At 49.9% G+C, this 117,214-nt stretch overlaps 2 protein-coding genes across 2 annotated transcripts; one reads left to right on the top strand and one right to left on the bottom strand.

The window, feature by feature from the left end:
• The first annotated feature begins 264 nt into the window (after window positions 1-264).
• LOC133349847 (protein dimmed-like) lies at window positions 265-3,129 on the top strand. Its single transcript, XM_061563652.1, is given in 3 exon segments — window positions 265-328; window positions 331-577; window positions 2,097-3,129. Coding segments are annotated over 3 exon segments (1,344 nt in total).
• Window positions 3,130-24,954: 21,825 nt separating this feature from the next.
• Window positions 24,955-82,258, bottom strand: ITGA9 (integrin subunit alpha 9). Its single transcript, XM_061563184.1, has 28 exons — window positions 81,092-82,258; window positions 75,765-75,886; window positions 74,615-74,721; window positions 74,335-74,461; window positions 73,524-73,591; window positions 72,641-72,773; window positions 69,614-69,699; window positions 69,149-69,211; window positions 67,426-67,563; window positions 65,608-65,713; window positions 64,148-64,239; window positions 57,433-57,523; window positions 53,249-53,294; window positions 52,694-52,848; window positions 52,168-52,322; window positions 47,741-47,905; window positions 46,616-46,692; window positions 44,058-44,205; window positions 41,860-41,961; window positions 36,071-36,150; window positions 34,996-35,085; window positions 34,509-34,620; window positions 32,113-32,220; window positions 30,743-30,868; window positions 29,871-29,987; window positions 29,254-29,355; window positions 28,375-28,494; window positions 24,955-27,412 (listed from the first exon to the last, which is right to left on the bottom strand). The coding sequence occupies exons 1-28, from the start codon at window positions 81,265-81,267 to the stop codon at window positions 27,341-27,343; spliced, it is 3,084 nt and encodes a 1,027-aa protein (XP_061419168.1). The 5' UTR covers window positions 81,268-82,258; the 3' UTR covers window positions 24,955-27,340.
• Window positions 82,259-117,214: the final 34,956 nt, after the last annotated feature.

The raw sequence follows: 117,214 nt of genomic DNA, 5'->3' as shown, positions 1-117,214 counted from the left end.
CTAACCCAACAACTAATATTATCATTCCACCTGTTTACCCAGAAAAGCCTCGTTGGGTTTTTGCTGAAGGGTTTTCGCTGAAGGGGGCGAGGATTGTCCTGCGATTCCACGGTAAGTAATTAGTAAAGGTCAAAGTATTAACCATCTGACATTCACTGCCGAAACGTGAGTCGACTGTTCGGGGGGTTCTATGTGTCGTACACGTGACGGAGCGTTATTGTCTTCTGAAAAGAGAGTATTGCGACTCAGTTGAAGCGTTTCTGAATGAGTTCACGTGTATTGTGTATTGTCCATTCTGATGGTGATATGAACGAAGATGCTGAGTTGGGTTGTGGAGCGGCTGTGCAGCAATCGGGCGAGTCATTTGCACGCGCGGTGTGGCTGGGTCTGGTCTGAGACAGAAAGCGCTCTCCCCTTTCCTATTAACTCACTCGCTCTCTCGCTCACGCACTCTCATCCCAACTCATTCATTGAAACATAAGTCTCAGTTGAGGCAATCCTGCGGGGACGCATCGCTAACATCCCAACGTCGACTCATTCACGCCGGACGGAACACGCGGCACGGAGCGTCGAACAGGTGCGCACACTTTGCACATCACCCTCCACTCATGCACACAGATCCCCCATTTAGCCGTAACAGATCGGTGGGACAAGGGGTGCTAGCAAGCACCTATGAAGGCCGGCACGACACACGGGGGGGGTGGGTCGGTGGCCAGCACCACACCCGGGCCTCTTTGTCTGCGCGTCAATGACTCAAGGCATGCATCGTCTCACACACACACCAGCACGCACTTTATTCGTATTGTTTGGTGTTAGTGATGTAGTGCATATTGCATCGCTATCTACATTTAAAACTCCGTACCCCCAGCACGCATTGTAGGTGGGAATTTGAGTGCGGGTTTGGGTACAAGAATGTGGCGAATGTGGGGTGAGAGGGCGGATGACGGAAATTATTCCGCGGCGTAATCACGCGTGGCCGGTAGTTGATCGTGACATAGAGCGCATAAATTCGGCGTTAACTCGCTCAGCCTCCTATGGATGGGCAGTCAAATTTAACGATCGGAGTGGTTTAGCTATTGGCGCATTACAGAAATGACGCATTAAACCGAATTTAATGCTCGTAATTATATCATAAATAGTTTCGATCTTTTTCCGCTTTCTGAAGACACTGACTTGGTGCAGTAGCGTGTATGTATAGACGTTATGGCTCGCGTGTATGTACTTATTATTAAGTATGAATGCCAGGCACAGACGCTTAATGAATTTACATGGAAATTCGGGCAGTCACGTTAATCTGGCTGCAGCTGTGCACACAGAAAAGAGTGCGCATATTAACACAGCGCACGCATTGATGATTCGCTTATAATTATCCTTGGGGTTATTGGGAGCCTTGGGATTAACAACAGCTGTAAATACCGTGATTACCTTTTAGAATGGCGTTTGGGCACCCATAAAAAGGCCACCAATAGGAATTTCAAGCTTCGTAAAGTTCCCCACTGTCCTCATTGGTTTTGCCATCACCTGCACCAGCGATCGAACCGTGCGGCCGCTTTCGTGCAGGAGGCAAACTTCGATCGCCCAATTTCACAATGTTGAGTTGCAAAAGCGTTATGGCGAGGGCTGTACGTCACATGGGTGGCAACGCTACTCCAGGGGCGTTGCCTCGTTTGAGCGAGCGGCATAGTGATAATTGTCCTTCAGTAAAAGACACAGAGCTCGGTCAGTACCACAGTGTGTGCGGATCACTGCCAATGCAGGGTGATCTACAACTCTGTAACCAAACCCCTCTTAAAACCATCATACCCGTAGATTATTATTTGTGCACACCCTCAGCTATAGAAAATGAGAGAGAGACGCCGTGCTTTGGTCGCGTGACTGAGTTGGGTTGTTTGCCAAACGCTCGCTGTTTAACTTCTCAGAAGCAGGATAACTTATTTCTAAATACCACCGTGATATCTCTCCTAATCGGAGCGGCGCGGCTCTGCTTGAGCGCGTTAAAGCCAGAAGTGACGGCGCGTCTCTGGGGAGGGAGAAAGAGAGTGCGAAGGCACTGGCTTTCAACCCAGGTTTGCGCCTCAGTTTTCTTGTCGTCTCAGGGACCGGGAGATACAGATCGGCGTCTGGAGAGAGACAATCGCGATGGACGAGGAGGTGGAGGAGGAGGACCGGGTCTCCGTTCCCTGGGGGTCGCGTGCCACGGACGGCGCCACCTGTTCCGATGGCTGCTGGGGCGACCCTTCCACTCTCTTCGCCAGCGTCTCCCCTCCACGCCGCGGTGCCAAAGAGCGCACCGGTGCTGGTGCCAAACCTCCGGCAGCCACCTACGGCGACGAAGACCGCAACGAAGTGGACGACAACGACGATGATGCGCAACAGCAACCCCTGCTGATGCAGCAGCAGCAGCAGCCAGGAAGCGAGGCGAAGGCCGTCCCGACCTGCCACCGGCGAGGTCCCAAAGCGCGCAAGGCACGGCCGGAGCGCTTCAGGCTGCGGAGGCTGAAAGCCAACGCCAGGGAGAGGAACCGCATGCACGGGCTGAACGCGGCACTTGACGGCCTGCGCCGTGTGGTGCCGTGCCACTCGCGCACGCAGCAAAAGCTATCCAAGATCGAGACGCTCAGGCTGGCGCGCAACTACATTGGCGCGCTCTCCGAGATACTGCGTTCGGGACTCAACCCCGATCACGGCGGCTTCGCCAGGACCCTGTGCCGGGGTCTCTCACAGCCCACGACCAACCTCGTAGCGGGCTGCCTACGCCTGGGTATCGGGCCATGCCACAAGGTGGCTGGGGGCTCGTTTGAGTCGTCTCAACCGTCGTCGGAGCTCGTGGGCGCGCAGTGCGTTTCGTTCGCGAGGGTCAGCACCGCGGACAGCGCCCTCATCCCGCAGCAGCAGCAGCATCACATTCCCGTTGTCGGCGCCCGGCGCTCTCAGGCGTGCTCTGCAGCAGACAGGCTGGCTGACTCCGTGTACAGCCCACCGTACCCCTATGCCAAACACGACGTGCAGAGGCAGCAGCCGGGGTTCGTGGCGAGGGGGCTCATGGCGGCGTCAGGACCCGACACCCTACAGGTCCCGCTGACATCCCTCCTCCACGCAGCTACCGGCCTCCGGGATGAGTTTCCCTGATCAGCCGAGCCAAGACGGCCTCTTCGCCCACGCGAACTGACTTGCAATGTTTGTGGTGCCATGTAGGTGCACTGGGTGAGGGATGTTTCAAAGCACGTGTGTGTCACGATGCATCGGGTTTTTTTCATCGTCAAATAATATCAATTCTTCCGGCTCGCGATGCAAGCGTCGAATCAAGTGTAAGAACGTGTTTTTTGTCAATTCTTGTATTGTGTATGGTATCGTGAGCGGCTCACGCGGCACCCATAGTGGCCGCTATATTCACACATTTTTAAATAATCGATGCTGGAATCGAATAGCGACCATGGCCCGTGACAGTTGAAGGATCGTAATACCCATGATAAATACAGTACTGTGCAAACGGGCACACCCGGGCTAATGGCTGGCGACGTGACAGTAAGTGGTGCATGAATGATTCTTGTCTCCTGCTTGCGTGTCACTCTTGCAAATGTTTTCATCTGACATCTATAATGTGTGTTTCCTGTACTCCAATACAGTAACATCTGTACTTTACCAATATTTGATGCTATGTTTGTTTCATACTGCGTTGGCGGCAGTGGTGCAAAGTTACAAATAATAAAACAGTCAACACATTCCTCAATAACACTGCATTAAAGGGAAAACTATATAATATACGACGTTTCGGGCAATGGTCGTTCATATGTTACTGTTATCAACATAACTCGAAACATTCGCTATTATACACTTTTCTTGTGAAGGCAGTGTTATTGGTTAATGTTATTGGTACTGCAGGGATGAAGCAATGGGCAATGTCATATGAAATGCATAACTGGTATAATAAAATATGCTCGTGAAAAATAGGTTTGCCGTCCGATTACTTTATTTGCCATTCAGTGGACAAGTGTTATTTTTGTAATGTTATGAACATCGACAAACAACACGATTACTTCATGGCGTCAAATAATGGAGAATTGGCACGAGTGTGATTATGGCTAAACCGACACTCGAACTCGTTCACAGCTTTATTTGATCAACGCCCATTCATTGCTTTTAGCGCTTCTTTCCAAACATGGATTAATTGCGTTTATGCGTTAGCTCTGCATGTTCGTAACGGGTAGCACTAACTGTCGTAGATATGATCCAAAGTGAATTAAAACTAGTATAAAAAATGTATCCATCTTTGGCACTTACCCGATTTAAAACTAGCCAAATTCATCAAATGGTTATTACACCAAACGTGGTAACACAAGCAAGAGCAAAAATGATTATTGGCAAATATGCCTTCCCTAACAGGTACCCTTCGGCTTCTATACTGCTAGTTAAACACTTCTCAAATACCATATCGTATGAATAATTGATTAGAATTTATTTATCTAATGCTTTACAGGGAGAAGTGGCTATAAACATCTGAGCATAGGTGCGAGTCATAAAAATACTGAACTGATATGGTGACGAGCCGGGGCTGGGCTCGGAAAGAGCATCTCTCGAATCACCTGTTGAAGTTCACTCGTGTTAAGATACACCCCATTGCCATGAATACAATGCGACAAATATAACTTCCTGATACGGGAATCATTGATGGGAAGTTCACTTCTATCCTCTGCCAAACATTTCCTTTAATATAATTTTATATTTTTTAACCATATGGCCTGACATTTGTTACTAGAATTCTCTCCAAGCCACCCATCTTCTTAATTACCTGTCAAACTCGTGGCTAATTAGCTAAAACTGATGAACCTATAGCACAAGCCGGCTAATTAAATCAGCAAACGAGGCATAACATTCATTACGATGCCAGTTGGGTCTATCGCACCCAGTACCAGGGCGCTTTCAACGGTGCAAAGTGTTAAATAAAAAAGTGTGTTTTAAGTTATCCATTACCATGTACTGGGGAAATAAATTACCGCTCCGCATGAAATCCATTCTGGGCAAACACTTTAGAAATGAGACATATAAGTGTCTTAATAGTAAACGTTGTTATTATTATATTAAAAATAGCACACATTTTTTTATGAAATAGAATCCCTTAGTGAAACTACATAATTAAAGAGAACCTATTTATGTTTAGTAATTCTTAAATATTTCAGCTCGTTATATAACTGCCTAGACCCATATATGACACATGCTGTAAATGGAAGCTCTCAGAAGAAAATTAAGACCACTTTCAATTAATATTTTACACTGTGTGTGTTCCCTGGCGAACATCACCCAATGCATAATCTGGCTGGGTGGTGCTATTGCTGCTCGACTTGCAACCGTAAGGTTACAAGTTAAAATCCTGTCTGGGGTTGACTTAGACCATCATCTCGAAATAGTCGCATCACTTGGTGGAGGTCAACAGTGGTTGCCCTTTGGTAGGGATTTCCACGTTCCTGTTTTTACGACATATCACGGTTCACGTTCAACACTTACCGATCTTCACTGTTGAGGCATATGCCTGTTGATTTTTAGGTATATTCTACGCGACGTAAGAAAGTAAATTCGAATAGTTTATTTAGCCACACGCAACAAAAATCAAGTTGACGAAGTTCTGAAGTCATGTGCGTGTACGCGTTTGTCCCATGTGACGTCGTGTCGATGCAAATTTGTAGATGTTGTGGATGTGTGTCCCACCTGATAGCGTTGATTTAATAAAAATATATAAATAAACATAATGTGTGCGTATGTGTGTACCAAGTGACGCAGATAGCACTCTAAACTTGTGTCAATATTGTCTACGTGACGTGGGAAGTATTTACCCATCATAATGCGTGAGCAGAGTGTAATTCCTTAATTTGCATTTGAACAGAGAAGAATAGTAAACAGGGAGAGGAGTGCTGCTGTGAGCCACGGGGTTTTGGAAGCCCTGTCCCATGCACGCACTGGTGGAGTGTGCCGCATTCGCTCCAGGCTGCTCAGTGCAGCTCGCAGGTGCACATCGCAACAAGGTCACATGCATCAGATTAGTTTATGGGATAGTGCATTAGCCGGCGCGAAAATAATCCGTTCACATGTGGTGTTAATTTACATCCATTGGAGACATCAATTGTAATGTATAACATTTGACAATAACGGACGAGCAAATATTCAAACCCTCGCTCGGCTCATCGCTCTCTTCAGGCTCAACGATCCACCCCTCCCCTAGGCACTCAGCAGCAGCAGCAGCACGCACAGATCGACATCAAAGCAGTCTATAATTCTTCCCACAGAAACGCTTAAATACCGTGCGCATGTGCGGCGACCCTTTTCAATGCACTACTGGACGAGGGCTTCCCCATACAATGCGGGCTGTGGTGGTTATATGACCATACTTCACCACGCTAGTCCGTGTGGGCTAGTGAATGCGGGTTTCATAGACGCGTAAGCAGAGAAGTGCAGTACAGCAATGGGTGTTACTGCTCAGCCTACAATACCTGCTATGCACAGTGGTATCCCATCTCTCTAGGCTCCAGCCTGATTAGCTTCTAATATGTGACGAGAATGTGAGCATTCAGGGGTGATTCGGCCATTGATTACGGTACTATAATGCAACACTGCTCCTAATATGTTCACATTGCAGCTGGCGCAGAAGGAGCATGTAAACAAAAGCTAACGGTGATCTAATTTTTATTCAATAAACTAGGGCAAAGGCCCACTGCCATACCCGCACCTGTGTTATTCATGTGCAGGTGAGACGCTTGTTTTCGCAGCAGCGCTTCATGTGAGGCATTAGTCCGATGCGTCATCGCGTTTTGTTTCCGAGCGCCTTGACCAAATGTGCATTGGGGATGCTCCTTGGATGAAGGTTTAGACCAAAGATCACTGTTCCACCGTCGCTTGCGGTAAGTGGGGTAACAAAGTGTGCTCCTCCTTCTCTCAGGGCTTGCTCTCAGACAGACGCACACCCCGCCTTCACGACGCGCAGGTTGTACCCTGATAACAACCTTCGCGATTAGCTCTGAGATGTGTGGAAAGAAATGCAGTGAAGAAGACAGTTGTCTGTGACGCACAGGCCAGAAACGTGAACATTTGTCAAAGAATATGACAAGAAAGCTGAAAAATACACAGAGGAGCGTGGAGAGAGACAGTCTTGGAATTACATTGAGACACACACAGAGGAACACATGGACCAGGGAACAAACACAAAGTAGAAACATTATATTGAATGTTAAGAAATATTATTAGACATGGGCAGAACACATTGAGAGAAGGGTTATAGCTGACGGACGAGACTGTTGACAGAACGGCAGGCAAAGTAACAAGACATTTCAGGGCAGCACCTACACATTGCTGTTCGCGAGGCCAGGATCCCCACAAAAGTCTCGAGTCGAGCCCTTGAGAGACCCCTTAACGAGGCCGCACGCCATTGAGCGATCAAAGCGGGAAAGTTTGTCAGATGCCTTGCACGATGCAGTTGATTACTTTTTTAATCATTGAAAGCAGGAGCAGAAGAAGGTGGCGGTCTCTCGTGGCTGCGACTGAAGGTGGTCGGCAGAGACGACGCGGTGTGGAGAGGCTTGTTTTGCGCCTCCTTGGCAGTCTACTGGTGAACAGACGACTTAGGCGAGCGTTACTAATGGTGGTGGCAAATTGGTCCCGTTAAGACCAAGAGGCTATTTGTAAATGTACGCCCGCGTTGAAAAATGCTCCAGCACCAGCTGTTAACAATTAAGCGTGTTGGGAGAGAAACACAAATTATATCGAAATGATGATATATGTTTTCGTCTTTAAGGCATCGTAAAAAAAGTGCCGTCAACTTCCACGAGCTATTCAAAGAGGTTGTCTTCGTGGCAAGCGAGGCTTGGTGATTCGTCGCAGCAATGGCACGGGCTAACGGAGAGATCGTGAACCCAACTCCCACAAGCGCCGCTCTTATTTGTTTAGCAATGCCTACCGTCACGATAGTGACACTTGTGCTCTGCTGCTGCCATCATCATGAACCCCTCTTCTTGTTGCGATTACTCCGTTTCTGAGGGAAGAAATATTTGGGGGAACCAAATTCGTGTTCATGTTTCCATGACAACAGACTCGCTGCCCTCTTCGCTTTTCCATGACGAACCGGGGCGTGCGCTGCCCCACGTGGCACGGACGTCTGGGACGAGCTCGGCCAGCAGCATCAGGCAGGCCTCGGTGCCTTGTGTGGCTGCCGTTGGACAGGCGCTTGCCCTTCGACTTCGCGGCCACAACACAGAGTTGTGGCCTCCGTTGCCGGCACGCGGCAGAGGCCCTCTCGAGCGTGACATTTACCCGCGCCGGCATATTTCTTTGTTCACGCGTCCCGGCGCAAGTGGCACGCCGCCTCCCCGAGCTGCCCGGCGCACGGCGCTGATATTTGCCGAGTGACAACGTCAAATGACTTCCGCCGTCCGCTGTTTGCTTTGCACTGCCGCGCGTGCCCAGGGCGACGCGCGCCGCTGTCTGTCCACGGGCTGCGCGGCTGTTTGGAACTTGCGTAATGCCAAGGGCGTCTGGAGCCCTCGTGCCCTGCACTCAGCCCAAGGGGCTCTCAGAGCACAGCACTATTGAATGTCAGCTCTGCGGAGCCAGTGGGAGGAGGCAGCGGAAAAGGGCAAGGGGACGTGATATGTTGTTGTTTATTTGCTGTTGAGTACACAACACGACTTTCACAAGTGTAAAAGTGGAAAACGATTGGTAGTGGTAGTGCTAGCATTGGTATAAAGTAGAACGATTAAAAACTCACCGCCATGGTCATTACCACCGAGTTATTACATTTGCAGCCCTTGTTGTCAATTCACTGCTGGATGAAGGCCTTCCGATGCCATGTCGGTCATGTGGAATATTTGACCAGATTTAAATAACAGAACTGTATTGGACCAATGCCATCGTGTCCCCTCGCCATTACGAGCAATTGGTGGTGCTCATCTCGGCTGGAGGTTCATTTGAGTTATAACGATGCTGCCTCCAAGGTATTAAGACACCGTGGGCCAGTTTAAAATCGTATCTTAACAATGCAGTCAGAACAGATCACATTGGTGAGAAACACCATTACTGCTGATGCAACCGTGGGATGGCTTTTGCCCGAATGAAATTGTTCTTTATCCCAAACGTGAATGAGGTCCTGTGCATATTGCAGAGCGACGGAAATGTGTCAATGTAAGGGGATCCACAATAATGGTTCAACCTTTGCTTCTACAGCTGGGAGAATAGATGAAGGTAAAATATGGCAACTGAAATGCAATACACAATCACCATAACCGTACAAATACTAGGAAGACATGTTGAATACTATAATAACGTACACACGTTAGTAACTAATCAATTCACTTTCAACTACAACTGACCTTCAGCCAATAACGCAATTAGTCACGAGTTGCAGCTGTATCCCACTGCATATAGAAATACAAACACATACACACATATCTACAGATATAAAAGTATTCCCCAATGGGGCGTTGGGGATAGAAAAATCTTGACAAAATGAGAAGCGAAGGAGTGAGGGCGCAGTGCCTCTGAGAATCTCCATGGGACTGGCGACCTTTCACAGTCTCCGCCAGCCAGATGTGCGGCCGAGACGAGGGCACGGCACGCACTCAGGGGCACTCAGGGGCACTCAGGGGCACGGAGGGGCACGGCTGACACTCCGCTTGTGGCACGGGGGGGGGGGGGGGGGGTGAGCGGTTAGCGCGCTGCACTACGAACTGGGCGATACAAGTTTGATTCCCGCTGACGGCTAACACCAGTGGCGATCATCTGAAACGGTCCTGGGCCTTTCCTAGGACGACTCAGCCTCAAATGACTACTTGGTATGTAAACATCGTTACTGGGGAAACAAAGGCGGCCGGGCGTAGTGTTGGCCACCCCCCCCCCCCCCCCTCGTGTGCCGTGCCGGCTTTCATAGGTGCTCGCTAACAACACTTTCTTCAGCAGTCTGTTAAGGCTATACGGGGGATCTTTGTCTTTGGGATGAGGGGTTGGGCACGGGGCGTTCTCCACTGGGTGTGGAGTCTGAACGCGGCTTAGAGCAAATCTGCCTGACGCACAGCTCACGAGGGTCATGTGCTTTTCTCCATCTCTGAGCTTATTCAATTAAAATGTGTCGTCCTTCCACCTCGCACTTCCGATTAGCACGGTTGGCTACGTACGGTGCGAAATAAGTCAAACGTACATACAATACTAAGATGGCAGGGATTCAATTATAATACTAGGATGGCAGGGATTTAATTACAAAACGAATGTTAGGGATCCTGCCGTCGTGAAACGGCGAGTGCAGGTTCGATCTCTCGATGTGGCAGTTGAAAACAAGTTTCTTAAATCCTCCCACCCCTTCCCCACCCCCTCGCCTCTGTCCAGCCAGCGGCATACATGTGTAATGTAGCTCTCAGAGACACCGTCTTATTCTGTTATTTTCGTATATTTATTGTGAATAAAGTCCGCCGACACACTGATAACTTAACGAGTAACCGCGAGTGACTTTTTTCACTTGGGTAACTTCTGTGACTCTACGCGACGCTCCCTGTGTAGTTGGCTGGCTACACAGGAGCGGACACATAGTAGTCACGGAGACAATACAACCCGAGCCTTCCAAGACTACAAGATTTCCCGATCCAAGACGATGAAGACGACCTCTCCAAGACGACGACGGCGGCGACAGCTCCTTGGTTCCCCCACAACAGCAGCCCAGAGCCCCGTTCCACGCCGGCTTTTATCCCCCTCACGACCCGGCCACGCCCCATTACTCGAACACTCTCTCGCCGCACCTGGCCCTGTCTGTCTCTGTCTGTCTCTGTCCCAATTACTATTTACGACCATTTAGGTCCCGTGCTTATCCTCACGCGACCCTGTCAGTGCCCGTCGCATCCAACATTATTAACGACCACTTAGGTCCCACATTATCCTCACGCGACCCTGTCAGTGCACATCACGTTAATTAGTAACCACGGCCACGGCGAGCCGTACTGTCCTCACATCCCCCTGTACTGTCCTTACACATATGTAGTGACTAACTCGGAGACGATAAGACTTGGAGGCACTTCTTTATTAACGAAAACCATCGGGATTAACACGCTTAACGTTTAGTCCGTCTGTTATCGGTGACGCTACTCAGCCAGGACAGTTGGTAGGCTGTCTGACTGGCGGCGCCCCGAGGTTCTAAAGACGGAGACGACAACGAGAAGAACGGTGAAGACGACGAGAAGAATGGCGACGATGGACTTGAGCAGCACGAGGGGGATCCCACTCCAACAACAGCCCCGAGGTGCCCACAGGGGCCCCTCTTATACTGTCACGTGGCCTCGCTCCGCCCCCGGCCATGCTCCCTTTCTGGAATCTACCAGCGGGTTCCTGGGTTGCCCCTTCTGTGACCTTTCCCCCAGATCCCCCTCCCGTGTCTGTCCTGGTCTGCTGACGTCAGGACTGCCGTACGCCGCAGATCCCCTTTTCTGCCAGCAGCCAGCGTTATGCCACTACACATGTATACAACTCAGTCAAACGTCAGATCGCGTGCGGTGGAGTAAAGTGTGGGTACTCCTACCCCTTCCCGCGCAGTCTGCAGCTGCAGCAGCAGCAGCAGCCCCAGAGCGGACTCCACTGTTAGAGGATGGCGGCTCGATCTACGATGCTGCACCAGGTGTGGAGCGGCTGACTCACCTGCACGCTCCTGAAAGCGCGCTCGTTAACAATCATACCCGTCGTTAATAATAATCATCATCAATAATCACTCTCCGCTGCAGATATGCGTGACAGGCTTAGAGCGTTGTTGTTCGGCGGCGCCGATGCGAGCCCTGCCAGGGACAAAGAGTTCATCTATAAACATTTCCCCGCTCGGAATATGCATGAAGCAGCGCTTTACAGGTGCAGGGCAGGCTTCCAAGCAAGAAAGCGACGTGTGAGCTTCTATGCTGCGTATAAATTGATCATGAATTAGAAAATCCTGGCAGCCGTGGGACTAAACCATCACAAACAATGCATCACCCGATCCAGTTGCTGGAGAGGGAGGAGGGAGTGAGCACAAGTTACTGAAGGCGTTGGAGTGGCACAGCAGCCAGTGGCTGGGGTACAAGGAGGCTCAGAGGGGTAATGCCTTGTCAGGGCACTAAGCTGGCATTGTTGAGATCCTGGATCACAGTGATCCGCACCCTCGATTAGCACTGTTAGCTACCTACGGTGCGAAAGAAGTTCAATGTACATACATCGAACCATGGTCTCAGCCCAGGCACCAAACACTGCATAAATGAACATCATAGCAATTCCAGAGCTAGCAAATCAAACAGATGTGGGTTATCACTTAACTCGACATAACCCATTTATGAGGACAAATACATGTTGCGGTTTGATTGTGATGTCGTAAACAAGAGTGAGGCGTCATCGATGATGGGTATACTTTGCTCATGAATTCACAAACTCTGGCAGTTTCTTGGCTGAACCATCACAAACAACTCCTCACCGTGTCGAGTTGCAGAGCTTCGGGTTTGTTGGTAGCATTTTGAAGAATATGTTTTCGGAGGTGGATTTTGCCACTGATTTTGCTCTCAGGGACCCAGGGGTGATTGCTCTTAGATACCCCTGTTCCCAAAGTGTGGCCTAATATTGCAATGCGTGGGTGTATGTGTAGCGACATCGTGGATGTCACTGGGTAATGCCGGCTCGAGTGAGGCACGGCGTGCGATGTATTGCCATCGTGGACACCCCCTCCCCCGGTATATGTGGGTGTAGTACAAGCCCCAGAGGGGGCTCGGTGAGCGCTGGGTCATCGCGCTCAGTGGCACCACGCGTAGCGTGCAGTGCTGACTCCTACAGGAGGGAGTATGAGAGTGTCAGCCACGGAATGAGGTTACCCCAGGCCATGGCACTCTGGTTGACCCTGGAAGGCAGGTGACGGGTAAGATCTACACAGGGGCCCCAAGTGGGGGCTGGGAGTGGCCACGTGCCGGGGCGAGATCCTGCTAGAGGGTTCGAGAAGGTGGCCGAGGCCAAAGGCGGAGCCAGCCACGGCCAGCGAGCAGAACAACCGGGTCCCCGAGAGGGACCAGGGTTTTGCATTGCTGTTGTCATCTGAAGATCCACGTTCTACGTCCAAGAAGAAGTGGGCCTGGACCCAAGCTGGGGTCCGGTCCATTGTAGCTACTCCCAGTGTAACTGGTGTAGTTAGCCTGGTGGTCCACCACCATCGGGTGTTCTGGTAAAGGGGCAGTTACCTCTTTGTGTTTAGTGTGTTGGTATTAATAAATGTGTTGCCTCCAAAGAGTACGTCTGCGACTCAGTTGAATCCACTACATATGTATAAAAGTGGTGGCCAATACACCAATAACGGTAATACATTTTGGTGGATATCAACGGGCTCCGTGATCCACCAAAATGATATGACCAACCACTGTAGAGTATAGACGTAAAGTACTAGCGATTTCTATTGGTAGAAGTTATTCTTTTTGTTCATGTATTGTAATGAGCGACTTCTACGACACGTCGTATAGAGGGTACTTCTTATTTATTACTCACACTGGGCACAACACAGCCCAACACTGGTTCTTCCTCCCACTGAATATACTCGAGGCAGTAACACCGCTACTGGCTACATGCACAGCTGATCACTGGGCGGGGTCCTTTCGCCCTCTCTCGTCTCCGCCGCTGGCTGGCGGCGTGACGACGGAGAGAGATGTCGGTGAACAGCGACACACCAGGACCCAGGACCCCACACACGAGCCCCGAGCTCCGGGTCCGCTCCCCCCTTACATCCCCCCAGGCGTGGCTAGGCCCCGGCCACGCCCTCTCGTGGAACCTTCGAGCAGGAGTATCTCGGTGAGCCCCACGTGTTACCTTTGTCCCAGTTACACCTCCTTCCCCGATTGGCTGTTACCTCTCTGCCCGTACCCGTGAATCCCTTCCCAGGACAGCAGGTGTCACCATGTCATTACATATTCATTCAGAATCGGGAATTTGTATTAACCATCATCCGTAACGAAAATTACGTTGTTGCTATGTTAGTGTTTGTTCTGGCTCCGAGATGCACAACAAATCTGCGATCCACCTGTGGATCGCGATCTGCGTATTGGCCACTACAGTACTGGTGCACACTGTATCACAATAGCATCAGACTCGGTGGGGTGCAGTGGCGCGGGATTGCACGACTCACAGGGCGATGTGCTGACATTGTAGTGGAACAGAGGGAGCGGCGCTGTTGTGACCACGCGTGGCTTCTGTCACCAGAGCCGCAGTGTTCATGGAGCTCAAAGCTCGCCGCTCGCCTTCACGCCGCTCATGGACGCGACTTTGCCAGCCACGCGTTTGAGGGGACCGGCGCACCCGCCCGCTGCCGCGGACTCATCACCTTCATCGCCCACCTAGTCTCACGGCAGTGGCGGAGGATCAAGGGGTGAGTGCATGGGGCGGCGATGGTGGGCGATGTGGACAATCGTCTCCCACAACATGACCCACCCCCACCATGAGATCCAAACAAATAGTATTTTATTGACATCAACCATAGGTAGTGTTTTTATATCAATGTCGTGCCCGATTTAAATAACAATTTGAAGAGCTGGGGGAGTGTATCGATCCGCCAGGCTCACAGAATAGGGGCGAGCCGCCGCCACATCGAACACGAGGGAGGCATAATAATAATATATGTATTATGAATTGATATCACGTTATTGACCGGCGTGTTGAGTTTGTGGTTACGCACCACTGCCAACGCAGTGTTATGAGCATGCATGTAGCCGTGTTAATTAAGCCAATTGTTCCAACGTCGCTGGAGGAACTTTTGCAAATCTGCAACGAGGCCACTCGCCGTCAGTGGCGCACCAGAGCCGCGGCGCCACGCGGTCTCGTGCCTCGAGCAGCCTCTCTCGAAAGCGAGCGACACATCGTTCCTCCATTAATTACTCGCCCTTTGAGACTGTGGTGTTGCTAATGTATAATCATGAGATGGCATGTAAATGAGCCTCTGTTGTAACGTGTCTGGGTTATGGCAGCTGCCTTGAATAAGCAGGAATGGTTCCTGAATTCCCTGGACCACACTCGCAATTGTCTGTTTCCCCATGCGACGGTGTGCGTTATCAAGACAAATGATTTTTTTAAGAACAAAAAAAAAACCCTCGACAAGAATGTAAACGTAAAGACGCAGAGCTGTAATGTATCGCTGATGCCACTGCTGACTGAAGGGCCGACACTCGAGTGTATGTTTAAGAAACTCGCGCTGTTGTTTCAGCTGCCACGCCGGGAGAAGGAACTGAGCTGGATTGCAAGTCACGTGACGTGTCCATCACACCACGGCAGCAGCATCCCTACAAGACGTACAGATACACGTATCAAGAGTTAAACATTTCCTAATAATAGACGGCTATATTGTTTTTCAATTAATTAATTGATAATTTATCATGCATGAATTGATAAATTCATACATTGTAAATGCAAGTCTGCTCGGATGAGAGGTTTGTATGTTGACATCAGAATCAGAATATGTATTCATATTGGAGAAATCCAATGAGATGTGAAGCTATTTTCACAGATGTCCAGTAGGACATCTCAAGGGCCTACACCACAGTGAAGATGTTTGTTGATAATGCATTTTTCTTCTGCATCAGCAGCAGCAATGATCTCTGCTTAATGAAGGTCTTTCCAAGACCTCACCATGCCCCACGGTCTGGCACTGTGGCGATCCAACAGGTTTTTGTACACAAGATGATCTCATGGCTCCATCTCCACGATGGATGCCCTCCCAGGCGTATTCTACACCATGGCTGCCACTGCATTGAGTGTTGACCAGCGGCCATCGTTCCATCTCGACCAGGGTCGGCAACCTGTGGCTCGAGCCCCATGCGGCTCTTCAAGGACTGCTCCGTGACGTTTTCCTGAAGGACCGTTTCTGGTTCACATGCATTGCGTTTTTTAAATTGAGTTTTTTTACTGAATTCAATCAAAATGGCTCTTCTTGTTATTTTGGTTGCTGAATTCAATCAAAATGGCTCTTCTTGTTATTTTGGTTGCCGACCCCTCATCTAGATCCGTATCTTGCCCAACCTCGCTTACGTTTCTTAACAGTCAATATACAATGTGTTTTCTGATCCTCTTTCTTTCATTGCAGTGATGGTGTACCACTCACTTCCTTTTGAATCAAATTTTAACAGTCGGGCAATATTTAACAAGCAGCCCCTGGGTTCGATTTCCGACCCCGGCGCCTTTCTGTAAGCGGTTCTGTTCTGCATGGGCTTCCTCCTGGTTTGCTGTCGAACTTGTCTTGGAGAAATATTCCTATGCTGAACATTTCTGCAAATTACTAAATGTGGTTTATACACATGGCAGCAACATCGCCCTTGCTTTCCTGGATAAACAAGCCGAGTGATAAGAATCATGTCACAGCACGAGGTAAGAGGCTGCTGGGGTCACCGTGGAATACGTCAGTGGGCTTCCACCCAGCCAGGATCCAAGCTCAGAGCCCAGAGAGGAATCACAGTGCTCACGTTCCATCCGGAGTCAATCGTGAACACAAGCCACGAAATCAACCAAGGTGGGAACAATCGCATATATCCGTGTGCATCCCTTTTCTCAATCCATGGCCGGATAAGGACCTTGACCCACAGTGCGAGTCGTGGTTTTATTTGACCATCACGCTGGTTAAAGGTGAGATTAGTTATTGTATTTGAGCAAAGAAATACAGTCCAATAGTTACCTGAGCTGCCCCCTGCTGACGACAACGCACTTGTACGTGGGGGGTATTCAACCAGGTGCTATGCACACACAAACCCCGCTTGGCTTCTGAGCTCTGATGGGACCGGGCGTATTCCGCGAGATTTTTGTCACAGGCAGTGAAAATAAGAAATCTGCTACATCCGCCGCTAAACGAACAACTGCAGTGGAAGGTACATAACATGTTAATTCAAATATAAACTAGAAACAGGCAACAAATTCTCGTGAAATAGACCGAGGATTGGAAGGCAGCACAGAGACATCGAGTGGTGGTCAGAGCCACGAAGTGCCTGGCCAAATTGCATTGAGCAGGTCACGAACCACTCACCCAGCCCATTCAATCATGAACCACTCACCCAGCCCATTCAGTAACGAACCACTCACCCAGCCCATTCGAGCATCTTGCCTCCACATGAATCTCATCGTCTCATGTCAATTTGATTCACCCCCAACGTCCACCACCCGGGTGTACACGACGCGCAGAGTCATGGCGATCTTGTTCTGAATCGGCAGGGGACGCCACAGCACCGCGTGCCGACTGAGAGGCGCGCTCCGTCTGTGCTGCAGCTGCCATCGATCAGCGGGCGGGGGGGGCAGCGGGCTGGAGGGGGCAGCGGGGAGGGGGGCAGCGGGGAGGGGGGCAGCGGGCGGGGGGGGGGGCAGCGGGGGGGGGGGGGGGGGGCAGCGGGCGGGGGGGGGGGGGCAGCGGGCGGGGGGGGGGCTGTGGAGGCTGCGGGGTGCCGCGCCCCAGGGGTCGGCACCCCACGCGGCTCCGAATCCGCCACGTGGGGGCGGCTCTTTGGCTGCTCCCTTGCAGGCAGCTATTTAACAAAAAGAAAAACTTTAATCTTAAACATAATTTAACTTAAAGATGAATGAAATATGGCAGGAAATAGGTCACTATGGAATGCATTGGTGATTACAACATGTATAACAGTCAAACTGAGTTAAATCTTGACTTAAAGCTTTCGTGACTGCAGGAATTCATATTCTTCGGGTCACCGAAATACCCAAAGAATATCAAACTGAGTTGTTAAATAATTACTAAGGGGCGGACCAAATAGACACAGTTTATTCCATCACCTATTCTAAGTGAGAATGTGTTTGCCGTCTGCTGCTGCGGCGTCCCTGCTGTGTGTGTGGCCAAGTCGCTGTGCGCGTGAGGCGCCTGTCGGCTGCTGCTGCCGCTGCTGCTGCTGCGTTCTTCTTCTTCTGCTGCTGTGAAAGTTGCCGACCCTGGGCTGGTTGCTCGCAACTGGTTCCCGGCAGCAGGTTCGACTACAGCAGCAGGGTCGACTACAGGCAGCGGGGTCGACTACAGGCAGCGGGGTCGACTACAGCAGCAGGGTCGACTACAGGCAGCGGGGTCGACTACAGGCAGCAGGGTCGACTACGGGCAGCGGGGTCGACTACAGGCAGCGGGGTCGACTACAGGCAGCGGGGTCGACTACAGGCAGCGGGGTCGATTCTAGGCGGCATCTGCGAGAATGCCACCCCCAATTAAGCTGAGAGGAGTTCTGCCCCTAGTGGACATGTGATAAAAAGAGCTTCATAGCTCATCGGATTTCTCCACAAAAAATAAAGATTCTGATTCTAACAATGCAGTGCAAGCACACCAAGTCTATGCAATTAATCGCTACAACAAATCGTATTTTGCATTACCGGTAACTGCAAACAAAAACAGGGGGAAACCGGTTACCTGGTCACCGCACATTGAAATATCTGGAAACAAGGAGATGATGTTTATTGCCGAGATGACCGAGCAGCGACAGCAGCTTCCGTTGCGTAATGGTTAGCAGCACCCTGGGCTTGCAATCTGGCGGTCGCCGGTTCGATTCGATCTCCTGGCGCGGCAGTTTAAATAACGAGGACAGTTTATGAACTCTCCTGCCTCTGACCACCCGGCAGTGTCAATATGTACACCAGCTAGTTGATCTATGTGGTGGGGTAAAGTGTGGGTACTCTTACCTCTTCCAAGTCGTTTCGCCTGCGATGAAGAGGAGGCCAAATACCCACTAGAGATCCCTACAGTGGAGGCCCTTCCGATAGGAGTGGTGTGAGCGAGCAACCTATACGTGCTGAGAAACTCGGGCAATCTGTGCATTCGTAACTGAAATTCGAGGGAAAAACGGTATCTGAGTTTCGAAACCGGTTTTTCGCAATTCCTCTGCCTGTGCTGGTTATACTATTCTATTGGTACTATACATAGGGATGTGTATGTGTGTATCTAATCACTCCAGGATATTCTCAGTGGGGCACCACGGCGGTGAAATGTTAACTATCTCACCTGGTATGCAGGAGATCGTGGGTTAGATCCCGACCCTGACACCTGCATATTTGGAGAGTGCATGTTGTTCTCCCCGTGATCGTGTGGATGTTTCTCCTTGTCCTCCGAGTTTTCCCCTCCATATTTAGAAAAACGCGTTTCGAGGATTTTGGCTGCTGTAAATGTCCACGTGACGAGCCACTTCGTTGAGCTTTCATTTGTGGGCAGGTCGCTTCTGAAAAAGAGCTACACAGCTCAGGGGGCCTTACCTCGTAAAATATATTTTTTACGTTTATAATTTTAGTCGAGTTTATTGTTGTATTTTTGCAGGTTCCGTCATCAGCATAATCGTCGCGCATGATACCACCTTGTTGAAGGTAGGAGAGAAGTGGAGTCGAATACACCACGATGGTTGCGTGCGTTGACGTCCCTCTGGACCCCACGTCAGCCGCAGGGGCCGTGCCCGTGTTAGAGAATGAGGCGTCCAGGAGTTGTTACAATCCCGCTGATAACCATAAAGGCGCCTTCGTGGCAAAGCGGGGCTTTGTAAGCTGCACCCTAACCCACGTAGACACACGCGATCTCGCAGTTAAAACGTGTGTGAATTATATGTTGCACGTGTGTTGTATCTCAGAAGATGACCAACTTCATCCGGAATGCCCCAAGATCCCTCCCATCATTCCTCAGAATCCAAGCGGGGTTGAGCTTGGATAATAGTCGTGCTTTTATGGGCGATCGCCTTGCATGAAGCCAGGTGCACTTGGCCTTGTCGGCAGTAGACGACGGCGCAGCAAAATCCAAAGTTGTTTCGAACTTACACCTCTTTCATCATCCGGTATGGAGCAGCGTGGTGAAGTAGGGTCAAAGAACCCTCACTTGGCACGGCGTTTGGAGGGGCTCTCATCCAGCAGTGGATTGGCACACTGGCCGCACATGCCACGCATGCGGTGCATCTCAGGGCACTGCCAAAACAGCTCAGATGTTGACATCACGCGCAGAGATGTCCATCAATAGATGCGGCCTGGCGCACAGGTGTGGATGTGCCTGCGTTTGGCAGCGAAACCCCATAAAAATGTCCAAGTGTAAATCACCCCATGCCGGCATCGCATCCATCACTGGGGCCAGCGCAGACGGATTGCCGGGATGGGTTTCACAGCAGCCGCAGCAGCGTGAACCAGCTGTACTTACGCCGCAGCATTGAGGCAGCCTCTCCATCCTGTTGATGCTCTCCACAGTCTGTGGGGCCACACCAAATACTCTATTTACTGGTATCACCTGAGATGTTGTAATCATAACGTCAGCTTACAACGCGCACACGATGCACTCGAAAACAGAGAGAACGACTCGGAGGCGCCAGCAACCGCAGGCAGGCAGCAAGGCAGCCACGCGGCGCGCCGTGCCAACAATCGCCCAAGCCCCATCGTCCTCGGCATATGAAGCTGTCCGTGGCCAATGAATGAGTGCGTACAGGGGGAGGGAAACCGGAGCACCCGGAGAAACCCACTCGCGCGAAGGGGAAACTCTCGAATCCCGTACACACGAACCCGGCAGTCTCCATTTCTACCGAACCGTCGTCTTCTGGCGAGCCAGAGAATGGCAACCCCTCGATGCCTGCAGGGAGGGAGTCTCCTCGCGACGTTTGTGAGACCCACCAGCCCCGTCGTGGACTGATAGCGGAGAGACAGGAAACAGGGACCGACCATCACCGGCGCGGTGAGGAAGAGGAGACGTCACCAATGGGAATACCCAACAATATTGTGAATGCAGAGAACTCGGAGAACGCAACACACAAGAGTGGATCAGCTTGGCCTGGACAGCCGTGACACAGAGCTTAACGGCTCATCGGGTTCTGACAGCTTAAATTAAATGTACATGTCAGAATATGTATTTATACTGTATATACATGTACATATCCACGTAACCCACACTTGCATCCGTTATTGTTACTTTAAGTTCCATTGTCGAGCGTGGTGGACGCGGCGCGCGGGCCCGGCCCGCACCTCCACGGGAACCAAACAAACCAATCCCACCGGGCCTTTGAATGAAACACTGCGAGTTCAATGGCTGTTAAATTCAAGCCGAGTCTCAGTAGTTGTTTTAAAATGTGTGAATTACACTGTGGGAACGTCATCCATGAGGGACAAGTCTTGAGTCAGTTTCCCCCCCATTAATTTCAACAAGCTGCGATCTGGCCTATGACTCGCTCGGGCGTGCAGAGCCCTTCCCCGCACGGATGTTGCTTGAATTCTTCAGAGCAGCTTCGCTCACCAGTGAAACAACAACACTTTTAAAACAAGCCGTCTCTGTCCGCAAATTTTTGCGAATTTATTACAAATATCTCACGATAACAACCGTAAGTACGCGCAGGCCAAGAACATGATTTTGATAAGCCGTGCGTGCGTACGCAGGAAAACGAGAATGCCGATAAACATCGCTGCACTCTAGACATTTTTTACGGCGAGAGAAAAACAAGAGGCCGTTTACGTTGGCCGTCGAGATTTTTTTTAAAGCTCTTTCAGGAGGAATAAAATCTTCGTACGATTTCCTCGAGACGACGGAGCGTACACAACAACCACTGCCTATGCCTACATTTTTACGTTAAGCCACATTTGTACATTGTATAAGGCCGCGTTATTAAAGATGGGGAGCAGTTTCATTTGCCCACGAATTCTCACAACCAGAATATTATTATTATAGCGCGCGTTTATCGTTTTTTGTTTCTTTTTGGCGTCGCTTTAGTTTCCCTTCATGGCAAAGCTGCAGTTTTTTGTATTAAACTTCATAAACATGTACGGTACATAGGGCGTGCCCCAGTGGGAAACAAAGTGGACTGGAACATTCGATCGTTACGCAACAGTCGAGGCTGAACTTCTTTGGGCTATAACGTGCGATGTTGTTTATACAAGCTTAGATCACTCGAAATGTCTGCACACATGAACCATGAATAAGTCCATGAGTCCAGAGCAGAGGTTTCACTTGCCGGTGTCAGATGCGTCTGCATAGCTTCAGCAGTTCCAATATCTTGATGTAGCAATTACATTGAATTATGTGGTAACCATTTGAATTGAGTGGGGTTATCAAATTGTATAAATAAAGACGTAAAAATTTGCTCTACTCTATGGACTAAATGCCATTATTACCATCATTATCGCCACCCGTGTTGGTATGGAACTGAGGTTCTTAGAGCCGTAGTGGGGAAGAAGCTGGTGTAGGATTTGCGTATTAGGCAAGAGTAGACTAAAGTTTTGAGCAAATGCACCATGATGTTCAAACAAAACCAGAGGCACTCGCAAATTCTGCCCTTGCACATTTGAAACACAAATACAATTATTACCATTCGGGCTCATGACAATAATTTTGGCATAACACTACTTACGTGATCCAACCCAAAAATAGTTATGGATGAACATCATTATCATTGCCAATGCGAGTATAGATGTCATATTGTTAGAGCCACTCAGCCAAGTATCCACATTAGACTTATTGGATTTCTGAAATGTTCAACAGAGCTTGCCAAGCAGTGCTGGCTACACGGAGATCCTATCAATCGGTGGGCTGCATTTGAAGCCACGCTCTTGCCGCTGTCCTGCACCACTCAAAGCCAAGGCTCAACAGGCGGAGGCAGATTAAACGACGCGTTGTGAGCTCGGTCTCACTCAGCCGGCATCTGGTGCCAGGGATCTCGCGGTGCTGGAAAATAAATCGAGTTAACAAACTATGGCTTGTGGAGGTTTCTAAAGGAAATATGTGAACAGTAATGCAGGTGAGGAAAACATCTCATGGATATTCGTGTACAGTGAAGTTATGTTTCAAGTTGAAGTATGGCCAATTGTGGCATTAAGTAGTATATTTTTGAAGTCAGAACTTTTTGGCATTGTTTTGCGCCTATCATTATATCAAATGTTCTGCTTCCAGAAATGACCTTCTATATAATCAGATACACTCCCCCTTATTTACCAAGATCAAATTATCTTTCAACTTATTTAACTCTTTGACGTCTACCACTGCATTGCTTTTCACGGTTGTCCTGTGCAGCTCTCCGATGTGTTTGGGTGTTACCACCTGTTGTTCGGCATGTTGTCTGACGTTTCGCTCCACTGCAAACACTAATTATTTGGCCAATACTACCTTAATACATAGCGAACCGCAGAATTTGGGTAATCGTTGGCACCTTCTCACCGCCTGGCTGCCTTCATGCTCATCTGTGGTTCCGACTCGCGTCCTCTCTACGCGAGTGAGCGAATGCTGTGGCGTGCTACAAGTTCCTCTTCCAGTATTCTGGCGCCGCGGTGGCGAGATGTTAACTCCCTCGCCTGGTATACAGGAGGTCGCAGGTTCGATCGCAAACCTGACGTCTGTTTATTTTGAGTTTGCATGTTATCCCCGTGGTCGTGTGGATTTTTCTCCGGGGCTTCCCTCCACATCTGTACACACGCGTTGAGAGTGTTTGGCTGCTGCTACACATTTACACATGATAAGTCACTTCGTTGAACTCTCATTTGTCGCCAGGTCACTTTTGAAAAAGAACTACACAGCTCAGTCGGCATTCCCTGGCAAAAATAAGTTTAGTTTCAAAATTAATTTACCGTTTCCTGTAACAATATTGCGTATGGTCTGCTTAAGCCTTCCAGCTGAGACTTACGTTGAGGGCTACTCCACGTAAAACAGACCTGGTCCAATGAACGTCCCATCGAAAAGATGACGAGGCAAATGCTGCACCCCGTGTTGACGAAGACACCGAGCGTGGGCAGCGGCTGCCCCACTCCTCCTCCTCCTCCTCGCCGCGATGGAGGCCCGCAGGAAAGGCGGCGCGTGTGGGAGATGAGCGGCGCGGCGCGGACGTCTCTCCCCGTCTCCCGCGTGGGCGCCGGGCGGGAAGCGGGGGTCAAGAGGCGCACGGGCAGCAGCGGCATTGGCAGCGGCGGCGGCGGCAGGAAGCGGTCGAGCAAAACCTCCCAGGAAACACCTGAGGGGCTCTCTGAGGCATCTCCACGGGATGCGTGGCATGGCTGGCCTGGTGGGGCTGGTGGGGGTGGCGGAGTTGGTAATATTGGTGAGGCTGATGAGACTGAAGGGGTTGGTGGAGTCGGCTGGGCTGGGGAGGTTGGTAAGGCTGGCGAGGTTTGTGAAGCTGCCTCGACTGGCTGCACGAGCTTGGCTTGTGGGTGTGGTGGATCTGGCTTATAGGATGCAGCTGCATTCGAGTGAGCGATAGCAATCGCTGGAATAGCAATCGGTTGAAGCCAGCTGCATTCGTCGTCCATTCGGCCACACGTTTCAGGACTCAGAGCCACAAGTTGGCGATCACGTGCGAAATTAGCGCCACTGCCATTATCGTTCTTTACAGAAGAAACATCCTGCAGCATATCTGCGAAATGCCCTACACGGGTTCATAAAGGAATTCCCAACTCGTGGGGATTCTCTGGGGCTCTTTTAAGGATGACCGGATCCCATGTCGCGTTGTCAGAATGATCGCTGTCGTGGTTTCCGCCACAGCTCTATTTCGGTACCGCTCGCGAGGAAACTCTTTGGCGAGCGGCTGCGCCACTAATTGGCGCTCTGGAGTGCGGCGGCAACAGCTGCTGCCGTGGCGTCGATGCACGCAACGGAGACCGCTCAGCAGGACTCCGTGCCCCTACCGAGCGCGCGTGCCCCCACCGAGCGCGCGTGCCCCCACCGAGCGCGCGTGCCCCCACCGAGCGCGCGTGCCCCCACCGAGCGCGCGTGCCCCCACCGAGCGCGCGTGCCCCCACCGAGCGCGCGTGCCCCCACCGAGCGCGCGTGCCCCCACCGAGCGCGTGCCCCTACCGCCGGTGGGCCGGATCAAGGCACGCGACGAATCGCGTGCCTTGATCCGGGGTTCTCGAGACCGCCACTCCACATCACTGACTAAGAGGTCGCAGCTTTCATTTCGACTTTTCTTATTATATTTTACAAACGAGACTCATCTTGGTCTCGTGAGTTTTCACCTGGTTTAAGAACATATTACTTGAAAAACAAACACGAGAAAAAGAGGTATTTTTAATGAAACGGTTGTACAATACTGAGTGTCTGTGTAGATTTCCAACGAGAATCATATCCTGGAGGATTCATCGGGAAGTTGTGCAGCAAAAAACGGTGCAGGCGCGCAGACGCAACGACAAATGAAGTCGTCTGGAGGTTTTAATTTATTCAAACGCTGCTGTGAGACGATCATTCTGTGTTTGGCTACATTCAACGAGACGTTCGGAATCTCAAACGCAGGAAGATTTCTTCCACTTGAGCCAAAAATAAAACGCATTTCATCACTTGGCCACAGTGAGTCCGGCAATGCGGTGAGCGCTATGGTGCAGTTGCGTGTGTGAATATAAAACTACACTCGTGTGACACACTATACAAACACCGCCTAAATGTCTTCAATAAACGGGTTTTTACATATTTGTACTATTTTTTTAAAGACCGTATAATTGTTTAAAGTGATTTGCCATTGTTGTGGAGAAAACAGGTAATGTGCTGCAATCACGTTGGAAGAAATGATTTGGTGAAGGGCGATTTGGGTGTCTCGCCCCGGGCCTCTCCGCAACAACTCCGCCAAGGGCGACTCTCCCCTTGACGGGCGGGCAGTCAGCTGGGGCAGATCAATGTCGGCGCACCCCCCCTCCTCCTCCTCACACCAACAGCCCCTCACAAATATTTTACAATGAGTCCACAACATGTGCTCGGGGACCCCAGAAAGAATTCTAAATTCCAGTGGGAATCGCAAGAACTTCCGTTACTCTGCGTTTCTGCTGAACGTTTAAATTCATCGTAGCCCCCCCCCCCCCCCCCAGCGGGACCTTCCGAGCGGTCGTCCTCGCTCGAGTTGCGACTTGTCATAGAACCCGCACCCCCACCACACAGTGGTCAACTTGTAACGCGAACAAAAGACAACAGAGAATGTTGATGCAAAATCGTCGCACCGTACAGCAGTTACACTATTTGGCATTCTTTGATTGAGTTCTTTATATAAAAAAAAAAAAATTCACGTGGATGTTCATTTACCGCGCCGTGTTCAGGTCTCAAGACCTCGAGAAGGGAAATGCTCGCTATCGCAACGACGGCAGTGGATGACGACGGCAACTGGAGGCAAAGCTGGTGAGGTGCCAGCTTCGGCCAGATTAGCCGGCACGGCTCCGTGGTGCATGGCGTCGTGCGACGCGTTGGTGGCACCACGTGGAATGCCGAGGCACGGCGGCTCTCCCAGTGCGGCAGCGGCAGACTACCTCACGAAGCCCTCCGTGCACCCCCAACGTCCGTCGGAGGAGGGGACTCGCGGCATACGGAAATGCCATGGGTGGAGGATGGAAAAGGCCTCGCTGATAAATTGTTCCACGTGCGGAGCGAATGTGCTCGTGGATCATATCGGCTGGGCTCGTTGCTTTTATTGCCCGCGTAGTTTTATTCACCGTGTAAATAAAACATGCTTAGTTTCATTGCTAACTGGACAAAGGCTCGGTTTGATAGGCAGCACCAAAAATGAAAATGCAGAGCTTCAAAATACCTCGTCACACGCGGGTTTTGAATACACACGCGATGGTCTCTGCTCGGTGTCCGGAAAGGCATTGTGCTCCGCCAAGAGTCGCATCTGGCACGGAAAACATATTCTTCTGATTTCCGTGAGAAAAGGGGAGATTAGCGCTCAGCTCTCGAGGGTGAGCACATCAGGTCCACGTGTGGCGTCACCATCTTATTTCATCGTTCAACGCCTCCCTCTAACTTACTAACAGAGGGAATTCATTTCACGCAAAAAGGCAGCACTTTTCCAAATGTCCTCTTGATAAAATATACACTGTGTCTTTAAAACCCGAACGCTCATCATCGTCTAGGATGCCAGAAGTTTACGAGGTCGTTCAGCCGAGATGAACTCTCAGAGGAGGCTCTCCTGTGGGATCCACTCGCCCCGCCGGGAATTCACAAAATGCAGCCGCACGCACTCCCCTCGCCGCGGAGGAGGATCTCCAAGTTGACGAGCGCTCCGGTCATCACAAGCAGAGATGCAGCGTCATCGCACGCCGCATCTTATTTGGCAGGAGGATGACCCGACGGCAAGGGGCCACGACGGCTTTTGCAGCTTGAGCAGGGCGGAGGATTGATTGACTCGCCAGGGGTTTCGCAAAGACAGAAGTCTGCGGAATGTCGGCACCTGTGCGACGCACTCGGAATGCGCCGTGGACTTGTTCTCTCGCGAGGGACTGCGATCGCCCGTCCTCCTCTGGGCCCACGCTCACTCTCGCAGTCGGTTATGATTTGTGCTGGTGGCCAAACGAGCGGGCGGGCGAGTTGCCCGCAGCGGTTGTTTGCGCGGGCGACGCAGGACGACACTTCGACGGCCACGGCGGCGCTGCCACGCCCTCTCCCCCACGGCGCCGCTCAGTCCAGGCTCTCCTTCTCCTGCTTGCTCGCCTGCATCCTCTCCTTGTACGAGCGCTTGAAGAAGCCGAGCTGCGGGCATGGGAAAGAAAACGAGACGATGTAAAGAAGCTGGCATCTGCAGATTTCTCTCCGACATTCGGGGGGCCTCCACGCAGGGAGCCTCGGTTGCTGCTGTGCCGCACGTGGCTTGGGTGAGGCCCACGACCCGCGGCACGACAAATGGATTCGTCATCCGTGGGAAATCAAGAGCACGGCCGCCGCTGTCGAGGATACTCTTACAAGGCGAGGCGCTGCTGCGGCATTTCCCAGGTTGACTCGTGTCGCGCTTCAGCGGTCGGGATCATGCGTGAATACCCTGGGATTCCTTTCATAGTTCTCTCGGATTTCTTTCAGTTTCTTGCATCGCCCATGAGAAACTTTTCTGAACAGACCCGGTATTGGATCTGCTGTGCGCACATTAATGCCACTGTTGCCATCTTTAGAGCGTTTAGGAGCTCAACGTTTAAAGTTAGATGCAAAAAAATATATAATCCTCATAACAATGAAGGGTCTGCCCTTAGCAGTTGTGCATAAACAAAAACTCACCCCATTTGTCATTAACCACTGCCACGATGGCACTGGAGTGATGATGCCACTGACGTCACCCCCATATACAACACCGATGCAATCGCATCGCTGCAGCGCCATGACCGAGCACCTGACTGATATTCTTTGGGTCTTTCGGTAAAGTGACGTAGAGAGGTTCAAAGAAAATAACAAAAAAAACTACGACGTTTTTGTTTCTTTTCCTAATGCCGACCGCTTGTGTTGCGATCGAAACGTCGTAGTTTTTTGTTATTTTCTTTGAACCTATCTACGTGACTTTAACGAAAGACCCAAAGAATATGAATTCCTGCAATCACGAAAGCTTCAAGTCAGCACCTAACTGATACTAAAGTATTATTTTCCTCCTCATTAAGGAGGTGTTGACCTCGTGCGGGACAGCCCGGGACACGCAACATCGAGCGGACGAGAGCCCGATCGAGGCACACCTTCCAGAGCACGACGGCAAGCAGGATGAAGATGAGGATGCCGATGAGCAGGCTCAGCGCAATGATCCACACGGCCACGTAGCCACGCGGACGCAGGTCGTGCAGGGCCTCAAACACCACCTGAAGCGTACACACACATTGCTATATTAGTACTACTACTTAAAACTATATTTAACCCAATACTCTTGTTCAAGAGGGCCCGGTCAAGTTTTCGCAGAAGAGGGCGACCGTGTTGTTGCTGTGAGTAATTTGCAGGTATTATGGATGATATTGGTCGCGAAAGCCTCTGTGTTCAACTGAATTTGCAGGTTATTTATCAGCATTGGGATGTTTTGGCCAATACCATTTACATTGCTTTGTTTTTAGCTTTGGAAGGAAACCAGAGAACCCAGAGGTGACCCATTCAGGACAGATGAAGAGCATACAAAGTCCACACAAAAAACGGCCCGAGACGAACTTATTGCTGTGAGTCACGAGTGTTACCGCCTCGCCATAGCAGCATTGCTCCCTGTTGTGAAAACTTGGCAGGCCCCTCCTGACAAAGGGTCATGAGACTCAGGGAGGGCTTTCTTGAGTAAACAAGACTGTCCTGGACAAAGCAGCGGCTTTTGGCTAACCATCGAACAAAGACGATCACCGCATTGCGCACTTTCAGATGTACTTCTGCGGCCGCCTGGAACACTCTTCCTGCTGGTATTAGGAAGCCACTGGAGCTATTCACTTTTATATCATCGAGATTAAAAACTAATTTCATGAGAACAGCTTCTGGCGTTTAGTTTGTTGTCCTTCCGCCGCACCTCCGATTAGCGCGGTTGGCTACGTACGGTGTCAAAGAAGTTCCAGGCACATACACACGTACATGCACGTGCCGCCGCTCACCGTGGTGCCGTCCGGGTTGCCCCCCGGTGCCTCGTAGATGTGCAGGCTGTGGTTCACGTGCACTTTCGCGTCCACCAGGAACTGGATCACCGACGAGCTGTCCTGCAGTGGCATAGCCCCGGCACAGGGGTGACTCCCCCGCTCCACATTGTGTTTTGTATTCACTCACGCGCCCGCCACGTTGAACAATTCACATGCCCTGCAGCTCCACGTTCCGGAGCGCAGATTGCAGACACTTTGAACATGTGGGTAATCATTAGTGGTGGTGATCGTGAAGTGGTTTTATTTGGGCTTGGTTTGTCCGTACCTTCCGAGGTGTCTGGCCAGTGTGCAAGTGGAGGCCAAATATCCTTGAGAGGAGCTCACTCGAGATGTGAGGGCCTCCACTAGAGGAGCTCTCTGGAGCAGTGCCAGAAGCAAAGACATTGCAGGGCTGCGCCTTCGCATGCCGAGCAATTAGGACTGCAACTCAGAGAGATGCAATTTGCGTTTCTTGGTCAGGGAGCAATTGCACGCGAATGCCACGGTGAGACGCAGTCAGTCCGACCGACCAACTTTTTTTACCCACGCCGGGGTGGCGATGGTGCAGCCAAACGCTACGCTGGGTCGTTCCTTACCTTCTCCAGGATTTTGGTGTTGAGCAGGGTGCTGACGTTGATGGAGATCGAGTTCCCACTGTCGATGTTCCCCAGCTGACAGCCGACGACCAGGCAGCCGCCCCGCCATGCGCAGTCCTGCGGTGCACGGGGAGGGAATGACCCCGCTGAGATGCGGCGGACCGGCGATGCTGTATCGGCTCATGAAGACGATGAGCCTCGTGACCATTATTTCATTTTTACTCTCCTGCCGCATGGCGTTTGAGAAAAGCAACAGGGCTTCAATTGTATTTTTAAGGCAAGCTACAGCAGCATCCGGGGCGGTAGCTGAGTGGTGGAGTCCACTTGTTTCACCAGAGGATGCGTGCTGTGGTGGGCAGTCATCAGTGATGTATCTCGTACATAGGCAATCGTGCTAATAACCACATTCGAGTCCTTTATCTTCCATTTCTGGAGAAAATATCCGAGTGTTGTTGGGACACGGTTGGGAGCGGTCCACTGTCGTCATTTAATAATTTATTAACAAATGGCAGAGAAACCCGGACATGGCAGGGTGGGGGTCGGGGGGCAAAGTGGTATATCACAGAACTACATGCGAGATCCTCGACTTCCACTCATTCGCAGTCGGGGCGACACTCCACGCAGCTCTGGAGCTGTTCTTCTCATGACTGTCACAATTAAATAGTTATTTTAAAAGTCCTCAGATGGATGATTTGTGCAACAAAAATTGTTTACTAGGCTGACACCATCGACTGAGGTGGTTGGATCTGAACCCAGCATCCCAGTCGGGCCGCCTAGGTGCGAAAGAAATTCAACATACAACATGCATACAACATACATACAGCATACACACGAGTCTCCACGGGCCACCAGGAAGGTATAAGGGGACTTACGAGCACTTTGCGGCCGGACTTGTTGAAGATGGTGAACAGCGTGCGCAAGAAGCTGCCCGAGTCGTGCGGCACGAGGCAAATTTGCGAGGGCACCTTGCTGAAGCACTTCCCGTTGGCGCTGTCGATCTGCCGGCAGGGGCGGCACGGGGACAGCGGCGTTGGCGTGAGGGACGATGCGATCCTCAGATGCGACACAGCCTCACGGCCGTGAAATAAGCGACACTCGCCGGTTGTGAAGGCCGACGAAGCTAGCGTGGACCCTCTGTGCCAAGTAGCCGTAGCGCTGGTTTCGCTATATAGTGACACTGCTGGTAACTACGATAGCAGTGTGGAATTACAACCATCAAGATCACCAACGGAGTGGAGCTCTTCACATTTCTCATCTGAGTGCAAGGGTTACTCAGTTTTTTTCTCGTATTTGTTTAGAATTGTTACAGGGCCCTGTGGGATACATGCTTTTGGCAAAGCTTTCTCACAGAGGCTATCCAGATGAGTTGTAAAAATCGGCCTTCTGCGTTTAAAATGCACATCTGCTCATTGTGTTTAACGAATACAGACTGCATGTACCGCAGCACTGAACTTGTTTTTTCTGAGTTTGTATTCTGATCTGTCACCTGACACCGCAACTGTGCGCATGCCGCGCGCTCCGAAGTCTAAAAACGCAGCCTCGCCACGGCCCCTCGGAGCACCTGGAGCAGCACTGACGCAGGGGGCCATCACTCCGCCAGCGACCTGCCTCCTTCATCATCCACGCCGCCGCCCCGCCTCCTTAGCCCACGGAGCCAAAACGCGACGCGCGGCATCGCTCGCCGGTCTCTCTCGCGCCGGAAGATCGCCGCGAATCCAAACGGCGCGCTGGCACGCCGCTCCCACGCCGCTCCCACGCCGGTGACGGCCCGACGCCTCCTCGTGTGGCGAGAGGGAGCGAGCGAGCGCACGCGGTGCTGCTGCGTAGGGTGTCGCAGGGAATCGGCTACGCTGCGCTAGGAACCTCTTCGGGAACCGGTTGTTCGAGGAAGCTCTCAGCATGTGGTGCGAAACGTCAGACATCGTGCCAAACGACACTAAAACTAAAAAGGATGAAACTATTAAACACGTGGTATGACCCGAAGACGCGTCGCAGAGCGTGCGTGGGCAGCTGGGAGCCGGAAGTCGCGTGTGCAGGGACACCGCTGCGTGTGTGTGTGTGCGTACGTGGCCTCGAAGTGCACTTCGCCAGGCACGAGCGCCGTGGCGACGCCGCCGTTTCTTGGCGAGCGATGGCTGTTGTTGTGCACGCGCGCGTACGCACACGGGCGCGTGTGCGTACGCACACGGGCGCGTGTGCGTAGGCGCGCGTGCGACGGGTTGATGAGTGTTGAGGCGAGCACCTTGATGTGCCGCACGTGGAAGAGCTCCGGCCCATCCTCCGTCAGGACGTTGGGGATGAGGATCTCGACGCTGGAGCTGGGCAGGGGGCTCGGCCCGAAGTTGATCACCTGCGTGTGCCGGAGAATCGACGATCAGATACACACGTAACCACTTACATACAGGCACGTCGCTGTATACAAACGCACGCACAAAGAAACACAAACCCACCCAGACATACACGTACGTACATAGGAACACAAATACAAAGATCTCCATTTAGCCCGAATGAAGCAGGTGAAAACCTTAACTGGCTCGGATTCCATTCACGGCTGATTTTAGCCGTGGTTGGGAATCAAACTCAGGCATCTGAGTTTGTAGCATACACCGCAGTTACCCGTGACTTACAACAACAAGAACAGCGACGCAGTGAAGTCTCACCGAGACTAAACACTTTTCACTGGGATCTGTAATGGGATACTTAATTGTATGAAGTATTATTTTATGTTTTTATCATCATTAAGCCGGGCCTTCAACCATTCATCAGATTATTCTTAATACCACACAGTGAGTATTTAAAGACGTACATGGCAGAAAGAGTGCAGTATTAGTCTGTTAAATGTAGCATGAAGAGTATCCCAGTACATCCCCTGCTCAGCATAATGATATTTATAAACATCAATAAACACGCACAACAAAAACGCCAAATCAAAGGAGCAGAGAAAAAAAAGAATCGGCTTGGTGCAGGAAACGCGGAACAGAGTCAGCGGATTTCATGGCGGAGTGCCACGACCCCCTCCCCCACAGCCTCCCACCAGACTGACACACACCCTGCGCCACGAGACAAAGCTCCCCCGTATAGCCTACATAAGCTATTGGGACAAGTACTGGTAAAGAGCAGCTGTGAAGGCCGTCACGGTGGTTTGAGGGTGTGCTTTGGCCGGCCTGACCACCTTTGTCTCTACAATGCTGAATGCCAGGTACTCATTTAAGGTTGAGTCGACCTTTTGGTGTGGGCTCTTGTTACTTTCTTCGCTGTATTGTGTTCTTATTGCCCCTCACGTACCTCTATAATGCCAGTGGTGTCATAGCATGGGACAAAGTAATTGGATTCTAATACCTCACGTCAAATGAGCAAGGTTGGCTACGTGCCGTGCGAAAGAAGTTCAACATACGTACAGGATCAGAACTGGTTCAGATATTCGTCTCTGTGGCCGGGAATCGAATTCGGTTCACCAGGTTCATAGCACAGTACGGTGACCACTCGGCGCTGGCTCTCCACTCCGCACGTGCATGCACCAGAACAAAGACTATCAGACAAGCGGTGGTGGGCGAACGACAGCGGCAGCAGCAGCGACAGCACGGACATCGTTCCGCGCTAGACAGGTGGAGACTCGGTGAAACACTTAGCGACCACCTCCCGCAGGAAACACCGGTGGGAGATGTGTCGCGTTCCTGCGAGCTGGCGCATGTCCACAGCGAGCAGCCCACGCCAAAGACAGCGGCGGTGCCGGCCCCCGCGTCTGGGCCGCTGCGGCCACTTCCCGGCTGCCAGGGCCCGGCCCTCGGCTCCGAGGGGCCCAGAGCGTGCGAGCGACCCGCGTTGATTTTGGTGAGCGCCTGGTGGCGTGGTGGCGTGGTGGTGGTGGCGTGGTGGTGGCGTGGTGGCGTGGTGGTGGTGGCGTGGTGGTGGCGTGGTGGTGGTGGCGTGGTGGCGTGGTGGTGGTGGCGTGGTGGTGGCGTGGTGGCGTGGTGGTGGTGGCGTGGTGGTGGTGGCGTAGTGGTGGTGGCGTGGTGGCGTGGTGGTGGTGGCGTGGTGGTGGCGTGGTGGTGGTGGCGTGGTGGTGGTGGCGTGGTGGTGGTGGCGTGGTGGTGGTGGCGTGGTGGTGGTGGCGTGGTGGCGTGGTGGCGTTTGTGCAAGCCGAACTGAGCCACAAACCAAAGCGCAGGAGGCCATTTCAAACCGGTTATCTAAATATTTGAAATCTGGCGAATATTAATGTTTGTGTAATACACAACATTGCCAGTCTTTGCACGAACTGAAGTTGAGCAGTGTGAAAATATATTAAATGTTTATGAACGATGCAGGCGTGGGCTTCGTGTTAATGTCTTAGCTCTATTGTGTTCTTATTTCCCCTATCTCCATAATGCCAGCGGCGTCATATCGTGGAACAAAGTCATTCCTGCCCTGAACTCTATCAGGAAGTGATACACCACCTTGTTGAGGGATAGCAGTCTCAGAAGACGTCTCACTGAGGTCCCTTCAACAGTCGGCGTCTATGTCCACGTGAGGGGCACAACCCGCCCTGTGCCCAGCAATGAGTGTCGCAGACTAAACCACCCCGTGGCCACCCGGGCACCTCCACCATTCATCAAACGAAAACAATATGCAGGGGAGGGGGGGGGTATGGGGCAGAACCTGGAGGGAGAAGTTGATCCACTGGTAGAGGCAGTCGGCGTTGTCGAGTCGTACGAACTGGCTGCTGTTGGTGGCCTCTCCTCCGTACACGAATGAGGGTGGATTCACCGTCCTGGTAGAGCGGAGAGGCAGAGCTCACCGCCTCGCTCACCGCATTCGCCGCCTCGCTCACCGCACTTGCCGCCTCGCTCACCGCACTCGCCGCCTCGCTCACCGCACTCGCCGCCTCGCTCACCGCACTCGCACACTCACCAGACGCACTCGCCGTGCTCACTCGCCACGTGCACTCGCACCACGTGCATTCACGCTCTCCCGCCGTGCTCACGCACACACCGTGTACCACACTCCCAAGAGAGGGCATCCCCTTCTCAAGGCCTGCACGGCATCCCCTTCTCAAGGCCTGCACGGCATCCCCAGGCCTAACACGGCATCCCCAACACGCGGCCCTCAGACGTGGGCACCGTGGGGGAAGCGCGACGCTCCCTACCCCTTCATGGTCGTGTCCACCTGGAGCCGCAGCGGCACGCGCAGCACCAGGTCGTTGTCCCCCAGCATGGAGGCGTGCTCGGGGCTGGCGCTGCGTCCACACACGCGCGCCGCGCAAACACCGCGTCTCAGTAGCGGCACAAGTCGCTGTTCGCGGTAGAATCGTCACCGAACGGCCGGCGGCAGAAACAGAAACGTTGATGGGGTCGAGGGGGGGCAAGTGGTTGTCGAGCAGCGGTAATAACGTGAGGCGGGGGGGGGGGGGCTTGGTGCACTGGTGAGAACACAGACAAATGGAAAAAGTCTTTATCTAAACCACGTGAGAGCCCGAGTCTCTCGTTTCAAGGGAGAATCCGGCTACCAAAGGTGGATATTGAAAAAGCACAATAGCAAAACAACAAGAAACAATACAATAGATGTAAGACATTGAGAGACAAAAATGCGTTCTGGTGCCGCACACATCGTTGATTTAGTGCTACAGTCATTTTTGTATTTCTCATGATTTTATTAGAATTGTGCCATCAGCATAATTGCATGAGATCGAGCTTCAAGTTTATTTTGTTTAAACAGGTGACAACTCAGGAGACCGGCATGGTCTCATTTGCAATTGACCTGTGGTACTAATCTTCTAGGAGGGGGGAACGATTGCTATGTGTATAATCCCAATTGAGTGATTGGCCGGCCACGCGGGTGACATCATCCAACCAGTGCAACGTCGCCTGCCAGAGGCACAGTTGAGAGAGGACTGTGTCCAGAACTTCCAAGGATGTGTGAACTCATCACATTCCTCACACTTGCTCAAGGACAAGAACAGACCGTTGGGGCAAGTGCTGTTAGCGAGCACCTATGAAGACCGCCACGGCACACGAGGAGGTGGGTGGCCAGCACCACACCTGTCCGTCTTCGTCTCCCCACTGATGATGCTTACACATTGCATCAGGTACTTATTATTTAAGGATGAGCACGACCTAGGGGTGGTCTCGGACCGGTTCAATTGTTTACCACTCTTTTTGAGCACCCAGACACACACAGGCACACAAGCTGGCATCTAAACCCGCACTGCTGTGGGGACGCACCTTCTCGCTTGCAGGGTGAACTCTAAGGGGCCCTCGCTCCCCGTGAGTTGTGTCGTGTCGAACACCACGCTGAATTCTCGCTGTGGCGGCGGAGCACAGGGCGAGGGAGTGGGGAGGCGTGTAAGAGGGGCAGAGGAGTAAAGTGCGTTACACGGTGAAGACAACAAGACCCGGGGCGCTGCGCCCCTCCACCTCCGCTCGTGCACTCGTCCCGGCCCTTCTGGCCATCCGCTGCTGGATGAGGGCCCCTGCACCATGCGGCTTCGTGGCCGTTACATGACCACACTTCACCACGCTGGTCATTGCGGGTTGGTGATGGTGGGGAACATAGATGTTGGAGCATAGTACAATACAACAACGGTTTTTGTTCACTTTCCTCCGCTGTTAAAATAGCCTCTCTCACCAGCTGCTAAATGCCACTAAATCCACAAAATATCCACGGCCATCAGTGTTTATATCTTTAATAATTTCACTGTACAATGGCCCCAAATCACCGTGGTAACGTGTTGCGCAATTTGCTTGAGGAAAAGCACGGCAACTGTGCCAAGTGCCCCCGCGCACGGAGAATGTTTTTAATTATTTGATGAATCTGGAAGTCGAGAATGAAAACCTTGCCACCCAGACTCGACTCCCTTCTGTGTGGGGAGGAGAGGGGGGAGTGAGGTTGGCTTTGGCGCGAGGCCTGTTGTAGTCAGTTCTCTTTGTTGTAGTCAGCTCTCTCTCCCCGCACATTTTGTTTTGTTTCTATGAAAAACTAAAAACGTGTAATCGTGCCAGCACTGTACTTGGGAGTCACACTGTCGAATACTTTATTGCACAAACGTATAAAATATTGTTTTGCCGCTTTTAATAAAAAAACACCGCTACCTTTGGCTCAAGAGCACGTGCGCGCAGGTTTCATAAAAACACTTTTGCTGAAAGCAGACACTTGTTTCAATGAAATGTAAAAAGAAAACTCCAACGATTGATGGTAACGATTGAAGACAAAAATCCCGGCGCTTATTTGAGTTTGTTTGCTTTTAAAGCGAGTCGTTTTGCGAGAATGTGCGTCGGCGGAGCGGCATCATCTCATCACGCCACGTCACTTCCCGGCTTCCAGAAGTGTGTGATGGGCACGCCGCTTCGGCGTGGCGCATCCCACCACCCACTCTTCAGAGCCACATGCCTGCCGCTCGAGCTAAAGCAACAACACAAACCAGGAGGCCCATCGTGGCGAGAGGAATATGTCACAATGCTGGACAGGTGGAGAACTGCGCTCGTAAATGCATTGTCTCGAGTGGTGTCGTATTAATAGTATGATGACGCAACTGGCTATCAAAGTCCCGTGAAGATTGACAGATTTCCCTCAACAAGAGAACGATCCTGGGACAACCAAACCAGGTGGCAACCCGAGTGGTGCGCGACAGGTACGACAGTGGCGCAGAAGTGACACCACTGCCGTGCCACGGTTGTACGGTGGAAAATCTTTTTCTCAACACCAAAATTTCAAAATTGTGGCATGCAGAATGCAATCGACTGCCAAGGTGTGTATCTACAATAGCCGTTTGTTTTGAACCGTGCCATTTCTACAATGTGGCCTTAAACTAGACATCATAAAAACTATGCGGCCCTATTGTTGTCATATCATGTAAAAAAAAGTTAACTTGGAACTTAACCATTAAGTCCTGATGAGAAATTTCACTTTCATGTGATTTAAATTCCATAAATGTTTTGATTAAAATCAGGCCAAAAATGTGTACTGGCCCCTATGGGACGATGATCCATCCACGCACACAACAGTAATTTATAATTTGTGCTAAATTTAGAAAGTTTTTAAAATAGTAAAATGTGGGTTGCGGAGCCCGAAAGCCATACACCACTTCCTGGAATATACACACCGTCTCTTCGCTTTAAATCACCACTGTTTTCCTAAGCGGAGCTGCAATTACATATTTTTCTCAAACGTGAGAGAGCGAGGTTTATTTTTAATGCTTTTCTGACTCGTTGAGAAAACACACCGGCACAAGAGAGGCAGGGTTTCAGAAAAGGGAACTGAAAAACAGCACATTACATAAATGACTACACAAGAAAAATAAAGTTAAATTCAAAACAGCTTGAGCTGCCTGAGCCGAAGATAAAATATCACCTTAAATACACAAATGGCCGGCTTGTTTGTATAAGAACCACATATTTTTACTTTTAACGGCAGAGGGCATGAAAACTGGACAGCGGCTACAATGGGATTGGATTTTTTGTTTTATAATCTACACATTTCAGGGAGGGCTGCAAGCTGTATTTAATATAATTCGCTGGTCTAGGGTTGACGGTTTTATTCAATATTAAATTATTTACTTGAGCAGAAACCTTATAGAAAACTCTATAAGATTAACAACTTGACTTAGGGTAAATTGTTACAATTAATGGCAGATGTTAGAAAGGTATTTCCAAGGCTTGTGTGGTAAAGGGGGCTGACGTTCAACAGGAAGAGTGATGCAGCACTATTATTATTACTGAAAACACGTGGCTTGGAACACGGCCAGCATTAAGGGAGGGTTGGTGTATCACATGGAGATCACATGCGGGAAACCCAAACTTGCTGCGCTATGAGGTGGAGGCGTTGAGATGGTAGTAGAGCAGTCAGGTTTCTGATCTCTAATTTTGATTTGTCAATGCCATCACGCCATCTCTCCTCATACACGTGGGTTTTCTCTGGTAACTTCCACGAGCACAAAAACACACGCACACACAGAAATACCCAAACATCGCAGGCAGGCAGGCAAGCGACAGAACTCTCTTATAAATGAGTCCTGAGACTCATTTAGGCTTTCGAGAATACACAAAGGAGCGTAGAAATCACCATCAACCGCAACTCAGTGGGAATTTGCGCCGTCAAAAATTAAACCATTGGGGCTGGAACACGGCAGCCTCCGAGTGAAGCGCCACATTCCCAGCGCTCGTGCCGTGAGACGCTATCGCCGCTTGCGGTTCTCTTCATGAGCGTGGAGTTGGGGGGGGGGGCGCCGTCTCACCGGCAGTGGTCACGGCGCCACGCAGGGGACGTCTATTAGGGCAGCGCCAGGCCGACGGGTGCCCCCCCCCTCCCGTGCCCCCCTCGCCCCCTCCCCCCCCACGTCTTCGCTATAACCGTTCAGGGTGATGGCTCAGTCAATACACCACCATAAACTAGAAACTATTTTATTTTAAACTATATTTATTTCACTAGGTAAGGCCTACTGAGCTACGTAGCTCTTTTTCAGAAGCGACCTGGCCACAACGAAGTGGCTGATCACGTGGAAACTTAAAGCAACCAATACTCTAAACGTGCGTTTCTAAATGTGGAGCGAAAAACCGGAGGACCCGCAGAAAAATACACACGACCACGGGGAGCGAGACACGCAAACTCCAAATATACAGGCGTCAGGGTCAGGATCATGTCTGCATTAACCACAATACTTGTGGTTAGAATTCAAACAAAAAAAGTACTCTGCTACTCTTTGGTTCTTTCGGTAAAGTCACGTAGGTGAAAAATAATAATACAAAATTCAAATAACGAAATTTATTTATTTTCATTTTTTTAATTCTTTTTTTTTTTCACCTACGTGACTTTACCGAAAGAACCAAAGAGTATGGATCCTTGCAGTCACGAAGACTTCAAATCTAGAATTTTAACACCTGTTTGTTGCCAGAAAAATAGGGAAGACCTATTCTCAAAAATCAGTAACTTATTCACTGATGTTTTCATCAGCTGCCATATATAACAGGATAAAGTTTTCAAAGATTGGAAAATAAATTACACTGAGAATTCTCGACTGTCTCATGGCAAGTTACAATTCAACGATTCACGGATTAACCTCCTGAGGTGCATGGTGGATTTATCACATTGCGGGAATCAATATTTTTCAATTGATTCATTCGCAACTCTTCCGCCACTATAGATGATTCCACACGCAACACGAGGTAAATAGAAATCAATTATTGGATCTAATGGCAACCTCGGCTCGTGACAATTCATTGAATCATGTAGGGAAGGGGCTGGGGGAAGAGGGGGGGGGGGTGACTCACTACAAACCCGCAGAGCTGCACCACCAAGTCAGAGAGTGGCAGTGGCTCAGGGTCAGGCTGGAGCTCGTGGGGAACACAATACGTGCTCATGAAACAAGTCAGAGAGTGGCAGTGGCTCAGGGTCAGGCGGGAGCTCGTGGGGAACACAACACGTGCTCATGAAACAAGTCAGAGAGTGGCAGTGGCTCAGGGTCAGGCGGGAGCTCGTGGGGAACACAACACGTGCTCATGAAACAAGTCAGAGAGTGGCAGTGGCTCAGGGTCAGGCGGGAGCTCGTGGGGAACACAACGTGTTCATGAAACACGAGTCCCCTCGGGAACCATGTGAGTGTGTGGGGAGCGGTGGTGCAACGGTGAGCGCACAATGCTACGAACCTGGCGACCCGAGTTAAATTTTCGCTCACGGCCAATATCATTGACAATTATCTAAACCGGTTCTGGACCTCCCCTAGGTCGACTCAGCCTCAAAATTAGTACCTGATGTGGTGTATAAACGTCGCCACTAGGGAGACAAAGGCTGGCCGGGTATGGTGCTGGCCACTCACCCCCTTATAGGTGCTTGCTAACAGAACTTGCCCCAACAATCTGTTAAGGCTATATGGGGGAGTTTTCTAGCTTTGTTTGAGTGTGCGTGTGTGTTGAGTGTGATTGAGTGGGTGTTTGTGTTGAGTGTGAGTGGGGAGGGAATATGACGTAATGAGGTGATTGAACGGCCGGTGACCTCCTGCCTTGACTAAAGGTAGGTAAAGGTGCAGCCCTGCAATATCTTGCTTGAGCCGATGCTGATGGAACGATCTCCCAAGAGAGGATATTCAAGGATATTTTGGCCTCTTCTTCCACATTAACCAGACTTCTTTGAAGAGGGGGGGAGGACCCACACTTTATAATTCACCCCACCACACGCGACTGTGGCTGTACCCACTCACACCGCTGGATGGACAAAGCCCAGAGACTTAAGAAACTTGCACCATCGTTTCCACCGCGGGGCTGGGCAATCGAACTGAACCGGGGCCACCTCTGGACTGCGAGCCCTGCACGCCAACCGGGACACCGTGACGGCAGCGTCCCCCTCGCCGTGGGGAGGACGGTGACACCACCAGGAGCCGGCCCACGGGGATCACCGTGGCGGCGACGCGTGGGGACAAGCGCACGGGACGGCCGTCTCGGTTTACACTTTTTTAATTGTATTTTCGCGACCTAAATCTAACGGCTTTTGAGATATTAGATGCAAATCTCGCGGAGCCCCCGCTCTGAGGAGGCAGTCGATCGCATTTCATTTCCTTGTCGGGGTCCTCAGCCATACGATCCCTCGCTGGACGCCTTCAAGGGATCGACACAAACGCCGGGGCGTGACGGTGGCGCGATGTTAACTATCTCGCCTGGTATGCTGGAGGTCGTGAGTTTCAGCCTGACCCTGACACCTGTATATTTGGAGTTTGCGTGTCTCTCTCCCCGTGGTCGTGTACATTTTTCTCCGGGTCCTCCGGTTTTTCCCACCACATTCAGAATCAACATCATGTGTTGATTTGGCTGCTATACATTTCCACACGATAAGCAACTTCGTTGAGCTATCATTTGTGACCAGGCCGCTTTTGAAAAAGAGCTACATAGCTCAGTGGACTTTACATGGTAAAATAAAATAAAATTCCCCCACAGCACTCGCTCGCGCGTCTGGTGCCCGTCGGGAGTTCGGAAAACTCCCCGACCCGGGAGTGACCCCCACGTGCGTGCGAGGGGTGGGCAGTCACCTTGGTGCGCGCCTTCATGCAGGGGAACCTGATGCTGCACTTGAGAGAGTTTATCGGCTGATCCTCCTCCTGCTTCAGCTCACAGTTGACAGATTTCTCCTCCTGCGAGACACAAGGCAGACGATGCGGATTCACTGCATGACCACCACAGTCGTCCTTAAGACGCGCGGCCGTGAGCGTCCTAGATCAAACCTAGCGGCGGTGGCAATGGCGGCACCAAACACCGACCGTTGAGGCTTTGTTAGGTGGGCAGCACAGCAGAAGCGTAGCAAAATCAATCATTGAACTGTACTTCTATGCTCCCGCACCAACGCTCTTTCTGCCTTCGCCGAACCCGCACTGACCAGCGCTGTGAAGTATGGTCAAATACCCCCCCCCCCCCGTGTGCACCGCGGCGTGGAGAAGCCCTCACTCCTCATCCAGCAGTGGATTGACAAAATGGCTGCACTTGTGCACAGCTGTGACACAGCCACTCCCCAACAACGATCACTTGCTGCCGCCTCTCCTCTCTGTGCATTTCCTCCCGCAGCGAGTCCCTGCTTCTTGTCTCTCTTGCTGCTGCAGCTGCTGCTGCTATTATCGTCACAACTGGACGACGATAACCTGGCCCACTCGAGTATCAAAACAAACACCAGCAGCAAGACACTGGCCAAAGAAACCATGTCCCCTTTAAGTGCCGAACGTTGGATATTTTGAGAAGGATAATTCACCGACTAGGTCTGTTCACATCAAAGTTGCCGAGAAAGCTGCCAGCGGCTTCACGGGTGCGGCGAGCAGCAGCGGGACCATGTGGTTTGCGTGCTCGGCAAGGACGCGCGGTTAGCGGACAACTGAGAAGACGTTTGGATAAACAGGGAAATGTGAATGTGAGTGTATGCACACCAGTCAGTCAGTCGGAGAGTGAGTGCAGCACAACCTCAACCGCCGCAGCAGCCACTGATGGACTTCCTGTGAAGGACGCATCATTATCAACGGACAGATAAGACGGACAGACGAATGGATGAACAGATGGACGGACGGAGGGACAGAGCGCAAGGGCCCATTGCACAACAATGACCAGCGAACCTCTCAACAGAAGCGATCATTTCCGACAGTAAAATGTTTACATTTGTAGCAACATATCGCTGACCTCTCAAATCTAACTAAGTTTGACTTTAAATTGTTATTTTGTTGCATCATTTGCACGCGATCGCTGACTCGCTCCCCGCCGCCGCGTCACGCTCACACCGCCGCACGAGGCCCCGACGTACATATGTACGTATGAGCGGTGGCACAGCAGAGAGAGAGAAAACACACCTTAATGAACAAATTTAGTAATTAAGTGTGTTTTTTCTCTCTCTCTCTGTGTCCTTGTGTTGTCGCTCTAGTATTCCTTGCAGTCACGAAAGCTCCAAATCAAGTGAAACACTAACAAGTAAACTAACAAGTAAAACACAGGGAAATAGAGAGGGGCACGAACTCGTGTCTGTGAGGGTCTAGCGGCATGAGGTGAAGATGATGTGGCGTGTGCCAAGCCACTGGAGGTGGGGTCTGATACTGAACAATGTGCGCAGATCGTAGCGAATTTTATGAACAGCAACACCGCTTCATCAAAGTAATATTTCAACAGTTTAACTATTATTAAATATTTCATTAAGAACAACAATTAAAATGTTTAAGACTAACTTCCCCAGACTGTTTATACTACTCGTCTGGGTTTCTAGTTGTCCTTTACCCCGAGTGTTTGCAGCCCAGTCCCTGTTGGTGCCATGAACCAGGAGCGGTCACAGGCGGCCGCAGGCTGACACAGGCTGACACAGGCTGACACAGGCTGACACAGACTGACACAGGCGGTCACAGACTGACACAGGCTGACACAGACTGACACAGGCGGTCTCCATCACAGTGGTTGATGACGACTGAATTATTAATTGATTAATTGATTGAATTATGTGTAAACTAAAAGCTTGACGAGTTGGTCAGTTGCTTGAAATAGCAATTGATTAGTTGAAGGCTTGGTTCATTGACTGTTTGAATGATAGGATGAATAGTTTATTGCCTAATTGCTGAGTGATTGGTTTGAATGATCGATTGGTGTAATGAATGATTGACTCGACCAATGGATCAATGTTTCATTGTTCATTCGGCGAATAATTGGTGAACCGTATCACTTACTGAACAGTTGGCGGGTTAACCGACTTTCCGACAGGTTGACTCACCGGCTCCCAAACCTTGACGAAGAAGAGGGAGCTGGGGAAGGAGAGCGTGGTGGTGGCGTCGTACGCGTCGTCGCCCTCGTTCCTCACGGTCACGTTCAGTGACACCGTACGCCCATCCCCGATCACCAGCTCTTCCGTCTGGATGGCACTGAAAGTCCCAGCGCAGCGTTATTGCCCTGCCACCAGCGCCCGCGTCTGTCTCCCGCTCCCGCTGACGAGGTAACCCACCCACGGCTCCGGGTGGGACCAGGCAGCAAGTTTAGAGGTAGTCACGCCATTACAAACATCATTTTACAACCTGTTGCCAGTCCATTGCTGGATGGGGACCTCCCCACGGTGTATTGGTCGTGGAAGTTGGCTGATCATTCTTCACCACAATGGTCAGTACGAGTTGGCGAAGGCGGGGAGCATAGAAGTACAGTACAACAATATGTTATGCTGCACCGCTCCTCTGCTGCCCACAACACAGCTTCACAAATCAGCTCAGCCCATCTCACATTGATGCGAGTAATGTCCACAGATGCCCCGTGCTCCTGAGCCAGCGGTCTCCCACCTCTCTGGATGCATGGAACACTGAGCCCTCCAGAAACATTTGCAGATCACCATGCGGTAAAAACGTGGTGTTTTGTATAAAACATTGCGAACTGCACCGTATCCGGCGGTTAACGTCCCATGGCCTGGAGGAGCACTGGCGGTGCACGGAGCACAGGCTGGGAACCACCGCAGCAGCGCATGGACAAGCGGGTGGCGTGTCGCACACGAAGTAGCGAAGCCCAATTCCCTTGCCTGCCTGGGTGGTGCACCAACACGCCCAAAACCCACCCACCCACGTGGGACCTCACCGAGAGCATGTGCATCGCACCTAACGATGTGGCCTGTACGCCCCGGCCGTGTACCCGGCTCTGTTTGTGGAGTGGACACATTTACAACTTAAAAAGTTCATTTCGCCGCAGCGGTTTTCTTAAAAATTTGCCAACTAAAGACTGGAAAAATAAATAGCGCAAACCCCGAAGTAACTACAATAAGCCAACACCAGGACTTCTAAAACAAATTGTCTTCGATGTGGGTTTGCAAACACGGAACACTGGCAAAGCCGCCGCAGGCGTGGCAATCAACGTGCCGCCGACATCTCCCACCCCATCAGAGGTCTGACCCAAACGGCACGCGCCCTCCGCTCTGTGCACTTCGCGGCTCACCCCACTTGGGGCGTTCACGTGCTCGCGCGCATCGCCCACGCGCGCATCACCCACGCGCGCATCACTCATGCATCACTCATGCATCACTCATGCATCACTCATGCATCACTCATGCATCACTCATGCATCACTCATGCATCACTCATGCATCACTCATGCGTGCATTCCCAATGACTTACTGACAAAACCCAAAGCTGCTGCAGTCGCGCAAAAAAAGTCTCGCATCGCCGCGTGCGCTCGCGGTGAACAGTGAGTGCGCGAATTACGCTCGCAGATCCCAAGAAAATGTCAGTTTCGTTCTAATCTGCCAGTATAGAGCCTCAAAACCCCCAAAAATGTGCTGCTACGGCAAAATAATCAGCCGCGGATTCACGCGGAGTGCTTAAAGGCGAGTTTGGAGCCAGCTGGCACAGAACTCGGTGAAAACCTGCGGTAAAGTCACCGGCCTCGTACAACCGAGAACACCGCTTTTTCTTAAACCAAACAAACGAATGGTAAAGATTTATGATGGAACGCGCCATTGGCTTCGTGCCGCGCATTCATTTATTAATTTACCACGCTAAGTCGAGAGAAATAAATGCGCTCAATGCAAAACACGTTTTGTTGAAGCGTAGCACGAGAAGGGTTCAAGAGAGTTCATCTGATTTTCCCGTAGGCATGGTGGAAATTACAACTCATTTACATAGGTTGGTTAAATTACTTTTTTTACCTGTAGGCACTTCATGCGGATGGCGCACTCACTGCCGCTCAGGAGCAGCAGCGCCGGGAGCCACGAGCTTTGACTCGTGATGCGAAAGGGGATCTGGACCAGTTAGGCGCCATAGTTGCGAGATGTTGACTACCTCGCCTGGTATACAGGAGGTCGTGGGTTCGATCCCGAACCTGACGCCTATATGTTTGGAGTTCGCATGTTTTCCTCGTGGGCGCTTAGATGTTTCTCCAGGTCCTCTGGTTTTTCCCTCCACGTTTAAAAAAATGTGTTTAGAGTATTTGGCTGCAATACATTTCCACATGATAAGCCACTTCGTTGAGCTATCATTTGTGGCCAGGTCGCTTCTGAAATAGAGCTATACAGCTCAGTGAGCCTTACCTGGTAAAATAAAATTTGAATGAACATTAAAAAAATGTTTTAACGTTCATCGATGTCGCTGTCTCGGGCAAGTTTTTATTTTTAACATGTTGCTTTAACCACACCCATCTTTCACTTCCTCCACGTATAAAGTTCACGGGAGAACCACTCCCATCAGATATAACGTTTTCCCAAGGCAGCAGGGAATAAGTAAACTGAACACTGTTCACAGAGGGGGAGAGTGGTTCATTATTCGCTGCTAAAGAGAAGTTAACGGTCGCAACAGCTCTCACCTTTTGCCGAACATCTTGGCCTCCAACTTCATGTCAGTGGCGCAATCCTCGTTGAAGCAATTCCTCTCGAACACGGTCTGCGAGTGTGCACACGGGAAATGTTTGAGAAATGGAAAATCGCACGCACGTTTGATTCGTCAATAGCACTGTGACTTAAAAAATAAATAGATGATAAGTGACGTTTCGGGCAATGGCCCTTCTTCAGTCATTACCTGAAACGTCACAGTTTTTATATAAATATTTCAGACCGTGGTGTTATTATTTAGGAATGTGTTGAGGTAAATTTTGATATAAAGCTTTCGTGACTGCAGGAATTCATATTCTTTGATTCTTTCGGTAAAGCCACGTAGATAGAACAAATAATAAAATAATAAAAATATCACGACGTTTCGATTGCAACACAAGCAATCGTCATCAGGTGAAAAATATAGCGGGAGAGCTGCTGAGAATATATGGTGGGAGCGCTGCTAAGTTATAAAGGTTTGAGATGGGTGCAGCCCAAGGGTCAGTGGGCGGGGCTAGAGATGGAATTTGCACAAACGAAGCTGTGGGGGTGGCCATTGTATTGTGAGAGATTAGGATGTCAATGTAAGAAACGTGCTTGTAAATGTAAACTCGGAGAGCTCGGAAAGAGCCATCACCACCTGGAGGTGGAAAAGGATGGCAAGCCGCCATTCACTAACACAGCTAGCGGTGGCTGTGTTAGTGAATGTAACTCAGAGAGTCGAAAACATCTGCTAACGTAGGTAGGTAGGAAGGGAACAACACAGTCAGTTATGACCAACACTGGTTAATAACGTCTTTCCCATGATTGCTCAGTTTGTACCCATCTTCTCGGTTGAAATTGTGTCAGTGTTCATATATCTAGATGGCTTCATGAACGAATCTTTGCTGATAGCCAGTGGGCTTGTAGAGTACCCTCGTCCTAGCAAAATAAATTTCGTGTGTGAGCCCACAGCGTTCGCTCCACCAGCTTCGTCACAAATCTGCTGCACAGGCCTGAAGCCTCGTGTTGAGCCTCAAGCACCACAGCCTCCGTGTATTGCAGTTGTCGCGAAATTGATCGCTCGGCGCGGCGAATAAAAATGTTTTGGGTCGCCGTTTGGTCCCTTCTGCCCGCGGCACCTTGTTGCGCACGACGCTGCCGCGCCCGTCGTTCCAGCGCAGGATGGGCTCCAGCGAGGGGAATCTGGGCCGCCCGTTGGTGCTGCCCGCGTCGTCAACGTGGTGCTTGCCCAGCCAGTAGGACACCTCGAACGCCAGCGGCGAGATCACGTCCCTCATGTCCCGCTGGCGGAATGAAAACCCACCGTGCCGCGAGCCACATTACCATGGTGCAAGCGGATTCAGCAGAAGCAGCAGCAGCAGCATCGTGATATCATAATCATCGTCGTTATGATAACTATTGTTATCATAATCTCTACTTTCATTATGCTTATCTTCATCAGAATAATCATCAGAATAATCACCATCAATATCAGTGCTATTACCATTGACATAATAATCACTGCTAGCATAATTACCATCATACATGTGTCATGCAGTGCTGAAAAATATAAATACTGTATTTAAAACTCTTTGTTTGGAGAAAAAAAGGGTAACAGTAATAGGCGCATGATAAAAATGCACAGAATTGACAAAAATGTGAAGAAAAAACCTACAGGCCCATAAAGCTTTCACTGGAGCATAAACAATTGTGAATTTCGACCGAGACAAAAAACAATTAACTTTGTTTTCCATAACTCCGTTCAGTAATAATAATGATAAAAAACCCAAGTTGAGTTATAGTTCTCTGGCCGACTCACTCGGACACCGGGACGTGGCCCGGGCAGCGCCCCCGCACGCAGCGCCGCGATCAATACCGCGTGCTCGTGACGCGAAACTAAACTATTACAGTTTATGAGGTAAGACCCACTGAGCTATATAGCTCTTTTTCAGAAGCAACCTGGCCACAAATTATAGTTTAACGAAGTTGCTTATCGTGTGTAAATTTATAGCAGCTGAATGCTATTAACGCAGGTTTCTAAATGTGGAGGGAAACACCGGAGGATCCAGAGAAAAATCCACACGAACAAAGGGAGAGCATGAAACTCGAAATATACAGCAGGCGTCGGGATCGGGAACGAACCCACGACCTTCTCTATACCAGGCAAGGCAGATAACATCTCGCTACCGCCGTGCCATCGGGGAAAAACGCGCTGCGCCCGACGCATCATATCGAGTCTCTGCATTTGTCCGTCAAGGCAGACGACGGTTAAAAAAGAAACGCGGTCGACACTTGCACTGGACGAGGAGAAGCTGTTTGTAATCTGGCGAGCGAGCGTCAGCTGTTTGCGGAGTCGCACTGCGCACCCGTGCATGTGGTTCTGCCGACAGACGAGGCGTTCGCTCGCTACCCCCACGCTGCCAGAATCAAGGTCGCACTTCACCATCGTCAACATCCAGAATGGACTCACCTCCGCCCGCATCTCCCCACTGATCTCACCCTACTCACCTCCACACGCCCTCCTACCTCTCCCTCTCATCTCACTCTATTTCCTTCCATGCACTCTCTGCTCCAGCAACCAAGACTTTTTGCTGAAGCCCCCAGTGAACCTTCGTTCATTGGCAGGTCACCCATTCTCCTGTGCTGCTTTCATTGTCTGGAACTCCCTTTCCCCAGCCGCCCGTGCTGCCCACTCCCTCTCCTATGTTCAATTCCAGGGTCTCGGCCTTCCTCTTCTCCTCTGCCTACGACTGACTCTTCTCTCTATGAAATACATTCACCCACAGTTTCAGATAACTCCTGTTTCTGACCACGTGTCACAAAACGGCTTAAAATGGAATTGGCCAAACATCCTGGTGTAGGATTCTCCTGAAAAATAGTCTTGAGGCTCAGAGAGAGGTTTTCCTGCAGAAGTAAATTACACGAGTATGTAGAATTGTGTTAAATGATATTACAATATCCAAAGAGCACTTATTGCACAGAACTAACGTGCAATCAAGAGTTCATGTGGATGAACGCTCCGAGCGAGTCAAACGTTTATGTTTAGGTCATTAAGTAATTACTCTAAATCGCATTTCCGTAACAAAGTGGTAATGGGGCATTTAATCAGCCAGGAGGATCTGTACCCCACACACTGCAGTTTTCAAACATTAGATCAGCCATGGACACAACTTAAAAAAAGTTTGAATACATCAAATGTCTTGTTGTTAAACATTGCGTAGACATCGGAAAAGTGATTCGGAGGCATGGACGTGGGGAGCTCAATAGAATTAATCAATGGGAAATGAGAGCGCCCTCCTGGGATATTTATTGTTAAATATTTAATAACTGCTATAAATATGTTTTGGAGTCCACTACTTTTTAGGATTCGTCGCCCTTGATGAATACCAAATATAAAAACTTTTCAAGCGACTTCAAACTATTTCCCTGTGGCGAGATGTTAACTACCTCGTATGGTATTCAGGAGGTAGTGGATTCGATCCCGATCCTGACGACTGTATATTTGGAGTTTGCGTGTCTCTCTCCTCGTGGTCGTGTGGATTTTTCTCCGGGTCCTCCGGTTTTTCCCGCCACATTGAGAAATGTGCGTTTAGAGTATTTGGATGCTAGAAATTTCCACATGATAAGCCACTTCGTTGAGCTATAATTTGTGGCCAGGTAGCTTCTGAAAAATAGCTATATAGCTCAGTGGGCCTTACCTGGTAAAATAAAAAAAAATAGTTTAGTTTATATCTTCTTTACCATCAACCAAAGCAGAATAATCATCGCGGTGACTTTGCGCGGCTCACAAACAAAGCCCTCGAGTGGTAGGGCGGCCGGGCGGCCCCGTGGCGGCCACCAAAATAACAAGATGAAAATTTACTAAAACAATAATCAGGCAGCACGTGTTTTACATCCCCGCACTTGCACGAGTTCAGCAGAGAGAGAGAGAACATAGCCCCGGGCTGTCTGAGTGACGCTGGAGCCCCCGCTGGAGCCCCCGTGCGAGGCCACGGTCGCTGGGGGTGGTCGCTGCGCAAGCGACGAACGGACAGACGCCGGCGTGCGCCGCAGACCGAGTCCTCGCAGGACAAAACTGCCGACACGAAAAAAAAATCCATCCAAGGCTACGACCCAATAAAGTTGTTGTAAACGTTTACAAAATAGGTTGTTGTTTCTTTTTAAACCGTTGCTGCGACAGTGTAAGATTTTTTTTCTTCCAAAAAATAAAGTTGGGAGAAATATAAAGTGAAAATATTAATAACCATTTCCGAATTACTGACGAGTGATTGAATGTGGGTGGATAAAATGTGGTTTTGTGAAAGGTCAACCATCATTGTTCAATAGATTGACTCACCCCTGCCATAGTAAAGTAGAATTTACACCACTATTATAATTTAAACAGAAGGTAAGAGCACCTTAGTGTACTTTTGTGTTTATTGCCGCTCACAGTGTGTTTTTTAACACCGGGCGGCAGGGTAGTCCAGTTATAGCACTTCTGCTTCATAGCAAGAAGGATCCGGTTCAATTTCCGACTTGGACATCTTTCTGCGTGAAGTGTGTATGTTTATCTCCCTGTTTTTCATGGATTTTCAACATAGAGATAAACAAATACAATGTAAGTAGTATTGCCAAATATCCCAATACTGAAATACTGTGAACAAATTACTCATTTGGGATTACACAGACAGTAACATTTCCCTCTACTGTGAAAACTTAGTAGGGGCCTCCTGAACAAGAGTCTTGAGACTGAGCGACGTTCTACTTGGGTTAAATATCGTAGTAGTAGTGACATTGTATTCTGTGTGTGTATGCTTCAGGTGGTGTCTTGAGACTTTCCTGTGAGGCTTTCCTGGATAGTACAGTCTGCGGACAGTACCACGCAGTATGCCAAAGAAGCCATATCAACATTTTACAAGCATTGCTTCAGTTTCAATGTACCAGTTCACCTAATTGTCAGCTTGTTTAGGGAAAGCGGAGTCAAGGTTGTCGTTGATGGTCGCGGCCATGGTGAGCAAGTGGAGACGCTCGCAGGCCCGTCCGGGCTACCGACATGGCCGCCTTGCTTCACGGACCAAATAAATAACCCGACGGATGGAATGTTTATCCCAATTTTTCACACAGAAGGGAAAAAAAAACACCTCCCCTGCCTTTAAATCAACCCCGCCACGAATTCACCCCGAGAGGTTTCACAGCGAGGCTGTGAGAGGACGTGACTGAGAGAATCTAAGTCTCCAGATGCTGGCGTCTGAGGTAGCTGGCGACGCGCTCGGTAATATAAACTAGGAAATTAAAAGCCCCAGTTGTGTGAGGTACATACTACTGCACGACTCAAGACAGGATATTTACACGTGTAGTTCTATATTACAGAATTGCGAGATATGTTTATTCCCATGAAATGTCCCTGTTCTGTTGTACTTCAGAGGTGGCTACCTGTGGCGAAAGAGGAACTCGAGGGTGGAAGTCAAACGATGCTTCACCTCCACCACTGCCCCCCCCCCCCCGGTCACTGGCACTCATCGTTTGAGACCTGGATTCGAACCCAGGCTCCCAGTGGTGGCAGGTCCAGTGCTGCCCCAGGCCTCACCTTGATGTAGGCGAGCTGCGTGCGGCAGAACTGCTTGTCGTATGCAAGGTCGGCCTTGCCCGACACCTGCGTGATGCCGTCGGCGTACGGACCCAAGATGATCCGTGAACCTCCGGCCTTCTTGGCCACGTCCGCCGTCAGGTTGTAGAAGAGCTCTGAAGTCAGAAAGGAAGATGTAAATGTGCACAGGCACGCACGCACCCCTGTGCCGACACACAGACTGTTGGGACAGTGCCGTGAGCAAGTACCTACGAAAGCCGGCACGGCGCATTCGGGGTTGGTGTGACAAACATCATGCCAATACAACTTTGTCTCCCGTGAGCTGATGTTTACACACCGTACCAGGTACTAATTTGAGGCTAAGTCGACCTAGGGGAGGCCCAGGACCGGTTCAGACAATCATCACTGGTGTTGGTCGTGAGCGGAACTGCTATACTACCACTCCCCAGAAACGCATGAACACACGCCCACACAGACACGCATGAACACACACCCACACAGACATGCGCAAGCACTGGGCCCTCACCGATCTTGCCCGGGACGGCGCGCCCGCGGAAGCGCAGGCACACGCTCACGTTGAGGCAGAGCGTCGGCTGTCCGCCGTCCACACAGAGCGGCGCCGTGATGTTCACGGAACGCGGCAGCACCACCGACGCCTCCACCGTGATCACCGGCCGCGTCCTGCGGGACACCACGTGCGTCGGCGCTCGATCGCTCGCCACTCAGTGCTCTCCGAGACGACGCCACGCGCTTCACATTTCAGAATCGGAATACCGATTTATGTCGGAGGAATCAGATTAGCTATAAAGCTCTTTCACAGATGTCCAGTAGGAGCGGCTCAGAACGTTACAACAACAAACAATACAAAAACACGATAACAGTGCAAATTATAGGAAAGGTAAGCAAATCACAAAATAAATACACATAAAACTAAAGTATTCTTTATTGTACCAGGCAAGGCCCACTGAGCTACGTAGCTCTTTTTAAGAAGAATCCTGGCTACAGATGACAGCTCAATGAGGTGGCTTGTCGTCACGTGGCAATGTCGAGCAGCCAGCGTTGGGTCGCGGCGCCATCTCACCTGAAGAGCACCGCCGCGTCCGACGTGAAGGCCCCAATAACGACGTCTGCAAGAAACCAGAGGCGACAGCATCTTTAGCAGCAGCTGCTGAGCAATGGGATGATGCCTAATTTATTGAAGACCATATTGTCACGCAAAATAAAGATGGATTGATTGAAATGTATATCCACCACGTAGCCCGTCAAGTTCGTCAGTGCGTTTGTGACTTCTCCAATTCGTGAAACGAGTACACAACACAATAATAGAGCAGTGCTCGTCTGTGTTCATACATCACTGACACTAAACGCATCACGGGAAACTCAGCATCGTTATACAAGACAACTAGAGATGTTTTTGTGATGGTAACAATGGACGGTATGTGAATAAAAAAACAGCCACAGTAAATAATTTCCCTCTACAAAAGCACCTGCAGAAATATCTCATTTTAAGATTTTCAGCCGCCCAAAAAACAAGCTCTCCCTTCTCACTGATACTGGTGGCCGACCCGCTGTGTGCTTGTGTCTGCGTCAGTGCACACGCGGTAAAGAGTTCAACTGTCGCTTGATCAGGAATCCTCCCATTTTTCTTACACACTGTACCAATTATTCCGTCATCTACAACGGGACAAATTCCTACAACCAAATCGCCACAAATGGGCCAGATTTTGCCATGTCTCAGACACTAAGCAGATTGGAGCCTGGCAATTCTGGTATTGACGACCGCCAGTGTCACACTGACGCTGCAGGCTCGGGGCTGGCTGCGAGGTGCCCGGGGATAACGGTGTCTCAATGGATTCGTAAATCGACCTGTGGGGAGCTATCATTGTTACCTCCTCGTGTGCATGCGTTTTCTGCAGGGTCTCCGCTTTCTTCCCACATGCTAATGGAATTGACCAATCGCAGGATCCTCCTGAAAACGAGGCTTTCCTGGGTAAAAAACATTACCGTGTTGCCAATGCAATTGTCAGGCTATAACCAAATCACCCGAAATGTGACCAGTATCATCAAATCCCGGAAGCCAAGTGGGTCTTTAGCCTGGACTGTGCAAGGATGGGTGAACACCATGCGCATGCAATCAAGTGTCATTGGCATTACGCCAACAGAGGGTGGCGCAGCAAAAATCCATCTTTTTTTGTACTCCCTCTAACTTCACCAACCTGCACTGACAAGAGTGAAAAAGTACTGTATGGTCAAACATCTCTTACTACCCACAGGCGTGGCGAGGCCCTCGTCCAGCAGTGGATTGACGAGCGGGCCGTACATGTACGTGACTTTGTCAAGATAGGAATCTGGCCCTAAGTGTTGAAGTTTGGCGGCACATTTTCCTAAAAGGTATTCTCCTGCCGGTTAACCCTCTTGACCGTCTTTTTGCTTTGGTGCCGCATCGTTGTGATCCGCAAGCGTCTAAGTGGGCCAAGTGATGCACAGAGCCAGTTTACGAGGCTGCGTTCATCCTCGATACGACGTGCGCAGCAATAAAAGTATAACGGCGCTAGCTCGTCTAATAAAACCCAGGCATCGCCAGACGCTCGGCGCTAACGCCTCACTCAATGTTCTTTCCGACCCCTGAACTGTGGCCCCTGCCCTCTGGGGTTTGGGCACATATGGACACCGCACTGCAGGGATGCACGCGGAGCTCTCGGTTTGGGCACTGCATTAAGAGCCCAGCGGCCGGTCAGGAATGATAAACATCCCACCGCCGCAGGATACTACTGCTGCTCAAATTCAACTGTGAGTCACTTCGATTAATTCCCACACCTCCGATTAGCATGGTTGACTATGTGCGGTGGGAGAGGAGTTCAACATACTCTCAAGTGGGACCTGTTTTCATTTTGCCGTTCATGACTATTGTGGAATATCAATTTTTTTATTGATAAAAAAATCCCTGGAATATGCCTGATTTCTTGTTTTCAGAAGGCAAGCAGTCTGAACAGTGCTTGAATGTATGACCGCCATGCATAAAGGGTGTTATAGGCTGAGGAGCTACACGTGGTGTAGCAGAGGGCAGTGTAGAAAAACCATTGTACTGTACTTCCATGCTCCAATGTATAATCTCGCCACCTTCACCAATCCACACTGACCAGCGTGGTGAAGTATGGTCCAGCAATGCCAGAGCACGAGGAGCCCTCATCCAGCAGTGGATTTACAAAAGGGTTTACATGTACTCCCAAACAAGACTCCACTGGTATCTTGGGTTCTCACCTGGTCACACAAATCAAACTTTGACTTATGCAGTCGAATTTTTGAGAAACAGGGCCGGCGCTTTGCTGCTGTCATGGTCCCCGCACCGCCAAATGTCCCCGTAGCACCACCCAAGTTCACTGTTATGCGCTGTCATCGCTGTTATTGTGGTGGCCCCCCACACACCAGATCGACTGCTCACCCCCGCCCCCCTCCAAGAGGAGCTGGGTCCGATGAGAAAACATTTAACGTGATTTGTTTATCACGCAAATTCAAACTGGAGTGTATTTTTTTCAGCCCAATCTCATCTTGTGAGTAGTCCGGTTATTTATGCCAGCCGATAGAAGTCAAGTTAATAGGTTCACGAATGCAGCTGAATACAGTGTCATGCGTGGGAATCATTATGCATCATTAAGGCTGTTTAAGCAGTCTCGCTGCCATCGTTAAGCGCTTGAGTGTGAATTACCGTGGACAGTTTTGCATTACTGCATGTGAACAAGAAACATGAATAGGTAATTCCGTGAACTGTTAATATTTTACAAAATTGCTCAACTTAATATGTTTATGAGGCAATTAACCAATGGCTAATGTTTATCATAATTTACAGTGGCACGCGGGGTGACATTGTCTGTGTGAATCCTGCAGCCATGACCACAGTGAATAACGTCCTGCTTACGGACGAGACTGGTGATCCTAACCTCGTTTAAAGGGGCTGGATAGAAGAGCTCAGGGGCGCATGACAAAAGTCAACGTTAAACCAACTCAGACGAAAGTTAAACGCTAACAGAATGAGTAATGATGTGCTCTGCCTGTCGCCCCCTGTGTCTTTCAGGGACGGGCTGTGACGCCGATCACGTAGCTTTTGTGCAACTGGAGTTCGTCCAGTCCCCTGCTTCTTGCTGAAAAAAAACTTCCACTGCTGCGAAAGGTTGTACAACGTTTTCGACTTAACTATAAGAATGAGCAATCTAAAAGAAAGAAAATGTTTGCAAATCGAAGAAGACCCGATGATACAGGCACACTTGAGGAGGAAACTGGCACTACTTGGACACACATGTCGGATGGAATACAGGAAATTTGAAAGTGTGTTGTTCGGAAAAATGGAAGGAACCCGAAAGAGAAGAAGACTTGCGAGAGAACGGCTTGACGGCGACGTCACGAGAGATGGGTGCCAGACAGATGTGCACTACTTGAGCATATTGGCACAAGATAGAGGAAAGTGAAACAGATGATGAAATGTGAGGCGAGGGGTGGGAGACACCTACAGCCCCCCGCCCCCAAGCTATGCGGCAGCATTAAAGCCACGGCGGCGTAATGAGGCCGAGACACAACTGCCCTAAGCCATTGGTTTTGTTTTGGGGTACAACCGACTTACTGGCGCTGTCAATACACACGTCACCGTCCCGACGCCTTTGCTCGCCCGCCTTGGAGTGCCGTCTACTAATGCTCAGGTCAAGCGACCCCTGCTCGGGCCACAGGCTCCCACGATTTACTCCCGACAGCTCCCACGACTCGATCCCCAATATTGACCGTTGCGTGGCCTTGAAAAGATTCCCCCAGGAGACTTTGCGGAACATGTCAAGAGGGCAGAGGGCCGAATCAGCGGTTCTGAAACAAACACGCCGGAGATTCACAGGACCGTGCGCAGGGCTAACTAGCGCGTAAAGATCACCGACTATTGTTCCAGGTGGAGCGGAGGGAGTCTGGATTTTGTGTAAGCCACCTGCTCAGCCCAGGGGCTGGTTCGTCGCGTTTTTTGCACCACCGCATGCCCCTCAACGTTGCCCAGCTAAACCCTGCCGCTGTGATGTCATATCGTGTTTTATTGTTCCACCGCGCCGCGTGCGCATACACTCTCTCTCGTTCTATTTATTTGTATTTTCTGTAGTTATTTAATGTGGCCCAAGGCTGAGTCTTAGGAATGTCTGTCTCAAGTACGCGAGGCTCGCTCAGTTTCTTGGTCTGCACGCGACTCCGCATCTGTGGGTTCGAGGATGAGAGAGAGACAGAGAAAGAGCTGCTTACCTGGGTAACCATTTCCATCCAAGTCCACCTGACCCGAGATGGACTGGCCAAACATGCTGATTCCAGACTCGATACTCTTCCCAAACAGCCTCTATAGAGAAACAGACAGACACACACACACAGTTATGCGCACACACAGAATGACACACTCACATATGCAGACCCAAAATTACACAAAGACACATATGCCCCATATAGCCTGAACAGATTGTTGGGGCAAGTGGTGTTAGCTCGCACTTATGAAGGCCGGCTTGGCAAACGAGGAGGCGGGTGGCCAGAACCACGCTTGGCCGCCATTGTCTCCCTCGTGGCGATGTTTACACACTGCAGCAGCAGGTACTCATTTTAGTCTGAGTTGACCTCGGGGTAGCCGTCGACTGGTTCTGTAATCGCCACTAGTGTTGGCCCTGAGCAGGAATCGAACTCGGGTCGCCGGGTTTCTTAGCGTAGCACGTTGACTGCTACACTACCACTCCCCACGGAGTTCGACACACATGCGCACACACGAAACTACGCTTAGCACAGGCACATCTGGCCCCAGTGTTTACTCTAAAGTGCTTCCTCATAAAACAAACGCAGTGCGAGCCTCGAAGAGAAAACAGACACAGATAACATAATGATGTGAAAAAAAAACAACATCGCAGTTTGTTACATTCAAGGAGCGCATTTCAGGAACCACTTTTTTATCATCGTTGTGAGCCGTGATCGATCCACTGCTGGATGACAGCCTCCCCGTGCCAAAAGGAATCCCTCACAGTCGTGCACAGTCACAATCCATCTGATTCGTGCATGTGAGCGTACCCCTCCATCTCCATGACGGTCATTCTCTAGAGTGCATTCACACATTTGGCTGTAGTCCCATCACCAGTCTCGCCCATCTGTCATCATCACTCCTAACAAACCAACTTACTCGTCTCGTGTAAATTATGTTTCTAATTTGCATTGTCCCTGATCCACGTGCTCCTCTTTCCACAACTCCAAACATGAACCTCTCCACGCTTCTACGCTTCCTGTTCCATCTGTTGCTTCATTTTTACTGTTCCACGTCTCTGATGCGATCGTTGTTCTACCTTGTCCCCCACTTTCACTGCTCTTTTCACAATGATAGTTATTTCATTATTTACATTGGCAACATCCATATCATCATTCTTTTCTCAAATTTTCCACCTTCTGAACTAAATTCTTTACGTCTTTGTTTTTTCACAACTTGTTTGCGGAATATGGGGAAATGCATTTTGGTTTAAAACAAAACTCATCTGAGAACAAATACGGAGGTTAAAATCGTCACTGAAAAAAGACAGCTGCAATGCAAACAAAGTTCCCCTTAAAGCTGGTGGCAGCTAATCTGTGGCAACGGCTTCCAAGTGAAGTCAAGTCAGCTTTGTTGGCCACACACCCATTCATACATGAGGTACATGGCAGTGACATTCTTTGTTCCCGTGTCCCTCTCAACTTGTGCAAATTAACAACAACAATGTAAACAGCAGCAACAATATTTTAAAGCATGTAAAAATGTATTAAATATTACGTAAAATCGCTGTGCAGATGATATGGCAACTAAGACCATTATCTAGTTTCACGAGAACATTACAGCTATAATGGTCGATTTCTCTCATAGATTTGGAACATGATTGCCAATTCAAATGATGAAATTTCAATTATTACGTCTATGTGTCCATTAACTAATACAATAAAGGCGGGGAAAGCAATTAGCTTCGTCATCTGGCTGTGGACGAGGTCTCTATTTGAATTGTAATGCGATAGGGCCGGCTGACTCCGTTGCCAAAAAAGCGTGGATTCACCGTGGGACTGAGTTCCCCCGTGTCTGTAACCAAATAGCAACTGTAACAGCGAGAACGACATCAGCTACACTGCCTACCGAAAGCCAACACCTCGATTGACACGTGCGGCCCCCGTCACGTCCAAGTCCCGCATATGTATCACCGGCGCCACCGCGAGCGGGCATCGATCGTGATGATCGGTGCCATGTCGCATTCACACAGCGGCAGCGCTGGGGAGCGCGCAGCTCACTCCCACTCCCCGTCCACCCGAGAGAGCGAGCACCCCTTCAAGTGTCGAGTTTGCACAAGAGACACATTGGCCGAGATGTCCCTAATCCGTCTCTGTGTTTCAGTTAGGCCACGTGGTGGTATTATGCCAACATTATTGACGTTAACCCGACAATATTGTCACGTTCACAATATTATTTATACGTGCCGATCTGTTGATCAGATTCTGACCGATTAAAGCTCCAGCTCACCATGGACAAGAGCATAAAGCCACGGGGCAGATGAAGGAGGACACCACTGCACGGCCATGTGCACGAAGACAGCTGAGGCTGCACCAGCAAGGCTCTCTTCTTCACACAAAACAGACTTCAACTCGAAGCATCAACGTCACGACCGATGATGAGTAATGGAGGCCATGACGCAGCAGGACCCTTGCCGGCCTCCAGCACGCTGCCTCACACAAACCCACCGGCAGTGACAAACTAGCGGACTGTGGTCGACCCATCACCCTGACACCATTGAGCAATGTATACATGTAACATATTCTCTTCATCAGCTGCCATAACTGAGCATGACATTCGACTGATCTCACTCTGACACACTCATTTAAATCCACCGAACTTTTATTTGCAGCCGTTATATTCTTTAAGGAGTAATACGGGCTGTTGTTTTGTTATGCCAGAGTGGGATAATCTTCCGTCCCCCCGGCCCCCGTTCTCCCGATGCTGGCTCGTGGTGTTTCGGTCTCGTGGCACAGGAGCATCTGGGACCCACGTGCGGACAGACGGCAAATATCCGCCGGCTGTGAGAATTCCAATCGTGGATTCCGCCTCCCTCCAAAAACCGTGGCACATTCCGTGATGCCGGACACGCGATCCAGAACGTTTTACCCCGGACCTCAGGCCGTTCTACTCAGCGGGGCGGGGGTGGGGGACTGTGTTGGATCCCCCGTGGCCTCCATCCATTCTCAAGTGGACGTCATGCGGAGGAGGCAAGCGGAATGCTGCCGTGTAAAAAAAGAAAACGCAAACCAATTGAGCCATCAAGAAAATGACGGTGCTGAAATGAGCGTGGGCATCTTTTACATTCCAAGCAGTGGACACTGCCAGTGCGGGAGACTCGTGGAGCATCTGTGGATATTTTTCTCGAACAATTTTTTTTTCAGTAATGCACGTTGGCGTCACAGTGTGTTTAACAGGACACTGTGTGCTGAAGTGGAATTTGCTGAGCAGACTTATATAATCGTAAAATGAGAAATTTACGAATTTTAAAAAGGGCCTTTAAACCATATGAATCATGACGTTCCACAGGCAGCTTTGACATCGCCTGGCCTGTGCGTTTCCTCTACAACAAACCTCATCCAACTACCCAAATATTCACGATTTAATAATTAATTAACTTGAGACCGGACTTATTAAGGGTATTATTTTTGTACGTCTAAATTGAGTAGAATTTCAGTAGAATTTAGAAATACAAAAATATAAATAGATGCATTCAGACTTGGTCACTCGAGAGACGCTGATAAAATGAAGAGGGATGAGAAGATATTGTTTAGGTAAAACAAAATACAACTTATTTTAATACACGAGGTAGTTGAGAAATTGACGTGGATATAGTTGCTCTTTCCACAGATGTGTATGTCAAACAACAGGTTAATTACAAATCATCAAGATGCCATCGTGACCAAATATAATGTTGTCACCACACTGTGCTGGCGTTTTCCGCTCTCTGCCAGGCACCGTGGAAATCCCTCAAAATAAGAATCTTTATTTCTCCTGGAGGAATTCGATGAGCTATGAAGTTCTCTTTCACAGATGTCCAGAGCTGGAGCCCCTGGTTCCACAAACACTGTGCTGCTTGACGACACTGTCGTCTTTTTCAAGCGGCAGCGGAAGGTGACATCATCAGCGCACACGCAACGCCATTGTGTGCCACGAGAGGAAGTGTGTCGCTTCCCCAAGGGGGGTTCCGTGCCAGGCAGTGAGCGCAAGCGAGCGGCCGTCGTGGGGAGTTCGGCTCGGCGACCCCCACAACCCGCTTCTCTCCCCTACTATGACCACTACGAGCGACAGTTCACACGCATGTGTCAATGCTGACACGTGTTTACGCAAATGTGCGTAGATCTTATGTATGTATGTAGAACTCCTTTCGTACCGTACGTAGTCAACTGTGCTACGTGTTAAACCGTGCGACGTACGGTTGGCACCACATGCAGCGAGCCGCTAAGTTATTCTGCAGTGACAGGTTTCCCTATATTGCATTTAACAGACTGTTTGGGTGAGTGCTGTTAGCGAGCACCTTTGAAGGCGCCTGATATATATGCGCGACGTGCATTTGCACGGCGATTCTAAGCACTGCACGACCATCCTGGAAAATGTGCATTCAATTGCTGGCCATCAATTATATCGGTGATGTCTTAATCTGTCCTGGTCCTCACTATGGTCAAATCCACCCTAAATGAGTAAGTGACTGGTGCAGTAGCAGGGGAGACAATGTCAGGTAGGCATGGCCCTGACTGCACCACCACCCTTGTGTGAAGTGCCAGGCTGAATGGGCGCTTGCTAACAGCACTTGTTTCAGGAAACCTATGAATCTACACCAGGGGGATCCCTTTCTTCTTACGAGTGTGAGTGAGTGCTACGAGCAGTCGTGTACTGCCCTACGAACTTGTCAACCTGAGTTCGATTCCCGCTGACGGCCAACACGTGTGACAATTATCTTAACTGGTCCTGGGCCTCCCCTAGGTCGACTCAGCCTCAAATTATTATCAAATCCGATGCGTAAAAACATCACCACAGGGCAGACAAAGACGTTCTGGCATGGTGCTGGCCGCCCACCTCCTTGGTGTACCGTGTTGGCCTTCATAGTTGCTGCTCGCTAACAGCACTCACCCTTGCAGTCTGTTCAAGGCAATACGGGGAATGTTTGTTGTGTGTGGAGCGAGGCGAACCTGTCACTGCAAACTAACTTAGCGGCGCACTGCATGTGGTCCGAGAGGGCAGGAGACAATTCTGTGATTGAAAGTTGGATGGATTCAGCACAGGAACAGCTTCCCAAGCAATGCCTGTTGTATGTATTCAGCTAATATGCTTTTGTCTCGAGATGCGAGAAAACATAGGCGAGTGGGGATGAGAAACGACCCCCTGCTTGACGCGAGGCCACCGTCTGGAATCAATCAGGTGTCACATGTGGAGAGACTGCGGCGAATGGGAGGCTGGGCCATCGGGCAACAATGACCACAGAACTTGTGGGCAACGACGTGGATAGTTTTTGTTTACCAACGTCTTGCAGGCGCAACGGTGATAATCATTATTGTTAAACTATTATTGTTATTTGTATTATTTACCGAAAATAACCTCACGGTCTCAAGACTTTTTCAGAAGGGCCCTGCCATTGGTATGTTTGGAAAATCCCATGAATGAGCGTCTGGCTTTATTTTTAATAAATCTTTGAGCACCCCAAGAAAATCGATACCTATAGTCAGACACTCAAAGCTCCGTAACAATACATTTTGAATTAACTTCTGTACCGCCACCTCGTGGCGAGCTCACAGCCCCAGGCTATAAAACTCGCCATTCGCAGACCGACTCCCTCCCCCGCTATCAACCATGCTCCAGCCTGCTGAGCTCTTGCGATCCGATGAGTTTGGGCGCAGTCAGGGTGACGTGGGTGCGGGTTAGAGCGGAGTGAAAATGAACGCTAATAGCGGACTTGGCACCAATTGCTCCAGGTTCATCCTAGGTAACGAGCAGACAGTAGCAGCAGACGCTCACTGCAAAACCTGGTGAAAAGACAGTTTACTTTGGCACAGGAGCTCACACATCTTGGGGGATTGCCTGCTTCGATGCTTTAGTCATCGCCTATGAAAGGGAAAACAGACTTCCGGGGAACGGTCGAATTCACGCATCCCACACCGGGCCGACTTGAAATACAGTTGCGCAGTCGGCAAACAAAACTGAAGATTTTAACAGAGGCCACGATCTCTGCCCAGACCAGAGCTCGCGGTGACGCTTTGCACGCCCTTCATCATGCGCAATGTGCGAGTGGAAAGGGCCCCACAGAGGGGAATATGGCAGCCGCTGGCATCATCATCTTTCACGTGGTCTGCACTACGCATTTCGCTCGCCGCTTTGACTCCTTGACATGCGCCCCTCGCTCGTACTGAGGTTTTCACGCGGTCGACAAAGAGCAGCACCGTCTACCCCCTGTTCACAATAAGCCGAACAGAGGCATACGACTGCAGGGCACAGCGATGGCGCCGTGGTTTGCAAGCTGCACTACGAATCCGGCGACCTGTGTTCGGTTCACCAGTCTCACCTAGCATCAGGGATATCTAACCGGTCCTTGGAGCCCACCCTTCACCGATCCACACCGACCATCGTGGCGAAGTATGTTCAAACAACCACCAGTGTGAGTGGTGTGGGAGTACACACACCTGTGAGAGTGAGTGGTGTGTGAGTGGTGTGGGAGTACACACACCTGTGTGTGAGTGTGAGTGGTGTGGGTGTACACACACCTGTGTGTGAGTGGTGTGAGTGAGTGGTGTGGGAGTACACACACCTGTGTGTGTGTGTGAGTGGTGTGGGAGTACACACACCTGTGAGTGTGTGAGTGGTGTGGGTGTACACACACCTGTGTGTGTGTGTGAGTGGTGTGGTAGTACACACACCTGTGTGTGAGTGTGAGTGGTGTGGGTGTACACACACCTGCGAGTGTTTGTGAGTGATGCCGTTCTGGCTGCCATGGTAGATGTACACCGCCCCGAACTCCTCCTCCTGCGGTGCCCCCACCGCAACGTCTGCCGAGAGACGGAAAGAAAGCGCAGCAGCGGCAGCAGCAGGCAGCAGCAGCAGGCAGCAGTAGCGGCAGCAGTAGCAGGCAGCAGCAGCGGCAGCAGTAGCAGGCAGCAGCAGCAGTAGCAGGCAGCAGCAGCAGCGGCAGCAGTAGCAGGCAGCAGCAGCAGTAGCAGGCAGCAGCAGCAGCGGCAGCGGTAGCGGCAGCGGCAGCAGCAGCAGAGGGACGGTCACGGCCGCTCAGACAGCTGCTCATAAATCGCTCAATAAAATCAAGAGCTGTGTGGTTAAACATGCTTTTATAGTTTTATTTATTTCAGATTCCTCAGTTTGTAATTGCATTACGGGAGATTCTGAAGCGTTTATCCCCCAATTCGGCGAAGCACGAATTTTCTACGAAACAAATACGCTCTCTTTTTTAACAACGAATGTAACGTTCAAAGACCAGTGTGTTTCTATGCGTGAGCATTTCTTTTGACTGAAAACGGAAGAACACATTTATGTTTTACAGAAGGAGCCCATTTTCCAAAACTCATTACCTTGTGTATAAATAACTACTTTTATCAGTTTGTAAAATCAAGACTCCAGCAGTAAAGGGCGTGCCCTATTGCGGCAAAGGGCGTGTGAAACCAAGACGGCGACGACACTGGGGGTTGCCACTGCTGAGGCACAAATAATCGGCACATTACGGGAAGAATAATTCTCACTATCGTGCAAGACGCAAGAACAACATCCACGTGCATCGTCGTGAGTGGTGCATTATCACACAACTGACAAACAAAGGGGACTTCTTGTGTCCTAGGAGGACTTACAGATTTCCCAGCACAGTAACAATCTCACTCAACCCTCATTGAACAAGGAGACGATCCTAAGACAAGCGGTAACCCCAGATGGAAACTCGAAAAGTCGCCACCCAGCAGGGACGTGCGGTCAGGGGAGGCAGAGCCCTACCTGTCATACTCAGATGAAAGTAGCTGCTACGAAAAGTAAAAAACAAAAGATTTTTGCACTGATCTGTGTTATAAATGCCATTTCTGTATGATTCCAACCATTACAGAGAGATAGTAACAGGCGCGCTTATTGCCCGCGCTCCATCCAGTTTCTGAGCGGTTGCGCAATCAGCGGGGAGGCTGAGCTCTTCGCTGCCTCACCTCTCGTCTCTCCCTTTATTTGCATCGGAGCTCCGCAAATTTGGCGATTTTGACTTTGAAAATGATTGGAATCATACAGAAAGGACATAGCACAGATCAGTGGAAAAATCTTAATTTTCATTTTTACTTTCCAGCTATTTCCATTGGAGTATGGCAGGCGAGGCTGTGCCTCCCCTGCCTCCCCTGAGCGCACGTCCTGTCGCTCAGGCGAGTGGAACGTGCCTGGGAATCCGTCGTCGTCGATGTCGCCCAGCGCGGCGATGACGGCTCCGAAGTGCGCGTTGTAAGCGTTCAATCCGACCAGCGGCTCCTGCTCCACCAGGTCACCCTGGGGTCAAAGGGCACGTGTTAAGCCACGCCGGGAGAAGGGGGGGGGGCACAAAGGTCGCACCGGGCAGTGCGACAGGCAGACACTGCGCCGGTTATTTGTGATGGTCTGCCCCGCTCTTCGCGGAGCTAATTTGATTAACGAGTGAGCGAGCGAGTGGCCTGCCACGATTACACCCTCAAGAAGTTTTGGGACAAGGGGAGGGAGGTGCCTGGGTGGGCGGCGTGGGCAGCGGTGGAAGTCGGCCATCACTTGTGCCCGGGCACTGCCGGCACAGTGAGACACTATTTGTAAGTGTGACCTGAGGCTGTCTGTAAGTGTGACCTGAGGCTGTCTGTAAGTGTGACCTGAGGCTGTCTGTAAGTGTGACCTGAGGCTGTCTGTAAGTGTGACCTGAGGCTGTCTGTAAGTGTGACCTGAGGCTGTCTGTAAGTGTGACCTGAGGCTGTCTGTAAGTGTGACCTGAGGCTGTCTGTAAGTGTGACCTGAGGCTGTCTGTAAGTGTGACCTGAGGCTGTCTGTAAGTGTGACCTGAGGCTGTCTGTAAGTGTGACCTGAGGCTGTCTGTAAGTGTGACCTGAGGCTGTCTGTAAGTGTGACCTGAGGCTGTCTGTAAGTGTGACCTGAGGCTGTCTGTAAGTGTGACCTGAGACTGTCTGTAAGTGGTCTGCGCTCTGTGCGGCTCGGAGGTCGGCACGCAACCTCGAGCGGACGGACTCATGCTCCTCATAAAAAACTTTATTTTCACCGTCAGATTAGTGATTCTTTATTTTATTCGTTTCAAACGGAAATCCCGGAGCATGGCATCATTACACAAATGTGTAACGGTGGCAGTATTTAAATAAAAAAAAACATGTATGGTACCAGCCTATGGCAATATGCATTTAATGGGCTTATATTTACAACTGGACGAGAATTTAATTAAGCTGGATCACTCAGTTTGGACAACAATTCATGATCAAAACAAAACAAGACGATTAATAATAATTGTTACGATGGCTTAACACAGGTAGGAAAGTTAAACTATTTACCCGACCACCAAATCCAACCTAAGTTTTGACCACAGCAAATTACACAAATGTGTAATTTTCACTTTGACAATTCAACCGCGCACATCCGGTGCAGCATTTGTCTGCAGTCTCACTCTCATTATCCATAGACATTGACAAATATGATAACTGTGCGTGGTATCCGCCTATTCTACCAAAGTCCTCAGCAAGTTGGACGGACCACTGCGTGCAAAGGGACCGCAGCAGCGACACCACACCGGCGTGACGCAAGCAGCTCTCCACACTGACGTGGACGTCACGAGAATGCTGCTACTGCTGCCGCCGCCCACACCAAGTTTACCCTGGCCTCGCGCAAGTGCCGCTGCTCTTATCTACTTTTTTTACCTATTTTTATTTTACCAGGTAAGGTCCACTGAGCTTTTAGCTCTTTTCAATAAGCAACCTGGCTATCACAAATGATAGCTCAACGAAGCGGCTTATCACGTGGATATTTATAGCAGTCGAATACTCCAAACGCGTGATATCGATTCTAAATGTGGAGGAAGAATAACTAGAGGACCCGGAGAAAAATCCACGCAACCGCGGGGAGAGAAACATGCAAACTCAAAATATACAGGCGTCGTCAGGATCGGAATCGTCGAACCCACGACCTCCCGCGTACCAGGCGAGGTAGTCAACATCTTGCCGCCGCGGCGCCCTTACATTGCCGTGGTTGACATAGACGTGCACGCGGCCCTCGTCGCGTGAGGTGCTGTGCGTGGGCGCGCCCACCAGCAGATCCGAGAGGCCGTCGCTGTTGAGGTCGACGGCGCACAGCGCCGAGCCGAAGTACGAACCCATCTGAGCAAACGAGATGACGCACAAATGCCTGGGGCTAAATCGCACGTTTTGTTATCGCCCCCCTCGGTCACCACGGAGCGCCTCGCCGAGTCTCGAGACTCTTCTGGGAGGATCCTGCCGGGGTTTTGTAGTTGGGAGGGGGTGGCGTCATTTGCTGTGTGTTTTTCCCAATTTGGAAATTTGCGGTATGTCAATTTGGCAAACTTGAACCATGATTCGGCACACGATGGGCTACTATTCCGATATTTATATCACGAGATCTTTAACATCATGCACTGTGAAGTAGACGGTGAGCGTTTATGGCTAATACACCCTCGGCATTAACCAGGGTGACCTGTCGGATTCGAACCAGGAACCTCTGCAATAACGAGCGGTGAATGCCCTACCGCTGGGCCCACATCACCCACCGGCCCTAAAAAGTAACTACTATGTGACTGTGGAATACCAGGTATAGCACGCAGAGGTCACGTTCCAATCTCCTCGCATCTGATTGACCCGAGTGGCACAATGGGCTGAATGGGTAATCTCGATTGTAAAACACTAAATGGATCTTAACTGCCATGATAATTCTTGCCAAACGTTTCATTACCGACGGTTCGATTGGGCTGCACTCTTGAACATCTCTCAAAACTTTTATTACGATTGGAGTGACATTTCTCCGAAGGTTATGTTTCCCAACGGAAAATGTTTTAATCACATAACAAGTTTACATCCTGGGCTCTCATCTAGAGAAGGGCCTCTGAGTGAAATGTTAGCTGAGTACATCGCCGTGCGTTTCATTACAAAGCAGTGTTTGTTGTTAATAACTGGGGTGGTGAAGTGCATTAAGCCAGGTGTTTCTACATCCCTGCCAACACAGCTCCATAAAATACATTATAATAGAACTATTTAAACGGGAATTAAAGTGTGAATTTTTGCTAATCTTCATTAGCATGTAGAGAACAATTCCCCCCTATGTCCCATGCGCAACAGAGGCAATTCTGTTTTTACTCGCAAATCCATCCTCCCCACAGGCACGGGAGCACTCACAACGGAGCGGCTGTGTATGCAAGGCACCACTTTTAGACTAAAACACGTGCACTGACTTGTCCCGAAGTTCGATGTTTACAAAGTCATGCGTTGGATACTATTGTTGCTGCTTTGCGATGATGACAAAACGATCATCTGGTAGCAGGGAAGCTGCTGTGGTGTAACGGTCAGTGCACGGGACTTGCAATCCAGATGTCGCCGGTTCGATTCTATCTCCTGGCGCGGCAGTTGAAGCAATGGGGCCAGTTGATGAAATCCCACTCCCGACCTCTGTGTGCCCAGCAGGGTAAATGGGTACAACCACAGTTAGTCGATCACTAGATCTTGTGTGGTGGGGTAAAGTGTGGGCACTACCATCTCTTCCAAGATGCATGGCCAGTGTGGAAGAGTAGGCCAAATACCCTCTCTAGAGCTTCCTCTAGAGAAGACCTCTTCCACCAGCAATGGCAGGGCAAGGCACGGCAGGGCTGTATCTTTACCTAGTAGCGTCAGGTCACGAATAGGAACAGAGGTTGAAGACTTTTTAAGGTTTTACAAACACTATCCGTGAGCCCACCTTCTTCCCTGAGAACTGTCGTATGATGTGGAGACCTCCTCGCTGAATCCTGAAGAGGTAAACCTTGAGCAGACAGACACACAAGAACGTGTGACATTACGATATAAAATAACCACGAACTCGAGTGCACTTATTTCAGTACGAGAATGGTACGTAAACATTTGAGTTTCAAAATTAGACTGCATTACTATCAGTTGTGTCTTTTGTACAAAGGTGGTGCCTGGTGCTTCCAATATCGCTTCATCACTACCCACACGAAAAGACAAGGATCTCGCATTTGGCCTTATGAAGTACAGGGGCAAGTGCTGTTTGTGGGAGCATGTTAGTAATGGAATGGCACGCAATGGGCTGGTACGGACAGCACCATGCCAGGCTGCCTGCGTCTCCCCAGCGCTGTTGTGCACACACCACAGGAGGCCGAGTTGTGTGTGTAAGCATGATTGAGGCGTCTCGCGTAACCCTCACCTCTCCGACGTTGGCTCTTTGCGGCGCTCCGCCCACGACCTCCGTGCTCTGCGGGTGTGTGAAGTGCCCCGCTGTGATGCTGTATCCTGCAACGATTCCACCAGAGTTGTTCGAAGCGCGAGCCCTGGCTACACCCTTCGATTTGTCTGTGACTCTGGGTGAATCGAACACAACCATGGCAGTACTCACCTGCTCAGGATATGCAATCGTCCCAAATCTATAGTGAATATCCAAACTCTGCATAGTCAGTCACCCACGGCAGAGCTTTTCGTGATTACGAATTCGCAGGTGCAAGGAGTGTGCAGGGTCTTAATTTGCCTAGAAACTCACCCACCAGACATGACACCCTGATTTGTTCCCTGCGGAGTACATTATATTCAAGATACGCACTCGGAATGATGTGTGTGAGAATCATATACGTATGATTGTATTCAAATTATCTACAAGAGGATGTGCTGCTATATTTAGGCTAACGAAGCAAACTGAAACTGTATGAACAGTTTAAGTTAAACTGTATAAGTCAGAAACACCAAGAAACAGTACAAACGTGACACTTAACACAAGACAAGACATCTAAGCAACAGCTCTGCGATGTGTTTTTGAGTCGTACGGCGCTGTTCGGCACCATGTCTGACGTTTTTCTCCACGAGCTGGGAGCTTCTCCAGGAACAGCACGTGGAGCAAAATGTCAGACATCGCGCCAAACAACGTGCAGTACAGCCCTCGGGTGACACGTGAGAGAGCTGCGCGTCACAACCGCGTCAACCTACGCGTGTTGCAAAGTAGCCATTTCTTGGATTGAATCGCGACTAGTAACCGTGCCAGTTCGTCGTGGCTGCTGGAGGTGGGAAGGGGGAGGATCGGTGTCCACTTCCCGGGCCGCGTTTCACAGGCTGAGCGCACGTGCTGCCGTGCCAGGTCACGACGACGAAGCTCATTAGCATTTGTTCGTTTGAGTTCATGGCTCTCCAGCGCCCAGCCACCTGCACCTGGGAACAAGCTCAGCACCCAGCTACCTGCGCCTAAAGTAGCAGCAAACAGACGGCAACGTCTGCAACCTGTTGTGTGCAGCGAGGCGCGCTCTACCAAGTCCCGACGTTTCTGTCAAGCGACAGCGGTGGCGGCGGCATTCCTACGTTCTCAGATGGGGCCCTCGTCAGAGGAAGAGGGCTTCATCCCGGTGCCGACGCGCAATATCCTGCGGAGGCATCTACAGCACGGCTCCGCAAGGTGTCAAATGAAACACGGTGATGTGTCTTAACAAACATTTTTTTTATTTACCCATGCCCCTCCCCCCAGTGTTATCCTGATTGTGCTGCCGGTGTCTTGTCACGAGATGAATAATCTATGAGGAACCCTCGCAGGACAGGGCAACACGACGTGTGAGAGCATGGTCTGTGGTAGGAGGCATTACAGAACGACTTTGTAGATCCCTGCAAGTGACCTCTTGACTGGACTTGGAGCCAGCACTTTACCGCTCACTTTGCTACAGAGAGTAAGAGTCACACGGTAGTCAAACCCATAGTTTTAATTTACGGAGGTGGAATTGTGTCAAGTTAAGTAAAAACCCAAATTAATATGAATTCATTTATTGCGCAGTCATTGGTGACCTAAGTGAAACCATCAACTCGCTATCACAGGTGGATGACCGGATTTAAACCAGGAGTCGCAGCTGTGTTAGCTCAGCGCTCTGATCTCTGAGCCAGCTGACCACCTACGGTGCTGTGTCCTATGAACAAATGAGAAAGTGCACCTTGAGCAGAAAACATTCTTGGCTCTTAAACTTAAAAACACCCCGACCACCACACTCCATAACAAGACACAGCACCTCTCGGTCTGCCTAAGGAACTGGAAAATTTCCATTTCCTCTGCAAACACAAAGCGTAAACAAATTAATGGCTAAACAAGCTGACAAATTGACAAGTGAACACGTTTGCAGTTTTTTGCAAACGTGGGGGGGCCTTAATTTTCCGCTCTCAATCCCAGGATGCTGGCAGCACATTGCGAGGCGCCCGCGCGCGTGACCATGAAGCGGAACAGCTGCGCGGTACCACGCATCGGCACGCAAATTAATTCCCCATACAAGTGTAGTGACATGAAACGGGTCACTACGTAGCATAGCGCGGGTTGCTGGCAGAGAAGGGGATCTGCAGTTGCAGCAGCCCTGCCTGTCAGCAGGTCACGTGATAAGTCAGAGAGAGGGATGTAGGGGAAAGGTGATAGAGGGGGTACGTGAGGTGACCCCGGGAACCTTCTAGTAGGTTCTAGAAGGGGGGCGTGGCCGGGGTGGAGCGAGGCCACGCAAGGAGGATAAAAGGGGACCCCGAGCAAAGGTTCGGGGCTGTTGCTTGGAGTGGGATCCCGTTGTGCTGCTGGAGTCTTCGTCTGCGTCTTCACCTTCTCAGCGTCGTCAGTCAGGCAGTCTGCCAGCTGTCCTTACTGACAGTTGTAGTTATCCCTTGTGCCCTGTGAAGGCTGTTAATAAATAGAGTGCCTCCTACTCCTAGTGTCTCTGAGTGCGTCACTACACAGCGGAAAAACTCTTGTCAAAGAAAATTTGTAAGAAAATACAAAATTCCTATTCTGTTGTTGCTGCTGCTGTTTGAATCGATGATGCGAGAAGGGAAGAGAGTGGGCACCCATGGCCCACTGGGCCAGATCATCAGCAGCGGTGCTTGGTCGACATGAGACACGGTATGGGGAATTGAATGGGACCCCCCACTCCTTTCCCGTTCTATCACCGTCGACGGTGTGTCGATGTCCGTGAGCAAATCTCGAGCACCCACATCCACCAATCACACAAAGTCGCCCCTCTCAAGGCCTAACACAACAACTTGCCACCGCCGTAGGCAAACGCCCACATTGCCTCGGCCTAAAGCTGGCACCGCCAAGGCCTCGATGCCAACCGCCAGCACTCGCCTCCTCCTACGTCCCTCTTCTTAGCCCGGCGCTTGGGCCCCCCACGGCCCATGGGTATTGGTGCAGTTGCACCGCCTGCACGCTGGACATAGCTGTGCCACGGCTCACCGAGGTAGCTGCTGTAGCCGACAGCACGGCGCTCGCTCTCCGAGTAGAAGGAGTTGGCGCGTGTGGTCAGGTTGTGCAGGATCACCGTGCCCGTCCAGTAGAAAGAGCCGGGAGCACCCAGCACGACCGCATCCTAGGACACGCAAAGCACCGCCCCCACCCTCGCCATTACAAATGCCACTGATCCAACACCCTCCCAACATCACTGCGTATGACCCTCTTGTCAATCCGCCGCTGGATGGGGGCCTCCCCATGTTTACACAGGAGTTATTGCGAACACGATACGCTCACCGCGCTGGTCAGCGGGAGTTTATGAAAGTGAGCACGGAGTTGTGTGCGGTGATGGATATTGTTGCACTGCGGCGCATCAGGTAGCGGTGGTTATCCAGCCAGGCCCTGTCCAGGATCAAGCTCACCTAGCGCATTCTGGGCGATTTGGTCAGAGGCGCAATGTACAAATAAAAATGAAATGAAGCTCGTCATCAGTACGATGAACAGATTCAGCCTCACTGCCATCTTAAACTGTGGCGAGATGCTAAATACCTCGCCTGGTATGCAGGAGGTTGTGGGTTCCATACCGACCCTGATGCCTGCTGTATATTTGGAGTTTGCATGTTCTCCCCGTGGTCGCGTGGATTGTTCTCTGGGTGCCCTGGTTTTTCCCTCCGCATTTAGAATCAACATCATATTTGGCTGCGCTAAATTTTAACGTGATAAACCACTTCGTTGAGCTATTATTTGTGGCCCGGTTGCTGCTGAAAATGAGCTATATAGCTCAGTGGAATTTACCTGGTAAAATAAAATTTGAACGAACATAAAAAAATGTTTTACGTTCATCGATGTCGCCGTCTCGGGCAAGTACGGTGGATCACGGGAGACTGACCTCGAGGAAGAGTCCCGCGATCCCTGCCTGGCAGGAGCCGTGCTCCTCCCCATACTTCTTCTGGTGCTCTGCGCGACAGATGCAACGGTTGACATCAGCCCCGGCAAAGAAACACGGTGAACACCGGCTGTACCTTCAATGCCGCAGCCCTCTTCGCCCGCACCATACAAGAAGAATAGTATGTAACGCCTTCCAACATGCGTTTGTCTTTGTAAATATTCAATCAGCAGGATAGCAGCTGGCGGGTTAGCTGTCAGGGCCAATAATACTTCTATCCTCTGGCTTGGGTCTCCACGTTTTGGCCAACAAAAGCGTTAATAATAAAGATAATATTATTATTTTACAGCCTTATCACCGCTCCAGTCCTGGAGGAAGGCCTCCCCATGCCATGTCGGCCATACTTCACCACCCTGGTCAATGCGAGATGGTGAATCAGGCGACCCAACCAAAACTGGTTCAGATATCTCTTACCACTGATGATAACAATGTCTGGGAATTGAGCTCAGATTGCTCGATTCATAACAGAGTGCACTAACCACTGGGCCACTCCTCCACTCTGGGTTGAAAAAAAAAAATTCGAACGCCTTTTATTTCAGTAGGAAAAGCCTCAAACGAATCTAGGCTTGTGTGGTATAAAACAACCATGACCTTCACCTTAACCATCGCCTGGCCACCTCACAGCCCAGCAGTTTTGGCCGTTTCACAACTCTCTACTCGACTCCCAAAGCGGTGGATCAGAGGTAAAAAAAAATGGCCACCACCGTGCCCAGCTCATCAAAGGTCTCGCTGTACTCCGTTGGCTCGGCCGCACCTTTAAAGCAGGGGATGATGTGTGTGCTCTCGCTGGGCGCGAGGCTGGCGGGGATGATGTAGCACAGGCCATGCGGCAGCTTCCACTCCCTCACGTAGAACGCGTTCTTCCAGCGGTGAGCGCACGCCTACAGCGGCAACGCACGGAAACGTACGGGTGAGAACAAGGAGGGCGAGGAGGAGGGGGAGGAGCGGGCAGCGAGGGGTTGGTGAGGAGGGCGATGAGGTGGTGTTGGTGGGTACTACGTTGGTGAGCCCAGGCCGAGTAAGACTGCGCTTACCAGGATCTTGCCGTCGGGTTTGTTCTGCCGGGCCATGCTGACGCCGAGCCACTGGTTGTCGCGCTCCTCCAGGCACGTGCGCCCACATTGGTGGTTGTGCCGCGAGCCTGGGGGCCGTGAGCCAGAGGTAACAACGGTGAAGAAACTCACCCAATCCGTGCGCCTCCACAGACCCGACCACCGAGAGGATTAAAAACCAGCGGCATAACGATCCTCCAACTGCCAATTTATTAAATTGTCATTATTCAGGGTTATGGTTTGATTCAAGAATACATGATTTATTGTCTGGTTTGTACCATCTTTATGTGTACGGCCTCATTTTTACCATCTCTTTTATGTGGTATTGTCTCAAATCAGGTGGCTTATCATGGCACCACGATGGGAACAATGGAATCAAAGAGCCATAAATATACGTAGCGTTTCCATGCCATTTCATGGTGTTCCCCCCCCCCCCATAAATGCTCCACCACATCCCAGCTAAAGAAAACGTTCACTTCCTTCCTGAAGAGTTGTCTCAGTATATTGGCGACCTATAGCCATGCTTAAAGCCACATTAATAACATTTACACTGCTGAATTTGGTGATGAATCAAATTATATGGAGCCACTAAGGTGAAAATCATTGAGAACATTTATATGTTGAACTTCTTTTGCACCGTACGTAGTCAACCGCGCTAATCCGAGGTGCGTGGAAGGACAACAAACTAAGCATAAACTGTTCTAAAGAAATTAGTTTTCAATGTAGATCGCTCCAGTGACTTTCTAATATCAGAAGGGCATTCTAGACGACTGCAGAAGCACATCTGAAAGCGCGCAATGCAGTGGACCATCTTTGTCCGATGGCCAGCTAAAAGCCGCTGCTGCGATGATGACCGGAAGTGGCCATTAGTGGCCTCCTACCGCCATGTGGAAGGAGCAATAATTAGAAGCCAACCCACCTGAGAGGTAGACTGATGGGGTAATGGAGGAAAACTTAAGAGAGACAAACATAGCTCAACAGGAAGCGATGCCATGGCCAGAGAGGAGGAGCAGAATGAGTTCACTCAGCCTCGTCAGCTGCCGTGTGCCGATTGACGGAAGAGAGAGTTGAAGGCAGAGTGCAGACGCAGAGGTGTCGTCACAACGACGTCTCCGTGGTTACGGCCTCTCACCCAGCAGCATCTCAGTGCAGCTCTGCTCGCCGTTCGGCTGCACCCGGCACTTAAAGATGGCACCCGGGTGCACAGTCTCCGTCAGGAGATCCGAGTTGGCTTTCGGAGCTCCCACCAGGATCCTGTGCGTGCCACGTAGTGAAATAAGGGACACGGGAGACGCAGAGATGATCGTGAAAATGAAATTGATAACTCTGTCTGCTTTATGGTTCATGGTCATTGTGGGCCCACGCAGCCGATGTCGTCACTGCCACTGCCAGATTGTGTGGCTTGAAAAACCATTACCTGGCGTCACAGGTCCAATGGCAAATGAGAAAGTAGCGTTCAGTCAAAACTCCACATTAAAGTTCAAGATTTGCATCATTTAAAGCACCCCGGCAAAGGTTAGGAAATATTTTTTTGTTAAAGTAATTTATTACCAAACATAAAGGCTCTAAAGCTTTCAGAATAAATAACCACGGATAAATACACAAGCACAGGCAATAACATCTCCTTCGTCTTCATTTATACAATTTTAAAGTCTATTAGTAAACGCTGACAGGGCAAATACAAACACGCAATCAATCTTGGTACGAACGGCGCTGTAGAGCAGCGTCTCAAGCGCATGAGGGCCCCGAGATCGCTCGGTCGTGAAAATGCGAGGAATGTTGTGCAGCGCGGGAGCGAGAGGTGAGGGCGCGAGTGCTGGACGTGGCTGCGCACGTGTTCACACAGAAAGCCGCTTGTTTACAGGGCCCTTAACGCGTTGCACATGTTCGGCCCCAAACAGTTTTTAATGCCGCTTTTTCGTGTTCCACCAACACCGCGCCACACATCCCACCTAAAGAAAACATTAATTTCCCTGCCGAAAGGTTGTTCTTGTGTTATATTTCTTTTGTCGCGATTTTTTTCGCGTTCCTTTTACCGCTTAAACAAGAAATGGTCACGTGCTGTGCGACCTGAGAGCGGCGTGGAGCGGTGGGCCGCGTCCCTCCCGGCACTGGGGCGGGAGCTGCGGGGCCGGCCCGCCCGCCCGCCCCACGGGAACTCGGTCCGCTCGCCCCGGTTGAGCACACCCACGCCAACTGCGGTGCCCACGACTATGGTGGTGGGGCATTGTGTGCCCACCGAGTCTCGACGGAAAGTAAAATTACGGAAAAAATACGCGACTTCGTAATATGGCCCGGAAATGCAAATATTTTAGTGAGTAAATCATCCGATGTATTTATAGTCAGGCGAGAAACCAGTGAGACGAATGACCTCACAAGGCACGAACATCGGGTCACCTCCCTTACAAGCCATATCCCAAACAAGTAATTTATTAGCGCCCAATAGAGCCACACCCTTGTATTAACCCAGACTGTACAATGTCAACACGCACAACTGCTGAGGAAGCCAGCGTCGGCACTGGGCGTGCGGTGCGCGTTAACGCACGCGCCACGACCGTCAGCGCTTTGAGTCCATCGGAAGCGCTTAGCACGAGCACGGCAAACACGCAACCAGCACAGGGCGAACAGCCTCCGTCGCACGCGGCGCGCACGCTGCGGCCCTAAAAATACAGCCTCAAACTGCAACAACAAAAACAACGACTTGGCACATGTGGGCCCTCTGGGGAAGATGTGAAGATGAAGAGTGCGTGGCTTTGGGATGACGTAGGGCTCTTCAAGCGGGATCCACGTGCACACGGGGGAGGCACCGCGCGAGCGTCCAAGCCTGGCTTGGACACGATCGCGCGAAATAAAAATCCATGCTGTCTTCAAAACACGGACCGGACGTCTGAGCACGTTGTCTGACCACGTAAGTGGTTATTTTTTTACTTATTTCCCCCAAAATGCGGTGAAGGTGTAGGCCACAATGTAACACCCCAAACAACGTGCGTGTAACATCAAAGATTATTCTGCACATCGCAATGTGAGCCACACAAACGGCAGGGCTTGGCATCAAGAGTATAGCAGTGTGCGCAAATTGTTTTACCTTGCGTTGTTTAAACCCGACGTGCCAGCCTTGATTGACAAAAGTTTCTAGAATGGTGACATGGTAATACATCTGAACTGGCAAATTACATACTCTTAGGTTTTTTTCCGGTAAAGTCATGTAGGTAAAAAATTTAATTAAAAGTTAATAAAAGTAATAATGGAAATAAAATAAAAAAATGTGCAGAGTAATCTTTGATGTTAAAATAAAATAATAAATGTGATTTCTTATTTTATTTTATTTCCATTATTACTTTTATTAACTTTTAATTTTATTTTTTACCTACGTGACTTTACCGAAAAAACCCAAGAGTATGAATCCTTGCAGTCACGAAAGCTTCAAATCTGGCAAATTACAGCCGCTCAAACCTCTCAAAAGGTGACATCGGGAGTGTGAAATGTTATTTTCACCACACATTGCCCCATAAATTGCAGCAGCAGTTAGGTTGTGCTTTTTCTCAACACAGCGGAATATCAGCGGAGTAGCGGCGTGGTTGGCATGGGCCCTGGTGCGTGGAATGAAATGGGCCCTCTGTTTAATTCCCCCTCTTCGTCGTCTGGCACCGACACGGTTGCACCACGTGCACACTCGATAGCTACGCCATTGAGGAATACAGCTCATTGCAGTCGTGTCAAACCCACGAGTACACCAACTCCTGCGCTCCCAGCCCAAGTTCATGAACCATATCAGCCAACAGAGGGAAGCAGTGGCAATTTGGAGCTATGGTTCTGATCTCAATGACACGCACTTATCTCAAGTGTCAAGCAGCCAGCCTGGCACGCATCCACGACAGAATGAATGAGTCTCAATACATCGCCATGGTTTTGTAGTGCAATGAGCGCTACTTGGCGAGAGGGGTCTTTGTTAAAATACAAAGATTTTACATAACACAGATTTATAATAGAAACAGAATGGTTACACTTCTTCAATGGTCCTCTTCTCCTCTGCCTATGACTGTCTCTTTTCTTATATACGGACCTCTTCCTACTCCGCGTGGAAATCATCCAGCATCTATTCTGGCCAGCGTCATGATATGCAGAGCATTCTTCATCAGACGCTATATGAATCAGGATTGTACTGAATGGTATTGTGCTTTTCAGCGTGGCAATTCTGAAAGAGGAGTACAGCGTCAGCTTTACCGCCACACATGTTCTATCACAATGCAATGTACACAGCTGCTTAGGTGGCGTGGTGGCGCAATGGTTAGCAGAGGGCTATAAATCTGTCGACCTGGGTTATCATCTCTCCACGGTGAAGAGATGATAACCACCTCGCGCCTGGTATACAGCCTGTTGCATATTTGGAGTCTGCATGTTCTCCCCGTGGTTGCGTAGATTTTTCTTTACAATAGTTATTACGGAATTACATGAAAATGTACAATATTTCTTATTTATGAGTTTAACAAAGCATCCATTTTTTATATTCTTTGGGTCTTTCGGTAAAGTCGCGTCGATAGGTTCAAAGAAAATAATCCCTTTTTCCTGATGACGGCCGTGTTGAGATTGAAACGTCGTAGTTTTTGTTATTTTCTTTGAACCTATCTATGTGACTTTACCAAAAGACCCAAAGAATATGAATCCCTGCAGTCACAAAAGCTTTAAGTCAAGCTTCCCTTCTTCTTGCACCGTAACACACACGGACTCTATGTGCATTTAAATACAGTGCATTCCTGTGCTCATGTCCCGACTTACGAAGCGCTCGACTAACGAGCGGGTCTCAGAACTGAACACGTTCGTAAGTAGATGACTACCCGTATAGTATACACTCAACAGTGCTGATTGTTGCTGGCCGTTCGGCGTTTTTGGGCTTTGGTGCTGTGCTAAGAAACCCTGACATTTGTGTAACGGTCAGTAAGAGGGGTAACAACTATCCCTCGGCAGAGCGGGCGGCATTAGCAGCAATATCCCGCGTGGGCGACAGGAACATTATCCGCGATTACCTCCGAATAGCACGGTTGGTTATGTACGGTGCTAAAGAAGTTCAACATACATGACAGACACGATCGTCCCCCCCCCCAACTCCAGCGAACGCATTCGTCACCGAGTCCACTGCTGGCAACTGTGGGTTCAACCACCTCACGCAAAGTCACTGCATTTCATTTCGAGTGTTTTCTACAAAGGTATCTCCCCCCTCTTGAAATCATCGTAACTCTACAGCGCTTGTCAGCCACGTTGGTATGAGCGACGTAGCGTGGTTGTTATGAGACGTCGCGTGGTTGGTATGGGTACATCATCCAAATGGGGGCCCCCTGTCCTTTACCTCCCCAACCCCAACGTCCCCGTGTGGTACCCCCGTGTGGTACCCCCGTGTGGTACCCCCGGAGTCCGGGCATGGTTGTTGCGCCGTCTGCTCAAACAGCTACGCAGCTGGTCGGCTCGTGCGTTGCATCGGCTTACGCACGTGCAGCAGCAGCAGCATTATTATTACCACCACGCGTGCAATATAATGCGGCGTGTTCAAATGCAATTGGCATGCAGACGTCACACAATGCACACATCACTTGTGTACGGTCATCGTTCCATTACACACCTCGGCTGAAGCACGTGCAAAGCGGTCTGTCGACCACACAGCGCTGTTCATCACACCCAATCACGCCCGTGTGGATTGCGCGTGTTACATTGCAGGCTCCCCTGAATTGCCGCTTAGTGATCATCTCGTGAAGCCGGAACGCAACACGAAGGGCTGGGGTGGCCAGGATCATGCCCGGCTGCCTTTGTCTCTCCGATGTGCGCACACACACTGTAGAAGGTATATATTTAATGTCGAGTAGATCTAAGGGAGTCCCAAGCAAAGTTTAGACATACCTTTTCAGGTATGTCATTCAAGGCCGAGTCGATCTAGAGTAGGCCCGGTTCTGATACCACTCACCACTAATGTTAGCCTGGGCCAGGAATCGAATTCAGAAATGTTCGTAGCGCAGTGCCTTGAACCACTGCGCCACCGCTCACCACACACACACCCCACACATGGGTACACACACACACCCACCCCACACATGGGTACACACACCACACACATGGGTACACACACCACACACATGGGTACACACACCACACACATGGGTACACACACCACACACATGGGTACACACGCCTCACACATGGGTACACACACACCCCCCACACACATGGGTACACACACACACACACCTCCCACACACATGGGTACAAACACACACACACCCCCCACACACATGGGTACACACCCCACACACATGGGTACACACACACACACCCCACATGGGTACACGCCTCACACATGGGTACACACACACACACACATGGGTACACACACACACACACATGGGTACACACACACACCCCACACACACATGGGTACACACACGCAGACGGGTACCCGGCGCGGCTCCCTACCAGCTGGAGTCCCTGTAGCTGTGCCCCAGCACGGAGTAGCCGAAGTAGCTGCCATTGGGTCCCGTGAACACGAGCCGGGACTCCAGGTCCACGTTGTAGGCGCGGGCGCAGCACAGCAGCGCGAGCGAGTGGAGCAGCAGCCGGGGAGCTCGGCACAGGGGGCCCAGCCGGGCCATGGCACGCGTGTGTGTGTGTGCACACGTGTGTGTGTGTACACGTGTGTGCGCGCGTGTGTGTGTGTACACGCGTGTGTGTGCGTACACGCGTGTGTGTGCGTACACGTGTGCGCGCGCGCGTGTGTGCCCGTGTGCCTGTACACGCGTGCGTGTGTCTGTATGTATGTATGAGTTTGTATGTGTATTTGTGTGTATCAGTTTGTACGTGTGTATGAGTTTGTGTATACCAGTTTGTTGTATACGTACACGTGTCTATTCGCCTGTGTATGTGGTTAAGCGAGTGTGTGTAGGTGGGTGTACCAGTGCATGTATGCTCATTAAACGATCATGCAAATACGTGTAGTAGTAGTATACGTTTATGCATATGTTTTAGTATATGTTAGCGAGTATGCGTGTGTAAATAACTACGTTTATGTATAGTATATCATTAATATTGCACGCGTAAATGCATGTCCACATGTACGTAAGTGTATGTCGTGAATGACGCCTCGCGTGTTGTGCTCGAGCCGGCAGCGTAGGTGTGGGTACGAGTCCGAGAGAGTATCGTGGATGGGGGTGTTTGTCTCCGCACGCAGTCCAGATGTTACGAATTCCACTGCATCCTGAAGTATGTTGCGACTTGTGCGCACGGCCGCATCTCCAGGAGGCAGCTCTCCCGCAAAGAACGTGGCCAAATCCAACCAAACTGAAGCCCGCTTGCAGTCCCCGTCCCCCACTCAACACCTCTGATCCTCCCCTCACGCCCGTGGCTCGCAGCAGCTCAGCGTCACCCAAACTGCGTGTCGCCGCGCTCCGCTCGCTCTGCCCCACAGCTCGTGTCAAATCCCAGCGTCGCGCGTGGTCTCACGAGCGCAGGTTCCTCCCTTGCTGCCTCTGCTCCTCCTGCTGCTGCTGCCAATACACCACGGGCGCGTACACAGGAACACGCGGAGGACTGATGCGCACTGGCGCGCACACTCAGACGCAACACGTGGACCCGCGCGCGCAGCACAGGCGGGGGCCCTGCTGTGGCTCCGTGCGTCACGAATCTCGCACCCCCCCCCACCACCCAACCCCAACTTCTCCCACCCCCCCCACCACCCAACCCCAACTTCTTTCACCCCCCCACCACCAAACCCAAACTTCTCCCTCCCCACCACCCCCATCCGCATGATCCCCTGCCCCTCGCATTATTCAAAGCGCGCGGCTCCTATGCGCATGAATACAATATCCCTTTTACATAGCAGTGCTATGCCAATCCACTCCTGGAAGAAGGCCCTCACTCGTCCTCCACGCTGCTGTGTCGGTCGTAGGAGTTGTTTAACCATCCTTCAGCATGCTGGTCGGTGCGATGTTGGCGATGTTCAAATCTACAACAATGTAGATTCACATACTGCATATTTATATATCAGGCGCACGTTGAATTTACTACAGTATATTCATTACATCGTCATTGGCCAATGCTCCCACATATATGGGCCCGATCCGTGCGCTGTTGGCGGATTTCCCTTTTCGTCCGATTTTTGGCGAAAGCTTCCGCCATTGTGTTCCTCACCACCACCACAAGCGATGAATGTGGCAAAACGCTCATGTGGTGAGATTCGGCCGTTGACTTGCTCGGTATCTTCATAACCATTACTTATATATAATTAATAGCCCGCGTATGTGAAGGTACCGTAACTTATATATCTTGCAATCTCCGATGATGTCTTAATCGCTTACATGCGGAATAGAGTGGCAGGATAGGGGGGGGGGGCGCTGAATAGGAGCAGGGCTTCATTTTTGACTCGTAGCCACAACAATGTCAAGAGGTATACTGGATGTGGTGTTCCGCATGCGGACATATCCGAGTGACCGACGCAGACTGACCCATTTGAAATGAAGCCATGGATGTTCATGTCAGCACTCACTGCCACATTAAGTTCAGACACATGTGAACTCTTCCCTTGTTTGGCTGAGCAATATACAGCCAAATGTGCACGCCGTGTCTGTACTGGAGGGATGGTACTGTCCCACGAGGACACGAGGGATGCCAGTGTTGTCACCCTGTACAAAACAGGGGAGACAGGAGTGACTAACAACAACCGTGGCATCTCCTTACTCAGCACCACTGGTAAGCTCTTTGCGAGCGTTGCACTGAATAGACTCCAGGTCCTCGCAGATAAGCTTTATCCAGAGCCACAGGCAGGGTTCAGAGCAGGAAGATCAACCACGGACGTGATTTTCTCTCTGAGACAACTCCAGGAGAAGTGCAGAGAGCAGAGAAAACCACTCTACATGGCCTTCACTGACTTCAAAAAAGCTTTCGACCTTGTTAGCAGGAGTGGCCTTTTTAAGATGGTCGAACGGATAGGTTGCACCCCAGAACAGCTGAGCATTCTTCAGTCCTTCCACAACAACATGCAGGGCACCATCCAGTTTGATGGGCCTACTTCAGACCCTTTCAAAATCTGTGGCGGAGTCAGCAAGGATGTAGGCTGGCAATCACCCGGTTCGGGATATTCCTTTCCCTTCTCCTCCGGCAAGCCTTTGGGACATCCATCGAGGGAGTCTACCTACACACGAGCACAGATGGGAACTATGAAACCTTGTTCGGTTAACAGCAAAAGCAAAGGTGCGACCACTCCTTGTTCTGGACATGCTCTTTGCAGATGCCGCTGCAGTAGCGACACACTCCCAGAAGCGGCTACAAACCCTCATGGACCAGGTCACCCAAGCATGCCAGGATTTCAGCCTGACCATCAGCCTGAAGAAAACCCCAAAAAGGGGTAGGGCACTAAAAAAAACCCCCTCTATCACCGTCAACAACTACACACTGGCACCCGTCAGCATTTTCACTTAACTTGGGTCCACCATCACTAACAGTCTGTCACTCGATGCCGAACTCAGCAGCCACATTGGAAAAGCAGCCTCCACCTTCGTAAAACTGACATCGAGGGTATGTAACAACCAAAAACTCAAAGTTCACACAAAGGCACAGGTGTACAAAGCATGCGTCACCAGCACGCTCCTGTATGGCAGTGAAATCTGGACACCATACTGACACCACGAACGAAGGCGAAACAACCTCCGCCTATGCTGCCTGAGGCGAATACTAGGCATCACCTGGAAGGATAGCATCATGCATTCAGCAGTCATGAAGAGAGCACAGCTACCTAGTATGTACTCTCTCCTGAGGCAGCGACGTCTATGCTGGCTGGACCACGCCCGTCGGATGGATGACGGACGAATACCGAAGGACATTCTCTACGCAGAAGAGACCAGCTGGCTGCCCACCGCTACGCTACAGAGATGTCTGCAAGCCAGATCTCAAGTGATTCCCCATCAACACCGACACCTGGGAAGAGGCTGCCCAGGACCTTCTTCTCTGGCAGCAGGCTGCTGATAAACTAAACAAATCTGGCTCGTCGACGAGAAGCAAAGAGATTGAGGAGGAAGGGACATCAGGACACGACCAAAACATCGACACCATCCAGGCCGGCCTACATCTGCGACAACTGCGACTGAGTCTGCCTGTCACGGATTTGACTTCACAGGCACAGCAGATGCTACGCTAAGACCTAACCCCCAAAGCACAATAAATCTATGGTCTCCCGAGATTGCGATGCCGACGACGACGATCTTCATGTTGACGACTCTGCATTCTTAAAACTCTGTGATCGCCAACATTGAAAAGACAAAAGATGAAAAAAAATGTTCTGGCGAGGTGCTGCAGATGTGATTAGGATCGGCACGGGAGCCAGTACTAGTGCCTGGTCGGCTAGTTGGTTGAGAAGTAAGGCTAGAAGTACCAGTAGCTAGTTGGTAAGAGGGATAAGTATTGGTAACCGGCTCGCTGGTTCGGGTTGGGGGGAAGCAGGCCCGGCTACAGTTCCTCTGGGATGGGGATGTGTAGGCCACCATGATAACACTCGGCTGGTGCTACATGGACCTTTGGTGGTGGTGCAGCGCCCACCCCATGAGCACTCCCCTAGCGCCAGCGCTGGTGTAAGGCGAGTACGATACTCATTGGGTATGGTCAGAGGGCACGTACTATTGTCAGTTTGGCTAGTTCGTGAGGGTTCAAGCTAGTTTTATGAGCCATAGTGGTTGGCGAGCACGCTCCGTCCCCTAAACTGCTTGCGTGCCCTTCCTCCTATCTGCAACGTGTGATATTGAAAGCCGTGGCACGCTTTTCATTATGAACATGTCCTGGCGTTCATAACGCCGCCTATCTGCCGCTGGCAGGAATGTGGGAATGGTCACGCATGTTCATGTTTGCTCGCATTACCGGCGACTCGTGGTGTAACGGGATCTGCTCCACCTGATGTCGTCAAGCACAGAAAATCCATGAGCCAGGTTGACGGGTGCGACCACCTCAAATCAAGATTCTGAGTATACGGTATGCCACTCATATCCTGCATGCCGTGACGCTGCAAGGCTGCGTAAGAGACGAAATAAACCACGGATTCACAGACTGCGCACCAGTTAAAAAACACACATATTTTTGAAAGGTTAATGTATTTCAAAATAAATAAATGAATCCAGGATGGGGAAGTGCGCAACTGTTTACAATCCTGAGCCAGTTATGGACATTCCATATTTCTGTGACGGGATCGAGTTGATCCGCAGCACAGCCAATGTCAATGAATGGATCTACATGTTGTCTCTGATGGATGCGTGTCGATGGTTGTCCGTGGGGGTGGGGTGATGCCACAGTGGATTTAGCACTGCTCTATGAACCTGGAAATCCAAGTTTGATTCCAGGCCACGGCTAACATCAGTGGTGGCATCTGAACCACTTCTGCGGCCCAAGTCTCTGCTGCCAAGTCCGGGCAGGGGGTAATAGACGTGGAAGAATAGAAGCGCAGTTTAACACGTAGGCTTTCGCGACCAGTATTATTCATAATAAAGGCTTTTGGGTTAGATCCTCGTAAGAACACATTTATACTTATGCGATCGAACCCAAAAGCCTTTAGTCTGAATAGAAGCGCAGTACAGCACTTCTTTTGCGCACTGCCATCTGCAGTCCAAAACATAGCGCAGCCGCGCAGCTGCCTGTAACAATCTGTGTATAACAGTCACCCATACAGACAGCCATACAGTCACCCATACAGACAGCCATACAGACACGGTCCAGGCTAAAGTCTGCTTAGTTGCGGCGACCTGATGCGATTGAGTGTGTTGTTTTGTCCTATGCGTCACACCCCTAAGACAGTGACGTCTAGCATATGGAACATTCAAGCTAAAAGCGCCACTCTGAGCAAAGGCGACTCAAAAAGGTTCTCTCCCTTGTGTCTCTGCTTCATTGAAGTTCATAGTATATGGGGGCCTCTCATCAGTCACCACATCATCAGAGGGCTGGCTGCTGCTGCTGCTGATGCGCGTTACACTGCATGCCCATCACACACGCGTGCAGCTGTCGCGGGTGAAGCCGGTCTGTCTGCAGATCGTTCACGCAACCCTTGCACAGGCCAAGGCACGGCCCTTTCATCTCGCACGGGCATCGTGCACAGAACCGTCACGAACCCTTTGGCCGGAGATCCTTCTGAACGGGCAATAGGACGTCTCTGGTGTTCGCCCGACAACACCGTGGATGGCGAGAAGGGATGGCAGCCGAGGCTGTATGCACTGTACGTAGCCAACCGTTGTTTCTGGGTGGTAAGTGTTATTTCGTAATTGCTTATGCCTAAAAAGTATAGAAATTGGCTATTATTCCCCACAAACTTTGCTTTTGTTACCAGGACAGTGATATTTTGAAATTTATCTATTTTCAATGAGAAAACTGGCGTTTTTGTGTCTTTTCGTTCACATAAAGTCAGAAAAAAAAACATATGAATCAAAATGAACATGTATTTATACTAAAGTAACACAAAGAGATTTAGAAGTGAGTAGTTGTTCGAGATTTAAGATTATACTGTACATCACTTTCACGAGTCAGCCCCCTGTCCTTGGTAGCGGCGTTCAAAGTCCAGTATATCCTGGTGGAAGCGCTCGCCTTGCTCCTCCGAGTACGCTCCCATGTTCTCCTTGAATTTATCAAGATGATCATCAAGGATATGGACTTTGAGGGACATCCTACAGCCCATTGTGCCGTAGTTCTTCACCCAACCAGCTCCACATAGTTTTCGACCTTGTGATTGCCCAGGAAGCCACGAACCACTGCGACAAAGCTGTTCCAAGCCGCTTTATCCTTACTAGTGAGCTTCTTGGGGAATTCATGGCACTCCAGAATCTTCTTTATCTGTGGTCCGACGAAGACATAGTCTTTGACCTTTGCCTCAGACAGCTTAGAGAAGAAGTCTTGAAGGTACTTGAAGGCTGACGACTTCTTATCTACAGCTCTGACAAATTGTTTCATAAGGCCCAATTTGATGTGCAGTGGTGGCATCAGCACCTTCCGGGTGTCCACCAGTGGCTCCCACTTGACGTTGTTCCTCCCCACAGAGAACTCGGTCCGCTGCAGCCAGTCCCGCCTGTGGTAGTGCGCCTTGGTGTCTAAATATGTTGTCGTCATTTTTGTATTACTTTACTCTCATTGAAAATAGGTACATTTCAAAATATCAATGTCCTGGTCACAGAAGCAAAGTTTGTGGGGAATAATAGCCATTTTCTGTACTGTTGAGGCATAAACAAATCGGTTCGAAGAAGATGAGGATCCAGGTTGGACACAACACAAATAGCAATACTCAGCCACAGGAACATTAACATTTAAGAGCTATAGGGTGAATATAGTACTCATTTAAAAACAGACAAGGATATATGCTGAATATCAAAACAAATGCTGCTGGATAATATTGGTCTTGAAATAGTGCGATGGACTGAAAATATTTGTATTCCGATATTGAGGCAAACTCTGCTTGCTTGTATGTATATGTGACTTCTTTCTCACCGTACGTAGCCAACCGGGCTAATCTGAGGTGCGTCTGTTTTAACCTATAATGCACCACAACACGAATAATGAGTTTGTACACCCCAATTAATACATTAACCCAATCACAAACAATAAAACCAGGTGGCATCGCACGTGATAGTGAACAGCGTGAATGAATGAGGCTCCACATCGAGTTGGGCACCGTGCGGAACGCGGCCAAGTAACGAGCTCCCTGCAATTATCGTTGTGCCAATTAGCGTCATTAACGTGTGCCACGTGTGCCACGTGTGCCACGTGTGCATCACGGCTCTTTCATTGCGTCTTATTAAGAGGATCTTACTTCGTACTGGGGAAGGCATTCAATTTAAGACGTTATGGCTACGGGAATATATCTTCTTTTTTAAGTTGGAGAAGTGCACAGGCACATGTGTTTCCCATTGGAATGTGCAGTATTTTCGTGGGCGTACGCGCATGTGAGTGGAGCAGCGATTGAAAACACAACACAGGCCAGCAGTTTTGTAAAAAGACTTCGTCACATTCCCATCAAGTACGAGTTCATTATGCAAGTCTCACTCCCAGCACGCTGGCTCTCAACGAGCACAGAGAGACCAGGGGGAGTCACGCAGCACCACGGGGGGGGGGGGGGGGGGTAATAGTGATGATTGCTCCGATGAGCAGATACAGGAATAATAATACAAAGTCAAAGTGATTTCCTGTTAATATAGAACATTGAGGCGGTATTACTGTCCTATTTACACACTGAGCCAGTAGTGGAACTCACCGGTTACTATGGCAGGGGTGACTCTATCCACAGGACAACGACTATTCGTTGCATATTTTATCGATCTTTAAGGGCTTAGGCAGCTGCCACCCAGGATTTGAACTCGCAACCTTCACACTGCGAGTCGCTCACTTACAGTCGAGCTAATAGCTGGATTATTAATACGGGTCCCATAATATCCGGTAATCCAGCAGCATGAAGTCCAGTAATAATGTAATGGTTAGAGCCATATGTAGATGCACTGCTACATTAATACCTCTCCATTTCATATGAGTCGTGGCGGTTGTTGTTACTGTTGGAGGGGGGAGGGAGGGGGGCAGGCGCAGTTAAGCCATCAATCGCCTTGTAACAGGACAGTGAGCTAGCCACTGTGCCACCACTCCACCCAAATAATATTTGTAATGCCATTCATTTAGCCAAGAAAAACTCCCTGCACCTCAAGACTCTCGTCCAGTAGGATCCGACTGCATTGGGATGTTTTCACGGTTCCATTTGTGAGCGTGTTACACGTGGGAGCAAACTGCCGTGACCAGAGAAAGTTCTCTCGTCAAGGGGACGAGACTGAAATCTCCACACGGCTTCATCAAAAATACATTTCTGTTCACCCATGTCCTGGCCACCCTTCAGCCTAAGCAGGCAGCCCTTGTCACCCCCATTGCACTCTGTTATTGTACACACATTATGTTGACCTTCTTTCGCACCGTACGTAGCCATCGTGCTAATCGGAGGTGCGGGGGAAGGACAACAAACGAAACACAAAAAGCAGTTCTAAAAAAATTAGTTTTCAACCTCGGTTTTAAATCTTGTACAATGAGAAATCGTCCCAATTGCAGGCCATCTGTGGTGCACTGTTACGGGACCCCCAATGTGGTTGATGCGTTGCCCAAGCCTCGAGCGATATGTTTTGCTAAATCGATCTTGGGCTCCTCCGATCAATGTCGGCGGCCAACAAATGTACACGTCAATGTGACCCCCCGCCACTCCCCCGCGTTAACAACACCCATTCATCAGTAATTCACGTCACACGCAACTTTATAAGTAAAACATTGGACGCCAAGGTCTCGTTTCAGACAGCTTTGTACACACTAAAGTCCCTTTAGAGGCTTTCAAACAGTCTACAGACACCGTAGCAGACACACAAATTACCTGTGTAGTAAACACGCTGACATTGAGGCAATGTTGTGCTCGGCTTGACAACATTGGCTCAGAGCCGCCCAATACATCATGTTTATCGAGAGTATAGTAACGCATGTGCTCCACACAATGTCCAGGCAGAAACGGGGCAATTGTGATGCTTTGCGGCATCGTCCCATGACTGGTCGCCCCCGTGCAGAGTGGAGCGCACCATCGTCACCGAGAGAGTTACGACCCAGAGCGAGCGGCGAGGTCGCGCGTTGATGTAACTCCCAGCAAGCGCCGTCTTCCTGCCCTCGGTCACGGGTCTCTCCCCACGCGTCGCCCCTTTGTGTTTTTAGACGACTCGCCTTGTTCGCCTTGCCCAGTGGCGTCAAACGAACGGGCACGACCGGTGGCGCTGGAGAACAATATCAGGAAGTCTTTGCAGGGGTCTTGAAAGACTGCAGCAGCAGCGCGAGTGTCGGCGTCGCTGTAGCGCGCAAAAGAAAGGCGAAGGCGCCAAGAGGCAGCGGGGTACGATGGGCAACGTGCGTGCTGACCACGAACAGCAAGAACACACCGTCATCTTGGCAAGGGTAGAAGCGGCCGATGTTCATGGTGAATTACGCAACTTGCCGATTCTGTTATTCGCCGCCAGCAATTCAGATATTCACTATGCTACTCCGGAAGCCGTCCACTGGCTCACTTACCAACCCCGACATGAGCATAAACGCGAGATAAGTGCCTATGATGGTCTCTCACGATCCAGCGATGTTGCCATAGATATAGAATAATACTCCTCCATCACCTGATCTCTTCGTACATTGATTAACAGTAAGATGATTATACTCTTTGGTTCTTTCGGTAAAGTCACGTAGATAGGAACATAAACAATAGATCACGACGTTTCGATCGCAACAACAAGCGATCGTCCTCAGGTGAGAGAGAGAAACGTGCCTCTGTGACGAGGCATTATATATATCCTAGAGGGGGGAGAGGGGAGGGGAGGCCGTAACGGGCGAGAGGGTGGGGTGAAATTCAAAGAGGGCTTGGGTGAGAGAGAGAACAAATGTGACACGGAAGCTTAGATATCAAACTTAACAACATTTAGAAATGTGATGCAACTCAGAGAGTCTGCTGACACAACAGTTAACACTTTACCTGGTTGATCAAGTCCTTCCAAAGATTGCTAAATCTTTCACCTATAAGCCCTCTTTGAATTTCACCCCCACCCTCTCGCCCGTTACGCCCCCCCCCCCTCTCAGAGGCATGTTTCTCTCTCTCACCTGAGGACGATCGCTTGTTGTTGCCATCGAAACGTCATGATCTATTGCTTATTTTCCTATCTACGTGACTTTACCGAAAAAACCAAAGAGTATGAATTGCTGCAGTGATGAAAGCTTCTCATGAAGTAAGATAATTCCCCAGTGCTTGTCGAAGACGGCTATGTTGCTACTTTACAGCGAGGCCGTCGAAGTGAGGACACTCACTCAAGATGCTTTACTCAAGAAAATTACAGAGGCGTGTTTAACAGCGGGAGGTGGACAGGGAAAGATAATTTATGTTGCTGCATGCGTCACTGATATACACACACGCATACTCTCTCGATAGTCACGAGGGCTGTCTCCTGCAATTTCTACCTCTGCATCGCGAGAGCGAATTATTTTTCTGATAGTGACCTCAGCAGACGGTCAATCTCATCTTGTAAGTGGTTCTCTCGTCCACTGCAGCATGCACAGGCGGGTTGTCTCGGGTGTGCACGTGTACACGTGCAGCGCATGTAGCCATCAATTTGCGAGATGGGGCACTCCTCCCGCCATGCCAATCGTGGATGTAATTTTCCCACGGTGCATTGTGGAGAAGTTGAAGACCCAATGCAGGAATAGAAAGGAGCCGCCTGGTTTCTCTCTGCTGCCCCGACGACAGTGGACCACTCAATAATTCGCTAAACTGTGAATGCAGTGAGGCGCTAACCATCGGGCGTGTATCACTAATGACTGCCCAATGCAACACGCGTATTCTGGTGGAACGAGCAGACTCCACTCAACTACCATCCTGGATGCTGCCGTAGAATATCTTGCGACATGAAACATTTAATTGCAGCCCTGTTGTTTTTTCTTTTCAAACGCCATGCGAAATAAGAAGACCGACCACATTTGTGAACTGGGTGTTTGTGAACTGGGTGAGGATAGACGTCGCAGCGTGGCACAATACAATGGGTTGTGCTGCACTGGCCTGTGTGATGATGTAGCCCTGTGACAGCCCTATAACAACACGAGTTGTGAGAGCATCACGATCCAGGCTCAATCCTGCACATCTTCCAAGATCTGACGAGATCGGCCGCATTCTCGGTGTTTTGGTCATCGGTCATCTTGTGCGTGATGACGCAGAAAGCCTTGGGCCAGGCAGCTAGAAGCAGTGCTGGAGCGTTTCTTGGAAATGTAAAAGGGGCGCGCGTGAAGGGTGCAGGTCGGGTCAGGCTTTGCCAGGTCACTACACGCAGCCAGTCGGGTCACGCCCGGCACATAATGGCCATGCGTACACGGGGGGTGGCCAGTGGGTTGATTAAAACCGCATGTGTCAGTGCGCGACCTGACGGCGCGAGGGCATCGCAAACGGGGTGGGGGAGGGGGGGCCGAAGACTCTCAGCGTTCTCAGAATTCATTGGAAATGCCCGAGGGTCGGAGACAACCCATGGCACCTCGACAAGACTCTCGATACAGCTTGCAACAACAACCCCAACAAGCTGGGTGCCACCACCAGTACAACAGAGATTGTTGACGTTCACGAAGGTGGCAGCAGCATGGGCTTGGCATCAGAATTAAATGAGGCCCCCTTAATTGTGTCATGAGGGTGTTGAGAAAAAACGGGTTGAACATAAGGAATATAACGATTCCCATTGCATTTTAATAAATTGAAAACAGTTTGGAGTCTCAGCGACGCTAATTGTACAGTTTATCATTCTAATTGCCCATTAATTCCCATTAGTGCTCTGTAATTGAATATAAAATGAAAACTGATGACAATAAACCCACTGCAGTATCCAACTGTCAGCATTTTTCAAACAAAACCTGATCATTTACGTACTGTAATGCATAATATAAAACATAAGTTCGCCTTGCAATATTTTGAACATCAGGTTTAACAATAGGCAACACATTTTATGCACAATGCTACGTATTCCGTATGTTCATCAAAAAAAAAATTCAGCACAACCAATGTGCAGTGAACGCATTTCACTTTCCCCGTCATTCTTGTATTATTACTACAGTGTGTTTCTCGATCTCCTGATAACGTTCCCGTTAAGTATAGATGTGGGAACATTGAATCATCCGGAAAAAGACGAATATCATTTCTCTAAATCGACGTGCAGGAAGTAACTCTTGCCCTTCGGGGCCTGGAAAAATGTGTGGGGGCCCCTCTAGAGAAGGGAGGGTTATATCAATCATTCGGCAAGAACTGCGATGGCCTTGAAATGGCCGGGTGACTCACGGCATCTGACGCTGTCAGAGACACTGAGCCGGCACCGCTGAGATCTTGGGTTCAAATCTCGGCAGCCACCCATTGCAGAGAAGCCTGCCGCGGGCGGAGGAGCCAGTCTGGGGGTCAACCACGGGCCTCGTAGCTGTGTCAGTTCCATCGCTCCTCTCGAGACGTGGGGATTGGAAGGCAGCTCTCTTGGGAGCTCTGCCAGGAGGGACCCTCGGGGTTGATGTCGGAGGGTGGATGCTGCTACTCGCCGTCTTGGAGTAGGCTCCCACACTTGACTTGTGGTAAAACCAGGTTCTTAAGTCGAGTGAGCTAACGGGCTCAGCCCGGTCACCGATTACTGCACAACAGTTTTCCTCTTGATTTAGGGTATTCTAGTTCTGAGATTTAGGAATGTGAGATAAACAAATCTCAGTATATTTGCCAGGGTATATACAAAGTTCTGCTCTGGTGTGGATAAAAGGACCTCTTGAAGGAGCATCATAAGAAGTAGTTCTGTATTATCATCTTCCAGGATGTTCCCTGCCACAAGAGTTCCTAATGGGAGTTTCTTTGTCTCGCGACAACACAATGCTGATAGCACAATTTTATATAATTGGAAGGGGGAGGGGGGGAGAATCAATACAATAAGAACATACCAGGCTCCTTGGAGGAAAGAGGGGAAGTTAGAATTGAACATTTAATTTAAAGGGCATCAGGATGTTTTCCTTTGTTAGGAGGGGGTGGCTGGTTGTTGCCACACGCCGCCAAACAGTCTCTGCTTTGAGAGCTGCGGGGTTATCTGTGCTGATGCATCGCTGACGTGGAGGTGGGGGGGCTGCCTTTGAGTAGGAATAACACCCCTACGCAAAAACACACAAGACAAAGATCCCCCGTATAGCCTTTAACATAAGGTGGGGGCAAGTGCTGTTAGCGATCGCTTATTCGGGGGCGGGTGCTTGGCCACCACCAAACCCGGCCACCTTTTTTGTTATCCCCAAAGCTGATATTTACACACAGCACCAGGTACTGATTTAAGGCTGAGTAGACCTAGGGGAGACCCAGGACTGTTCAGAGATTTGTTGCCGATGTTGGCTATAAGCAGGGATCGAATTCGTGTCGCTCAGTTTGTAGCGCAGTGTGCTACAAACCTGTGTGCTAACCACGACACGACTGCTTTGCAGAAACGCATCCACACGTGTACGCACACATGCACACACATGGCCAGGCACTGAAGACATCTATTATTTTCAATAGTGGATGAGCCGAGAGTAGTTCGTGTTATAAATGTGTCTCACGTTGCAATAGTTTGATGTAATTTTCGAGCTGCCATGAACAACGTTTTAAAACAAACCTATGCAGCTTTCACGCAAAGTATTTGTCTCCAGTAGTCATACATATTCTTTGGGTCTTTCGGTAAATAATAAAAATAATCCCAATATCGCGACGTATCGATCGCAACACAAGCAATCGCCATCAGGTGAGAACTCTATATGCTTCAGCAGCTCTCACCTGATGATGATTGCTTCTGCAAGACGATGACGTTGGGCTCATTCTGGGAGACTTGGTCACATGCCGTACCACACTGATTAGCACCTCCGATGAGCACGGTTGGCTACGTACGGTGCGAAAGAAGTTCAACATACACTGCCATCTATATGTACACATCATCAACGATGTCATCATAAATCATGATGCCTGTTTCGCACATCAGTGACTATCGCGTGTGCACTGGGGATCGTGAGCCAGAGGGACCCACAGGCACTGGTCTACGAAGGAAGGGGATTTTCACCTGGACAGTGTGTGTGGGGGGGGTCCCGTTTTATTTCTTGCACAGGGGCCCATGCCAACCACGATACGCCACTGACACACACGAACACGCACGTACACACACGTACACATGCGTACTTGCATTGACATTCGAAGGCGTACCCACCACACCATGATGTACTCCATGGCGAGTGGCGATGCAGTGCCGCGTGGCGTGCCGAGTGCGGTGCGTCAGCTGTGACGTCCCGCAAGCGTCGCATCGACAAAACGGCACCGGCTCCTGCCGCTCCTTCAATCCGGTTCGTGATTCAATCTGTGCACAGCGGGGAGGTGGGGGGTTCGTGGAATCTTGGGAGATTCTGTCTATTTTCATCAAATCGATTTATTTCGCGTGGCACCTTTGGAGTATGCATGTCAATTTGTGACGCTTTATTGTACAACACAAACACACCGCCGTGTGTACGGGAGCAGTGCACATTTACTTTTGAGCAAGACTCATGACAATACTTGCCGTCTTTTTTATTTGATAAGTCAATCCCAAAGTGCTCACCTCAAGCCATCTCAGATGTCCCTTTGGCAATATATTTGTGAGGATAGTTAACAATCATATTTGAGGTGTTCAACACTGCAGATTTTTTAAAAGACATAGTTATAAAATTATCTGCACAACATGAGTGCTGTAGCTTCCCACATGATGTTTTACACACACGAAACATCATCTTCAGACATGGCCAGTCCACTGCTGGATGAATACCTCCGAAGCGACCGCTACCTTTCATGATCCTACACCTGAACATGAACTGAATTCATAGCTGCATGTCCTCAGCGGACGTCCTCTTGAACACATCTCATTGCTTGGCTGCCACTCATTATTATCATCATCATCACCCCTTCGAGACATGAAGTGTCCTGCACAAGTCCACTCACGTTTCAATAGTTTGCATGATGGCATCAAGCGGAGTAGTTCTCTCATCCACATGTTCCTCTTTCTGTTCCTCAACGAAATTCCAAGCATGCATCTCCCCATGCTTCTTTGCACACTTTTCGTTTTTGTTAGGAAACGTCTAAAAGTATTATCTTACAGCAAGTCATGGATTTTTATAATTTAGTAATACACACTAGAATCTTTTTTCACCATCTAAATATAAACTCACGTTAACATTCAAATTCACACGTAACAAAATGTAGGTCCATCCGAATGCATGGAAGTACAATTTGACTTCTCAAATAAATGCTGGTGGAAAACGTTGGCGCTCTAGGCCAAGGATCCGATGGGTCCACATTTTATTGTATCCTTTGGTGTGTGATATGAAGCCTGTCCGTCTGGTTAATCTTTCGCTTATAAATACAAAATTTGAATTATTTTTCACGACCGTGTGCGTGTCATTGTTGCCGTCTGCGAACGTCGCAGGTCCCCCCTCCCCACGCGCAATTTCTTATCGCGCCCACGAAGGCCGCGCCGAGACGCAACTGGACCCCGTCCCTCGACTCCGTGCCTCGCACGGAGGTCACGGCCACACGGAGCACGTGCCCGCTGCAGTGTGAGGGGCGGCACACGTGACCCGGCGCGGCACACGTGACCCGGGCGGCCCACGTGCGCGACCCGGTCGAGCGCCGTCGGCTCCACCGCGCGCGTCCTCCCATCCACCAAGGCAGAAACAGGCGGAAGCTGACGTGGGAGGAAGGCGAACACAAACAGCTGCGTTCGCGTTTAACTGTTTCAGATAAGTGGGGGAAAGCCGCTGGGGACGAGGATTAAGGAATCTGGTTCTCCATGTGTGAGAGTACGGAGGATGGCAATTGAGGAGTTGCAGAGATCACTCTTGCTGTCTCTTTCACGAATGCACATGTGCCATTAAGAGCTCAATGACACACTCGTGCTGTATATATGTGGCATATTTTCTGTGATGATAAGACTCGCATATTTATCATCATCCTAACAATGTGCAGGGGTCGGCAACCAAAATAACAAGAAGAGACATTTTTTTCGGATTCGGTAAAGAGCCACAATGCATGTGAATACGAGACGTTGGCTCTTAATAATGAACGTCACCAAGCAGTCCTTAAAGAGCCGCATGAGGCTCTGGAGCCGTAGGTTGCCGACCCTCACCGTGTTTAAACATTGTGTGACATCGCAGCATCGTGAGAGATGGTGACAGCTTGAGGGGGCCTTCATCCAATAGTGGATTGACCATAGTTCACGATGATGATAATGAATTCGTTGTAACATCACTTTCATAAAATGTCAACACGTCTATACTGGTTTGTGTTCGTTTCCAACAATACAAAGTATGAGGTCATGTTTGAGCTGATGGGCTGCCCTCCAGGTTCAATGAGGGCGTATTCACTGGAGTGCGGACAGATTTGCAGGGCAGTTTCATTTAAACAATCACACGTCATCTACTTCCCGCCTCACGGGAGTGGCCAGGTGATCGCCGTGCAGGCTTTGATTAATTCTTGTCTTTTCCCTAATTTCATTGTAATTGTGCTATCATCACCATGAGACAATCCTGTGTAAGAGAACGGCCTGTTTTTTTGTTTATTTCCTTTAACCAGGTGAAAACGTGAGAGACTAAAATACGTCTCATTTGCAAGTGACTTGGGACACCAACAGGCTGTGTCATAGCTCAAGAGATGAGATTGAGACCGTCAACGGACTCCACTTGAGATCCCAGTTTAATCACGGGTGACTGTATGTATGTTGAACTTATTTCGCACCGTATGTAACCAATTGTGCTAATCAGAGATGCGTGGGAAGGACAACAAACTAAACACAAAAGCAGTTCGTAAGAAATGAGTTTTTTATTTAGATTTAGAAGTGCATAGCTCCAGTAGCTTCCCACCCGCCCCAGTAGCTTCCGAGCTCCAATCACTGCCTGGGTTCAGTACTTCGACACCCGAATCACCCAACCACTGTGTATCGACTTTTAAGAGAGCTTCACCCTCACTTTTAAGAGAGCTTGCCACTTGTGCGAAATGTCAGCTCACGAGCAGCTCACGAGCAGGTCAGGACGTCTCCCGGTAAAGCAAACCCAGCTTAACCATAGTAAACACCAACTGTGCTCCAGATGTGAATGATGCAACACACATGCCCAGAGCCATGCTCATGGACACATGCTCATGGAGCTATGCTCATGGAGCCATGCTCATGGAGCCATGCTCATGGACACATGCTCCTGGAGCCATGCTCATGGAGCCCGCTTGCTTTGTAAAGTGTTAGAGAGCAGCTCGACACCAGCGTCAGTCGGGCTCGGCGTCCAATTATTTCCACAAACATTAGACGTCACGTCGGCAAAACATCGGGCCACGGACAGTTAAAAATAAAACTCATCGGAGATCCGGGGCGTACAGGATACTTCGTCTGATTGCCATCAAAAAGCAGTGATAGCGCTGCTCTCCTGGAATAGCGCACTTGGTCACATCAGAGCCCAAAATAATCTGGCTGAAGGATGTCATCTAAAAACAGTTTCTCCGGTGCAATTAATCACTAAAACGTAATGAGGTTTCTTGAAGAAAGAAAATTGCCGAACAAAAAAACATGACGAGCACACGCTTCTATATTTTTTCCACAGAAAACCTATTTTTAAAGTGCTTTGACCTCAACGCACGTGCAAGGTCAGCCTTAGTTAAGTGGCCAGACGTAGCCTGGGCGATTGAGCCGCAGCCTGGAAGTTGGGTGTCTGATGTTCGTTAGCGTTCATGGAACAGCGAGCACGCGGACCTGGCCCTCAGAGTCACGTGGCCGTGGCGAGCGACGGCGCATGGACTTGAACCCAGTCAGCTGACCCCTCTCCTTCGATTTATTTTTTACCAGGGCACTGCCCCCCCCGCCTCCCAGCCCACACCCCCTCAACAATCCCTGAAAAAGCTTCCCTCTTTATAAGCGCTCCTGAACGCACCTGCTTGTTCGTAAAAGGAAAGTTCCAAACTCCAGGCAAGCAGTACGATGATGTTCCTGCTACTGCGTAGGTTTCACGGTCGTGCTGCGGCATGGCTCTCCGGCGTGTTCTCGTGTCCTGCCGCATGTTGTTCAAGGCACAGTGAACGATGTTTTGCTCCACAAGTTCCTAAAAACGATCCCAGCATGTGGAGCAAAACTTCGGATATTATGCTGAACAGCACACGGTATGAGTTAAAAACACATCGGAAAGCGGCCCATATGATGATCAAGTTATGATTTACAGTCCACGGTTAACCAGAAGGCTCAATATGATTTCCCCTTTCGATTCAAGATCTTTGTTTTACATTGAAATGATTATAACTCCCGTAGTGTATGAAGGAGTTACACAAACTGATCACATACAACACAAATTACTATTACCCATTCAAACTGATGTATGTGTTATCAGCCAACAATCACTTTTAATTGCTATATGGATGCCGTGTTCTGTGCCTATTGAGCAGCAAGCAGCCTACAGACTACAGCGTCATATGGGGTGCCGCTCAATATTTATTTTTATGTTGCTAAAGCCAGGAGCAGTGTGGGGGGGGGGGGAGAGGGGGGGCAACCGATATGGCACCATCACATCCCGCACGAGCAGTGCTTTTCATACCTGTAGGAGGTCACAATTCTGAGGCTGATCAAAGAGGGGCCCTGTTGATTGCACAAGAAGATTCTTAGCAGAGGCAATATAGTTTTACACGACAGCCAGGGCCCACTGGGAAAATAGCTGTGGCTGCAGGGAGTCCTCACCAACTTTTACTGCTATAGGGGAGGGATGCCGGGAAGAGAAGAGTGAGGGATGGGAACGCCACTGACATTAAAGGTTTTGTTCCAGAAGAGGTTAATTATGCACAGATTTATATCCCCGAGAATGGATGCTGACTCTCATGGGTTCCAAGCGGTTTGCGAGCCACAAATATTCAAAAGTGCGTTCTACAGCCATTGGATCCCAGATGTTGAAGTGATTATTATCACGCACGTCTTCGTGCAACGCTCTGAGGACGCTCTCCCAAGCCACGAGCAAAAGGCAGAGTGTGCGGCAGCACCGTGAACACGAGAAACAAGCAGTGGCATGGGAAGTAAAACGATGATGAGATTGAGGATTGGGCTACAATTATATTGCGTGCTTCAGATGTGTAGCTCTCCATCTTTGAAACAAAAAATATTTTCACTGAACTTCAAATCCAATGAAATGGATGTGTGGACACTTCTGAGCAAAATAACTCTTAACAAGTCACATGCGCCAAGACATCCGAAGCTGCACACCTGCACTTTGGTGCAGCTTCTCTTATATTTTAAGTCTGGAGAATTGGGGAGGTCCTGCAAAACCGTCCTCAGCCTCACAACCCTGTCATGTTACTTTGTTTTTTCATCCCAGGTCACAACTGATGTGTTCTTGTGCAGCTCATTATTGTCGATCCACTGCTGGATGCGGGCTTCCCAAAGCTGTGCAGGTTGTGGGGGTTGCAAAGGTGATTTACTCTACTTCACCACGCTGGTCCTATGCAGGTTGGCGATTGCCAGGAGCATATAGTGGGATCATATACGTACTCTACAACTATGGGTTATGGCTGTAGTGTCTTCTCCTGCCCATCACAGAGCGCCACAGTCTGCAACAACCTGTCTGTGTGTGGTGGTGATCGCCCATGCGTTCACGATCCAGGCTCAGCCTGATTAGCTTCCGAGATTTGACAGGATCGGGCCCTGACTAAATGAAATCCTCTAGAACTCCGAAAACACATTTCCAACGTAACTCCACCGTCAATCTGCCACTGTATGCGTTACTGGATCTGAGTCTCATCAAATTAAGCGTAATCACAAATGTCATGGCAATGTTGTTTATGCCAGGACCGGCGGCTGGAATTGGGCTATCTCTCACTCGCTCAACATGGGAACCATTCAGAACCGTGGGAAACAAAAGATCTTTTATTTCTCTCCAAACGATCTGCCCCGGGGCGTGAGCCCCGACTCCCGCAGGTTCGGGTTCAGTGCCCCCGTGAGGACACTGGCTCCAGGGGCCGCACAAGCACAGGCCGGTTTACAATCGCGCCAGCCAGACCACACACCTCAGCGTGCTTCTGATGGCAAACCGGGCGTCCCAGAGCCAGTCGAGATAAGAACGCAACACACGAACGCGTGGGGAAAAGTCGCCACCGATATTTTAGCGAGTGTATTGGTGCATCGATTGACGTCTATTCTGAAGCTAAGCATTACCAATGGAGTGTGTAAGAATCAGTCCATATGTCTTCTGCGTAAAGGGTTAGTAGGAACCACTTTAGCTACTAGAGACTGCTACATTTGCTACGATGTTAAAAAAGTGAATCAATTCTGGAAGCGAATCGTGAATTGCAGCATTTCGTGGAATCACTGGCAAGGGTGCACCATGTGCTGCTCAGCGTGCTGTATGACGTTTCTGCTCCACGTGCTGGGAGTTTCTTCACCAAGTCATGGAGCAAAATGTCAAACCTCGTGCCACACAACACGCAGTACGACCTGAAAATATATGACGAAGCTGTACAGCACAACCGTGTTAAACCCATACAAATTTATATTCATTTGACAAACACGGTCGAATGGAGCAGTAGTAGGCAGATCAGAAGTGAATAGACGAGGAAGAAGGCAAGAGCGGTACCAATCTCAGAGAAGTGAAGAGGCAGTCGACACAGGTGGCTCGGGGTATACGAAGTACACAGAAGAACACAAAATAGGTAGAAAGGTGATAAACACAGAAGCACTAGGACAGAGACCGAGACGCAGGCCCAGGGAACGGTTGGCTCAGAGTTGTGATACAGCAGGTGAAGGACTGTGGCGTGGATGTGGAGATGGCCCAGGGCAGGAGTGAGTGGAGAAAGAGGACCAAGAAGGCAGACCCTACTCAAGTGGACATAATACCAGTAGAAAGTAGGTTATTGAGAGCTTCCGAGATGTTATACATCTTCACGCAGCTAATGTCTTGTTGCCTATCAGATGTCAGAGCCATGTGGCTCTAGCTGCCCTGTGATTGTGGCTGGGCTGCCCCGTGCAGACACAGAAGCCCTTTGCGATGAAAGGCAAGGTGCTTGTTACCACTTATCAAGAGACATCTAAAAAGTGCCGGCCGGCCTCTCCTTCTGGAGAGCGTTGCAAACTCACTTCCCCTTGCGTATTTGTTGAGAAATAACTGCCGCCCATGAAATAGTGATGTAGTTTAAATATACAACCACTGAAAAAACTACGGAAAAACAAACACAATTTTTAAGTTCACGTGTCAGCACATAGTTTAGCAAAATACAGAAGAATCTTAAAATTGGGAAGTAATATAAAATTGGCCAATGGATTAAGTGGTAAAATCTCCTCAGTATTGTGCCAAATAAAACAATATTTTATGCTAAAGAGGGAGATGTTACAGAAAGATATGAATTAAAACGTCAATGCGTGAATGTGTTTATTTTGTTTAGTGATGCTGCAAAACTAAAGCTACAAGCATTCTAAACAATTACAGCTTGGGTTTTTGAAACCATCTGAATGTGATTGCATCTCAATATGCTGAAAAATAGGGGAATACATGCCCATATATAGTGTTGCTTTCGTTTACAGCGGAAATTATTAGGTAAAGTTCTACACGCCAGAGATGGAAGCAAGACCACGTTATGGGATAAGTTTGTTTTAAAACATTTCGTAGGGACAGTCATAGGCATAAGAGGAAAGCGTTGAGCCTGGACTTGAAGGGAAATCCAGAGAGTGGGAGCAGAGGAAAAGGGACCTCTTGTTGAGTGAGGGTTGACTGAAATTTGACTTGCAATACGTACACAGTCACACTCAGCCAACAAACTCAATTCATACAAAGTCAAAGGCCCTCCTGTATAGCCTACACAGGTGACTATGGCAAGTGCTGTTAGCGAGCAAGTATGAAGGCCAACACGGTACACGAGGGGGTGGCGTGGCCAGCAACACACCCGGCCGCATTTATCTCCATAGTTTTGATGCTTAAACTCCACGCCAGCTATTCATTTAAGGCTGAATAAACCTAGGGGACGCCCAGCATTGGTGCAGATATCCACCACAGACGTTGGCCCTGATCGGGATTCAAACTCAGGTGACTGGGTTCATAGCGCATCATGCTGACATGACTCCGCACCATCCATGTAAATGTGTGTACATGTGTAGTGACATACATGGGGTCACTGTGGCGGTTAGCGCCAACTACCGTCGCGATCTATAATCTTTTTATTCACGTGACTTTACCGAAAGACCCAAGAGTATGAATTACTGCAGTCACGAAAGCTTTAAATCAAGATTTGTCACCGATGTCGGTAATCAACACGTTTATTGTGTTACCCGGTTGGGATGTTGGAATAACCGTGTTGCCTCAAAGTCAAGCGTGTGCCTCCGTGAAGAATACCACACATGCATGCGCATGCAAATATACGCCTTTCCCATATACATTCACACAGCAAGGTGCTCATTGCATAGATGCTGCTGCTTTTCTAAGCACAGGTTAAATATAGCGTAACCTGCCACGCCTGCGCCAAACAACCCCCACACAGAGCCGCACAAATTCCTCCGGCCCACAAGGGGATACAAGACTTTTTACACAAATATGCGGTTCTGAATGTTCACGAGAAGCCACTGGAACATTGTGAACTGTTAAAGTGGTAGAGGGAGAATCTCGTGGGGAGGAGGCACGCCAAGGCCGAGAGGCTGCATCCTCACCTTTACCACCACAACCCCGTGGCAGCTCCAGTCCCAACTCAAAACGATTAAACCAAAACTCAACTATTTCTATTTTTATATTCTTAGTTCTTTCGGTAAAGTCACAATACTAGGCTGTTGGGGGCGCCTGCGTCGCCCCCAACAGCCTAGTATTCATCATAGAAAGATAGATAAAGGTATGCGCTTACCAACGTAATGGAACGTCTGTCCCTGCGACTTGTTGATTGTGATGGCGTCTGCGGGGAGAATGGGAAATTGTCGTCGTCGCAAAACAAACGGCAAAGTGGTGTCGGTGGGGCCGAGTGGATTCTGGGAATCAACAGCGAATCGTCTCGTTCTCTCTCTCTCTCTCAAGCGTTCATCATGTTCATCATCGACAGATAGAGAAAGTTGTTTATATATAAACATCATTGTTTCTACCCCAATGTATTTAACTTTGCACTCTTGTTTATGGTCGACCTTTGTCCGTGCTCTGCTACGATATGCTTACGACAGTGTTTGCATGGTTTACATTGTTGAATTTTTGCACCCTGATTATTGTTTTTATAATTTGCTATTTGTTACGATTTGCTCTCGACTGAGTGGTTTCATTTGCTTTGGTGATTGTTGTCAAGCTCCGCTGTGCAATAGAACGTCAGGCCTATCATGCACTCCAATGTTTGTCACTCGGGTTGCCATCTCTAAGGTACTAAACAACCGGTACACATCTATTATAGGAAGGATATCTCACAATACCAGGAGAGGGGAGAATTACGTGTGAACGCGTCGTCTTGAGTGGTGTATTACGATTAATATTATTATGATTACATCACTGACAGTTGACGAGACTTTTAACGTCCTGGAAATAGTTTTTTTTTATCCAAGGCAGCAGCTACCACACCAAGCAGATTAGCACGGTTGGCTACATACTGTGCTAAAGAAGTTCAACATACATACAGGGTGTGTGTGCGTGTTGTGTGTTATACCCGCGCCTGTGAAACAACGTCAAAGAAAGTCCTCGCCCGGTCCTCACACCCCACGGGCGAGGTCTCCCAGGAGGCGATTTAGGCCACACGTGAGAAACCACTTCGCCGTGCGTTGCTCAAGTTAAGCTGCTTCGAGCGAATCTCAGACAATTTGTCCTAAGGCCTCCTCTGTGTAATTACCCTCCGGCGTATTAACATCCCTAATGGAATTAATTACGTATCATTAACAACCACCCCTTAACACGCTAAATTGTGTAATTGATGCCAGTCCAGCGTGTGAATCTACACGCACCCTTTTAACATCCATACAAAAAAATACAACTAATTATTTTATTTTAAGTAGCGTGTATTTTTGGAAGACCTTACACATTCATGAATACAGAGTAAGAGAAACTTTGCCAAATTAGTTTTCTGTGTGCGCTGATGACGCGCTCGGGTCTCTGTGAAGTGTCGGCGTTGACGTCTGGAAACGTCCTCTTGGGGGGGGGGGGGGGGGTGCGGCTTAAACAAACAGCCTGCAATGTTGATCACACGGCGGGCGCGACAGCTGCTAATAGGTGCGGCGCTCACAGCCAGCGAGCTCGATCCAAATAAATGAATGGGTCTCCTTTGACTGGGCGGCTCGTTCGTTAACAAGCGGCCCCATTGCTCAAGGTGGCCGGCGAGATCGGCGTATTCCAACGGCGCTCCTCTCGCGGGCGAGGATTGATGGGGGCCGCGCACTTAGCGCGATGATTTTTTTCATCTCCAGCTGGCAGAGAGGGCACGTCCAAGGGGTTCATTTAGACGGTGGTGGTGGGGGGAGAGCGTGTGGGGCAGCAGCTGTTACTCGAGTTCATCCGCACTCAGCCGGCACAAGGTCAAGTATCGACGCCTTCCATCACGGCTCGCTTTGAGATCTCTCCTAAAACGCACCTGCATTGTCAGATCGTGGTGGTCCTCAATTGGTCCATCCAGTACACTTTGCCATTGGCTCCTCGAGGCTTTGCTTGTTTTGATTCAATGGAATCAGACGGAGGCGTAGAATATATACTTTTATCTCAGCATTGTAAAATGCCAGCATCTGCTTCCAGGGAAGTACCCTGGATCTGGCGCGGAAAAGACCCGCGCTGTGTCTCCATTGCCGTGCGTCCAGGTCGGGGCAGGCCACCTGACGATAGCCAAGCGACCTCTGCCAACGATCACACTCAAGGGTCTGATTGCACACAGCAGTGGCGCTGTTTCATCGTTGTTTGGCGAGGTCGCTTAGCAATCCCGAGTGCCATCGCCGGTGCCATGCGGTGGGAACGCGTTCGCAAGCGCGTACCGGTCGCCGGGCGGAAGCGTCGGGAAGCCGCTTCGACTTGCGCCAAGCCACGGCGCTGCGGTAGCAAAGGGCGCGAGCAGCACCGCCACGTCGGCCACCTTGAGGGCCCCAACCCCTTCCCGCTGCACCAAGTCACAGCCGCGCCGGGGCGGGTCCGACAGGACGAACGGAGGGAGCCAATTAAGCCGAGGAGGACGCGCACCACCACCAACACCGCCGCCGCTGCCGCTGATGATGATGGACGTGGGAAACGAGGCAACTGCTCTGAGTAATACAAACCCAAGAACACGGTCTCTGTTTTGTGTAGTGGTGGGATCGGCCCTTCCCCGGTGCTCGCTGCTCCGTGTCCTGAACAAAGTTATGCAGCGAGACCGGGAGCCGACCGCCCAAACCTGCGACTTCAACTCTGACATCTGAATGCTCCCCAGCTGAGCGCCGGCTGGACCAGAGCTTCTTCACCCTACGGCCATCAAGTGACGACTTTAGTTCGCGAGAAAGCCAACGTTGCAGGACGTGTTATTCTCGGGCCGGCGAATATTGCCTCGCGATAAGTTACACGTCTCACTGTTTGGCCATTCAGAGTTGCAACAGGTACTCGGTGTGGAAGACTGTCCTCAAAGAGCGAGGCTTAGTGAGCACGGGGTACATGTGTGTGCACACAGACACGCATGCGTGTGTTAGAAAAACAAATTCATGTTTTTGTTTTAAATTGTAAGAATGTAGGTCTTGACCTCCAGCCTGCTTTGAAAGTCATAATATGAGTGGGTGAGCCATCTGCGCTGCTCGTGTCTCGCAGGGAACGCACGGAGGATATTACTGGCTCGGGCTCAAGGCCACGACATGAGGCTCTGAGCGGGGAGGCCACCACCTCCTCCTGTGTGAAGGAGCAGCCGCAGGCAAGAGACCCACACGCGGAATCCAGGCCGGTGCGTGTGGCCTCGACTTATTAACGTGACTTTCATTTTTTTGTTTTCGTTTGATCAGCTTTAAAATATAAGCTGGAAATGACACTGAAAGACAGAAAGAGAAATACATTTCTAGGTGGAAAAAAAAATCGCAAATTAGAGATATGGTAAAGGGAGAGCAGTGAGATTGAGAACGACTCGTCGTGGCTGGAAGGGATGATGGCCAACGCACGAGACTGGTGATGAAATGGCGGCCATTTCATCACGACCACTCCAGATATGGAGTTCATGTGCAAGGGCAAGATGGATTTGGCATTGCAGGCCCGTGAATAATAGAGATGACATGGGGAGGAGGCCTTCATCCAATCGCAGATAGACAGTGGCCGATTATCATGATGCTGATCCCATTATGTTTGCTAATGTGTTAGAAATAGCCACACTAATGCTTGTTACTATAATTAAGATTCGCGTTATGCAATGTATCAGCGGTTGTGTGCACGCACCCAGGAGCTGCCCAGAGCGCTCAATCTGCAGCGGCCTTTGCCCTTTGCCCTTTGAGCTCCCTCAGCTCTCGCAGGGGGTGTCCGCAGAAAGCCCCACGAGTGAAAACACTCCTCGCTCCGCAACTCCACGAGCCTGGTGTGCACTTCAAACCCCACCATACCCCCACATCTCTCGCTCCTCATACTCACTCCCCAACTCCCCCTTAAGGAAAAAAACCTGGCTATCACAGCTGGGCTCCCGGCGTTTTAATATCACACGTGGTCGACAGCAACCGCGGAGATGTAACTTTAGAGGAGTCTCCTTTAAGTAAGTTATTACGCAGAGCGTAATGATTGTGAATGTTGATGGGCGCCACGTATACAAGAGGTCGTGAGTTCGATCCCGACCCTGACGCCTTTATACTTGGAGTTTGCGTGTCTCTCCCCCCGTGATCGAGTGGATTTTTATCCGGGTCTTCTGATGTTTCCCTCCTTATTTAAAATCAACGTGCGTCTCCAGTATTTGGCTGCCATACATTTCCACACGATACGCCACTTTGTTGAGCTGTCATTTGTGGCTAGGTCACTTCTGAAAAAGAGCGACGCCAGTAGATGCATGGACTGGATCAACGCGTATGGTGCACGAGTCGCGTTCGCCTTTCAGTTGTCGAAAATCCGACTGCAAAAATCCTGACTAAGACTCTGGATACCATCGTGAACCTCGGTTACATTTCGTGGATACATTGACGACATCCGGCTGGCTTTCCCCCATGCTGTGCTTTGACTATCAGACTTCGAAAAGGACTTGTGAGTTGCTATGGAAAAGCCATACGCAATAGGTAGAGAGAGGCCTTCAGTCTGACGAGGATTTGGCCAAGTATAGTAAAGCACGGGGTCACGGGGTCACGGTGTTGTGGTTAGCACACGCGACCTTCAGTCCAGCGGTCACCAGTTCGATTCTATCTCCCGGCGCAGCAGTTGAAACAATGGTGCAAGTTTCTCCAATCCCCTCGCCTCTCTCTACCCAGCAGTAGAAGTAGGCACACCACAGTTAGTCGTCAGGTTTATGTTCAGTGGGGTAAAGTGTCGGGTACTCCCACCTCTTCCAGGCCGTCTTGCCAGTGTGGAAGAGTAGGCCAAATACCTTTAAAATGGGGTTCACGAGAGCTCCCCCTTGTGGAAGCCACTCTACCAGCAGTGGTGTGAGCAGGAAATTTCAGAACCTTACCTCCTCCACCTTCACGAAAACGCCACAGGGCCTGGGGATCGAGGTCAATTTCCACCAGGATGGACATTCCTGACTCCACGGTGTCGCTTTGTGCCTCGGTAGCCGCTGCGGCAGCACTCCTCCCCGTTCCGCGTGGCCTCTTCAAGATTTATGACAACGAATGGAAAATGATCTGAAGCGGCGATACTTTGCGTGGATAATGCCGATCATCTGCCGGAAGAATGCCGGCCAGATGCCTCCGCCTGCCCGGCAGCATGATCGTTTCATTGTGTCCGTGGCCCGGAGCCTCCCGCCTTTTCATCTTCCGCTCACTTGGTCACGACCGTGGCCTCCCCTCAGGCCAGCGGAGCTACAAAGATCTCACTGCCACTCGCTCACGGGGATGATGGCGCGGATGACAACCTCTCCCATGTCATCGTTTCAAACTACACGCAGCGCAGCCCGAAAACACACATTCGAGAGCCGTACGGCACAACTGCGAAAACCTGCGTAGTCGAAACATATCAGCCTGCTTCTCCGCTCTATATCCCGGATAGACTTCAGATGAATGAATGGATTACTCGTTTGCTATGTGCCAGAATAGGATGATGCTGCGGTAATGGTTAGCATACTGCACCTACAATCCATAGGTCGCCAGTTTGATTTGATCTTCTGAAGCAGCAGTTAAAACAATGGTGCAGTACAAATTGTTACAGCGCAGTTCGTCGATTAGCAGGCCATGTGCGGTGGGGTAAAATGTCGGTACATTCTTCCAAGACACTTGGCCAGCATAGGAGAGTCAGTCAAACATACTCTGTCGAGGGCTCTCTTGAGTTTATTTCAGTGATGGCCCTTCCACCGGCAGTAGTAAGAGCACGCAATTGCAGGGCTGCACCCTAACCTTCTACCTCCTCTACGTATACGAGTATAATTGCGCATTTATTGACCTGGCCTTCACATACAGTTATCATGACGATACTCTTTAAAATGCGAGGATTTGTCCCATGAGCACATATAACTAATTCAATTCCAATACAATGCTGAATTATGAAGCATCTGAACGCAGCTGCGTAGAGAGTCACGGGGCTCAATAAAGGAGATTTATTCTCGCTCTTAAATCCCGAACACCTCCATAAACACTCACCAAAGGGATTCTATCTGATAACCTTCAAGGTATCGTTTGGACTTTACAGGGGCACCAGTGGTAATCCCTCATTTATGAGAACGCTCGTAAAAGCCCTCGGACTTGGGGTCCTGTCTTTTTCTGTTGTGCGATTGGGTTTCACAGCTTCGGAGTCGACGCATGGCTGCTGTGCCTTCATCACAGGCGTGTTTATCAGCGCCCTGTCCGCTGGGGGTGACAACCACCTCCATGGGGAGCCACCCCGCAGACGGACCGAGTGTCGCCGAGCCCTGAATAGCAGCACGTGGCTCAGAGAAGAGCACGCCAACTGCTCGTCTTCAATTTGTGTTCATTGGCATGATAAACTAAACACTAAACTAAAATGATTATTTTTTCCAAGTAAGGCCCATTGATATATATAGCTCTTTGCCAGACGCGACCTGACCATAAATGATATCCCAATGCAATGGCTTATCACATGTACATTTATAGCAGCCAAATGTTCTTAACGCGATGTTTCTGAATGTGGAGGGAAAAACCGAAAGACCCGGAGAAAAATACACGCGACCACGGGGAGAACGTGCAAACACTAAATATACAGGAGTCAGGGTGGGGATCAAACCCACGACCTCCTGTAAACCTGGTGAGGTAGTTAACATCTCGTCACCGCCGCGCCTGATGTCCGACGTTTCTCTCCCCATGCTGGGAGTACTGTCTCAGGAACACTGTGCCCGACAGCAGGCAGAATAATCCGAAAAATACACATCGGAGAGCGACGTAGCACAACCGCTGAACCTACGCAGAAGAAGCACGCCCATCCTCGACTCATCCACCTTCCCGGTATGTTGCGCTGCACGGACAGAACACGTGTTATGGGCTTGGTGGACCTGCGCCCAGTGTGGTTGTGTCCCTAGAGTTAGGATATCGATTATGTATAATAAAAAACCCGTACATATACAACTTCCTGAAGTAGCTCCCAGAACATAGAACAAAACATCGGACATCGTGCCGCACAATACGCGGTGCAACCCACAAACAACTCGGACAGCAATTCCTGTCCAGCGTGACAAGACTGTTACTTGAGATCGTTCTTCGACATTGTCTACCCTCGTCTGGCACACGACAGCCTTCCTCTCGCGAGCGGCATCGCCGCGGGGGTCTTCAACTCAGCGCTGCCTCGCGGGCGGCGCCGTCACGGAGAGACCCCCGCGCCACCCCCCTGGCCGGCCTCGCGATGGCGTCGTCGTCGTCGCGAGGGCGAAGCGAGGAACGCGCGCGCGGCTCCCTCGCCACGGCGGCTTTAGCGGCGGGACTCTCGCTCGCTCGCTCGCTCACACTCGGGGATTGTCTTCGGGGCGCGTCTTCCATTGTCCGCGTTATTGCTCGATCCCAGCAGGTGCTGTTGATTTGTCACAAACTATCTCGGAATTGCGCGTCGTGTCAATGAAGTTGGCGTCTCTGTGGCGAGACGAGCAGTGGGGGGCGGGGGGGGGTCCCCTCTCCGTTGTTGTTGGCTGCCCCCGCAGCCGTCTTCGTTTACATTGCAGCCGCACCACCGGACGTTTTACACCGAAAAGTGTAATTGGGAGAATAATACAGCGTATAAAATATAAATAAATAAACAGTTTTTTGGTTATTTAGGTATCAGCTTAATAGAACAAACACGTCTTCATTTATGAGCCCAACATTCATATGGCCAGGGACCGGTCTCTCCAACAGAATCACCAACGCGAATTATACTTTACATACGCGACCTACCTCTCAACTCATGACACTTGCTCCGATTAGCAAGGTGCCAACGATGAGTAACGCATCAGGGAGAAAGGCGACTGGCCCAGAGTGGTCCACATTCATCTTCTGAGGCACAAGGCGAGCAACAATAAGCAATGATGGCTATACTTTACTGATGATTCCTAATAAGGATGAAGCCAGCATACAATTGTCTCATTGCCTTGTCGCTGTCTAGAAATCCCCTTTCACGTGTATTATTATTACCACTCTCAGGACATTTTTTTCCCTGAAGGGGAAATAATTTGATGTCACCAGTTGGATTTACATTGCTTCCTATTTGAATCTGCTGGCTGGGCAGGATGGGTGTCCATGGCTAACGGCGAATATTCGCGGTGACCCTCGGAGTCACGCGATGGAAAGACTTCATGCTCTATTACCATTGATGAGGGGTAAAGAGGGCCCATCCCTTTACCCAGCACACACACAAAGGGATTGCCAATGAGAAGCAACGAATGCGATGCAACTATTTGGGGCAGCAGGGTAGCTCAGTGGTTACACTTGGCGCCCTACAACAATGAGGCCCTAGGTTCGATTCCCGACTCGAGTGCCTTTATGTGCAACGTTTATAAGTTCTACCCTTGTTCTGCATCGATATACTCAGGGTACTCCCATTTCCTCCTTTAGCTAAGGAAACATTTCATGTAACTGGCATTGTCCACACACGACCATGTTGAAAATGTACCCTCAAATGACCAACATGGGATCAGACTATGTACTGCTAAAACTGGGCAGGAACTTCCTGAAAAGAAGCCTTGAGACTCGGTGAGGAGTTCCTCGGTAAACATTCATAGAAATAAAAATGTGGTGCATGCATATGGACTGTGTATACATGCAATGGGTATGCTCTGTTTGTGTACAAATATTCAGGCGTTGCGGATAAGGAGCTGGTATTGAACGTTCTCTCTTTTGCAGCGGTTTAATGAAAGAAATGCAGGACATCGTTATGAATGACCCCATTAGCAAACTCGGGGCACGTCTCCCTTGAAAGCTAGAGCCTCGCTGTGTTTGTACAAAGTGTCAACGCGTTGTCAAAACACATTTAAAATCAAGGCAGCGATCGCATAAGTGAGCACTTTCAAGGGCAGAAATAAAAACGATACGTTCTGTTTTTTGAGTGAAGGCATTTTTAGGTAAATTGGCTTAAGTATCAACAATAAAAAAACGGACAGTTTTGCAGTTTAATAACCAGGGATGTCCCAGGACACACATATCCTATCGCCCCAGTTTGACTTGGCACGATAGAGGGAAGAGTGGTTAGGCTTGGAAGAGTGAGGCCAAGTTAAGAGTTGTGGTATGTATTTGTGCACATCTGGGTGTAGAGGATATACAACGGAAAACAGTAAGGCAGAGCTGAAACGCATCTATTAATATATGTGCATACTTCAAGTGACGCATTCAATAATTTAAATCTCAAGTGACTGGAATCTGTGAGGCAAAAAAAAGCCTCAGCAGGATGTTTCACAATTGTTGAAATTGTAAATGCGAGGGCCAAAAGAAATGAGGCACAGGGCGAAAACAAACACGAGCCCTGCATGTTGCACGCACGCATCCTCCCCATGTGCACACAATTTTTATTAATTGCCCGGCTCTCTCCACATTCCTCGCAGGGGGCCTGGGCAGTCCTGTGGTGGCGGCTGCGTGGGCGAGACGCAGGAGGCGGCAAGGCCGAGCCAGCAGCCCTCGTCTAGAGTCGTCGTCGTCCTCGTGTGTGTTTAGGGACACATTTAAATAAATACAAATTTATAAGCATAATAATTTACTGCCTGTCATGAAGCCACTGCCCTTTGTCAATGCGCTTTGGCCGTGGGGTTGATTTGACCATACTTCACCACAGCTGGTCAGTGTGGATTTGTTGCAGAAAGGGATTTGGCTCGGTTCAGATTTTATTCACAACTCAGTTGGTTGTCGTCATAGCACAATGCGCAAATCATTACACCACTTCTCCACCTCAGTCGTAAGAAAGTTAAAGGGATGTCATGCTCAAAAGATCATTCAGGTGGTGCTCATCTCCTTATTACACATTCCTATGGCGGGGGCAAGTCTATCCATAGGACAACCAATTATTGACTTCCGCACAAAGCGGTAGGTATTTTATCGACCCTGGAGACATAATTGGCTGAATCAACCCCCAACCAGGATTAGAACTCGCAACATTCCAATTGCGAGGCACACTTTACAGATGAGCCACCCAGCCGATTTCCTCAAAACATATTTCATAAATTTCGATTTAAAGCTTTCGTGACTGCAGGGATTCATAAACGAAGTTTAAATCATCTCCATCTCCTCTTTCGGTTTAATAATATCCGATTTTGATAAAAGGCTCTCGTGCATTGGTTGGTTTAAATTGAGTGACAAAAAGGCAGCGGGATTTAGCTGACCCAGAATGGGCACAGCATCACCCCCTCCACTCTAATGGCTCTCATCACTGATTGACCGATGATTGAGAGCCCAGAGAATGGAGTAATAAAATCTGCAGGAGTTCTCATCTCTGTGAGAGCTGCTTTGCTTTATCCAATAAAGAAGCACCCTTTCTCTGCACTGTTCAGGAATTATCTGAGAAAACAAACGTTGGTTCAACTGAAGGGCAACACGGGGCCCTTGGTGGCACCACGGCTCTTGGTCGCGGGGAGTGATCAAAGCTTGTTTATTATGCTACGACCAATGGCGGGCCATAACATTTCACTTCAAACATGAATTGTATTTGCTTCTCATTACAGGTGTTAACATCATATAACAAATATTGGACTTGTAAACTAATACGACTGCGTGAGTTTTGGCAGTCGTGCTGTACAGCTCTCTGGAATGTTCTTGTGCACAGGGCATGTTCTTCGGAATTATGTTCGACGTTTCACTCCATTTGATAAGCAGCCCGAACAAACTGCCAGCACACGGAAGCGAAAGCTCATCGACGAGCTTGTAAACCTGAAGCTTCCTAATAAGGCGAGCTTGCAACTGTGATCGCATGCAGGCCTGGCCATCACAATCAGTGCCAAAGCACAGGCCACTGATGCCGCTCTGTTGCCTGACTGGGGCTAATTTGTCCATCCCTTGGGCCAGGGTGAAAATTGCCTCCCGTGTAGGAGGCACTGGGAGTTGCTCTGCTCGGCGTCCGTTTCCCCGTTTCCGTGTTATTCGTTTAATTTCTGCAGCTGCTCCACCCAACGGGGGAGAGGCAGTCAGCTCGGGAAATACTCACCCTGACAGCAGCATGGAGAGATGGCGGGGAGTGCTCGCTCACCGCACAGCAGAAATACACCTCACTGGGGATAGCAGACGCTTCCAAAAACGACTTCTGTGGTAGTGGATCAATCTGCGATTTCTGCAGCACAACACGAGGCGGCCGGGCGGCTCAGAGGTCAAAGTGCTGAACTGGCACTGCTGAGACCCTGGGTTCGAAGCCAGGTTTCAACTGCCTCCTGTTGCTAAACAGGCTTCTCAAGTGTGGCGACTTTGTGGACTCAACCGATTCGCCAATGGCTGCAAAAAGAAACATTGCATTTGATTTTGCACTTGTTTCCAGTTGTGAAAATAAAAATGTGTTTCTTTATCATGTGATGAACATTACTCTTGGTGACAGGACAGATGGAAAAGTTATGCCCCCCAATGTGTGGATCAGAGGTCACTTGTAGGGATCTCAGAGGTAGCTCTGGGCTGTTCTTTAACATGACCAGTTGCGCGGCTCTGCAAGAGATCCGAATAGATTCTTCATCTTATGACGCGACGCTGATAGCCCAATCGGGATAATAAAGAAATAGAAAAACGACTAATACAACACTGCTGGCTTGCATCGATCATCCAGCCACTATATGCTATTCGCGCGAGCATAACTGTGTGCTCAGTAACCCTCACGCCAGCTGTACCAAACAGCAGGTGTGCCGGCCTCCAGGTGCACAACCACCAGGTAGCCATTACCGCCGCTGCGGTGTTTGAGTCCACGAAGAAAGCGAAAAGTGTACGATGCACGCGTCTCCCATCAGGATGGCTGCTCGCTGGCAGGAATGGCACGATCTTGAGGTTGAAGGGGGACATAATTGTACAGCTTCCCTAGCGTACGGCACAAAGCATTTCTGTTAGTCAAAAAACTTCACAACGAAAAAGTTATTTTGGTTGAACTTTTTGTACAACAATAAGTCGACAGGCCTTTGCTACACTCTGGTCATGGAGGCTGCTTGATCATATTGACCGTATTGGTCAATGCGGGTTGGTGAAGGGGATGTTGTCCACTCTCCACTGAAGTTAGTCGTGGCCGTAAAGTGATTTCAGATCGCGGGGTTCCGTGCAGTGTGCTAACCATTGCACTACTGCTCCACCTCACACTATACTCACACTATACAGGGTGGCCCCAAAGTCAGGACAAATAGGATTAGTTAATATATTTTAACACTGCCATTAAAACCATTTAATTGTTTATTCTGAAAGTGAATATTTTATCCTTTATCATTATTTATATCTACTTTTCTTTTTTCTGTGGGTTCACTTCAAACACATTGTTTACCAAACTCGACCAAGAACCCTGGATGAATTGAGACAAAACATAATTAATGAAAGTTCAAAGATTACACCGGTAATCTTTATTTAATGAAAAAAAATGCAAGCGTGCATTCATGTTAATGGGAGTCAGTTTGAACATTTGTTAAAATGAATGAAATAACCCAATGTGTCCTGACTGTTTGGCCACCCTGTATGTAGGTTTCAATGGCCTGTGTGCCATGGTGCTTGCGGGGCTATGAGGTGGGCCGTAGAGACCAGTGCAGCAAAATCCATGGATTTACTTATTGTACTTGTATGCTTCCACGCCTCAGCTCCACACATTCACCAACTCCCACTGACCAGCGTGGTGAAGTATGGTCAAATGTCCGTCATGGCCACAAGGCGTTCGGAGGCCCTAATCCTTCAGTGGACTGACAAAACCGGGCTGTAAATGTATCCCTTTATAAACGCACTCCCCTTGTTTCTGATTTAATTTCAACAGTTGGTGTGAACGGATTTAGCATTACCATCTTTTGAAAGAACAACACAGCTGAAATAAACTAAGAACTCCGTATTATATTCAGATAAATAATGGGTTCAGCAAACACCAAAGAGTTGAGTTCTTTATAGCGCATAGAAAGCATTCCATCGTTTGTTCACTGTCTGCAATTACAGGAGAGTAATAATGAATCTTGACGACATAAGAGATTGGTGCCTGCAAGATGTGGGCACTACTTGAGCATATTGGCACGAGATGGAAACGAATGACGGAATGTGCAGTGAACACCTACGGGCTCTCTGTCCATGTATCGCGATGATGATGATGATGAGATGACGCGTTTTGTGAAGAAGAACATCTTCCTGTGTGCTGCAATGAAACCGACTTGGACTCGGGACATCATTGCTATGGACGGATACATCGTCGCGTTGGAAAGATGTCGACGTTTCACAGAGATGCTGCGCGCAGTGGAAACTGTGTTTTTCCCAAAGCGCGTCATTATGCAACATATCCGATAAATTACTAAAATACACCGCGCACAAATGACCGTGCGTCCTCATGCAGAATGTGCAAACTGCGCGCAAGGCTCAGCATAGC

Source organism: Lethenteron reissneri, chromosome 31 (genome assembly GCF_015708825.2).
Source record: "Lethenteron reissneri isolate LAM-NWPU_2019-01 chromosome 31, ASM1570882v1, whole genome shotgun sequence".
Taxonomy (NCBI): Eukaryota; Metazoa; Chordata; class Hyperoartia; order Petromyzontiformes; family Petromyzontidae; genus Lethenteron; species Lethenteron reissneri.
Note: the sequence above shows the minus strand (reverse complement) of the source record. Positions and strands in the feature narration are given on the sequence as shown.

What these genes read in the sequence shown, in the direction of transcription:
- ITGA9 (XM_061563184.1), bottom strand. Translation starts at nt 81,267, where the DNA reads ATGGCCCGGCTGGGCCCCCTGTGCCGAGCTCCCCGGCTGCTGCTCCAC. An exon ending in TCTATGTCAACCACGGCAAT is followed by an intron (nt 65,714 to 67,425) that starts GTAAGGGCGCCG and finishes CTTTGACCCCAG; the next exon opens with GGTGACCTGGTGGAGCAGGA. An exon ending in CGACGACGACGGATTCCCAG is followed by an intron (nt 64,240 to 65,607) that starts GCACGTTCCACT and finishes GTCTCTCGGCAG; the next exon opens with ACGTTGCGGTGGGGGCACCG.